Below are 135,586 nucleotides of genomic sequence, written 5' to 3' on the forward strand. Positions count from 1 at the left end.
TCCCTCTCATCTCTGGGTCTCTTCTCATCTCTCTTCCCGTTGTGCTGGTCGCGCCTGCTCCAATGTGGGGCTCTGAAGAGGGGCCTGGCGACGTCTGAAGGAAAGGGTCGTAAGCGACGCCGGGTCATCACGCGAGGCCCTTAATGCCCATTAAGGAGGCGTCTCCGGCCCTCCTTCTGGCAGTGACAAGGCCTCTGCCCACGGTCACACCAAAAGAGTCTCTGCCCAGGCCCAGGCTCTGCCCCATCTCCGCAGGGAGATAGGTTCAAAGGTCAGAGGAAACCCCCTCCCCTGAAATAGGAGCACAGGACAATCCTACACCAGGTGGACCTAGGGGAGAGAAGGACTGGAAGATCTGACATACTTCCTCTCCCTTTGTCGCATCCCAGTGGACCAGGATGGCAGGAGTGGGGTGAGCACAGGAGCGTGAGGGGGTGGGGGTCACCCAGCAACCTGCCCGCCTTCCCGCCTTCTGCTGGCCTCGTGCTCACCTCCTCCAGCCCATCCCCAGGGACCCAAACAGCTTCCAGCCCAAACACCTTTCAGTGCACACTTCCGGGCCACTGCCCAGGCTTCTCCCTTCCCTTTGCTGCCTGGCCTCTCTCCTCTCACACCTCCGCACAGTGGGGCTGAAGGAAGAGGCCTGGGAGAGTTTGGCCAGAGAGCTGCTGGGTCACCTTTCTTCACCTCTGTCACCCCAGGCACTCCGTACTCACCCTGTTCCCTCTCACTCACTCCTGCTCTCCCTTCGGAGTGGTTCCCTGCTGCCTTTATTCTGTTGCTTTTACCCACTTCCTTTGCTACCTGTCCCCTTTGTTACTCTGATGTTGGCTTTGTTACTCTGCTAACCTTTCTTGGTACTTCCTTGGCTTCTCTTTTGCTTTGGGGCCTCCTTTGTTATTCTGGGGTGCAGTGTTCCTGGCCCCTGGCTGTGACCACATCCCTTGGTTACCCCACCCTCCAGTGGTGTTCTCTTCCCATCCATCTTCACTCACAGGCTGAGTCCTGGGCTGCAGAAGGCTGATCTGGGAGTGTCTGCTCTACAGAAGGGGAAGATTTCTCCAAGCCTCCTGACCCAAGGGATCAGGGGTCCCTACCTTCCCTTCCCCTCGGTCTGGGGGTCTCCCCTCCAGCCACCTCCCTCGTCTCTGGTGTGGCCTCAAAGCTATAGCCTAGCAGGTCCTGGGTGGTCCTGGTTGCTATAGGGTGACCCCTAAACCCCACCTGGGGTGGCATATGGTGGACCCCACTGTCCATACCCACCCTCACTGCCTCCGGGGACAGCAGTACCAGATTGGGTTCAGGGAGGCCAGTCACAGGCCAGACAGGCAGCCTTTGGAGAGACAGACAGACAGACAGATGGAGGTGGCTAGCCAGGTAGAAGCCTATGGCAGCATCATCCAGTAACTCAGAGGTGGGGATGGGGGAGCAGCCTTGCTGCTTCAGCCTAAGTGGCTTTTAGGGGCAGCAGCTGGGGTGTGGACACCCAAGGGGCTGTGGCCCAGGAGGCTGCCTAGAGGCAGGCCCTGTGCTTGGGCCGGGGCTAGGAGCCCAGGCTGGGGGCACTGGCGAGGGAAGAAGGAGCAGCAAGGACTGGGCCTGAGCAGAGCCTGCTTTTCCCCTCATGGGGAACTGTCTGGGCTGGCTGTGCCTGACCCATGGGGGCCAGGTATGTGCAGGGTGCTGAACAGGGCTGGGGAGGGGCAGGTTGAGGGTGAGCCTGCAGCTCAGCTGTCTTCCTGTATGTGTGACTGAGAAAGCTGAAGAGGGTGGACTTGGGATCTCACCGCCCTGGGCCCAAGGGGAACTGGGGAACCTTGCATGGGTCTCTTCCCTCTCCAGACCTGTTTCCTGATCTGTGAAATGGCCTGAGACCCCTAGGTTTGTTCCAGGTAAAATGTACTCAGAGAGGTACACAAAGAATAAATGACTGTCCATCGGTTGGGAGAAGGGGGCATTCATGCTGGTGGAGGTGGAGGGAGGGGAAGGGAGGAAGAGCTGGGGTGCAGGAGGGGCCTGCTCAAGGGAGCAGCTCCCGTGACTGCTGACTGGCTAGTGCTCAGAGGCCCAAGCCGTCAGCACATTTCATCCTAGGTCAGGAGGAGGGTAGCAAAGACCCCTTCCTTCCAGCCAGACAAGTGCATGTCATTCCCTCACCCTTTGCAGTCACCCACCAGGCCTGGGATGGGCAGGGACAGGAGTGAGGGGCCCTGGCAAAGGGAGGGGATGGTGGTGGGGAATGCTTAATGGTCAAACGTAGCACAGATAGGCACAATCACTCCTGGGCAGGGCCAGGAAGTCACTCAGTCACTGGCCTACAGGATATAGGAAGGGGCTGCTGCCTTGTCAGTTTCAGACCCCTCTTTTTGCCTCCTGGACCATCCTGGGACTCTGTGCTGGGTCAGGGAAGCTCTGGGTTGCAGGAGGGATTCTGATACAGGAACGGGGCATGGGAGGGGAGAGGGGGAAGGGGGAGGGGGGTTCCCGAGGAGGGTGGGCAGAGCCATGGCCCTTGTTCTTACCCTCGGGCCCCTGTATAGGGGTCCCTCAGTCTAAGGATCCTTCCTCTACCCTCTTCCCGCCTCAGGGGCCTGCCTTCATGCCCCTGCTACTCATACAGTAGGTGCTCAATAAATGTTACTGTCATAGGAGGCAAAGGCGCTGGCGCCAAGAAGGCTGCCCAGAATGAGGGCGAGACAGAGGGGTCCTGGTGATTCGGGGGTCCCCTGACGCCTCCCCCGGGGCCTCCCTGGGCTGGCGGAGCGCGGAGGCATGGGAAATGACCAGGGTGGCTTGGACCCGGGGCGGGGGCGGCAGGGCGGAGGGGGCGGGGAAGGGGCGGGCGCGGGGGCGGTGCCGCAGCCAGAGCCCGATCCGGAGCCGGAGGCGACGGGAGCCGAGCGGGAGCCGCCGAGGCCACCACCGGGTCCCCAGCGCCGCCGCCGCCTCCGCGCCCCACCCCGAGCCGGCCCCCGCGCCCCTGCCTGCTGGCGGCGGGCGTGAGCGCCGTGGCCAGCCCTTGGCCGGCCGGTGGGCAGCCGGCACCATGGCCGCACCGGAGCCTCTGCGGCCGCGTCTGTGCCGCCTGGTGCGCGGCGAGCACGGCTACGGCTTCCACCTGCACGGCGAGAAGGGCCGCCGCGGGCAGTTCATTCGGCGCGTGGAGCCCGGTTCCCCGGCGGAGGCGGCCGCACTGCGCGCCGGAGACCGGCTGATCGAGGTCAACGGCGTCAACGTGGAGGGTGAGACGCACCACCAGGTGGGTGCCTGCGCTCCATCCCCGGCCCACCGCTCCGCCACCCTCCACCGCCCCCATCCCTGGAGCGCGTCCCTGCCCCGCGCGCGCGGAGAGCGCCAATAACCACCGAGCTCGGGGCTGCCTGCGCCCAGGCCTCAGCTCCCTTCTCCGGGCCAGGAGGGGATCGCACAAGGGCCTGCGGTGGGCTCCCGTGGAGAGGTGGGGGACGTGGCCGCTGAGGCAGAGGCAGCCGGCCTCCTTCCTAGCCTCCTCCAGCCCGGGTGGGTCCTGCACGGAGCGAGGCGGTGGGGGGTGGAATCCTGGCAGGGAGGGGCCGCATTGCGGCTCCTCCGTGTCTCAGCCCTGGCTCTTCAGTCTTGTTCCGGCCTCAGGGCAATGTGTGGAGGAGTTGGCCCCTCGGGGGTCTCCCTGTGCCTGGGGATCCGGGTGCTTTTCTATCAGCGTGTACACATGTGCGTGTGTACACAACTGGGTATGTCTGTGAATGTGCAGGTCCCTCTTGGGGTCCCTCGTGTGTGTACCTGCGGGGGATGTCACAGGGAGGGCACACCTGTGTGTGCCTGCATCAGTTGAGTGAGTGTGTGTGCTGGACTGTATGCACATGAGTATACAGGTCTGCACCCCTAGATATGTGTGTGTGTGTACAGATCTGCATGCCTGGACGTGTGTGAACTGGGGGATGTGTGTGTGTGTGTGTGTGTACCCTCCTGTGTGTGGCTGTGTATATATGTGTCCCGGCCTGTGTGTCTGCCCACCTGGCTATGTGTAGTCGTCAGTGTGTCTGCACCCATTGTACTAGTGTGTGTCCTGGCTGATGGTGTCTGGGTCCTGGTGGGAGTCACCACTGTGGCAGCACATTCTTCTCCAAAGAAGCTGCTGGATGGCCTGGCAGGGGTCACTGGTCGCAGCCCCCTGCCCCTTGCAGCTGAAGATAAAGGCCAGAGGGAGGTTCTCTGCAGGTTCTGACCCCTGGGGGGTGTCCATCTCCCACTGACCAGGGACTCACCTGGCTTCCAGTCTTCCTCCACCCCTTCTGAGTAGGCTCCTCTGTGTCCCCCCAGCACCTGTCTGCGTGGCCAGGCCTGGGCCTAGAGATTAGTAAATTGGCTGGGCTGGGAGCTGAACTCTCACTTCTACCCTTGGAGATTTTGTCTGTCCATCTGTCTGCCGTCCTTCTGTCTTTTACCCAGAGTGTCAGCTGGATAGGCTGTTTGCTGGAGGCTGGGGGTCAAGGCCAGAGAGCTTGGATTGACAGGCCATAGGGAGGACCTGGTAGAGCTGGCGCCTGGCCTCTGTTTAACAGTTGCTGCCACCCTTGCCCCAAGAGCAATGCTTATCCCAGGCCTCCCAGGGTGCTGGTCTCTAAGAACTTCACACAGGACCACTTGAGACCTTCCCACTGTCTTGGGGGGGAGAAGGTACAGTTACGGCTCCCATTTTACAGATGAGGAAACTGATGCTTGGGGATACTGGGTGACTCGTCTGGGTCCCACAGTCAGGAAGCATGAGGGTCCTGGGGTCCTCCTGTGACTCTGTGGCTCACCGGGAAAGACAGGTACAGAGGAGGGCTGGCAAAGATGGGCCTGGTTCAGACCCTCCTATCTTTTGACAACATCTACTGAGCAGCTGGTGGGGGCCCTGTCTGTCCTTTCCCAGGCCTTGGGGTAGGGGTGGGGTGTTGCCCTTCCTTCCCCAATGCCCAGTGGGCACTGCCCCTCCTGCGGGCACACACTAGCATGTATGCTCCGTCACCATGCACATGCTCTAGACACTTCACAGACACCTGCGTAACCACACCTATCCCACAGGTGGACCTGCCCCTCCCCACCTCTCCCTGCTGTGTCTGAATCCTGCTTTCCGGGTTGTGGGTAGGTACCTGAGGAGGTGCCTTGCCACAGGAACCCAGGTGTTCTCTCCGCAGGTCCAGTAGGAATAGGTCCATTGTCATGATCTGGAAGAGAATGGAAGGCCTAGAGGCAGGGGTTTAGACTACCGTGTTCCACCACTGGAAAAGACAGAAAAAGGCACAAACACACTGAGACTGGGACCCAGGGAGACAGTTCTCTCCTTCAAACCCAGACCTAGAGACACCCTGAAACAGAAGGCTGCAGGGTGCGGGCCGCACACATGCACACACGCATACTGAAAACCTGAAGCTCAGCCGAGCACCGTCTTTGTCACTTCCTGGGCCGAGGCGAGGCCCTGCGAGGCCCCCGCAGCCCTTGCAGCCTGGGCCCTCGTGTCCGGAGCCCCAGGAGAAGAGGGAGGGAGCTGCTGGAGTGGGGGTGGGGGGCGGAGCCGGCGGGCCTCTCGATCCAGCCGCCCACCCCTGCCCCTGGTAGGCTCGCAGCCTGCCCACAGCCCGGGGCCAGCCCTGGGTGGTGCCGCTGCCCATGTGCTGCCTGGAGTGCTGGCCGTGACCTCCCGCCACCCACCTGTCCCAGGTGGTGCAGAGGATCAAGGCCGTGGAGGGGCAGACTCGGCTGCTGGTGGTGGACAAGGAGACGGACGAAGAGCTCCGCCGGCGGCAACTGACCTGCACTGAGGAGATGGCCCAGCGAGGGCTGCCGCCTGCCCACGACCCCTGGGAGCCAAAGCCGGACTGGGCACGAGGGGGCAGCCTCAGCTCTGAGGTCGTTCAGAAGGTATGGCGGGCTCTGCCCACAGGGACCACCCTGGGCTCTCCCAGAACCACCTTCTTGTCCTCCTGACAGCAGTCTCTGCCTCTGGTCACCTCCAGAAGTATCTCTCCGTCTCTGCTGCCCCTCTGGGCCCCTTCTCTGCCCCTGGTGAAAACCCTCTTGGCTACTTGGAGCCACTCTTTCTGCCCTCAGCCTGTGCTGTAAACCAGGTAGTGTCAGGGCAACCTGGCCCTGGTCCACAGCCCCCGTCTCTGGCCCTCTTCCCCAGGATGCTCCTCAGAGCCACTTGTCCTAGGAAGGGTCACTCTGACAAGCCGCCCCCTCCCTGGCCTAGGGGCTGAGGAACCTGGGGAGGGGCTGCTGGGATGTCCTGGGACTGAGCGTGCTCAGCTCTGTGCCTGTGTTGGGTGTCTGTCTGTCCGTCTGTCTGAGGAGCCTGCTTGTGCTCTGAAGGCCTCAGAGGGGCTGACCCTCCTCCGTGGTGGCAGCTGAGGAGACTCTCTAAGCTGGGTCCTCAGCTCCGGGGTCTGCAGGGGTTGGGGCACCTCCCCCTTCTCCCTGCTCCCCCCTCCAGACAGGAAGAGCTAACTGGGGAAGAGCTGGAGAAGGGGGAGGTGGTGGTGGTGGGGAGTCCAGTTCTGTCTCTTTCTAGGTATCAGGGGCTGGGCAGTGGCCCTACCGGGGCAGCACCTGGATGCCAGGAGGAAGAGCCTGCTTGTCCTGCCCTCCTGGAAGCCCCGTGCCCTTACTACCTTCTGTCTTTTGTACCCCTACTACCGTCTTCTTTTTTTTTTTTTTTTAAAGAGAAAAATCCCTTAAAGGAAGATTCAAGCCGAGGGGCTCCCCAGAGCCCACTTTGAGAACCACTGGCCTGGGGCTGGTGGAGGTGTGAGATCTGACGTTTCTGGGTGTGCAGGGGACCCTGACACCTGCCCTGTCCCTTTCCCGGATGTCTCCCAGGCGAGCTGGCCATGCCTGTGACCTGGATCCTGTGGGGCCTCGTGTTTCTCCTGGAGGGGATGGCATTCCCGGTGGGGAGGCAGCCTGGGTACAGGCATGAGCATGAACCCTTGCCTCCCTTTTTTGTTCTTTGTGGCTCTAGGGCAGGCTGGGGGGTGGTGGTTAGGGCCACAGTGCCAAGTCCTGGAGTCTGGACTTTGCCCCAGGGCCACTGAAGGCCAGAGTAGGGGGTGTTAGGGTCAGATTTGTGATTTCAGGGGAGCCCTGGGATGGTGCGCTGGCTGACCACCCCACCCCCCCAAACTGAGAGTTGGAGCCTACCTCCTTCCCAGGGCATCTCACCCCCAGGAGGAAGTGCCCCTCCCCCTAGGCGTTTGTCCATTGATTTAGACACAAATGGCTGAGTTCACCTTCCTGTGGAAAACTCTGCCCTCAGGCCTTATCTGGAGGGTGGAGAGGCACCTTGTCCTTGGGTGGGACCTTCCCCCTCCACTATTTCAGGCTCTGGGGGCTGCAGGAAGCCCTAGGAGGGGTCTTCCGCTGGTGTATTTTTTTAAAATTTATTTTTATTCAATTTATTTTATTTTTGGCTGTGTTGGGTCTTCATTGCTGCACGCAGGCTTTCTCTAGTTGCGGCGAGTGGGGGCTGCTCTTTGTTTCAGTGTGTGGGCTTCTCATTGCGGTGGCTTCTCTTGTTGCGGAGCACGGGCTCTCTAGGTGCGCAGGCTTCAGTAACGTGGCTCGCGGGCTCTAGAGTGCAGGCTCAGTAGTTGTGGCGCACAGGCTCAGTAGTTGCAGCTCTTCGGCTTTAGAGCGCAGGCTCAGTAGTTGTGGCACACGGGCTTAGTTGCTCCGCGGCACGTGGGATCTTCCCAGACCAGGGCTCGAACCTGTGTCCCCTGCATTGGCAGGCGGATTCTTAACCACTGTGCCACCAGAGAAGCCTGCCGCTGGTGTAATTTTAGAGGAAAAGAGTGGGACCTGTCTGGCAGGTCCCTCCATGGTTGGGGCTGGCAGGGGGACAGGGACCCCATAAGGTCAGGGGAGTCCCTGAGGGCACGGTCTCTCTTTTCCCTCCCAGCCAGAGACCCGGTATTTAATCGGCTGAGCTCAGAGCATGGGAAGGAAGAGCTGGACCTCCGCTGACCTCCACAAACCAGGCTTTGCTTCCGCCCACCACAGGCTGTGAGGGAGCCTGGGTGGACGATGTTTATATACAGGGCTATGCCCTGATAGGGCCTCAACAGCAGTGGGTCACGAGAACTGGGGAGAGATGTGTGTTGTTTGCTTCACAGTAGGGGATGAAGGGGCCCACCCTCCATGCCCTGTGGGGGGAAGGGCTGAGGTGGGAGTCCAGGCCCCAAGGGCCCTTCTGGCTCTCTCAGCCTCAGTGTCCTCCTGTCCTGGGCAGGGAGGAGGGGGTGGGCAGGGGAGGACACGGATGTGGCTGGCCCCTCCCTTCCGGGGGCTGTCAGGGCTGTCAGTGGTGACTCAGCCCCGTTCAGACTGGGCTGGGGTGGCCGCAGCTGCAGTGCAGCTGATCGTGACAGTGATGATGGGCGACGGCCCCGAACAGCGACGGGGCAGCCAGCGGTGCCAGGGCTGCAGGGGTATGATAGACCCCGGGCCCTCCTCCCCCTCACAGCCAGCCCATGCCTCCACCTCCAGTTCTGGAGGCCTTTGGGGGCTGAGAGTGAGTGAGGTGACAGAGTCCTGCAGAGGGTGACCCCCTGGTATAGGACGCGGTGCCTACAAGAGGGCTTTTGGGGCTCCCTGGTTCCTGCTCCCCATCCCCCCGTGAGCTGCAGCAGGACTGTCTTATGCTCTGAGGTCAGGGTCCCCTCCTTTGCCTCCTTGTCTCCCCAGCCCTGGGTCCTGGGAGCAGGGCAGGGCCTCCCAGCAGTTTCCTTCCTTCCTTTCTTGGGACGGAAACCTGGCCGGTGGGGGACACCGGGCTGGAGCCTGAGAAGGGGAGGGGGGCTCAGCCACCACCCTGCTCCTCAAAGTGACTCAGCCCTATGTCCCCACCCGTCCCTGGGGAGCCTGGGCCACAGTGGGAGGTGGATAAATGGGGTGGCAGCCTGGGCTGGCTGGAGAGCTCAGGCCACTCCAGCTGGACGCTCGCCGCTTGCCGCTTCTGTCCCGCCTCCTATGGCCCGCTCTGGGAGTGCCACACCACCCTCCCCGGCCCCAGGAGCCCCTCCACGGAGCCCATCCCGGAGGCTTATGCAGGTCAGGTGGGGTGGGGGCAGGGTGGGCAGTGAGGACACCGGCAGCCAGCTTAGTCTCTGTCCCCCAGGATTGGGAGAGGGGACGCTGGGGACCCTGGTGACCCTGGTGTGAGCAGGCTGGACTCTGAGCAACAATGGGGGCCTTTTTCTGCTAGGGCTGGTGAGTCACCATCTGGGGGGTGGTACAGCCTGGCTCCAGGGGTACCGCCATGCCAGCCTCTTTGTCTGGTTACAGGCATGGCCGGGAGACTAGGGCTTGTCCAGCTCTGCGGCTGCCTGGTAGGGAATCGGGGCTTGGAAGCCTGTGGAAGCCTGAGGGCCTAGCTGGGAGGCAACAGGAAGTGCTCTGAGCCAGGGCAGGAGCGAGGAATGTGAGCAATGCGCTGGGCCCAGCCTGCACCCCCTCCTGACCTACTATGGTGCTGGGCCTCCCCGTGGGCCTTCCCGCTGGGTCGCCACGCTGCCAGCCTTGTCTCCCCACCGCCCCCCATTGCAGCCCCTCAACCTGAGGGGTCTAGTGCCAAGTTTGGCGCTCCTTGGACCCTGATTGTAAGGAGAGGGACTTAGGCCAGATGTTAGGAGAAACCTCTTGGCTGTGTGGTGAGAGGCGGCCGTGCTGGGTTGAGGCAGGGAGATGGCCAGTATGGTCTCAAACCAGAAGTGACTGCATTCAGCCTGGCTTCATGGCCCCAGCTGCCCGCCCCCCCCAGTCCTTCCGTTTGGGGGCCTTGAGAGACCACTCCCTGGAACCACTGTGGAGGGCGTGGGAAGAGGCCACAGGGCCTGGTGCCGAGGGCCCGGTGCCGAGGGCCGTCCTTTCACACGATGGGTCACCGCACGGGTCCATGAAGCCCGTTTGCGAGCGTACGTTTGGATGTCTGGTCTCTGTGACCATGTGATGCCCCGCTGCCACCTGGGCCCACTTCCACCACCAGGTGTGCTCATGTCACACTTCCACTGCCACGCATGGCCCCGGCCAGCCTTGGGACCTGTGCTCTGACAGCTTGAACCTGAGAGGCGCCTCAGAGCTGCACACCTGTATTTCCAGGTGTGTCTGGAGAGGGGCTGAGTCTATAAGTGAGCTCCTGGAGAACCCGGGAGTCTCACAGCCCCAAGTTCAGCCCAGGATGCCTGGCCGAGCCCCTGGGGGACTGAGGAGCAGCAGCCCAGTCCCTGGAATTCCTGGGGTTATGGGGCAGATGGTGGCCTGCAGGGGGGGTTCCAAGGGGGCAGGCTTTGGGGGTTGGAGAAGGGGTCATGGAGAAGGGGCACAGGCTGGACCGGAAGAAGGTGTTCCCCAGGGGTGGGAGCGCCTAGAGACTGAGGTAAGGCACCACCCTGTGAGGAGAGACACGCTTGGTCCCACAGCTGGGCGGCCACAGTCAGATTTGGGGTTTGGGGGTGAGCTCGAAGGCCTGGAGGCTGGCCCTCCCTCAGTACAGCCCCCAGCCTGGCCCAGGTTCACTGGCCACACACAGGGAGGTAGAGGGACAGGAAAAGGCCCTGGTGAGCACCCCCACCCTGCATAGTCTCACCTGCACGCGCACTTGAGCCCCAAGCGCCCAGGAAACCTGAGCTGCTGGCCGCCCGTTCCCTCCGGCCACCGCCATGTTCAACTGAGCACCGGTGGCCGCTGGCCACTCAGCGCTGTGGTCACTACCTCAGGCCCCGGCTGGGTGGGGGTCCTGGGGTCTGGCCTCTGCCTGCACGGCCCTCCCGCACCCCCAGCCCAGAACCTACTGCAGGATGCCAGAGGTAAACGGAGGCAGAGCCCTGGGGTGTTGGTGGGGGGACTCTCAGGGCACCGTGAGCCTTCCGTGGAGGGCAGGGAAGGTGGGAGGCAGGCCCCATCCTCGGCCCCTCACTGCTCCCTCACTGGCGCTCCTGTCCAGGCTCCAACCCGTGTGTCCCAAGTCTCTGGGCCCTGTGGGGGTGGGGGCGGCTCCAGCTTGCTCTGGAATGTGAAAGCAAACACAGCCGCCGCACTGCCATCTGCCCTAGGGAGACCTTTGGGAGCATAAACAAAACAGCCCGGTCCTACGGCCCTACCCTGCCAGCCCCACAATCGGATGGGGGGTGGGTAGAGGACAGGCGGGGCCCACAGCCTTCCTGGACACTGTGACGAGTGGCAGCTCATCGCACTTGTCTCTCCTAGGCCCCTGGTCTGTGCTCAGCCCTAGCCTTGAGCCCATTGATTCTCCCAACACCCCTGTAAGGCTCCTGACCCCATCACAGGTCCTTTGCGGGTTTGGAGACTAAGGCTTTGTTCAGGATCCGGAAGCTGAATCATCACAGGCAGCCTAAGCGTCACCCCCCCCCCCACCCCCACCACCCCGTGTTGGTCTCTGAGACCTGGGGATGCTGTCAGGTGGGGGCATGATGCCGAGTGTGGGGCTGAGGCTCCCTCCCACCATCTCCACTCCTGCCTTTGCACACTGGGGATGGGACCGGAGGCCTCAGGGGTGGGGTCAGTGCCTCTAGGGTGGGAGGTCAGAGCTGGAGCCTCACCCTGCATCCCTGTGCCTGCAGGATGTCAACGGGCCCCTGAGGGAGCTGCGCCCGAGGCTCTGCCACCTGCAAAAAGGCCCCCAGGGCTACGGGTTTAACCTGCACAGTGACAAGTCCCGGCCTGGACAGTATATCCGCTCGGTGGACCCGGGCTCACCTGCTGCCCACTCTGGCCTCCGTGCCCAGGACCGACTCATAGAGGTACCTGCCCTGTGTGTATATGTCTGCACCTGTGTCCTTTCTGTTTGTGACTGGGCCCACGTCCCCTGTGTGTATCCGTGCCTGCCTGTATGTTCGTCTACGCCCGTGCCCTTCTGTGTGTGTGTGTGTGTGTGTGTGTCTGGGCCCCGGGTCCTCACTGGGAGGAGGGAGATGCTGGGAACCTGAGCTGGTGCTCCTCTTGCTGCCGTGGCTGGTGACAGCGTTGATGAATATTTGATGCCACACCTGGCTGAGTGGCTTGGGGGGCTGGTGGCGACCTGCCCTCAGGCAGCACTGACCCCGTGCTGGCGGCGGCAGGTGAACGGGCAGAATGTGGAGGGGCTGCGCCACGCGGAGGTGGTTGCCAGCATCAAGGCACGGGAGGACGAGGCCCGGCTGCTTGTGGTGGACCCCGAAACAGATGAGCACTTCAAGCGGCTGCGGGTCACACCCACTGAGGAGCATGTGGAAGGTGGGTGACTGCCCTGGGGCCCAGGGCTGGGGTAAAGCATTGGGGGCTGAGTGGCCAGTGACACACTGTCCCCACAGGTCCATTGCCATCACCAGTCACCAACGGGACCAGCTCGGCCCAGGTGAGAGGGTGGGAGTGGACAGGGTGAGCCCGGGAGACCACAGGGGCACCTCTGGGGGTCCCCAGACCTGACAGAGCCCCTCCCGAGATTTCTGTCCTTGTGTAGCATGGTTGTGAGACCGAGCCTGGCCCTGTCACTCCCAGCTTTGATGCCCCTTGGATCCGTCTTGGGTCAGCCGCACCCCAGCGCCATAGGGCACTCGGGCACCTCCAGGGTGTAGTAGAGGCTCAGTGGCCACTGCCAAATGGAGGAATAAATGCAGCTCTGGCGTGTGCACGCGTGTCTGCATGTGTGCGTGTAAGCCTGTGTGTGCACAGAGGCTCCTGGGTGGGGCCCCTAAAGCCACGCCTTACCCTTGGTTTCCCAGCTCAATGGTGGCTCCGTGTGCTCGTCCCGAAGTGACCTGCCTGACTTAGACAAGGACACTGAGGTAGCGGGTGCCTATCCACCTCTACTGCTGTTCACACACTGGGGGGCCTGAGACCTTGGGGGCGGGCATCTGTGGAGCTGTCAGCCTGAGCTGTGAGGCCACCGCCTCTAGGAAGCCCTCCTGGGCCTGCTGCCAGGTGGCCTCTGGTGTGAACTCCCTGGGAAAGGCCACCTGTCTGGGGGCCTGGGTCCAGGGCTCACTCTGGCCACCCGCCCACCGTGTCCGCCCCTAGGATGGCAGTACCTGGAAGCGCGACCCTTTTCAGGAGAGCGGCCTCCACCTGAGCCCCACTGCAGCCGAGGCCAAGGAGAAGGTGAGAGCCACCAGGGTCAACAAGCGGGCGCCGCAGATGGACTGGAACCGGAAGCGAGAGATCTTCAGCAACTTCTGAGCCCTCCCTGCCTGTTTCCTGCCGGGCTCCTCCTGCACGGACCTTGGGCCTTGCCCCTCGGGCCCGCCCAGAGCTCCCCTCAGTGGACTGGAGGGGGCATCCTTACTCCCCAAGCCGTGGTGGTCCCACCACCACCCAAGAACCAACCTGTGCCCCAGTGAGACCCCGTCCTGCCCCCAACCCGCTGGGTGCTAGGGGAGTGTGGCAGCAAGATGGGGAGAGAGAGCCCCGAGATGTGAGATACCCAGAGAGACAATGAGGGGATGTGGGGAGAGGAAGAGAGAGGGAGATGGGGGAGAGAGGGAGAGGGGGAGAGGGGGAGAGGGAGTGGTCACCCGCAGGGCCCGGCCCTTGCTGCTCTGCCTGGGCCTGCTGACTTAAAGGAATTTGTGTTTTTGCTTTTTTTCCAGAAAGAGCTCTAGCTCCACACATGTTTCCACTTAATACCAGAGCCCTGCCCCCACCCCCCTCAGGACGTGCTCTCTAAATAATTGCAATAAAACAAACCTTTCTCTGCAAACCATTTCCTCCCCACCCCCTCAGCAGCAGCCATCCCAAGTGGGAGTGCCAGGGATGTCCAGGGACAGAGTTGGGGGGCTTGCAGGCCGTGTTCATGCAGGCTTTGGGGGGTGCTGGGGATGCCAGATGTGGCTGTGAGAGCTGCCCCTCTGCCCCGTCCCTGCCCTCCTTGGGGTGGGGGGTCTGGGGTACAGGGCCTGGGCTCTTTGAGGGGCCTGAGGATGGAGGCCCTGTGCCCCTGAGGAGGGTAGACTCTGGACAGGCCCCTTGTCCCTGCATGGCAGCCCCTAGGCCTTCGGGGTGTGACTGTGTGAGAGCCTGCCCCCAGGAAGGACCTCAGGCTCTGGGCTTGGCCCCTGCTGGGAGCCTCCCCCTGAGGAAACCCCACCGACTCTGCCTTCCCCCTGCCCAGAACCTGACCGACCGACATCGCTGTCTGCCCCATAAGCCATAGCACATGCACGCCTTCAGAATAAACAGGCCTTTCTTGGACCCTGGCTGTCTCTGTCCTTCCTGAGCCTTCATTTTGGGGGTTGGAGGGATCATGGTCTGGGCAGGGAGGTGGCAGCCTGCAGCTCCCTAAGTCTCAGCTGCTGGAAACAGTCCCATTCCTAAGCCTCCCCTCCCCAAATCCATCCGCTAGCCCCTCTCAGCTCCTGCTCCCTCTTGCTTATCTCTCCAGTGCATTTGGGACCCCTGTGCTTCGGAGCCCTGCCCTCTCACCAGCACCTCCCTGTGAAGCCTTCTGGGCCTCTGGCCCCCCAGCAGGTACACGCAGGTCAGGCCCTGTGCCCTGTGGTGCCCTCCCTGGGCCTGCTGGTGTCCCTCTGAGACCAGGTGGCTCTGTAAACACTAGGGGTGGGGCCTCGTGGCAGAGGCTGGGGCTCTCAGGGTGCACAAGTTCAGGAAGAGGCGTGTGTTTCCAGGTCCCCAGCCAACTGCTGCGGGAGGCAGCCTGGGCTTCCAGCGTCCCCAGCAGGCTTCCAGACAGCTGGCTGCAACTGGCTCCCACGACCCCCCCGCCACCCCTGCCCCCCAGCACTCAGCCCAGATGGTCACGTCCCCATCCTGGCCTCCCAGGCAGCCCTGTTCCAGACACACATGAGCACGGGTGCAAACACAGCTCATGCATGTGCTTTCCAGCATGCCACCTCCCACCCCCCGGGGTAGAAATCAGCCAGACCCTAACTACAAACAGCCCCCAAACTTTATTATAAACAGGCTATGGCTCCCCAGCAAAGGCACAAAGAGGCCAGAGTGGTGCCGGGCAGAGGCCCCAGGCCCTCAGAGTCCGTGTGCAGCTGGGCACAGGGCCCGGTTGAGGCAGGCCTGGCAGCGCGGGCGGAGGGGCAGGCAAGTCTGCTGGCCAAAGCCCACCAGCAGTCCATTGATCTCGCTCCACAGCTCCCTGTGGGGGTGGGAGCCATCAGTGTGGAGGGAGGGTGGGAGGGAGGGGAGCCCGCCCTGCCCCACCCCCACTCTGCACACCTGGGCAGCCACTCCTCCAGTGCCCTGCGGGTCTCCTCCGGGGACTTGGTTGCCTTCTTGGTCCATCTGAGTCGGTTTACGATTCTGTGCACGTGTGTGTCCACTGCTGCTTGGAGACGGGGCAGGGTGAACACGGGGCAGGCTCACCGGGCCAGACTGCCCCATCCCTGCCACGGCTCCCAGTGCGGGTTGGTGGGGGGCTGAGTCTGAAGCCTGAGTCCCCCTACACATCTCCCCAACCCCCGCCGGCTTCTGAGGAGGACCCAGAACTGCGCAGGCCTGAGAGAGAGTCACATGGGCCATCCCTGCTGCTAGGCAGGGGCTGGAGCCAGACCCAGAGGACTTGGGCCTTTTTCCTGGGGTGCAGGCAGCAGTGCCTCCTGGCCCAGGCACGGGCCATGGGTGCCAGGCTGGGTGGCAGCAGCTTGACCTAGTGGGCTGGCATGAAGTCACTGCCCACAGAGCCAGCACCTGCCACTGCACCATCAGGAACGGAGCGGGGAGCACGGCCAGGCCAGCTGCAGCTGTCGTGCACCCGGCCGCAGCCCCGGCTCCCCCTGGCCGGCCACCCTGGGGCTTGGCCTGGGCACCTGCTCACCGAGGCCCCCTACCCTAGCCAGATGCAGCCCCTGCCTCCTCCTCCTATCGTGTCTGCTGAAGAGAAAGCGAGTTCCTGCACTGGCCCACTTCCCCTGCTGCTGGCTGCCTGGAAAAAGGCTCGGGCCCGCCCCAAACAGCGATAACGGGGGCACAGGGAGAGTACGCAGATGGAGAAGCCACACCCTTGGGTCACCACCAAGCCTCAGTTTCTTTCTCTGTAACACGTAGGTGACCGTGCCCTTAAGTTACCCAGAAACCCAGCCCAGGGCCACACCACACTTGTGGGCCAGTCCAGGAGGGCTCTGCACACCTGTGCCTCTAATGGGAGCAACTACTTCCCCTGCTTTGCGGCCCAGCTCGGAGAAGCCAAGTGCCTTGCCCAGGGTCACCCAGCTGGGAGGGCAGAGCTGGGATCGGCTGCTGTATCCCATGGCTCTGGCTCTCTACTCGACGGGGCTTCTTCTCTCAGGAAACCCCCTGGGAAGTGGGGCCCAACCTCCCTAGGATCTCCCTGCAGGTGGCCTGGCCCACAGACAACCAGATAGGGCAGCATTCCCACACTCCTGCCTGCTGCAATCAGCTGCGGGCGGGGGCCCTTCCCCCACAGACCTGCCAGACCACTCCTAGACTCGGGCAGCCGAGGACAGCCGCCCAGATAAGCTCAAGTATCTGCTGAGAGGCTGGCAGCCGCAGGAGCCCAGTGAGGGAGGCTCTGCCCTGGCCCCGCCTGGCCTGGCTCCCGCTTTTCAGGGCTTCTGGGCTCCAACCTCATCAGGTAGCCAGAGCCCTCCTCCTCTGGTGGGCACTGCAGGGAAGGGGTCCCTACCCCAGGGGGCAGGCTTCACAAGCCTCAGAAGCCCTGGGGGGATCCCCACCACCTCTCCTGGCTCCTCTGCATGAGTCCCTGAGAAGCACCACGGTGGGAGCACACAAGCGGGTCATGGGTCAAGCCCTGGTTTCCGGGCTGGCTGGGCCTGCGCTGTGCAGCCTCAGAAGCCCCCACTCGCTGGGCAAAGATCTGAGGGAGCAGTCCCACCCCGACCCAGGGGTCTGTCTCCACTTGGAGCTCCTCCAATGCCAGAATGCAACACAAGGACCCAGGATAGGGATTCCAGAAAGGGCCCCCACAGCCGCTTCCTCCTCCCCCCGGGTCCCCATGTCTGCACTGCACCTGCCCCCTCTGCCCACGCTCATTCCAGAGCCTTGTGCTCTGGCCCTCTTCCCCAGCTCATGGCTTCGCAGATGCTGTTCCTTCTGCCTGCAATGCACTTCCTCCTCTTGGCCTGGCCAGCCCACCTCACCCTTCAGCTCTTGGCTGAATTATCACCTCCTCAGGAAGTCCTCCCAAATGCCCCAGACCAGGCCAACTCCAAAGGTGCCCTGCATGCCCCCATCAGTGTTTCTACCCCAGTGTCTCTCTCCCTCATGCAGCACAGACCCGAGTCCATCTAGGGCCTCTCCCAGAGGCCAGCACGCTATAGGAGCTCCTCAGCAAACAGGAACTCCTCCTGCTAGTACCCATCTCTGGGTGGGGTGGGCCTAGCTCTGGGCTGGGAATACCTTTCTGACCCTTTGGGCTGAGTTGTGAATGAGGAGACCTGAGCTGGGGTCACTGGTCACAAGGATGTGGGGAACCTCAATGGCAGCCAGCAAGACTGGAGCCAGCCACTCCTGCCTCATGGGCGCATGCCACTCACCAATGCCTGACACAGTGCCCCAGGCCACTGCCATGGCCAAGTGCGCCATCTTGGGCCCGACGCCTGGCAGTGCCACCAGCTCTGCCAAGGAGGCTGGGATGTCCCCATCATAGCGCTGCTGCAGGATAGCACTGGTCTGCTTGATGTACTTCACCTTGTTCTGAAAGATTGGGGGGGGTCAGCGCTGGAGGTCAGGAGTATAGCCCGACCTGGGAAGACGAGGCCCAGAGGAAACCCACAGGTGCCCAGAGCTACCCGCCAGCTGTCCAGGACACACTCAGAGGCACCTGCTTGCCTCTGTCCCCCAAGTAGGTGGGAAAAAGCCAAGGGCAGGAGAGCCCAAGGAAGGCCCAATGCAGGCCTAGACCCTGCCTCCCACTTGCCTGGGGCCAATGACAAGTGCATGGGGTCCGGCTTGAGTCTCCCTGCCCCATCATTCCCTGCCAGAGACCAGGCAGGCTAAGCAGGACCAGTTAAGCCAGAAGCTGGGCTCAACAGCACCTGGGCCTTCAGGAAGGAAGGCTGGAGCCTGGGGCTCCCCCTCCAGCCGCCAGGCCAGCCGGGCGGTTCCCATCCTGTGCCTGAGTGGACAGGGCTATTTAAAACCCATTTGATGAACTGCAGTCCAGGCCAGTGCCAAGGGGAAGTAGCCCCACCCACCCGGCTGCCTTCAACAGACCCGCCCACCCGCCACCCTGTACTCTGTGGCCTGTTGGGGCTCCAGAGGGGAGGGGTTGTGCACTCCAGGGAGGCTTGGAGTAAACAAAGGGATAGATGGGTGGGCAGCCTTAGTGAGGAAGAGAAGGGCCAGGCGTCTGGGAAGGGAGGTGGAGGAAGGAAGGGGTGGGCTGCAAACAGGAAAAGCCAAGGAGCTCCAGCGCCTGGACTTGAGGCCCCATGGCCAGGCCCCCTGTGGGCTGGTCAGAGCGGCAGGGGCGGGGCGGTGCTCCAGTGGGAACTCATAGCCAGGCCCCCATGGCCAGGGATGCCCGCCCCGGCCTCCCACACCCCACAGCCCACTCAGTCTGACATCTTTCGCAGGCCAGTGGCACCCCCAGCCCCACTCGCCGCGGGCTGGGCTCACCCTCCAGAAGCCCACAGGATAGATGAGCGTGCCCAGCGTGCTGTCATCCGTCTGCAGGATGCTGTCCACCGTCAGGCCCCGGGCCCGCAGCCGCTGCATGGCGCCTGCTGTCACCTGGTCCTTGGTCTGGCTGGAGAGCATCAGTGACAGCAGCACCTGGTACCTCCGCACCTGCTTGCACGGTGACAGGCACCAGGGTGGGGGCGGGTCCTGGGTGCTTAGCCCAGCCAAGCCCTTTACTCATCTGCACCTGTCACCCCAGGCAGTGCATGGGATATCTGCCTCCTATCCGCCCGGGCCAAGGGTGTGTGTGTGGTGCATTTTCCACTTATGAGGAAAATAACAGCACCTGCTTTGCAAGATCACTGTGAGGCTTAAAGAATTATTACTGCATTCAGAATTGCACCCGGCACGACGTCAGTGCTCAACAGCCCTTGGTTGCTCTTGTTATTGTTATTGCTTTGCAAAGGATGCTGCTGCCCATTTTACAGACAAGCAAACTGAGGCCCGTCACCGGGTAGCAGAGCTGGGATTGGAATCAGGTTAGTCTTAGGACCAGGCTCTGGGCCAGTGAAGTGTAAGGAACTCCCTCTCTCTCTCAGCAAACGTTACTGAACACCCATGATGTGCCAGCTGTCCCCTGCTAAAGGCCTGAGAGGAAGCAAGTGTCTTGTTCAGAAGGGGGTCACCGGCAGATGGGTGCCTGCCTGCCTACCTTCGGGGGTGCACTGAGGTCATAGCAGTGCTCAGCCCCCAGCTGGTCCACGGGTGCGTCCTTTCCACTCCTCATGGTCCGGATGTTCTCCAGCTGCCGCCGCCAGTCCTGAGGCTCCCAGGCTGGTGACTGGAGATGCTCGGCCCCCTCTCCTTTCTCACCTTCTGAGGCCTCGTATGCCACATTCAGTCTTGGAGCCTTCCGCTGACGCTTCACAGGGCTGTAGCTTTTCCTACCTTCTGCAAAAAGTACCACTTGGTCCCTTCAGTGAGGGCTACAGGTAAGGAAAAGGTGTGGGTGCTGCCCTACCTGCTATCTCATCCTACATCATTTATTCAACAACCACCCATCACCTACTACAACTGCGGGTGCTCTGGCCTCTGCAGCATGTGCTACAGGCCAGGTCAGCCTTCCTTATGCCGTTGGCCCTCTGATCAAATCCACTTTAGCACATGACGACGCTAAGTAACAGCCTCCACCATGGTGCCCCCAATCTAGTCTCGACACTGTCAGAGAGAACTTTCTAAAATCTGAATTGAGTTGTGTCACTTCCTGTTTAAAACTCCAAACTCTGTTCTGGCATCAGAGCTCCTGCCTACCTGGCTGGCATTATCGCGTGCCTGTCCCCCACTGCCATGCTTCTGCCCAGTGTGTCATCTTGTCTGGACTACCCCTGGGGTCTTTGGGTGTCTGTGGGAATCCTCCTCTGGACAATCCTGCAGACGTCCAGGCAGGACAAGTGGCAGGGGCCCTGTCGTTCTCACCCACCGCTGAATCTCAAATTAGGTCCTTAATAAGGACATATGTAGGTCCCTAATAACGACGTAAACGTAAGGAAAGCCACGCTGTTTCCCATTTTCTCTCAGAAGCACCCTCTAGCAGGGGGAGAAAACTTCTGGCTGGGAGAGTCCTTGGCACCGGGCCTCTGAGCTGGAAGCAGCTATGAGGACAGGGCCAGTTTGCCTCGCAATCAGCCTGGCACAAGTGGAGTACCCTAGGGCATGCTAGTGGGACCGGGAGAACTTTCTTGAACAGGACGAAGGTGGGGGAGGTGGGAACGCCTGAACCCAGCCCCTGTCTCCTGGGAAAGAGCTTACGGCGGGAACTCAGGGCCCCAGCCCCCAGTCTCTTGCAGGCCCCCACCCCGCCTCTCTTCCTGTGACCCCGCGCGGGCGCGGCGCTACCTGCAGCCGCCTCTTCTCTCCGGAGCGGCGCTGGCTTCTCCCTACGCCCCTGCTGACCGGCCCCGGGTCCCCGGCTCCGGCTGCGGGTCACCATCCTCACGCCCACCGCATTCATGCCGGATTCCTGCGGACTACACATCCCGGCGGCCCCCGGGACTCCATCACGTGACTAGCACTCGCCCATCCTTTCCTCCAGAGGGCGGCCCTCGGCGCCCTCCCGCTGCCGGAAGTGCCGGTCGCGCTTCCGGCGGCGGCTTGTGGCGGGGGGGTGTGCTCGGTTCTCGGCGCCGGGACTGCCTCGCGCGCTGCGGGCGGGGGGAGTGGTGAGTGGTTCGAGGCGTCCTGACCGCCGACTCCGACGGGGCAGCGGGGGAGGCTGCCTCTCCAGGCCTGCTCGGCACTGAGGCCGTGGGGGCGGACCCCCGCAGTGTCAGGCCCGGCTCTCGGGCGCGCCCACCGCAGCCTGATTCTGGAGCTCCAAGCATTCCTTGGTTTTAAGTCATGGCGGGTGCGAGGGGGTCCCTGCTCCCAGCGTCCCCCGACAGTCCTCCTCCACACGGGGAGAAGAGAGATGGCAAATGTCAGGGCTCCCTGGACCCCGCGGCGGCCGCCCCCTGGCCCCAGTTCCCTTCCCTCACTCCATGCACTGAGGCGGGCCGACGGCCTGGCATTTTCCGGGTTTATTTCTGGCCGGGACCGCGCCTGGCTGTGGTGGAGTTCTCTCGGGGGCTGTGGGAGGGAAGAAAGGTCGTGCCCACCGGAGACCTAGGGTTCGCGGGCGGCCGGTGGTCCGCGGCGGGGCAGGTGGGTGGAGCCGTCCCTGAGATCTCTGCCTGATTGTCGGCACAGAGGAGTCCTCTGATGCGTCCCTGCCCAGCATGGCCAAGCCAGCAAGCAAAGATTCAGGCTTGAAGGAGAAGTTCAAGATTCTACTGGGACTGGGAACTCCAAGGCCAAATCCCAGGTCGGCAGAGGGCAAACAGACGGAGTTTATCATCACGGCGGAAATCCTGAGAGTGAGTGAGCTGCCTGGGTCTTCTCTGCTAGCTTAGTGGGAGGTGCAGGGAAGGCTGAGTTTGGTCTGTCACCAGGTTCTGTGGGAGATGGGCTGCTGGTGACCGTCTGTGAGGCTGCTGTCCCCAGTACCATGGTGACATATGTGTCTTTTCTCTGGAAATTCAGGAAGTCAGGATCTTGGCGACTTGGTCCACCACACTTGAGTTAGTATTCAGATGTTGATGCAAGAAAACCTATTTTAGACGGCCTAAAGGCCATGGTCTCCACAGGTGATTAGGGTTATGGCCAGGGGTAACTGGTAATGTGTGAGTTCCTGGGAGAAGTAAGGCTTCACTTTTTTTTTTTTTTTTTTTTCACACACACACACAAGGCTTCACTTTTTTGTCTGTGTTGGAATCTCACAGACGTGCCTACTCAGTGCTTTACCCATAAATAATGTTGAATGTTTGCACTTGTCAAGTTTCCCGTTCGGAAACAACCAAAATGCTCGTCAACTGGTGAAGATTTAAACAAAATGTGATGCCTTCATACGACAGAGTAGTGTTTGCCAAAAAGAGGAATGAAGCACTGATAACATGCAACAGCATGGATGAACCTTGAAAACATTATACTAAGCGAAAGAAACCAATCACAAAAGCCTGCATAACGTATGATTCCATATATATGAAATGTCCAGAATCAGCAAATCCATAGAGACAAGATAGATTAGCCTTTGCCTGGGCCTGGGGGGAGGAGGGAATGGGGAGTGAAGCTTCTTTTTTTTTTTTTTTTTTTTTTTTTTTTTTTTTTTTTTAATTAATTAATTTATTTATTTATTTTTGGCTGTGTTGGGTCTTCGTTTCTGTGCGAGGGCTTTCTCTAGTCGCGGCGAGCGGGGGCCACTCTTCATCGCGGTGCGCGGGCCTCTCACTATCGCGGCCTCTCTTGTTGCGGAGCACAGGCTCCAGATGCGCAGGCTCAGTAGTTGTGGCTCACAGGCCCAGTTGCTCTGCGGTATGTGGGATCTTCCCAGACCAGGGCTCGAACCCGTGTCCCCTGCATTGGCAGGCAGATTCTCAACCACTGCGCCACCAGGGAAGCCCATGAAGCTTCTTTTTGAGGTGATGAAAATGTTCTGGAATTAGTGGACCTGGTTGCAAGCACTGTGAATATGGTAAAAACTGGATTATACAGTTTAAAGTCGTTACAGTGGTGAATTTTATCATATGTGAATTTTATTTCAATAAAAAAGTGCAGCTATGGAAAAAAAAAAAGTCTGTTCTTACTCCCCTAAGGTGGACTAGTCAACTCTGGTGATTCTTGGTTTCAGAAGGTTCTGCTGTGGGTCTCCAGCATGGGAAAGGCAGGGCAGTTCCTAGAGTGCTCTGTGATTGGCAGGTAAGGAAACCTGGTGTCTGAGCACTGGCCTTTCCTTCTTTCATCTCTCCAGGAGCTGAGTGTTGAATGTGGCCTCAACAATCGCATCCGGGTGATAGGGCAGATCTGTGAGGTTGCCAAAACGAAGAAATTTGAAGAGGTAGGTGTGTCTCGGTTGGGTGCCTGGAGAGATTCATGTGAGCTGCATTAAAGCCTGATTTGGATCTTTTTAGGAGCAGGGTTGACAGCTGACTTCACTAATGAACTGATATGCACCATTTGAGGGAAATTTAGTCTTCATCTTAGCGATGAGGAAGCTTCTGGAAATGTCCTGAGCATAACCCTGAGAGGCCAGTCACATGTGGAGATGGGGAGCAAGGGGATTAGGCTCTTTTAGCAGATCCAAAAGCGGTTTTGTGGTGGCTTACAGAAACGCACGCTCACTTGTCCTCTCACGTTACAGATTCGCAGGAAGGAAAAATAGGGGAATGTCGGGAGAGCGTGTGGTTTCACAGAGAACAAGCCCAGGCATACCAGTCTCTGTCTTTCTGGGAGAGATGTTTGGGTGGTATTAAGCAGCCTCACAGACGTAGGAGTATTTATTTTGGGCAAATACTTCCAGGCTGTCTCCTGATGTCCTGTGGACAGAGTGGGAAGCTGCCTGCCGTTAGAGTTCCTCAAGGGCTCTGCTCTTGCCTCAACCCACTTTTGTGTGAGTGACACAGGAGGAGACATGGGTCTCATACCTGGCGGGTTCAGATTTGCTCAAGGGGAGAGGGACCACTACGTCCTCTGCAGGTCATCTGAAATGTGCAGGCTGCACATGACCAGGGATAAATGTGAGAATAGGTATCTATGTTCTTAAAGTTATCTGTGTACAATAAGTACGGAAAGGGGAGCCATGTCAGAGCTGCCGTCGAGTGAATAAACAGATAGGCCTAAGAGGCTGGAGTAGTCCACGGGCTCAGTGTCTGTGCTCTTGTGGCTTAGGTTGCATCAATAGGAGTATTGTGAATGGAACAAAGGAAGTAAAACTTGCAGTGTATTCCAGTGTATGACCGAATAATGTTGGTCAGACAACATTGAAAAGACATTTTAGTTCCCCTCTTAAGAGGATTGAGCCCAGGAAAGGGTGAGTGGCCTGGAAACTCTGGCTGGAGGGAGTCAGGGATGGTTAACGTGGAGAAGGGAAGCTGACACAAGAGAGACTGATTCTGGGAGCTGAGGGGAAAGCACCCAGCAGCTCCCTCGTGGGCTGGGTGGACTTAGGAGGCAGATTCCAGAAGCCTGGACAGAGTTCTTTTTTTTAAAGGTTAGCTATTTGAATTTATTTATTTATTTATTTATTTTTGGCTGTGTTGGGTCTTCGTTTCTGTGCGAGGGCTTTCTCTAGTTGCGGCGAGCAGGGGCCACTCTTCATCGCGGTGCGCGGGCCTCTCACTGTCGCGGCCTCTCTTGTTGCGGAGCACAGGCTCCAGACACGCAGGCTCAGTAGTTGTGGCTCACGGGCCTAGTTGCTTCGTGGCATGTGGGATCTTCCCAGACCAGGGCTCGAACCCGTGTCCCCTGCACTGGCAGGCAGATTCTCAACCACTGCGCCACCAGGGAAGCCCCTGGACAGAGTTCTTAGTGAGTCAAGCCAGGCAGCAGAGGCAGGGTTGGGGTGGGGTACTGAGTGCCCCGAAGCTGGTTTGTTTACACAGGGGAGATCCAGAGCATGGGATTTCTGGGTCAGGCTGCAGGCCCGGGGACCGCTGTGGTACTTCTGGTTCTGAGACTCTTCCAGTGGCTTTTCCCATGGAGCCTGAGCAAGCTCTCAGAGACTCCCTGCTGATCTCTGGGGGCAGCCAGGACGGCCTCCCTGGCCTTCCTGCTTTCCTCCCTCCCCTCAGACTATGGCCTGGTGAGGGTTAAAGGGACCTGTGAGGGTTCAAAGTAGCTTGGAGCTGTTCCCCTTGTCAGGCTCGTGGTCGCTGTGGGCTGTGACAGGTACATGAGGGCTTTAGAGGAGTGAGTTCTAAGTCAAAAGACCACGTTGTTCTGCTCTGTCCTTTGCTCATGGAACTGTCCCTCAAGTTGAGGGGCCAGCACACCAATCCCTGTCCCTTCTTTGACGGGCAGCACGCGGTGGAAGCACTCTGGAAGGCTGTCTCGGACTTGCTGCAGCCAGAGCGGCCGCCAGAGGCCCGGCACGCGGTGCTGGCTCTGCTGAAGGCCATCGTGCAGGGACAGGTAAGGGTGGCCGCTCTGTGCCTGGGGGGAGCTGGGGCGGGCCACGTGTTGACTGCTCCCGTGGGCCACGCTTGGACTCTCGTCTTTGGCGAGAACACCAGGCACAGGTTTGCTGGTTCCCAGGGGCCTTGCAGCTGGACTGCCCGAGTGGGCGTGCTGGTGTCACCTCTAGTATCTGCGTGACCCTGGGCAGGTCACTGGAGCCCCCTGAGCCTCCACTTCCTCTCCTCTAAAGTGGGGATGCTTGTCATTCCCTTTTTTCTGGGACATTTTGGGGAGTAAATGAGGCAGTTCACCCAAAATGATGAGAATGGTTCCTCGCACGAGTGAGCTGTTGTTTTCTTGCTCTCACTGACTTCCTGCCCCTCACCGTGGGCTCCTGCCCCTTGGTCACCATGCTCCCGCCATGCTGGAACACCCAGGCCACCTCTCGCCATTCCTGCTTGGAAGGTTTCCTCTCCTCCTGGCCTGTTTCCTCTACGCCTTCACACCCCGCTGCTCAGAGAAGTCCCCACTCTCAGCTTGGTTAGGTGGCTATCATCATTCTGTGAGCATCCCTCGAGGGTGGGTGCATTGGCTCCTGCTGTGTGCCCAGACCTGGGCGCATAGTAGGTGCTCCACACACACACTGGTCAAACGATGACCAGGGCGCCTGATCCCCTACCCAGTTAGTCCCTCACAGCCGCTTCCTCTGGGAGGGAGAAAGGGGCCCAGGGTTGGGAGTCTTGGAGCCCACGGCACTTCTTGGACTTCTCACAGCTGCTTGAGAAACCCAGGGGGATCCTGGCAGGACTGCTGACCCGATGGTTTTGTCTTCAGGGGGACCGCTTGGGCGTTCTCAGGGCCCTCTTCTTTAAGGTCATCAAGGATTACCCCTCTAACGAAGACCTCCACGAGAGACTGGAAGTTTTCAAGGCCCTCACGGACAATGGGAGACACATCACCTACTTGGAAGAAGAGCTGGGTGGGTGCCACGTTGGGTGTGAGGTTTCTCTGGCCTTGGTGATGAAATTTAATCTGGGATGCAGGAAGGCCTGTCGGGCCCAGAGGGAGTGCTGCAGTTCACAGGGGTGGCCTGCAGAGGGCGCTGCAACACACTGGTCTGCTTATCTCTGTGCAACCAGGATCAGCCGACCGAATCTCCCCAGGAGCTTGTTAAAAATGCAGAGTCTGGGCTTTACTCCAGACAGGCTGGCTCTGAATCCCTGGGGAGTGGGGCCTAGATGTGCCTTTTAGGCGGGCAGGAGGTGGTCTGCATTTTGCTGTTGGGAGAGCGTGCTGCTGACCCAGGCCTCAGGCTGGGTCTTATCCAGAGTGCCCTGAGGTTTTTGGGGGGCTGGGGCCGCCTCGCTGCGTCTTCCTCCTTGCCCTTTTCATGCCCGGTCTGGCCTCCTAGCCCTTTCCTTTGGTGGCCATCCTCCCTGTCATCCTTATGGTGTGAGGTTTCCATGAGTCTTGAGATTTCTTGTCACTGCTGTGGGGAGAAGAGGAAGGCAGAGGAAGAAGTAAATCTGACTTGGGCCTTGCTGTTCTGTCAGAAACGGGCCTCAGCTGTTGGTCCACCTCCAGGACAGGTGCTGACAGTGAGGATGTGGTTAACTTTTCTGTCCAAGTTTATGTGTCTAGCAACCAAGCGTTGCTTGTGTCTCCTTTGAGAGATTCTCTGTGGGGATGGGGGCCTCCTAGACACTCGCCCCGTGTTTGCACCCCCAGCATCGGGGTCAGGGCTTTGAGCATCAAATGCACAAACGCTGCCCCTGCCTCAGCTCAGACCCCTTCATGCATCCTGGGAGCTGGTGAATTCCAGAGTCCATGACATGCTGACCTGCTCGGGCTCCAGCTGAGCCTCCATCGGCCCCGTGCTGGCCTGCCTTTCATTCCGTGGGGACCAATGATGCTGTTTCCAGCAGTGAATGGGATGGGGACTCATTTTCCTGGGGAGGAGGTGAGTAGGAAGGACGTTGCTCTCCTCTTTTTCTCCCCTAGCTGAGTTTGTCCTACAGTGGATGGACATCGGCCTGTCCTCAGAATTCCTTCTGGTGCTTGTGAATCTGGTCAAATTCAACAGCTGTTACCTTGATGAATACATCGCATCCATGGTCCAGTAAGAAAAACATGTGATCAGTAACATGCACTGATCACAGTGCTGCTGTCTTATGTCTGCAGTTCAGCTCTGTAGGGTGAATAAAGCTGTTAAAACCATCAAATAAATGGAGATGTTGGAAGTGGCCAAAGCCACCTTCCACATAATGTTTGTAGCAGATGTGTGATATTACTTGATGTTTTGTTTATTGTTACTTGTTATTTGTTCAAAACACTCTGTGAAACCCTGCGGGCAGAGGGTTGGTCTTGGTGCTGTACACTCAGCACTGAGCAGTGGTTGGGTGAGGGGAGCCCTGAGGGAGGATGAGCCACTTTTTTAACTGACTTTGTAGAGGAACCAGGAAGTAAAACGGAGCCACCCAGCCTCTGGGAAGTGTCCTCTCAGCTGACTTTGTGTTTCCTCCCACAGCATGATCTGCCTGCTGTGCGTCCAGACCGTGTCCTCCGTGGACATAGAGGTCAGTAGCTGCCCCCGTCCAGGGACAGTCCCTTTCACCGTCCTTCTGGGCAGGCCGGGTGGCATAGCAACTGAGACCCCAGGCCCTGGGGTCAAGCCTTGTGCTGCCCCTCACTGGCTGTGTGGCCTTGGGCAAGCTGCTTGACCTCTCTGAGCCTCAGGACTCTCTCCTGTAAGTAAGGGCGGTTGGATGACTTCCGTTGTGGGGTTATAGTTCATGATGGGATAACCCACCGTGACTGGGATGTAAAAGTGCCTCCCAGATGCTTGCTCACTCTGTGGTTCCCAGGAAGGCTGCTTTGACAGAGGGGAGGGGCAGTCATTGCTGACCAAAGGATGGTCAGTGGAGGAAGCTGAGGGTGTCACTTCCCTGTGAGCAGGAGGCAGGGCTGGCCTGACTTTCTCCGCCCCACCAGGTCTCTCTGCAGGTGCTGGATGCCGTGGTCTGCTACAACTGCCTGCCGGCCGAGAGCCTCCCCCTGTTCATCGTCACCCTCTGCCGCACCATCAATGTCAAGGAGCTTTGTGAGCCTTGCTGGAAGGTAGGGGTCTAAACTCTCATCCTGCAGAGTTCTTGCCCGGATGAAGTGATAAGCCAGGCTTATGGACAGGACAAGGGCCATCTTGTCCTCAATGAATGGCCATCTTATTCTCAGAGCGGCCAGACAGTGGCCTGTTGAGGGGAAGCCAGTGGCATTTTCCCAGTGGCTGAGCTGAGGTCAGGGTTTTGGTGGCATTTTGAGAACTCGGCTGCCCCTGTTCCGGAGGAGATGGTGGAGAGCAGCTGGACGTGGAGGGCTTCAGAGCGGTGGCCGTGCGAGGCCCCGGGCTCGTGTTTGCCAGTCTAACAACGGTGCATCTTGCTTCCCAGCTGATGCGCAATCTCCTGGGCACCCACCTGGGCCACAGTGCCATCTACCATATGTGCCGCATCATGGAGGACAGGTGAGTGCGGGTGGCCCAGCCGGCGTGGGTGAGGGTGGCTTGGCGGCCGCAGGGCCTCCTCAAGGAGGCTCCCTGTGTGGGCTCTATGCCTCGGCACAGGCTGACGCGGAGCTTCCTGTTCTGGTGGGGAGGCTGCTCCAGAAGTGAGCCCTGATCTAGGGCTCACGTCTTATGCTACTGGTCACCTGTCCTCTCCTCCTCCTGCCAGTAAAGTCAGAACATGCAAAACTGAGCTCTTGACCTCCCTCCCACACGCGGACCTCCTCCAGTGGGGCTGCCTCACCACCTACTTGTCACGAGGCCCTGCCTCACCTCCCACAGCCAGACTGTCTCAGGTGGTGTTGCTTCTGCTCCTGAGATGGCTCGTCTGTCCACTCCCGGGCCCCACCCCCTCAGCTCTCACCTCCTCACTGCTCTCCTGCACCCGCTCTTGGCCTCCTGAAGTCCATTCCTCCACACAGCAGCCACACATAGTTTTTCCAGCACAGATCTGACTGTGTCACTTTTTGCTTGAAGCCACAATGGCTCCTAGTGCTCTCAGGATAAAAACCAAATGGCAAGGCCTGGATGGTCCAGCCCTGCTCAGCCTGTGAGCTTCTCGTTCCCACCATTGTTGCCTTTCTGCCACCCACCCAGGGCCTTTGCACATACCTTTCATCTTGCTGAAATGTCCTTCCACCTGGGTTGAGTTTCCCTGAGTGTCCTTGACATTGTAGTGTTGCGGTTAGATTCCCTGATCGCCCTGAGCAGGTCTGCTCTCGTATCCCATGGCTTTCCTTCTTAGCTGTAATCTGAGTTGGAACCTTGGTGTTTATTTACATGATCTTTTGGTTCACACCTGTGTCTCCTAGGCTGTCAGCACCATGATGCTGAGGGCTGTTGAGCGAATGCATGCATGAATCACACAGTTGCTGCTGGCCCCCGTGTCCCCTGCCCAGCCCACTTCCCCAGCTTTGCTTCTGCCTCATGAGTGTAGGGACCTCCGGGGAGGCTGCTAGGAGCCTGGGCAGATGCTGGGCTGGGCCCTGCTTATATCCCGTCTTCCCGGGGAACGCTTTCAGAGCCTACATGGAAGACGCCCCACTGCTGAGAGGAGCTGTGTTCTTTGTTGGCATGGCTCTCTGGGGAGCCCACCGGCTCTACTCTCTCAAGAACTCCCCAACATCTGTGTTGCCATCATTTTATGAGGTAACTTGGCTTCTGTACCGCAGTGAGCTGGCGAGGGCGGGAAAGCTCACCTCATCCCCACCCAGTGGGAACAGGCCTGTCAGACGGGGAGTCTGCTGCAGGGGCAGGAGGTGGGGGGGGGGCGCGGGGGGAACGTGTGTAGTCACTTGCTTTGCAAGTAGGTTTGCGATGTAGGGCCTTTGAAGGTTTTATCCTCAAGCAAATACTATATTTTATGAATTTCATCTTCTACAAATTAGCATCAGGACTGCTCAAGATTCCCCCTGGGGATAGTGACATGCTTGCTTTCGACAGTTTCCTTGGTCAAGTGGCAAACTTGCTCTTGCTCTAGAATGAGGCCAGCGATAATAGCTTGTGTTTCCACCATGCCTGGCGGAGTTCGGAGCACTTTGTGTGTTTTCATGTAGCCGTCGTGGCACCCTGGTGAGCTGGGGCAATCATACCATCCTCATCTTACCGGACAAGCAGATGAGCTGTGTCATGTCCCAGCTTACACCGTGCCCCTAATGGGGTCCTTCTGGCCACACCCCGTCTCTTGGGCAGTGGAGGGCGTGCTCTCTGCGCATTGCTTGCATCAGGGTAGCTTTCAGGTTCCTCTAGGCCAGGAAGCCAGGGGCACGGAATTTGAAGTGAATGGTCTGGCTACGTCAGGCCCTTTGGAGCCAGTATAGAAAACACACTTCTGGGTTCCTGAGATACTACTTTTGTGGCCCGCGAGATGTGCGTGGGAGTAAGGCATCTCATGCTAGGTTCCAAGGGCGACGTGCTGGGGCTTCCTGTGCGTGAGCGCGAAGGGACTGACACTGCATGCCCCCCGGGCCATGTTCCAGGCCATGACCTGTCCAAACGAGGTGGTGTCCTATGAGATCGTCCTCTCCATAACCAGACTCATCAAGAAGTACCGGAGGGAGCTCCAGGCCGTGACATGGGACATCCTGCTGAACATTGTTGAACGCCTGCTTCAGCAGCTCCAGGTGAGGTGGGCACAGGGAGAACCGAGACGGCCGACCTGTTGGCCAGAGGGCCCCTTCCTGGGGGGCGTGGACCATGGGGGCAGCTCCCCGCCCCTCCAGGGCCCTGCCTCAGAGCTTGCTGGGCCGTGTTCTCTGATGGTTCTTGGGTGGCAACTCGCCGTCCACTGAAGACAGCTGTTTTTCCCAAATCCCCTCTATCGGTTGGAGCAGGACTATGTAATAGGTGAGCAAGGGGGGTGGGGGGCAGTGTCGATCGATCAAGATCGACAGAGTAACACACCAGGTGGCCTCCATGGCCTGCAAGTGGACCCTGAAGACAGTTCCCAAAGTGTCTCAAATGCTGCCCGCAGTTGGTGGAACTTTGGAGGAGGGCGTTGACTGTGGCAGGAAGGAGGACGTGCTGGTGCAGGGGCTGCAGATGAGATGAGGTCACATATAGCATGGGCTAGGGGCTGGGCCTCCTGGGGCACTGGGGTGGGCTCTAGGCGGGCGGCCAGGCCCATGGGAGGAAGGACCAGAACTCAGCAGGGCCTGGGTTCTTGTCCCTCAGGGGTGGCTGCTGGGCCAGACCATTGTCACGACCAGCTGGTCAGGCAGTGCTTCATCTTGGAGTGATGGTCTGGGAGGCCACACCCCTGGGGCCTCCAGAACATGCGAGAGCCTGAGGGAGGCGTGAACACACTGGTAGTGGAGGCCCGCCTTGTGGGCACAGCCAGGACCCCTTGGGCCCCACCGTTCCCCAATGGGCAGGAATAGCACTCGTGCCCCCTGCCCAGTGGGAGGACCTGAGGGGGTGTCTGGATTCAGCTCATTTGAGCTGAGGACTCTGATGCCGAGTCCTTGAAGGGAGCTGAGATCCCTCCTGTGTAACCGTGCCTTCGTGTTGCAGAGCCTAGACAGCCCAGAACTCAGAGCCATCGTCCATGACCTGCTGACCACGGTGGAAGAGCTGTGTGATCAAAATGAGTTCCACGGCTCACAGGAGAGATACTTTGAGCTCGTTGAGAGATGTGCAGACCAGAGGCCTGTAAGACCACCTCTCTCTCCAACACAGTGGGGCCTTTGGTGCTCGGACAAGAGGGTGGTTTAGGTCAGGCTTCTGGGGGAGGGGAGGGGCTGCTCAGCTCCCGGAGGTCTGGCTGTGTGGGTCTGGAGGCAAGTTTTCCGTGAGTTTGAAGTAAAAACCCTGGCAGGCTTCTGCTCCCCTGGGATTTGTGCTCCAGCAGGGAAGTCTGCTGGGCCGTCAGGAGGCTGAATGAGTGTGGGTCTGTGAGAGCACATCACAGCCTAAGCATCCATTTCCTCTCACCTGCACGGAGGGAGGGGCCAGTTGTCTTCATGCTCAGCATATCTGCTCCCCGAAAGGCAGGCAGTCCTGGTGCCAGAAGGGCTCAGCCTGATGCAAGGCTTTTATGTGGGTTTTATTTTTTATTTCTTTATTTTGGCTGCATTGGATCTTCGTTGCTGCGCACGGGCTTTCTCTAGTTGCGGCGAGCGGGGGCTGCTCTTCGTCGTGGCGCGCGGGCTTCTCACTGTGGTGGCTTCTCTTGTTGCAGAGCATGGGCTCTAGGCGTGTGGGCTTCAGTAGTTGCAGCAAGTGGGCTCAGTAGTTGTGGTGCGCAGGCTCTAGAGCGTAGGCTCAGTAGTTGTGGCACACGGGTTTAGTTGCTCCACGGCATGTGGGATCTTCCTGGACCAGGGCTCGAACCCATGTCCCCTGCATTGGCAGGCGGATTCTTAACCACTGTGCCACCAGGGAAGTCTGTTATGTGCGTTTTAAATGAATCTTCACTGCTGCCAGCAGGGCCTTTATCATGTGGGCTCCCTACCTGGGCCTCGGGGTGGCTGGTCTCTTGGGCCAGCAGCATGGGGCTGTATTTATCAAAAAACCTCTGGAAGGGCAGAGCGGCTCGTTCACTCCAGGTCTTTCTTCTTTTGGCAGGAATCCTCCCTCTTAAACTTAATAACCTACAGGGCTCAGTCAATCCATCCAGCAAAGGATGGCTGGATTCACAACCTGCAGTTACTGATGGAGAGATTTTTCAGGTAGGCAGCCTCTGGAGGCCCGCCTGACCCTGTGTCTGCACTGCAGGCAGGACACTGAGAGTTAGCACTTTCCTCTCCGATTCTTGAAAGTGACAGTTCTCACTGAGCAGGAGAGGGTTTGTCTTCCAGAGGACAGAGTCCTCTGAGGCCTCTGTGCTTACTCCCTCCTGTGGAGTGGTCATCTAGAAAGAGGCCATCTCTGAGGGCCGGGTTCTCTGCCTCTTTACCCCATTCTTGGTCTGGATGTTGCCGAGCTGGGCCCCACGCGGGGAGGATCCGGAGTCAGTCTCGCCTGACATGGAGGCGGGTGGGTCTGGGGGCTGGGTCCCCAGGGAAGCCATTGGAGGTTGGGCTGCTCGGGCTGGCGGAGGGTGAGGCCGGTGGCTGGTGCACCCGCCCGGCCCCAGCAGGTGTGCCCCTGCCCCCAGGAACGAATTGCGCAGCGCTGTGCGTATCAAGGTGCTGGACGTCCTGTCCTTCGTGCTGCTCATCAACAGGCAGTTCTATGAGGTGTGTATCCATGCCGGCGCGGGAGCCCTGGGGCAGCAGGTGCGAGGGCGGCCTCCACAAGCCATGCAGGGCGATGCTCGCCCGAGAGGCAGCGTGTGGCCCTTTCTGGGCACCGCACGCCTCCTGGGGTCGGCCTGGGACCTGGGGTCTGCCAGCGCCTCTCTGTGGCAAGCTTTGTTTCCTCGTTCATCCCTCCCTCCCCCCCTCCCCCCCTCCCTCCCTCCCTCCCCCCGTCCCTTGGTGCCTTCTGCCAGGCCTGTGGCTGAGCAGACAGGAGGGCATAGTCCCTGCCCTCAGGAAAACAGTCTTGCGTGGGGACATTTTCTTTTCATTTTTGTAATCACACTCATCCTCCGGGCTCTGGGCTGATCACCAGATGCCAGGGTGGTGCCAGCCCCTACCAACCTCTCTACCGCATTTCTTCCCCTCCAGTCCATCCTTCAGTAGGTTTGCAGCCAGGGCCTGTCCTTCTTTCAGAAACAGCAGTGGCCCCTGCCCACTGGGCTCTCTTCTCCGGGAGATGCGCTCGGGCTCTGCATCTCCCCTCGCTTCCCAGCACCTTCCTCACTGCTGCCTCGCTGGAATGCCTGGTGTCCCTAGGACCTGCCCACCCCTCCTACCCTCTCAGCCTTCCCTTTCCCTGCATCTCTGTCCCTTGGAATTCACTCTTTTTCAGAGTCCAGCTCAGTGCTGCCTCTTTTAGGAAGCCCTCTGGGTTCTTGAGTCCCTCGTGTTGGAGTCGCTCTCGTCCTGCTCTCTGCTCCTGTAGCGCTTTGTACCTGCTTCCGTGAAAGCGCTCGTCCTGCTGCCCCGTTATAGTGGGCTCTGTGATGTCGGGGACGAGGTCTCTCTATCCCCAGGACACACACGCAGAGAGCCCTCCACATGAGATCCTTCTTAATTGTGATGTTGAATGACAGAGAGGGAGCGGGGACATTCACTGCTGCATCACGTCTGAGGCTGAGCCCGTGGGCCATGCCCCGGCTGGGCCAACGTGTAGTCGTCATCATTCTCCTGAGCCGAGGGGACACACAGAGTGCCCTGAAAGGGGCCTGGGCCTCTCAGGCACTCGCACACCCCGCCGCGGTTGTCCCAAGTCTTTAACGACGTGTTAGGTGAGTTTTGGCCGTGGCCAGTGGCTCACCTGGCTTCTCTTGTGCTTGGTGCAGGAGGAGCTGATCAACTCAGTGGTCATCTCACAGCTCTCCCATGTCCCGGAGGATAAAGACCACCAAGTCCGAAAGCTGGCCACCCAGTTGCTGGTAGATCTGGCTGAAGGCTGCCACACCCACCACTTTAATAGCCTGCTGGACATCATTGAGAAAGTGAGAGCAGCTCGGGCCTAGGGCTTGGGGCACCTGGGCTGCCATTGGGAGCCCTCTCTGTGGCAGAGCCCAGCGGACAGCAATGTTCTTTGGACCCGCTCTCTCCGTTCTCTGCAGGGAGACTGCCTGGGTCTCTCCGAGATGGGGTTCCCTCCTAGCAGAGATGTGGCGGTGTTGGGAGGTCTGGCCGGGCCTGCTGCTGCTTGGCGCTGTCCTGCTGCCGTGCTGCCCAGGGGTCCTGGGACATGGCTCTGTGGCTTTGGGGGAGACTGGCTGGGGGTGCGGTTTGGACACATTGTCCTTCTGCACAGGCAGCATCCTTTTAATTTCAAAATGCATCGCAGTTTCTGAACCATGCCTTGGATGAGGGGAGTGCATCTTTCCTCTTGAGAAATAAAGGAGAAAGTATTTTTTGGTAGAAAATATCAGATCTGATGGTTGCTGCCTCAGGGAGCCCAGAGTTGGGAATTTAAATAGAGATCTTCTCTCTGTAGGTGATTGCCCGCTCCCTCTCTCCACCCGCTGAGCTGGAGGAAAGGGATGTGGTGGTGTACTCGGCCTCCTTGGAGGATGTGAAGACTGCAGTCCTGGGACTCCTGGTCATCCTTCAGGTGGGCCTCTGCATCTCATTGGAGTGCTGCTCTTTAGGGACACATCCCCGAGGAGACCTGGGCACTCCCTGGGGTCGCAGAGGGCAGTCCGGGTGTGATCCCAACTCCTCGTTACAGTGAGCGGACCAGGTCAGAGCCCTGACCAGGTCAGGGAAGGGTGGACAAGGCCCAGCCAGAGCCAGTCTGCGGGAAACACTCCTGAGCCAGTGCCAGAACCACCCCCTCAGGTCTCCCCACAGCCACTGAGGTGGGAAGGGCTGGTGTCCATTCTGGCCCCACAGTTATTTGGTCTTTTTTTAATAGCTTTTTTGAGGTGTAACTTACATACCATACAATTCATCCATTTAGAGTATATGATTCAGTGGTTTTTGTTGTATTCATGGAGTCGTGCAGCCATCATTAGGGACATTTACCCCAAAGCAGCTCCATACCCATTAGCGGTCACTCCTTATTCTCCCCTCAGCACCTCCAGCCCTTGGCAATCACTAATTCACTTTCAGTCTCTGTGAATTTGCTTATTTTGGGCATTTCATAGACATGGAATCACACAATATGTGACCTCATGTGTCTGGCATCTTTCATTGAGCGTAATGTCTTCAAGGTTCATCCATGTTGTAGCATGTGTCGGTACTTCATTTCTTTATATGGCTCAGTAATAGTTTATTGTACGGATAGACCATATTTTGCTTATCTATTCATCAGTTGATGGACACTTGGGTCACTTCCACTTTTTGGCTGTTGTGAATCATGCTACAGTGAACCCTCACACAAGTTTCTATGTGGACACGTGTTTCATTTCTCTAGGGGATCCACCTAGGAGTGGAATTGCTGAGTCAGCTGGTAACTCTGCTTAATCGTTTGAGGAACAGCCAGGCTGTTTTCCACAGGGCCTGCTCCATTTTACATTCCCAGCATCAGTGGATGAGGCTTCCATTCTCTCCACATCCTCACTCACACTCCTTATTCTCTTTTTTTTTGTTTATCACCACCCTAATGGGTATGAAATGAAATCTCATTGTGGTTTTGATTCGCATTTTCCTAATGACGTTGAGCATCTTTCCATGTGCTGATGGGTCGTTTGTGTATCTTCTTCGGAGAAATATCTGTTCAGATCCTTTGCCCATTTTTAAACTGGGTTATTTGTCTTTCTCGAGTTGTAAGCGTTCTTTCCATACCCTGGATACAAGTCCTTCATTAGTTAGACAATTTGCACACGTTCTCTGTTCCCAGTCATTCTCGCCACGTCGTGCTCGCTCTCCTGCATGGTGGCTGTCCTCACATGCTCCCGGGCACCGCCTGGCTCCTGAGGCTTGCTGGAGCTGTGGACTTGTCCCTTTACGTGCCCAGCAGGGCAGCGATCAGGCTCTTCCACTGGCTTGCAAAGCATTGTGGTGTTATCTATACTTAAGGTCACCTGCCAGTATCAGTATTGTGAAAAATGTAATATTTGAATCAATTGGTTCATAAACTACTTTGTAAAATGTTGATGGCAGAACAGTTTCTGTCGTGTTTATACATGATGGACTTTTATTATCTGGTGTGGAAGTTTAAAGTTTGATAAAAAGTGGACGGCACCTCCTTGGTGTCTTGTCCATAGCAGCCCCATGCTCCCTGTGCCCTGACTTGAGGGGTTGTGGGGAGCCCTGTGGCCCGGATAAACCCAGAAGCCTATACGGAGAATGAAGAAGAGATGGGCTATTGCCCTCACTTGGAAATCGAGCCCTGGAGACCCGGAGCTGCAGAATCGAGCTGTTTCCTACTTGAGCAAAGTCCTGGGCCAGCCTGTTTTCATTTTTCTTTTTTTTTTTAATAGTAATCTTTTATTTATTTATTTATTTATTTATTTTATTTTTGGCTGTGTCGGGTCTTCGTTTCTGTGCGAGGGCTTTCTCCAGTTGCGGCAAGCAGGGGCCACTCTTCATCGCGGTGCGCGGGCCTCTCACTATCGCGGCCTCTCTTGTTGCGGAGCACAGGCTCCAGACGCGCAGGCTCAGTAGTTGTGCCTCACGGGCCTAGTTGCTCCGCGGCATGTGGGATCTTCCCAGACCAGGGCTCAAACCCGTGTCCCCTGCATTAGCAGGCAGATTTTCAACCACTGCGCCACCAGGGAAGCCCCCATTTTTCTTTTTTTGTAATTAAAAAGTAATATATACGTCCAGTTAAAACACGCGAACGGCATAAACGTAGCAAAAAGTTCGGTTCCCTCCTTTCTTCCCACCGAAATGGGCAGGCAGAGCAGTGGCTGCCCGAGTCCATGGGTGTCCTTCCTGAGATGCTTGTGCTTTGTCAAGCATGGTGTCCAACTCCCTCCCCTCTCCCTGTGTGTGTTTTTTGGTTTTTGTGGAAGGCAGGGATAATGCTTTTATGTTGTTTTTTTTTAATTAATTAATTTTTTTGGGCTGCATCAGCTCTTTGTTGCGGTGCGCAGGCTTCTCTCTAGTTGCGGCACGTGGGCTTCTCTCTAGTTGTGACACGGGGGTTCCAGAGTGCGTGGGCTCTGCAGTTTGCGGCACACAGGCTCTCTGGTTGAGGCGCACGAGCTCAGTCGTTGTGGCACATGGGCTTAGCTGCCCCGCAGCATGTGGGATCTTAGTTTCCCGAGCAGGGATTGAACCAGCGTCCTCTGCATTTACCACTGGACCACCAGGGAAGTCCCTATTATTGTTTTTGAACCAAAGAGACACCACTGTGTTAATCATTTTTTTCTTTAAAAAGAATATCAATAAAAAAATAAGTAAAATAAAATTCAAAAATTCAAAATAAATAAGTAAATAAAAAGAACAGCAGTGATACTTTTTTTTTGTTTTTTGTTTTAATTAATTAATTTATTTTTAGCTGCATTGGGTCTTCGTTGCTGTGCACAGGCTTTCTCTCTAGTTGCGGTGAGCGGGGGCCACTCTTCCCTGTGGCGCGCGGGCCTCTCATTGCAGTGGCTTCTCTTGTTGCAGCGCACGTGCCCTAGGTATGTGGGCTTCAGTAGCTGTGGCGTGAGGGCTCTAGAGCTCAGGCTCAGCAGTTGTGGCACACGGGCTTAGTTGCTCCGTGGCATGTGGGACCCTCCCAGACCAGGGCTCGAACCCGTGTCCCCTGCATTGGCAGGCGGATTCTTAACCACTGTGCCACCAGGGAAGCCCAGTGATACGTTTCTGAAGCAGTGCTCTCCTCCAAGGCTCAGGGTACCACAAAGGGGACCCTTGGCTGTAGCTGGGTCCCTTGGGTCCCTCCTGCCCCCAAAACCAGGTTGCTGGCAGCACCACGAACTCTCACACCTGGCCTCCCCTAGCCTCGCTTGTCAGGGAGGTGCTCTTGACCTTGCAGAGGTGGGGGAGACGGACTCACTGTGGGGTTAATAACAGCCCCAGCAGCTAGGGGAATAACCCCCTTTATAACCCGTCATGAAGCACACCTCCCGCCTTGCTCTGCCCCTGGTTTCTCCCACTTTGCCTCGTGGCGTCAAGAAGGTGCTCTGTTGGTGCACGTGGATCCTGTCATGTGTTGCTGTGTTGTGCGCCATTGGGCAGGTTTCTCTGATTCATTAACTGATTGCCTGTTGATAACACAGATACGTGGCTGTTTCTGGTTTTTTGCCCTCACCAAGGGTGGGCACATGTGGGCGTACCCATGGGGTGAAGCCCCGAAGTGGAGTTGGTGGCTTGAAGTGTTTGTACATTTTAAAGAATGGTGGGTGCGGCCAGTTACCTCCAAAGTGATTGCTTGGCCTCTCCCCCCGGGCATCAAGGTGCTGACTCCCTGGCTGCAGTTTGGCCTCCTGCCCTTGCAGTGACCAGCACGCTCTCTCTGCAGACCAAGCTGTACGCCCTGCCTGCCAGCCACGCCACACGTGTGTACGAGAAGCTTGTCAGCCATATCCAGCTCCACTACAAGCACACCTACACCCTGCCCATTGCCAGCAGCATCCGGCTGCAGGTATGTTCCCTGGGGCACCCAGCAGCTGCATCCGGCCTGGCGAACGCAGTGGCTGCAGGCTGGAGAGGTGGCGGGGGGCCTGGGAGGGGTCTTCAGCAGACTGTTCCCTCCTTAGCACCAGCTGTGGCTGCGTCCTCCCCAGGACCTGCTGCTTTTTCCTTTGCCTGTGGTCTGCATGCCTCTCAGTCACATGGTGGCCTGAGATGGGGGCAGAGAAAGGGAATTGCTCTGGAGCCCCAGACCCCTGGTGCCGCGGAGTCTGTTAGTGACTGGCAGCGGGGGTGCAGGGCAGGGCATACTGGTTTGAGCTTCCACCATGGGAGCTGGCACCAGGATGAGCAGAGGGCGCTGGGATGGAAGCCCCGGTCCCTTTCAGAGCGTCCGCCCAATGGGGCAGCCCCCTGTCGTTTGGGGAGCCCAGTTAAATGACCCACCAATAGCTGGGGGAAGCGACAGTGTCCTGAGCAGAGCTCTGCTGTCTATACCGGGGCTGTGCGATGATGCCTGGGCAGGTGCAATATGTCCACTCCCCCTGTTGCCCCAGGTGTGAGAGGCTGCCGTGTTGCCCAGCTTTTGTGGGAATGTCACAGCCTCCATGGGCTCTGAGGGAGGAGGCTGTGAGTGCCCGCGCCTCTCCGCCAGCACCACCGTCTGCGGTGAAGTCAGGGCATTGTTGCTGTTAGCGCGGCAGCCTTTCCCGAGAGCTGCGCAGGTCTGCGTGGCCGGGTGGCGGCGTTCTCTCTGTTGGACCATGCCTCCCGCTCTCCGCAGGCTTTCGACTTCCTCCTGCAGCTGCGGGCCGACTCGCTGCACCGCCTGGGCCTGCCCAGCAAGGACGGGCTTGTGAAGTTCAGCCCCTACTGCGTCTGTGACTACATGTACGGTCCTGGGTCCTGGGGCGGGCGGGGGGTGGGGAGCTCGCTGCCCTCTGCCCTGGGGTGGTCCTGTGTCTGAGGGAAGGTCCCGGAGGCATCCTGAGCACAGCCTTGGGTTGGGGCTTGGGGCCTGCATCCGTCCTTAGCCTTGTGGAGCGGGAGCTCCAGCCTTAGTGCCTCTCCCACTTGCTTCCACAGGGAGCCGGAGAGGGGCTCTGAGAAGAAGGCTGGTGGCCCCCTGTCACCTCCCACTGGGCCCCCTGGCCCGGCACCTGCAGGCCCCGCCGTGCGGCTCGGCTCGCTGCCCTACTCCCTGCTCTTCCGTGTCCTGCTGCAGTGTTTGAAGCAGGTGAGACGGTCAGACCCTCTGGCTGCATTAGGTCAGACCAAGCAGTGATTGGTGCTGCCCGGGGGCCACAGTTCTTCTCCTGCATTGGCAGCCTTGGGAGGTTCGCTGCCTGTTTCTAGGTTGGCTTCCTCGAGGCCTCACAACGTTTCCGTAGCCGTGTGTTGAGCGCCTGCTGTGTGTGGTGCATCACCGGAAGCTGGGTGTGGAGCCGAGGAGATGTTCCTGCCTCCGGGAGGTGGTTTTGGTACAAGTGTGAGGTGTATTGACAAATAACTGGATTGTAGGATGGGGTGTGCCTTGGGAGGAGGCACCAACAGGCTGTGCGGGACCGAAGCGGGGGGTTGCCATCACATCTGGTTGGGGGCATGGGGAGGGGCAGGTGAGGGCAGTCTTGAAAGGGGGGGAAGATTCCAGCGGCAGGAGTAAGCAAAGCCTGGAAGTAGGGGAGGTAAGTTCCCTGTGGTGGGAGGTGGAGGAGCTTGGGCCTGTTCCCCAGTGGGGCAACGAGGGAGGAGGGTTGGTCAGCAGTGCGCCGCAGGCGGGGCTGGGCAGCCCGGAATAGGCTGGGGGGCGCTCCCGGGGGCCACGGGTGGGGAAGCAGAGCTGGATGGAGAGGCGGTAGCAGGTTCCCCAGGGGTACCGGGGTTTGGCATTAAAGGGGTTTGTCGGAGATTTCCTGTGAGAGTCTCAAGGTCTCCGTGTCACAGGTGGGATCTGGGGAAAGGCTTTTAGGACTCCTGGCCATTGGTGTAGTTCATGGGCAGTGGTCGCCCCAGTGGAGATTGGGAGGGCTCACCAGGGAAGGTCCGTGCAGGCCACAACCCTGTCCTCGATGCTGTGGCTCTGGGTCAACTTTGGTCCTGTGGCAGGTATCTGGGCTCATGGATCGTTGAGGAATACTTGCTTCTCTTTAAGCTAGTACAGTAGCTTCTTTCCAGATCCATCTTCATTGTGATCTGGGCGGGCATCGTCAGAGCCCCTTGGGTCCAGTGCCCTTGGTAGGCCATCCTCGGATCACCGTTGGGCAGGTGGGGAAGATGGAGCTGGCGTGCAGAAGTTCCAGGTCCTGCTGAGAGGAGAGGGGCGGTGCTGCGCTGGGCCTCCTGCCCTGCCTGGTGTTTGGAGGCAGCGGCCGCTGTCCAGGGCTGACTTTCTCTGAGCAGCATCTGCTCCCCGAGCTGCAGGGACTGAGGGCCCAGGCTTGTGTGGAGAGCAGGAGAACAGGTCTGAGGCCTTGCTGCTGCCCAGACCAAGCTTCCAACCCTGAGACCCCGTCTTTCCTGTTCCTGCAGGAGACTGACTGGAAGGTGCTGAAGCTGGTGCTCAGCAAGCTGCCCGAGTCGCTGCGCTACAAGGTCCTCATCTTCACCTCCCCGTGTAGTGTTGACCAGCTATCTGCCGCCCTCTGCTCCATGGTGCGCCTTCTGCTTTGGACCTTTCCTGCGTCGTGCACGGCGGGTCCGCGGCCTGTGTGGTGGGTGGGGCCACAGCATAGTTCCTCAGCTCTGAAAGACTGAGGCCTGGGAGGCAAACTTGTTTCCCTCAGAGGCTCGGACACCGGCTGGAGTGCAGATGGTGCCTCTGGGAGCCTGTCCTCCCATCCCAACTCTCAGGCAGAGGATTGGGGGCCTCAGTGAAAGGCTCGAGTTTGCAGAACTGAGCAGGGTCTTAACTCCTTCCCCCCTCCTCCTCCCCAGGGTCTGTCTCCCTGGCGGATCAGTGGGCAGCCTCCCACTTCTCTGAGAAGGCAGACTGCTGGCTAGAACAGGAAGTAGGAAGGTCCTTGGGCTTTGACCCCTTCTCCCGCTGGGCCTTCATTCTCAGGGGCCACCCGTGCCCCCTGGCCACCCAGCTTGACCCAGCTGCCGGGCAGGGCTTCACATCTGGTCCTTGGCTGTTAGCTTTCAGGTCCCAAGACCCTCGAGCGGCTCCGAAGCACCCCAGAAGGGTTCTCCAGAACCGACCTGCATCTCGCTGTGGTTCCTGTGCTGACAGCGTTAATTTCTTACCATAACTATTTGGACAAAACCAGACAGGTACCAGATGGGAGAGGGATGGTTGAACTTTGAAAGCCTGGTCCCCAGGATGCTTGCTTCAGCCAAAGGGGCCCAGCGTTTTCCTCCTAACGGGTGGCTATTGGGCCAGGGCGAGGGCAGCTGGCTCTGCTTCCCTATGTGGCCAGTGCACCCCTGCCAGCTGGCCCAGCCTGGAACCGTGGACGTTTGAACTCGCTGGTGCTCCTGAGTTCTCTCAGGGAGGAGTGGGCTTAATGAAGTGCTTGAATATGCCCCCTCCACACATATGCAGTGCCATTTTCTTTCTAAGAGCATTGCCTGGCTTGTCCTTGCTACAGCTTTAGGATAGGTGCTGAGCCGCTTGGTGGCGCTGAGCCTGTTTTGAGAGGCAGAGCAGCCGGGCAGAGGGCCCCCCCCTCTGCCTACCTCCAACTCTGTCATCAGGTGCAAAAAGCACACGCAGTAATGCCTGTTTTCTTAATTCTGCACTGCTGGGTGGGAGGTCTGCAATGAGCCATCACCTTTACTTTCTCTTTAAATTCCTGATACTTTTCTTTGTCACTCTGCCCTCATCAATCAGGGAACAGAAGTCTTAGGGAGGTCAGGTAGCCCACTCAAGGTCACAGCAAGGCGAGAGGCCTAAACTCAGACTCAGTCCTGTTTGGGCGGTGAGCCCATGCTCTTGATCAAAGTGCTGTTGGAAACTCACACTCGACTTGCCATCCCCCACCTCACTGCCCACCCCGACCCCTGGGGTGAGTGTGAGCTCCAGCTCTTCCTGTGTGGCCTGGCCTGGTTCTCACTGGCTGTGCTCCAAAGGGGTAGCTGGCCACACTGGGCTGAAGGTTCCCTGAGAACCCTCAAGGCCCAAAGTGTTTCCAAGGGGTGGGGCTGGCTGCAGGAAATCAGAATCATCCACGGGGCCTTAAGCTACCAGGTGGTTTGCCCCGAGGCTGTGGCCTGAGATGGCGCTTGTCTCCTGCTGGGCACAGCTGAGCCATCTTCATGGGGGACTCTGCCCAGGGTTGGTGTGGGCCCGGCGGCCTTGCTGTGTTAGGCAGATCCTCCCCTTGCCAAAAGGCCAATCAGCTGGGGATTCCAGAACCAAGGGGGTGATGACCCCAGCGTGTCCTGGCTCCAGGGTGGGCTGGGGACCTGGGACCCCGCCTGTGTGGGTGTGTGGGGAGGTGTCAGGAAGACCTTGACCGGAGCAGCCCTGCTGTCCCCTTGGCTCAGGTGGGGTCAGCTGCTGGTGGCTCTGCTGCTTAAGCGCCTGAGACCTGGGATAAGGCACTTGGCCTTTCTGGGTCTTGGTCTTCTCCTCTATAGAACATTCTGGAGTGGTGGAGGGGAGACCAGGCCCTGGCTCACCAGAACGGCTCTCTGTGGGCAGGGGCGGGGCACAGAGGGCCAGCCTGTGGTGGGCCTGGTCTGAGGCATCCGTGTTGTCCCACAGCGGGAGATGGTGTACTGCCTGGAGCAAGGCCTCATCTACCGCTGCGCCAGCCAGTGCGTGGTGGCCCTGGCCATCTGCAGCGTGGAGATGCCTGACATCATCATCAAGGCGCTGCCTGTCCTGGTTGTGAAGCTCACGCACATCTCAGCCACGGCCAGCATGGCCATTCCACTCCTCGAGTTCCTGTCGAGTAAGCATCTGTGGCTTTGCACGTGTGTATCTGGGTGTGTGTGAGTGAGGTGGACCTTGAGTTTGGGGCTGCGCCTTGCCTGAAGTACTCGTGCTGCCTTCTCAGACCTCACCTTGGCTGCCCGTAGGCATGCTGTGCTCCGTGGGCCACCCTTTGCTGCCTCAGGGCCTTTGTACCTTCTTCCCCTGTGCTTTGAATGCTTTCCTTCTTGGCCTTTGAGTGGCTGGCTTCTTTCCTCCCCTCAGTGTCAGTTTAAATGGCACAGAAGCCTCCTGTTGCCTGACCTTGGTCCCTGTACTCGGCCTGGCTCTTAGAGCCTCCTCTCTGTCCCCCCTCAACACACACTACAACTTGGAGGGGCTCTGCTCACCCCTCAGATTGTGACGTCCAGGAGCTCGGGGTGCCCCGCTCGCCCCTTCCTTCCCAGTACCTCATGCATGTCTGGCCCTCAGCAGGCCCTCAGGCTTGTGGACAACAGGAGCAGGGCAGGGCTTTGCTTCTGTAAAGGGCCACGTGTGATATGCCTTGGCTGCCTGTTCTTTTTGCTTACAACTTTTTGAAAAGGTAGAAACCATTCTTAGCTCACAGGTCATAAAGTGAGGCCACTGGCTGGATTGAGCCTGGGGACCATAGTTTGCCAGCCCTTGGAGTAGAGGGCCGAGGCCCAGGGGCAGGGGAAGGTCCTGTTTGGGTGGGTTGTGACCTTCACTGCTTTGCTGCCCTCTTGGGTCGGAGTAGCTGCACTGGCTTTTTAGACACATAGCACAGGACTCTGGCAAACCCCGCCCTGCTGTGGCCGTGGGCCCGTCTTTGCCAGGCCCGTCTGGGCTCCCTCACTGGCTGTCTCCTGGTGTTGCAGCTCTGGCCAGGCTGCCTCACCTCTACAGGAACTTCGCAGCAGAGCAGTACGCCAGTGTGTTTGCCATCTCCCTGCCGTATACCAACCCCTCCAAGTAAGTGCTGCCTTGTATCCCTGTGAGACCCTGCCCCTCCTGGTTGTGGCCCAGGCCAGCTGGAGGCCTCTGCTTGCTGGAGGCCAGGCCTCTCGGAGTAGAAAGCCACACAGGCTCCCTGTGGCCATAGCACCTCTGATCTGCACCCCTAGCTCCTGGCTCATCTCCCTCGGGTGCCACGCTGGACCTCCAGCACTTCTCTTTTCTTCTTGTCGCAGGTTCAATCAGTACATTGTGTGCCTGGCCCATCACGTCATAGCCATGTGGTTCATTAGGTGCCGCCTGCCCTTCCGGAAAGATTTTGTTCCTTATATCACTAAGGTAAGCCAGCGGAGGCCGTGTCCCTTGTTAGGGCCGGGACCTGCTTTGCCGTTGGCTCACCGTGGCTGGATCAGGGTGACGGGCAGGGGAGAGAGAGGTGGGGTGCCACTGGGACACAATTCTGCCGCCCTTGTCCTGGGCCTGTAGCTCATCCCAGGCTCACGGTGTACCTGGGCTGGCAGGTGTGGGGGGAAGAAGCCTGTGGGTGCCTGGAGGGCCAGTGCCTTCTGGCCTGCGGCTCAGGTCTGCTCCACTCTGCCAGGGTCTGCGCTCCAACGTTCTCCTGTCTTTTGATGACACTCCCGAAAAGGACAGCTTTAGAGCACGGAGCACCAGTCTCAACGAGAGGCCCAAGAGGTGCGGGGCCTGCGTGGGCGGGCCTGGTGTCAGTGGGGCAGGGCAGGCCCGCAAGCTGTGGCCTGTGGTCGGCATGGTGCGTACGGGCTGGGGCTGAGGGCGTGCCCTGCTCAGACCGTGCTGGGCTCCAAGGTGCCCTGGGGTTGTGAAGCAGGGCGGGGCCTGAGAAGGCTGCGAATGCCCCACACATGGCTGGAGAGGCCAGCGCTGCTCCTCAGCAAGCCGGTTGCTGTGGCCTGCGGTGTTGTGGAGCCTGTGTGCTGGGTCGTGGCCAATCCTGCCTGGGTGACGGGCGAGTACAGATTTGCTGAGTTGGAGATTGAGGTGCTAGTTCTAGGGCATCAGGTTTTGGGACTGACTCCGCTGAACAAGCCCAGGGTTGCATCAGGTCAGCTGACTCCTGAGAAGCCAAACACCTGGCCTGGATGGGAGGATCCAGGGTCCACAGATGCCCAGCCTCGGGCCAGGGTGGCCTGTCCCCCCGAGCTCTCGCCCAGCCCATTGCTAATGGGGGACACGCTCTTCTTCATCACAGCCGCTTTTGCCAAATCTGAGAAGAGCCGTGCTAGGCCTTGTGTTTTCGTTTGCATTTCATTTGAACGACTGCCCCCCTTCCTGTCCCCCACCTTCCCATCCAAGCTTTTTTGGCTCTCCCTAGGTGGGAATACGGCATTTTCCAGAATGACCACGTCAGTGTGACCTAAGTCAGAAGCTGTTCTCTCAAGGTCCTGGTGGCTGGGGGCCGGGGCCTTGAGCTAAGAACTGACCTGTTTTTGAGCTGTGACCTTCAGGGCCTCAGCATCTGGTCCTGAGCGGGTGGGCGGGACGCCTGGTCAGCACAGCCTGGAATCTGCCGTGCGGTGCGATCCACACACGTTTAGTTTGCACTAATGTTCTTTGTTTTGGTATCATGCGTGAAACCTTACTTTTTCTGTCATGTTTACGAGATGTATTTTCATGCATTTTTGTTTTCTGTTTCTTCCCCCTGCTAACTGGCCTCTGGCATGGTTTTTTGTTCATCTCACCCGCGGGCTCTCCATCCTGACCCTGTGGCCTGTGACCTTTCCTCCTCATCCCTCCAATGGCTTGTTTTCCCCTCCCGGGAGCTGGGCTCTCTGGGGCTTGGGCCTTCCTTCCTCACCTGGTAGTTTGAGGATAGCCAGACCCCCCAAACAAGGCTTGAATAACTCTCCACCCGTGAAAGAATTCAAGGAGAGCTCTGCAGCCGATGCCTTCCGGTGCCGCAGCATCAGTGTGTCTGAACATGTGGTCCGCAGGTAGTGGGCTTTGTTGGGTGGGGGGCTCAGACCCTGGAGCTTGGCCCGTGAAGTGGCGCTGCCAGGCGGGAGCACCCGGGTGGCGGTGCATGGGGCTGCTTGCATGACCTCATCTCCTGCCCACGCCCTCCCTGGCCAGAGCTGGAGGAGAGCCCAAGTGACAGCCCTCGGGCCGCAGGGGCCCGTCCTGCCAAGCCCTGCCCTTGGGCCTGGGGAGCCTGGTGGAGAGGGGTGGAAAGGTTGCATTCTGTCACCAAGCCTCGTATGGGCGCGGGTTGGCTGCACAGCATCCTCAGAGGCGGGCCTGGGAGCCTAAAGCAGGGTGACCACCGTGAGAGGGTGTCCAGTGGCAGCACCCACAGGCCTGTCCCTGGAGGTCAGGGGCCTTTGCAAATGAAAGCAGCGCCCATGCAGGTCAGGTGGGGACACACTCTCCAGGGTTCGGCTTTTCTTTCATATCTTCTTTAGTGGACTTTCTTCTTGAGCTTTTTTTCTAGAAAAGGTCTGTTTTCTGTTGTAGCTGAGAGGGAATGGGGGCTTTTGTGTAGGGCAGTGGGCTGGGGGCCAGCCTGTGAGAGGCCGGGCAGGGGAGGCCTGGCCTCTCCAGGGGTGCAGTCTCATCACTTCTCCCTGCTGTGTCCGGGTGCAGGTGTGGGCTCTGGGGGCGGTTATTGCTTCGTGCCGACAGGCCAGGCTGCACTGTCTCCTCACCTGGAAGCTCCTTCAGGCCTCAGCGTCCCACAGCTCGGAGACCCACCCCCTTGCTGACGCCTGGCTGGGGCTCCAGCCTCAGGCTGGCTTCTACCAAGTGGGGTTTGACCTGGGGGGGAGCTGGGGTTGGGGAGTGGTCAGTGAGGCTCCCCTTTCAGCTCTTTTCCAACAAATTCTTTATCATGAGCGAAACTCGGCATAGGGAGTATGAAATTTGTATCAGAGTGAAACCTGCACAAGCCCCTCCTCCTGGTCACTGGGGCAGGGCCGGAGCGGCCCAAGTGTGTGGGTGAAGAGCCTCACACGAAGCCCAGACCCTTCCTGTCCTCCATGGGAGGTGGCCCTGTGGGCAGAATGCAATCTTTGTCTGTGTGTCCTGTGGTCTCCGTGTCTCTGCATGACTACACTGTTCTGCCACAAAGCCATCACCTGACTCTTCTGCGCTTCGGTGAGGGGACAGCCTGTCTCTCCCCGTCTCCTAAGCCTGTGCTCCGATGAGCAGGCCTGGGTCTCTCCCATGAGCCCCTGTCTGCCCACCCCCTGGGATGATGTGTCCACTCGGTTTGCCAAGCTGTGGCTCGACTGGCCACACGCCCTGGCGGGTCTTTCTGAGTGCAGCCCTCTCAGCACCTGCATGCCTTGAGCTTTGGCCCTGGTGGTAGATGGCTCGGCCCCCACCTGGCACCCTGACTTCGCCGTGGCTCCTCCCTCCAGCAGGATCCAGACATCTCTCACGAGCGCCAGCTTGGGGTCTGCAGATGAGAACTCAATGGCCCAGGCTGACGACAACTTGAAAAATCTCCACCTGGAGCTCACAGAGACGTGTCTGGACATGATGGCCAGATACGTGTTCTCCAACTTCACGGCGGTCCCCAAGAGGTGCGAGTCAGGCTCCAGGACTGGGGCAGGGCCAGAGGGCAGGGCCTAGCTTATCTTCTGTGACTGCACTTGGTCAAAGGGGCAGCAGGAGTGGCACACGGGGCTCCTTCCTGTGGGCGAGGTATTGACCAACACTCTTGTGCTTTCAGGTCCCCTGTGGGAGAGTTCCTCCTGGCGGGTGGCAGGACCAAAACCTGGCTGGTTGGGAACAAGCTTGTCACCGTGACAACGAGCGTGGGGACTGGGACCCGGTCTCTGCTGGGCCTGGACTCAGGAGAGCTGCAGGGCGGCCCAGAGTTGAGGTGACCACTTTTCTGCCCCTGCCTGCCTGGCCTTGATGGTGGCTGGCCTGAGCCCAGGCCTGCATGAGAGACAGTGTCATGCTGGCCTGGAGCCCATGGAATACCTTGGTCACGCTCTACGGGGACCCTTCTGTCCTCAGCTCTGACCCCAGTGTGCACGTGAGACAGACAAAGGAGGCACCAGCCAAGCTGGAGTCCCAGGCCGGGCAACAGGTGTGCCGTGGAGCCCGGGACCGGGTCCGCTCCATGTCTGGTGAGCCTCTGCCCACCCTGCCTCCCTCCTGGGTGCCTCTGCGAGTCCCTGTGCTCAGAAAGGTCCTGGGAGCTGAGGATCAAGGTGGCTGCCTTTAGGCCTGCTCCAGTTTCTGAATAACTAGAGTGCTGCCTGTGAGCCCTCGTCACGGGGTTGGGGCGGGGGGGACACGACCTTCTGTGCAGCTGTGGCACAAGGCCCCCTTGCCGCTGGGGGCCTGTTCTTGTGGTCAGTGTTTCTTATGAGCCCTCAGCAGCCCTGGCCCTCAGCCCAGCTCACCCCTGGAGTTTTTTACTCTGCTGTAGCTGAAATGAGCCATGGTCTGACTATGGGGCAGGTGATGGGGGCCCTTCCTGCTGCCCTGGGTCCGTCAAGGCTGACACTGACACTGGAAGAGGGCCATACTTGGGGATGGCCGAGCTGCCTCTGGGCACTAGCTCAGGGCTTGGCCAGCCCAGACCCCAGGTGGAGCAGCCAGGCCTTGCCAGTGGCTTTTCCGCTGGGCGGTGGTGGTCACCAGCCCTCCTGCTCTCCTTCTCCTCAGGGGGCCATGGCCTTCGAGTTGGTGCCTTGGATGCTCCAGCCTCCCACTTTCCTGGCAGCCCCGCTTCCCCGGGCTCACAGACTGCTCCACCCAGCAAGCCCGAGAAGGCCTCAGCCAGCACCCAGCTCCCGGCGCAGAAGGAGAAGACAAACCTGGCGGCTTACGTCCCCCTGCTGACCCAGGGCTGGGCGGAGATCTTGGTCCGGAGGCCCACAGGTACCCCGGGGGGTGGACCTGCGCTCAGCTGGCCTGGGCCGCTGTCAGCCCCTAGTGTGGGACAGTTACATAAAGGCTCTGGACACACAGGAGCCAGTGGCAGGCAGACTGGGCCACAGGAGCAATTCAGAGGTGACTTTTGAGCCGAGTCCCCAGAGAGGAACAGTGAGGGGAGGTCCCATGGCTAAGTGAGGAGAGGGTCTGTCCTGGTCTGCTCAGGCTGCCATAATGAAGCACCACAGACTGGACAGCTTAAACAACAGAATTTATTTCCTCCCAGCCCTGGAGCCTGGAAGTCCAAGGTTAGGGTGTCGGCAAGGCTTGTTTTTCCTATGGCCTCTCTCCTTGGCTTTTAGACGGCCGTCTCCTCACTGCATTCTCACGCGGTCGTCCGTCTGTGTCTTAATCTTGTTTTAAGGACACCAGTCAGAATGGATTAGGGTCCGTCCGTGCGGTCTTATTTTACCTTAATCACCGCTTTAAAGAGCCTGTTTCCAAACGCAGTCGTTTTCTGAGGTCCCAGAGGTTAGGGCTCCAACACGTGAATTTGGGGGGACACAACTCAGCCCACGACAGGGGCATTTCAGCCAAGGCCCAGAGCCTGGGAGGCATCTCAGGTGCAGTGTGGGGCCAGTGGTGACCGAGTGGTGAGGAGAGGGATAGGGTGCTGGTCCCATGGAGGCCTTGCGTGCCAGGCTGTGGGGCCGTGGGGGTCGGGGCAGGGAGAGCCTCCTCGTGTGTGTTAGCCCAGTCCTCCCGGTTCCTGTGAGGGAATGGCCGTGGGGGAGGCAGGAAACCAGGTGGGCAGGGAGGAGGTGGACTGAGGTCTAGTGAGATGCTGGGATGTGAGGCTGCTCAGTGAGGAAGGTCAAGTCCAAGCGTGGTCCTCTGGGCCTGGAGGGGAGAGTGGACAGAGCCCAGAAGCCTCTCTGGGCCCCACCCAGAGCCCCCCTTTGGGGAGGAGTCTGCTGCGCTGAGTTGCCTTCGCTGCTCCCCCTCTGGCCCTGAGCCTGGCTGAGCCTGTCCTGAGTGTGGGAACTGCCCTGGGGCAGCAGGTGCTGTGAGCTAAGGGCCCCTTGTGCTTGTCACTGAGGCCAGTGACCACTGGTGGCTGCCCTGACCTCAGGGCCTGGGGCAGGAGGACTGGGGGTGGGAGCGTCAGGGCAAGGCCAGGGGCGTGCCTTGCCTGGTCCCCCCACCGTTACTCCCTGGTGGAGCACGAGGCATGTTCCCTAAAGGCCAGTGTGGCTGGGGCTGCCCGGGGAGGGCCGGGAGGGGATGGCTGTTCGGACGTGCTGGGCCTGAGCCCTGAGCCCTGTGGGGTGCTGGCTGCCCCGCTGCAGGGAACACCAGCTGGCTGATGAGCCTGGAGAACCCACTCAGCCCCTTCTCCTCGGACATCAACAACACGCCCCTGCAGGAGCTGTCCAATGCCCTAATGGCCGCCGAGCGCTTCAAGGAGCGTCGCGACACGGCCCTGTACAAGTCGCTGTCGGTGCCGGCGGCCGGCTCAACCAAGCCCCCCCCACCGCCACGCTCTAACACAGGTGAGCGCTGGCCTCTCGCCCACCTGGTGTGCCCTGTCTGATGGCAGATGCGCCCGGGATGGGGTCCTGAGCCTTCTTGGTGCTGCCAGCCTCAGGCATTGGGAGAAGGCTGGCTGCTGGGGGACGCCCATCTCCAGAGAGCGGGGCCTGCTCCTGCAGGGGCGACCTTCTTCTTTGGAGACGCGGTACCATGAATCGGTGGGCTCGAGGCCCTGCTCAGCTTGCCCTACTCATGGGGTGGACACGGGCAGGGCCAGGCGAGGCCTTGGTTCTGCACCCTCCTCGGGATGCCCGGTGCCAGGGGTTCCAGGAAGCCGCCGCACTTCTGCTTGGGTTTAGGTTTGGGTTTGGATGCGCCGAGCACACCTGAGCCTGCCTGCCTCCTGCCTGCGCTCTCATGGCCCTGCCCAGCTGGGCCCGTGCTGTCCTTCAACCCCCGGCCTTCCCTGTGGCCAGATGACACTTAGAGGCCGAGGACCTCTACTCATGAGAAGGAGGGATGCACTCCTCGCCCCAGATGTCCGCTCCAGCAGCTTGGAGAGCTGGGACCCGTGTGTGCCACACCCATCCCCCCAGCCGATCGCTGGCCCTCCCCTCTCTCTCTCCAGGCTCCGGGTCTGTGCAGGACTAGTGGTGCCTGTCCTCTCTGCTCGACCTGTGCGTAGTCTCTCCTTCTGCTGACTGGCCGCTCACGGTTTCCCTTGCAGTGGCCTCTTTCTCCTCCCTGTACCAGTCCAGTTGCCAAGGAAAGCTGCACAGGAGCATTTCCTGGGCAGGTATTCGTGCGTCTCTTTAAGGAAAGCGGTGTTTGCTGCAGAGCACCATTCTGCCCTCTAGATGCTGACTCATCGTCCCTCATCCACTCACCCCTCCATGATGGCACCTCAGCCTCTCGTCGCCCTCTGGGTGCAGGGCCCTGACTCGCATGAGGACGTCGGTGCCGAATGTGTTTGCTTTGCCAGCGGGAACCCCTGCTGTCTCGCGCTTTCATGGCTGAGCTCTGTTCCTGAGCCAGACAGGCCCTCCCAGCCCCTTCTTCAGGCCTGAGGAGGTGACCTTGGGCAACTGAACCCCAGAGGCCGACAGAGGATAGCTTTTGGGGTGCGAGCCTGGCTCGGGGGCTCAGCCGAGCTGCCCCTGCCCCGGCCTCTGGTGGTCTGACTGGCTTTGTGAACCCACAAATTGGGACGTGTCTGCCTTTCATAGTGGGCTGGCCAAGGGCCTTGCAGACCGGCTTCTGGCCCGTGGCTCCCAGGCCCCGGCAGGGAGGGTGTGGCCTGCTCGGGGCTCCAGCTGCCCAGGCCCTACTGCATGGGCAGGAGCCAGCTAGGAGCGTGTAGTGGCAGAGGGGCTCTCATGGGCGGCTAATGGACTGCGCGTGTGTGGGGCTGCGTGCGGGCGGCGCTAACTCGGTTGCTTCTTCTCACCCCCCTCTCCCTGGCTCTGGCATAGGAAACGCGGCTTGGGGGCGTCATGCTCTCTCCTAAGTGCGCCGGGCTCGGAGTTGGCCTGGACTCGGAAGGCTAGCCTCCACTCTCCAGAATGGCTAGCGAGCCTGTGTTCCCACACAGGGACTTTCCCGCTGCAGACTTTCAACCAGGGCCAAGCAGGGAGGAGCTCTGGCTTCTCCCCAGTTCCTGAGGGCTGGTGTAGGCATGCCCTCCTCCTGAGCCGAGGCCCCATCTCAGGCGGGTGGGGGGAGCGGCTTGCTCATGGGGGTCCGGCCTGCGCTTGCCCACCTGCCTTGCTGAAGGAGCAGAGGCGGCTTCTGTGGACACTGGGGTGGGTAGGTGGGGACTAGAGGAGCCAGATGTCCTCTCATCCTGACCCCTGGGAGCCCATGTAGGAGACACCTTGTGTCAGGGCTCACACCCAGGGCGCTCAGAGTGCCCTCCTCCAGCTGGCTCAATGGGAAGGGTTGGCCCTGCTGGGGGGCCGCTGTGCCCTCTCGTGGGGGGAAAGCTGGTACCCCTGAGGCCACGTGAGCTCCTGGCGGCCGGGCCGGCACCCAGCAGCACCGTGTGTGTCTTTCCAGACTCTGCGGTAGTTCTGGAGGAGGGAAGTCCAGGCGAGGCTAGTTTGCCAGTGGATCCCCCCGAACTGGAAGACTTTGAGGCAACCCTAGGCACAGACGGGAGCTATCGGCACACTGAAGCTTTCAGCAGGGTGAGTGCAGCCGGGGACCAGAGCCGGCCTGAGGGTCCCTGTCGGTGCTTGCCATCTGGACCTCCATTGCCAGGCGGGCCTCTAGACCTCAAGCCCAGCTACTGAGAGGGAGAGGGAGGGTCGGGTGGGAGGCGGGGGCTGAGGCGGGGGTGGGGGCAGGTGCGGGACCTCCACCTTAAGCTTTGTGGCACATCACTGATTTGTTCTGAACTCTAGAAAATTTTTCCACTGTCCCCCCCACCCCATCCCCTTGCCTTTTCTTATCTAAAAAAAACGGCTAGATGTTCTACCAAGTCCTTGCTGTAAGACAGTGTGGGGTTTTCCAGTGGTCTACCCAGGAATATAGCTTCTCATTGCTGGTATCCTTTAGCCTGTGGGGCTGTTGTCTCCTCTGCTGAGTGTGGGGCACAGGGAGGTGCTTTCGGGGGATGGGGGGACCATCAGTTCGGTGCTGGGCAGCTCCATGGCCCTGGGCTGGAGGACGGGTGGGGCCTTGTTGCCTCCAGGTGGGCTCAGTGGTGCCTCTTCTTTTTTTTTTAGTATATTGAATTTTCATTGTCTTTTTTTTTTTTATTTTTGGCTGTGTTGGGTCTTCGTTGCTGTGCATGGGCTTTTCTCTAGTTGCGGTGAGGGGGGGCTACTCTTCGTTGAGGTGCGCGGGCTTCTCGATGTGGTGGCTTCTCTTGCTGTGGAGCACGGGCTCTAGGCGCGTGGGCTTCAGTAGTTGTGGCTCGCGGGCTCTAGAGCACAGGCTCAGTAGCTGTGGCGCACGGGCTTAGTTGCTCCGTGGCATGTGGGATCTTCCCAGACAAGGGCTCGAACCTGTGTACCCTGCATTAACAGGCGGATTCTTAGTCACTGCGCCACTAGGGAAGTCCCCTCAGTGGTGCCTCTTGATGAAGATTTTCTTTGGATACGCTCTTTGCAGTCATCTTCGACCTCCAGCCAGGAGGAGAAGTCATTCCACGCCGAGGAGTTGGCTGCTGGGGGGATCCCCATCGAGCGGGCCGTCTCCTCTGAGGGCTCCCGGCCCTCTGTGGAGCTCGCCTTCCAGCCCTCGCAGCCCCTGAGCAAGTCAAGCTCATCGCCTGAACTACAGACCCTGCAGGACATCCTTGGGGACCCTGGGGACAAGGCTGATGTCGGCCGGCTGAGCCCTGAGGCCAAGGCCCGGTCACAGTCAGGGATCCTGGACAGGGAAGGTGCTGCCTGGTCAGCCCCAGGCGAAGAGAGCCAGGGCCAGGGTTCCACCCAGCCTGAGGGTCCCTTGCCTTCCAGCTGTCCCCGCTCCCCCAGTGGGCTGCGGCCTCGAGGCTACACTATCTCTGATTCGGCCCCGTCACGCAGGGGCAAGAGGATGGAGAGGGACACCTTCAAGAGCAGAGCTGGGACCTCCAATACCGAGAAGGTGCCGGGTATCAACCCCAGGTGAGCCTTGCTCTCCTGGTGGGAGTGCCTGGATGCTCCCTGTGGGGACGTGGTGCCTGAGGGGCCCAGGGCAGAGCAGGCTGGGGTACAGGTCTGCACATCCTCTGCCCCGTGGCTGGTCGGAGCCACAGGAGAGGGTAGCTCCTTGGGTGATGAGGCTTGGGCCCTGCTGCTCTCCACATGGGCTGTGACCGTATTGGCTGTGACCCTGGCCCTGGGTGTGTAGCTCCAAGCCCAGCCCCCATCATCTCTCTTCCCCTGCAGCTTTGTGTTCCTGCAGCTCTACCACTCACCTTTCTTTGGTGATGAGTCCAACAAACCAATCCTTTTGCCCAATGAGGTAGGCGGGCCCTCTCTCCCCTTAGGGTCCCCCTGGAGCCTGGCTGGGGGTGCACAGTGGGATGATGCCCCAGGGCTGGGCAGTGGGGGCTATAGCCCAGGCTCGTGGAGGGCTACGGCCTCAGGTCCCCACGGCAGCCTGCGGTAACCTGCCTGCGTGAGGAGAGGCCTCTCCTGGACAGGCATTGGGCTGGGGCTGGCTGGGCAGGGCTGGTGGTAGGGGACAGCCTCTGCCCTGGGCTCAGGCAGGGCTCTGTGGCTACAGTCTTTTGAGCGGTCAGTGCAGCTCCTTGACCAGATCCCATCGTATGACACACACAAGATCGCCGTCCTGTACGTGGGAGAAGGCCAGGTGAGGTTGCCAGGTTGGCAGGGGCCAGCCTACATGCTGGGCAGAGCCGGGCGGCCACCCCACCGGGGGTGGGGGTGGGGGTCTGGGCCCTTGTCCTCCGCAGAGCTTGGTCACTGCAGGGCCGCTGGAGTGTCAGGTGCCCATTGAGCTCTGTGCCAGGGACCCAGGAGTGAGAGTGACAGGTAGTGTGTGAGCACGTGGTGCACGGAGTGGCGAGGACTGAGGAGGAGGAGGAGGTGGCGGGTCCAGGGAGCCTGCGCAGGTGTGAGCGGCACGCTTTTCATGTTGCTGACCCGAGGGAGGCGACATGGAGTGCAGACGTGGAAGAAGTGAGGGAGGCGAGCGTGCATGCAGGTGGGGGCGGCATAGTGTGCTCCAGGGCCGGCGCAGAGGGGAGGGGTGCCGGGCGGGGTGTGGGCGGTGGGGGCAGGAAGCAGTGGGGCTGTGGCGGGAACTTGGACAGCACCCAGTGAGACGGGAGGGCCTCAGGTGGTTCCGAGCGAAGGGTTCAAGTTGACTCGAACTGAGTCTCAAAAGCACCCTCCGGCTGAGGCTGAGAACCGGCAGAGGTGGGGCAGTGGGTGGAGTGAGAGGCAGGTTGGAGGAGCGGGTACAGAGGGGTGCCGAGGGCTCTGGGTGTGTTCTGAAGCTGAGCTGGCCCAGTTTAGTGGCAGGCTAGTTACGAGAGAGTGGGGGAGCGGGGTGACACAGCTGGGCAACGACGAGAATGAAGCAGCCTCGCCCTGAATGAAGCTGCCTCGCCCTGAGTCGGGTCGATGGCAGAAGTGGGGCTGTCTGCCCAGACACACCAGTCACCCCGCCCCTGGGTCCCCAGCAGCAACAAGCCCTTGGGGTCCTGAGAGCCAGGGAGGGGCGGCATGTGGTTGGGGGGTGGCCTGGGAGCAGGTGCCACCATGCCCCGTTTGTCTCCCTGCAGAGCAACAGTGAGCTCGCCATCCTGTCCAATGAGCACGGCTCCTACAGGTACACGGAGTTCCTGACGGGGCTGGGCAAGCTCATCGAGCTCAAGGACTGCCAGCCGGACAAGGTGTACCTGGGTGGCCTGGATGTGTGTGGCGAGGACGGCCAGTTCACCTACTGCTGGCATGACGACATCATGCAAGGTGTGTGCCCTCCCGCGCCCACTCCTCCCAGCTCCTGCGGGCCCTTAGGAGCCTCCGGAGAAACCTAGCCCTCCTCTCAGGGGCACTGAGGGCTGTACCCACTGCCACCTGTCCTGGCCCCCAGCCTCAGCCTGAGGAGCCCTCACTGGCACCCTGCCTGGGTTGGCGCCACCCCGCTCAGCTCCGCTCCGCTCCGCCCCACAGCCGTCTTCCACATCGCCACCCTGATGCCCACCAAGGACGTGGACAAGCACCGCTGTGACAAGAAGCGCCACCTGGGCAACGACTTCGTGTCCATTGTCTACAACGACTCTGGCGAGGACTTCAAGCTCGGCACCATCAAAGTGAGCAAGGGGCCCTCGGGGCAGGTGGGCGTGGATCTGGGCCCCAGGCCCCCAGGCTGGAAGCCGCATCTCTCTGGGGAAGTGCCCCCTGCTCTGTGTTGAGCAGAGATAGCAAGCTCCGCTGGGTCAGCGTTGGTGACATCACGACCCGCTTGTGCACCCCCCTGAGGTGGCGGGCCCCCACCTGGGCCGTGTCCTCTTCTGTGATGAGGACAACACCCATTGGTTTCCTCTTGCAGCTGTGCTTGGCGGGTGCATGGCAGGTGGTGGGTATGCAGCGTTTGCTTGTAACAGCCCTGAGCCCTGTCCCCCAGTCCGTCCCTCATGTCGTCGCACAGCAGTTGGGCTGGGCCTGGTATCACCCCCTTTCCTAGAGGAGGTTGCTGGGGCTCGAGGTCCCGCAGGGAGGAGGCAGGCTCAGTGCAGGTGGCTTGTCACAGGGTGGCCACGTGTGGACGAGCTGCAAGGCCGAGTGGGCAGGTGCCTGGCGCAGCCCAGGGTCTGAGGTGGCAGTGCTCAGGGGCGTTGGGATTTATTCTGAGTGCATTGAGCAGCCTTGGAGGAGGTCACTGAACACAGACCCCCTGGGGCTTGGGGCAGAGACTCTGGTAGAGGCAGGAGTGTCTGGGGAGGCCGAAGTGGGCCTCTTGCGTTGTAGAGCTGTGGGGGGGGGGGGGCGGGGGGAGGGCGACGGCGCATGCACACACACACACACGTGGATGGGAGGAAACCTCAGAGGGGCCTGAGGTGTGGGTGCTCCGTGTGCCATCCTGGGCGGCCCAGGAACTTGCAGAGCTCCACATGCTACTCTCAGCCGACAGTGAGGCAGGTGTCTGCTGGGCAGCACAGAAGCCCTGGGCAGTGTGGAGGGATTGGGAGCTGTGTGCCCGTCTGGCTTATGCAGGCTGTAGGTGAGGCAGTAGAGGGGTGACAGGGTGGTGGCCCCCAGGCCAGGTGAGGAGGAAGTGTGGGTGTGCAGGTGGCGGCTACACGTGCTGAGTTAGCGAGCGTCTAACCAATGAGCCCGCTGCCCTCCTGGGCTAAGGCTAAGTCTGGGGTGGCAGAAAGTGGCCCTCGGTGCTGGGGTGACCCCTGCTCTTGTCCGGGCAGGGCCAGTTCAACTTTGTCCACGTGATCATCACCCCCCTGGACTATGAGTGCAACCTGGTGTCGCTGCGGTGCAGGAAAGGTGAGGCGCGGGGCCAGGTGGGGAGGCACCCGGGGCTCTGAGCCCCACGTGAGTGCCGTGTCTCCCCAGACATGGAGGGCCTCGTGGACACCAGCGTGGCCAAGATCGTGTCCGACCGAAACTTGCCGTTCGTGGCCCGTCAGATGGCCCTGCATGCAAATGTGAGCAGAGGTGGCCCCCGGGAGGTGGGTGGGACAGGCCCACAGGTGCCACCTGTGCAGGGCTCACTGTTCCGCCCTCCCCGCCCCAGATGGCTTCGCAGGTGCACCACAGCCGCTCCAACCCCACCGACACCTATCCCTCCAAGTGGATTGCCAGGCTCCGCCACATCAAGCGGCTCCGCCACCGGGTAGGGAGGCTGGGCCGTGGGCATGCTGGGCATTGGGGGTGGGGGCGCTCCCTCAGAGACGTGACGGCCGACTGGGGGCGCTGGTATCCAGCCTGGGGAGCATGCGCCGCCCCTTCTGGACTTGCTGCCGAAGCTCCCTCTCCCTCAGATCCGTGAGGAAGCCCACTACTCAAACGCCAGCCTGCCCCTGATGCAGACTCACCCTCCCGGCCACGCCAAGGCCCCCTCGCAGGCCCCAGCTGAGCCCACGCCCACCTATGAGACAGGCCAGCGGAAGCGCCTCGTCTCCTCCGTGGATGACTTCACTGAGTTCGTGTGAGGCTGCACGGGGGCTGGTGCCCGGTCCCATTGGGGCTTCTCTGAGATGCTGAGCACGTGCCTGGGCTCCCCCAGTTGTCACCTGAGCAGCCATGCTGCCGGACTCTCCCTGCCCCCGTGAGGCACACTGGGTGGTATTTATTTGTGCAAATAAAGTGCTGGTGTGGCCCAGGCCTGTGTGCTTGGACACAGACAGACACTGGCGTGGACACAGACACTGGAACGGTCAGTCAACTGATTTATTTGACTTCGTCTGTTGGGTGGGGTGGGATCAAGGCTGTAGCTTTGGCCACGCCCACTGGAGTGGGGAGGGGGCCTGTCAGGCTGCTGTTGGGGCCTTGCCCTCAGGAAAGCCTCACACGTGCACTGTCATGCTCACCTCCCCTGGCCCGGGAGCCAGCCCCCGGGGAGAGATCTTTCCCCCTACCCACCCTAGGGCCCCGCGCCATGCACTGGTGCTGCACCTCACCCAGACCCACCAGCAGGCCTGGGCAGGGGAGGAGAATAAGGCCATGGTGGTGACAAGAATGGTCTGGGGTGGTTGCGCCCCTCCAACCGCCCTCTCTGCCCAGCACCTGCCCAAGGCCAGACTTGGAGCCAAGAAGTGGCTGTTGCTTCCCCAGCTGTGTGGGCAGGTGTCTGGGGAGGGAGGCCAGCTCTGCAGTCCTAGCTCCCCATCAAGGTGGGTGACAGTGGGCACAGGCTGTTTCAGCCACCAGGCCCCTTGGCCCTATTGAAAAATAAAGCGACGTACAAAAATATATACATTTTAACCCCACATAAATTACTGACAGACAATAGACACGCAGCGGCAGCTGGAGGTGAATGCACTCAGCAGGGGGACAGAGGAGGTAATAATTTAGGGGGGAGGATGACAGGAGGTGCAGGTTCCATCCCCCATAGCCTGGATCCTTAGCAAGGGGGAGATGTCTGCCCAGGAGGTGGGGCCGGGCACAGCCCGCTGTACCTGAGGACTCGGGAAATAAATTAGCATCTCAGAGGCCGGGCACTCAGTCCAATACTGTTGTGTCCTCCCACAGGGAACTGGGGAGGGGACCCTGGGTCCTAGCTGGCCACGCGGCCTCTTTAAAGTGCTGAAGCCCACAGAGAGACACAGACAAGTGCTGCCTGCTCTCTGGGGGACCTGCGTGCAGCTGTTCTGCCTGGCCCGAAACCTCGAGGGTGGCAGAAGATAATAATACTGAGCGGTGTCTGCTCTGGCTCTGAGGGGCCAGAGTGAAGCCACAGGCCCACCCCAGGGAAGAGGCATGAGCCCAGATCCCCTGGGGCTAAGTGCTGCTGGGGTGGATCTTGTTCTTGGCCCGCAGGGATGCCCTGCTGGGGCCTGTAGCCAAGCCAACGCCTCCACTGACCCGGACAAGGCGGCTGGGCAGGACTGGCCTCAGGCCTGGGGAGGGGCTAGGGGGAGGTGAGGCTGTGGGCCCTCTGCTCCTGTGGCCATGCAGGCTCTGCAGCCGCTGCTCCAGCTGGTAGACATCCTCCGTGGCCTGGTTGAGTCGGTCAAACTGGGCGAGTAGGGCCTCAAACACGGCTTGGAGACGGGAGGGCTCAGGCTCGGGCTCCCCTCGGGGCCCCGGCCGGCCCAAGCCCACGCTCAGCCCATCCAGCTGGCTGGAGGAGGTGGAGGGGCGGGAGGCGTCAGAGCCTCCGCTGGGTGGGGGCACATCCGGAGAAGACTTGGAGCCCCTGGATGAGCGGGAGGGCAGGGGCTCCATCCCTTCAAAGCGGACTTTGTGGCGGAACTGGGGGCGGCACAGGGGCTCGGTCAGTCCGGCTGCGCCCTGGGCTCAGCTGGGCCCAGGGTGCGTCCCTCTCCCCCCCACTGGGCCGTACCCACCTCCTTGACTTTGCTGAAGCCCATCCAGAGGCGCAGCCGGCGCAAGAACAGTTCCACCATCTCGTAGTCCTGCGGCTCCCAAGCTGGGCGGTACAGCTCCCCACGCAAAGCGTGGTACCGCCACCGCAGGAGGACTGCTCCCAGCCTCAGGGCACCCCACAGCCGCAGGGCCCAGAGCCCCGTGCACAGCACAGGGGACAGGCGCCAGGACTCCGCAGGGCACAGGGCAGGACCCCCAGCCCCGGGGCACAGCACCAGGAGGGCCCGGGCGGCGCTCCGAAGTGAGTCCACGCAGGAGGAGACCAACTGTGGGGAAGGTGGCATGAGTGAGGCGCGGCCTGGGCTAAGCCACCCTCTCCGAGGGCCCCACTGGCACCTACCAGGACAGCCAATTGCGCATAGGCCACGGCGAGCACCACCAGGCCTAAGGCCGCCCCCACGAGCTCTGGCAGGGCCCGGCACAGCGTCTTGCCGAAAACCGACCACTGGCGCACAAAGCGCAGCTGCTGGGCAGCCTGTGGACAGAGGGCGTCAGCCGACCGACCCCGCCAACGCCGGCCCGCCCCGGCCCACCGGCCCAACCCTCACCTTGACCAAAAGCAGGAAGAGGAGCGAGGCGGTCAGGCCGCGGGCCACGGCGCTCAGCTGTGCCACCTGCTCGAAGCTGGTAAAGCGGCGCGGGCGGCCGCGCAGGAAGCGGGTCCACTGGCGGTCAGCGGCGCCCAGCTGGGCCAGGCGCACCAGCGCTGCGGCCGCCGTCAGCGCCACCAGCAGCCACCGCGCCCAGGTCCCAGGCCGCGTGGCGCGCGCACGCCCCTCCCTGCGCCAGGCGCGCACCTCAGCCGCGGAGAAGTACACAGCAAACAGCAACAGGCTCACCTGTGGGGGCGGGGCCGGGCCGGGGTCAGGGCCGGGGCGGGGCCAGGGCCGGGGCGGGGCCATCGGGGGCCGGGGCGGGGCGGGGCGGGGCCGGGCGAGGCCTACCGAGGTAAGCAGCGGCAGCGAAAGGCCGGCACTAAGGCGCCGCAGCGCGAACGGGCGGACGCTGAGCGCCGCTACGGCGTGTCCGGCCGCCGGGAACTCCAGGCGCAGCGTAACGGCGGCGTGCAGCCCCACCGCCGGGCTGTAGTGCGTGAGCTCCACGAACACTGCACGGCTCCTGCGCGGAGGGCCCGGAGTCAGACGGGGTGGGAAGGAAGGGGCCGCGCCAGGAGAAGCCGATGCGCTCGCAGAAGAGGCTTGGGGGCAGGTGTTGAGGGGAGGGTGAGGCGTGCACCGGGGAGGCCACGGGGCTGCAGGCGGGCTCGCTGGGCTCCTTCAGGGGATGATCGGAAGCAGCGAAGCTGGGCGTGGGAGTGAGCCGGCCCGCAGATGTGACCAATGTGCACAGTGGGCGGGGGTCGGGAGGGAGCTGAGGGCAGGGCGCCCACCTGTTGTCGATCCAGTTGTGCAGCTGCAGGAAGCCCAGCTGCGCGCGGCTCTCTTCCAGGCTGGGCCCCAGCTCCTGCACGTAGCCCCCGCTGTCATACACGGCGCAGGAGCCCCAGTACCAGACGCTGCCAGGGAGGAGGACAGTGTCAGAGCCGGCGCCATGCAGAACCTGGGAGTGGGCTGGAACGAGGGGCTCCTCTGGAGAACTCCCCCTGCCCCCTGGGCACCCTAACCTGCCCTCCGTGCTCACCCCAGCAGGTCCGGCGCCGAGTAGGCCCACATCTCAGAGCCATTGTGGGCAGCACTCCCCCAGCCAATGCCGTAGTCGCTGGTGCTGAAGCCACCTGAGGCTGCTAAGCACATAGGGGCCCCTGAGCCAGGCGGGTCCGGGCAGAGTGCTGAAAGCAGAGGGCTGGGGAATGAGCCCGGCCAAACCAGGAGCACTGACTGTTCACCAGCCTCCTAGGCTGAGCTCTATGGGATCTCACCGAACCCTCCCAGCAACCCAGAAGATAGATGTCACTGTCTCACCTACACATCGAGAAACTGAGGCAGGGAGGTCACCCAGCTAAGGGAGTTGGAACCAGACCCTGGCCAAAGGCTTCTCTTTGGAAAAAAGGAAGGGTAAGTGCCAGGGTGCCCCTCCCCAGCTCACCTTCCTGTAGCCGCACCTGCCGCAGTCGTGGGGGCCCCAGCTCTGGTCTGGACGGGTTCCCGTGGATGTAGGGGAGCAGCACGTGGGACATCCACGGCCAGAACTCATCAGACCTGACCACACCAGACAGAGTCACATGCTCCATCCTTCAGCTTCCGGTGCCCACCAGGGGTCAGAGGCCCAGACAGCATTGCTACTGCAGCCCCGGCCCAGCCAGGGGGAGGCGACCAGTGCTACCCCAGGGGACGAGGCACAACCTGGTTCCTCAGCCTGGGCTTCCTGACACTCAGGAGCCAATAACACTATTGTGGGGCCGTCCTGGGCACGTAGGGTGTTGAGCAGTATCTGTGGTCTCTACCCATTGTCAGCAACACCCACTCCAGTTCTGACAACCAAAAATGTATTGAGGTACTTCCCAATATCCCCTACGGGCTGGGTTGGACCAAGGGCGGGATCAAGGTGGACCCTGGTCAGCATCAGCACCACCCTGGCCGAGAAGACAGACCTGTGCCTGCATATCGGGGCGTCCATACCGGGTGATGGCCAGGAAGGCCTGGCTGTCCAGCTCCTGCTTGATGGCACTCTGCAGGCGGTAGGCATGGTCGTGGCACGAGGTGTCCCCATAGTTGGCCAGCAGCGTCACCAGCAGGAAGAACATGTATACCAGAAGGCCCTGGGGGGCAGGGATGACTCGGAGTCAGCCGAACCCAGCCTGCCCCCACTCCACCCGTGACAGACCAGGGCTTCCAGACGCTGGGCAGCAAAGTGCCCACAGCCAGGGGGCCTTGTGCTGAGAGCCAGGCCTGGGGGCAGACGTGGTCCATGAAGGCCAAGGAGCCGCACCAGGGCCCAGTGAGGCCAGGAAGGAGCAGGCATTTGAGTTGGGCAGGAGGATGGGCCAGGAGGTGATGGGAGGGAGTTGGGGCGGGGGCTGCAGAGCCCTATACCACCTGCTAAAGGGCGTTTGGTGGTCAGAAAGAGGGTGCAGGTGAGGTTTTTGAGAAAGGCAGGACCTCCTGGAAGATGCTGCCCTGGCCAGGAGGCCAGAGAGGGAGGGCAGGCGCTGGCTGCGTGGCCTGAGCTCACCCTCAGCATCCCGTGCAGCCTCTTGACCTTTCGGGCTTCCTCCTTTGCCAGGAAGAGCGCAAAGCCATGGGGTGGCCGCACGCGGGGCACACGCTCGCTCACGGGCGTCACGGCCGGGCTTTCCACCAGGGTATCATCCTCATCAGGGTGCAGCCGCTTGGCCACCAGCGAGAAATACAGAGCTTCCAGCAGGACCTGGACCAGGGCTGGCATCAGAGGGGCCCATGGGTGCCAGAGGCTGGCAGCCTGGCCCCCCTGCATCCCACTTACCTTGAGTGGCTCCCAGAAGAGGAACGAAGCCAGGAAGCTGGAACTGCTTGAGAGGAGCCACATGACAGACACGCTGGAGGGGAAGCCAGCGCCGACCCACCCTGACACCCCCACGGCCACGGCCACCAGGAGCAGGCTGAGCCCGTGGGCCAGGGGCGCACACCAGGCCGGCAGCAGTCGCTTCCGCAGACCCTCCACCAGCCCTGGGGAGGCAGACACAGACAGGTCACCAGCAGCGCAGAGGAAGGGGTGGGGAGGGCCAACCTGGGGACTCAGGAGCGCACCTGTCCTGGACAGCTCTGCCAGCTGGGGCTGCTCCCACGTCAGGCTCGAGCTGGGCAGCCCCCTCTCCCCTGGCAGCATCAGCGTCTGATTCCTCTCACCAGGGGCGCTGCACCTGAGGCACAGGCAGAGGGGAGCAGCCAGCAATCACCTGTTGGCCCACACGCCGCCCAAGGCACGGCCAGCCCACCTCTCTGGGCCCGTGCATTCCCTTCTCCTGGTCCGTGGAGAGAGAGGACACTGCCCCAAGCCAGGTGGAGATGGTGCTGGAGGCCAGAATACCACTGGTCACTCTGGGGAGGGGCCAGGTCACCTCCTCTGGGACCCGGTCCTCGCCTCACATCACTGTGACCTGTTGCCCCTCCATCCTGTCACCGCTCCAGCAGCCATCGCCCCCCACGGCGCCACCATCCAGCCTCCAGCCTCGTCCCCCAGCCTGATCTCTGTGCCAGCAAACCAGGCCTCCCTGCACGCGAAACCCAAGACCGGCTTCTGGACAAGGAAACATACATGTGTCTTTCACGTGCCGAGCTGCCTGTCTCTCCCGGCGCCGCCCGACCTGACCTTCCGGGCTCCAGAGCTGCTACAGAGAGAGGGCAGCTACGGGAGCCGGAGCAGAGAGGAGAAGGGGGAAAAAGAAAAGAGGGAAGCAAGACAGTGACAGCCATGAACTGGGGACAAAGTGCACACACTTAGCGGCAGGTCCGCACAGCTGTACCCTGAAGAGAATGGGCCTCCAGACATGCCTGCCGCTGAGTGGCGGCAAACCTTTCTGGTTTTGTGCGTCTCCCAGGGAATAAAAGGCGTTAACGGCTTCTGGAGGTGGGACAGCACAGAGAGAACAGACATGAATACACAGGACACACTTTTTTCTTGAAATGGACTTTTCTGATTATAAAAGTAGCATAAACTATTTGTAGAAAATAGATTTCCATCATGCAAGGAACAGTAGTGTTAATAGTTATTTCTAGTCCTTTTTCTCTACATGTGTTTATATTTTACATGCAGATAGAAACAGGTCATATCAGGATCAGTGGTTCAGCTAGCATACACAGAGTTTGACATTTGACTCTAAGCTGCAGGAGAGCAAAGGCTGTGTCTGATTGGGTTCACTGATTCCTTCGGTCACAACCAGCATGACATCCCCTAACTAGATGCCAGGCCCTGCTCTACACACTGAGAGACAAGAGCACAGTCCGTGTGCATGTCATGTGCACATGCTGGTGGGGGAAGCAGACAGAAAGCGTAAGCGAAGCAGGGGAGGACATGGAGACAGAGGCCTGTTTCTGCCCTGCACGAGCACGCACCCACGTTCCCGTGCCTTTTACATTATTTACACGGGGCAGGAAGGAAGGCTCTGATCAGGAAGCATCTAAGAGGAGACCTGAAGGTAGTAGAACGTGAGGCTCCTGTCTTGGGAAGAACCCTCCAGGCAGAGGGAGCAGCAAATATAAAAGATGAGGACAGAAGAGCAAGGGAAGCCATAGCCAAAGGAAGTGGGCGACGGAGGTGGCAGGAGAGGGACAGGGAGGGGGTGGGGCCAGAGCAAGTGTGGCTGGGGGAGCATCGTGAGGACTGTGCCCAGTTGCAGCAGGCCACCTGCTGGATGGCCCCAGTGATGCTTTCCTCCTAACCAAGAGGATACTGTGGAAATGATCGTGTGTGAATAAGGGGCTGGGCCACAAAGGACACTATGGCTTCCACCTCGTTCTCCTGGATCACTCACTTTGGTCGCCATGTTGTGAGGACGCTCAAGCAGCCTAGTGCTGAGGTCCAAATGGGGAAGAGCTGAGGCCTCCCACCAACAGCCCGTACCAATGTGCCCCCCTCCTCACCCCAGGAGGGCAGTGGCAGAGTCTGCTGCAGGGAGAAGGAAGGTGAGCTGTAAGGGAGGAACAGGATTCTGCTGAGTCAGCCCCGGAATGGTCCAGGCAGAGGATGATGTTTGGATGGAAGGTGCAAGGGCAAGTGGAGAGAAGGTCAGATTCCAAATCTGGAAAGTAGCAGACAGAATCTGTTAAAGGCTCGTGTGAGGAAGTACTTGAAAAGAGAGGAGTCGAGAATGAATCCAAGAGTTTTCTCTTGGTCAGTCCAAGAGTGCACCTGCCCTTTCCTGAGACATCTCGTGTTGCTGTGTGAGTCTGTGCTGCCCTGGACACTCATGCGGAGAAGTTGCTTACTGGCAGGTAGATGTCTGGACCTGGGTGTCAGGGAGGGCTCTGGGCTGGAGGTGGTGGGGTGGTCAGCTGCTAATTACTACCAGGGCTTCCTCATAGCATAGGTTTCCAAACTGACTGGCAATTCCTTCATTAAAATTCCATCATGGCATGGTTATCTGTCTTCGTTAAATAAATTGAGAAGCTTTACCTTTTTCTCTGTGTTCTGGGAGAGTTCGTATATCTCAGTAATTTTTGGTTGCTTGAAAATTAGAAGAGTTAAAAGGAATGGAAATACGGATATTAAAATAGATACAGATGAGAAAAGAGGTATGAGGTAATTCTATGTGAATCTTTGTTACTAAATTGGAAACCAGCCAAGAAGTTGAGAAATTCTTAAAAACATAAAACTAGGGGGGCTTCCCTGATGGCGCAGTGGTTGAGAGTCTGCCTGCCAATGCAGGGGACACGGGTTCGAGCCCTGGTCTGGGAAGATCCCACATGCCGCGGAGCAACTGGGCCCGTGAGCCACAATTACTGAGCCTGCGCGTCTGGAGCCTGTGCTCCGCAACAAGAGAGGCCGCGATAGTGAGAGGCCCGTGCACCGCGATGAAGAGTGGCCCCCCGCTTGCCACAACAAGAGAAAGCCCTCGCACAGAAACGAAGACCCAACACAGCCATAAATTAATTAATTAATTAAACAAATTAATTAATTAATTAATTAAAACAAAACAAAACATAAAACTGAAGGGAATTCCCTGGCGGTCCAGTGGTTAGGACTCGGCACTTTCACTGCCAGGGCCCAGGTTCAATCCCTGGTCAGAGAACTAAGATCCCACAAGCCGCACCGTGCAGCCAAAAAAAAAGAAAAGAGAAGAAAAACCATGAAATTGAAATAGTGTCGAAAGGAGAAACATTAGCTATTTAAAAGCCTGCAACGACTCCGCATCACGGCAGGTCCTGCCAGCCTCACACTGGTGGCCTTTTGTTACTCAAACATCCCTCCCTCCTGCCACCCTAAAGGGAACACTGGCTGGACCCTGGTGACCCCACGAGGTCTTTCAACAGATGAGGGACTCTGAGGCCTAACAACTTCGCCGCAGCCCCACAATGGCTGGACAGCACAAGGGCAGGCCCAGCCAGGGAGCAGGGTTACTGGCTGGGCTCCCTGCTGCCCCCCACCCCCAGGAGCTGGGCACTCACAGGCCAGCGAGCAGGTCCGTTTCTCCTTGAGTGTCCTGGGTGGGGGCCAGGCTGCCAGCCCCTTCAGCCAGTATCTGCCGGATCAGGTCTTCATCTGGAGGGAGCAAAATGTGTCAGCCCTGGAGCCTTCCTGGGGGGAGCTGGGGGACACCACCCTCCCCACCCCTGCTCACCCACCTGAAGCTGAGAAGTATTTGGCAGGTGAGGAGGGGCTGACCAGGGAGAGACTGTCATCCTCTGGGCCCGGCATGCGGCCCATCCGGCCCCGGGCCAGCCGCTGCAGGGTGCTGCCCATGACGGACGGGTCACTCAGCAAGTCTGGCCAACTGAGGGTGCCTTCGCTGGATGGCCAGCACACCAGGCTGCAGGCGACAGGTCAGCAAGGGGAGCCCGGGGGACACATCTGCACACACACCCAACCCAAGTCCCGTCACACGTGGACACATGGGGCTGCTGAGCAAACACTCCCGGGACAGTGCCACGACACACGGACGAGGATATGTGACGCAGCACATGAGAGGCGCAGCTGACCTACAGGAGAGACGGCTCACGTTTTCTCTAGGGACCCCCACCTTTTAGAATCCTCCACAAATAAGTCGTGTTTCATTTGTCCAGCAAAGGCCTGTGGAGAAGCACAGAGGAAACCTGATTCCAGGCTGCCCAGAACACAACCCCATCCGGGCAGGCCCTGGGGAGCCCGCACCTCAGCACCGAGTCCCGGGAAGGCAAGTACGGAGCTGTCCAGCACAGATGAGTCCAGGCAGCTGTCCATGTCCAGTGCCTGCGGCCCTGCTGGTGTGGGGCTCGGGCCCCCGGCCACCTGCAGGAGAGGCAGGCGGTCAGTGGGAGGCAGCTTGGGCCCCTGCTGTGGGGAGGCATGCTTGCTCCTGGCAGGCAGAATCTAGAGCAGTGCTGTCCTGGAGAATGTTCTAGATGCACACATTCTACACCTACACTGTCCATCACAGGAACCACTCGCCACGTGCCAATACAGAACACCTGAAGTGTGGCTGGTGTAATGGAGAAACTGAAGTTTTAATTTTATCTAATTTTAATCAACTTAAATATAAACAGCCAGGGACTTCCCTGGTGGCGCAGTGGTTAAGAATCCGCCTGCCAATGCAGGGGACACGGGTTCGAGCCCTGAGCCGGGAAGATCCCACATGCTATGGAGCAGCTAAGCCCGTGCGCCACAACTACTGAGCCTGTGCTCTAGAGCCCGTGAGCCACAACTACTGAGCCCGCGTGCCACAACTACTGAAGCCTGTGCGCCTAGAGCCTGTGCTCCGCAACAAGAGAAGCCACTGCAATGAGAAGCCCGTGGACCAAAACGAAGAGTAGCCCCCACTCGCCGCAACTAGAGAAAGCCTGCGCGCAGCAATGAAGACCCAACGCAGCCAAAAAGAAAAAAAAAAAATATATATATATATATAAAAATAAATATACACACACATACATATATATAAAAACAGCCACACACGGGAAATTCCCTGGCGGTCTACTGGTTAGGACTCCGTGCTTCCACTGCAGAGAGCGTGGGTTCGATCCCTATTTGGGGAACTAAGATCCTGCATGCCCCGTGGCGTGGCCAAAAATTTTAAAAAAACAAAAAACAACCCCCCTGCCCCCCCAAAAAAACCCAGCCACATACAGCTAAGGATGTTCATTCTGGGTTCCTGGGGGAAATGCCACTTGTCATGGTGTATGACCCTTTCTTATGAGACGTGGGCATCAGCCGGTTCCCCAGCCAGTCCTGTTTGCTTGAGTGGTGTCAGCAGTGACCCCTGTTCACTCCTGATTCTGACACCCTGCATCTCTCCCCCGGCTCCTGACCCCTCTCTGGCTGCCATACTTAACAGCACAGCCTTCGGCAGGGGCAGCCGTGCCCACGCTCCAGGAGCCCCGCCCACCTTGCTCCGGGACATCCGGAAGAGGAACAGGATGGCCAGGTAGACGGGGTAGACAACCAGGCTGGACACCAGGCCGACGGCGATGATGTCGATGCTCAGTGGGATCAGACTGGACGCGGGCCCCATACTGTGGCAGGAGAGGAGAGACGGGGCCGGCTTGGGGGGTGGGGCAGGAGGGACTGGGGGTTGGGCAGAGGGAGGGCGTGCCGACCCCCACAGCACCCACCTGTAGGTAGCGTCTCCCACGGCACCGTACCACACGGCGTTGGCACCCAGGAAGAGGCAGATGAGGAGGATGCAGCACGTGGCTCGCTGGACACGTGTAAAGCGGCTCCGAGGTGGCCGGTCCCACATGGAGAGCCAGACGTGCTTGTCAAAGAAGCCGCGCTGCAGTTCGGCCACCAGGAGGCGCTGGAACCGCCGCAGGGCCACATCACCTGGGCGGGGACAGGAGGGCTTCAGGAGATCCCAGGGCCAGGCGCCCCACCCCCCCCCACCCCCACCCCATGGCCTGCCACCGGGGCAGGGCCTTACTTGCCGCCAGCACCTCCTTCTCCACCAGGCCCCCGTTGGCCTCCGTCTCCACTGACAGCCAGTCGTTGACCAGGAAGAAGGTGCTGCGGGCGTTCTGCAGGTCCCTGACGATGATGTGCTGCAGGAACCAGGCAGGGCTCAGCCCTGCGGAGGGGAGGGGCAGGGCGGTCAGGGCTGGGTGGGCAGCAGAGGGGTGGGGGCGGCAGCAGCGGGGCCCCCAGACCTTTGTTGTCATGCCACACGCGGATCTTCCACACGCTGCCCAGGCTGTGTGGGGTGGCGATCTGGAAGATGTCCAGGCTGTTGCGGTGGAAGGCTCCGTCCCCATCCAGGTGCCGGTGGCCGCTGCGGCTGTCTGCCCCGTACAGCATGATGCCCACATGAGCTGTGGTCCCTGGAGGACAGAGGGACAGGGGGCAGGACTCTGGGTTTGCCGCCCACCAGACACTGACGCCGGGCGAGTCTGCCCTGACAACCTTCCTTCGACAGGCACAGGCAGCCCTCGCCCTGCGGCTCTGATACAAACGGATCTCAGTCGCCTCAAACCGTTAAATGAACGGCCCCCAGTGACACAATTCAAATGCCAGTTGTGGTGGTACCTTAACTGCAAGTAACAGCGTGGAACATGAAGGTGGCTGCCAGCCTTCAGTCCGCTACATAAGAGATGCATGTCCTGATGGGTGACGTCACCTCTCCCAGAGGCTGCTGGTGACCAGTCACCATACACCTCTCAGTCCCCACACGGACCACCAAGTGCACAGCAGTGTTGCCTCCATGTCCCTAGCGATAAACCTACACGACGTTTTATAAAAGTGGGTCATCAACACAGAGGACCAGAAAAAAATTTAAAAACTAAAAATAAAAGAGAAGGACTTCCTTGGTGGCGCAGTGGTTAAGAATCCGCCTGCCAATGCAGGGGACACGGGTTCGAGCCCTGGGCCAGGAAGATCCTACATGTCATGGAGCAACTAAGCCCGTGTAACACAACTACTGAGCCTGAGCTCTAGAGCCTGCAAGCCACAACTACTGAGCCTGCGTGCTGCAACTACTGAAGTCTGCACACCTAGAGCCCGTGCTCCACAAGAGAAGCCACCACAGTGAGAAAGAAGCCCGCGCACCGCAATGAAGAGTCGCCCCCCACTCACCTCAACTAGAGAAAGCCTGCGCAAGCAGCAACGAAGACCCAACGCAGCCAAAAAAAATTAAAAAATAAAAATAAAAGAGAGAACCGGGTAACAAAGATGAAAGCACAGCAAAGAAAAGAAAAATGGTACCAAGGAAGCGAACTTTGCATCAAAGGCAAACACATGACTGAAGAAACAGCCAACCACGGGGCCGCTGTCGCTGATGCTGCCGCTGCCCCAGGGGCTCTGGAGAGGCCGTCGCTGACAGCAAACTCACCAACATGAGAGCAATGGTTGCGACAAAAAGGATGAAGACGTCACATAGCAATGGATGCCGGCAAAAACTTCACGTAGAAAGAACTCTCAGAGGTACTTCACAGTGAGGAGAGCACGACAAGAGGTCGGCAGCAAAGTGTCCGCTGGCCGAGGCACAAAGATGCCCCCTCAGGTGGCAATTACAGATGAGAAGGCAAGCGCTGCTCAAACTACTCTTGGTAAGTTTCCCACAAAGAAATAAGGCACTTTAGTTCTCAGCGTCTAACGCTTTATGTTACACTATACTAACTCCACATCATCACGTTTCTTTCCACATTTTTAACCAAGAGTTCAAGAGCTTTTGATGTCTTGAAAACAATCTTTTCACCAGGACGACTTATTACCATTTAATAATCATTTCCCACACCAATCGTCAGGCTGTTCCACCCGGCTGCGCACGTCAGCAGCTGCCCACAGGGACTACGAGCCCACTGCGTGCCCACAGGTCGCTGTGCAGATGAACGAGCTGCTGCCTGGCACAGCCATGGTGACCCAAACCCCTGCTGGAAGCCACCCCTCTATTACAAGAGTCCCCGTCGGGAAGGCAGCCCCCCTCACCTGAGCCCCGGCCCCAGCCGGTCTTGACCAGGATCTCATACTTGAAGCGGCCCCCCTTCCCGCAGAACGGGATGACGCGGACCCGGCTGACGTCCAGCTGGTCCAGCTTACGCAGGATCACAGCCGTGACCACGTAGGTCACCAGGCACACAGTGCACGTCAACAGGACGATGTAGTTCACGCTTGAGGCTGGCTCCTGGGGAGACAGAGCCGTCAGGCCCCAGGGGCGCAGCCCAGCCCTCGCCTGCTCAGGGTGGAGCCGGGGCTCCCCAGCAGTCCAAGGATGCAGCACCACTCACGGGGAAGATGAAGTGGACGTGGCTGGGAGGCACAAAGAGACTGGCACCGAAGGCGGTGAGGTGGCGGGTGAGGCAGACAGCCTGGCTGGGCGAGGTCTCCTCTAGGGGCACGAGGCCCTCCGTCCGCCATGCCATCTCCTTCTCGCTGAAGTACTGGCAGAGGGACGTGTACAGACCCACAGACACCTCCAGTGCTGACCATCGGAAGTGGCTGGTCAGGTTCAGGTAGTAGCTCGTGCCCAGATCTCTGGTCCTGGGAGAATTGGGGGGTGTCATGGCCAGACCTGGCCTGGCCCGCTCCCCAAACCCCACAGGGAGCCCCCGGGCCCTGGCACGTACAGAACCGATCATGTCCACCTGCCCTCAGAGACCAGCCCCACCCCGCCAACAAGTCCCACTGCTCCCAGGTCCAGGGCAGGACGTGCTCACCCCGGGGCGATGAAGAAGGTGTAAGGCCTGTGGTCGTCGCCTGCCAGGACCTCCAGGCTGATCCTCCTGCTGGCGGAGCAGTTGTGCTCGTTGGGCCAGGGCATAGCGTGCAGGTAGGCGGCCAGGTAGGGCTCAGGCTCCTCCGGCAGGTAGTGCTCTGCAGGTGGCACGTGCAGGCTCAGACCCCTGCCCAGGCAGCTCACACACCCCAGGGGACAATCCCGGAAGCCCTCCCCAGCCGCCCTGCTGCCCTCCCGCCAGGCCCCCACGGCCCCATAAAACAGGAGACAGACTTTACCGAAGGCCACAAGTTGGGGGTGCCCGCGAGAAACGCCTGTTCACCTGGCCACCCCACTGCCCCACACAGGCTGGGCCACGGGAGGGAAGAGGAGGCCGCCCACCGAGGGCCCCGCCACGCCACGCACCGTTCAGCACCATGAAAGTAAGCTGCAGGTGAAGCCCGGCCTCGGGGTTGCTGTTCTCGGGGGTGACCACGACACTGACTGAGGCCTGGGGCTGGACGACGGCGGAGCCAGCAAGGATGCGGTGGCCCTGGGCAGCCTGGTCTGAGTTGTTAGGCACCTTCACGGTGATGGCGCGCTCTGAGGCCAGCTGCCCAATGGGGATCTGGGTGCCGGCCTGTGTCTGGAAAGCCATGGACGCCACCTTGGTGGAGACAGTGTAGTTGCTGATGTAGCCAAAGGGGAAGGGGTTGGAGTCGACGAGGAGGATGAGTTGCACCACATCACTGAGGTTGGACAGGGCCCCGCTGAAGGCTGCGGGGATGGAGAAGTGGCAGCCGGGGCCCGAGGCGTCGCCCTGGCACAGCAGACTCAGCGGGTCCGAGCGCTTGCCCTGTGCCACGATCTCTTCACCCGCCAGGGTCAGGGGCTCCTCGTTGAGCACACGGGAGCGCATGAGGATGCCCATGAGGGCCGACGAGAGCTGGTAGGCCCTGGACGCCACCAGTAGCGACGGTGGTTCTGCCCCCAGCTCCGAGGGCTGTGGGCCCTGCACGTCCGAGCTGGCCAGGTGGATGAGGTCACCTACGGATAGGAGAGATTAGGGGGAGAAGTGGGGAGAGGGATCATGGGGAAAGGTCAGGGGGAGAGGTATGGTTAGGGGAGAGGTCTGGTGGGGGAAGAGGTGGCAGAGAGGTTGGGGGAGAGGTTGGGGGGAGAGGTCCGGTGGGGGGCAGAGACTGGAAGGTGGGTAGAGGTGAGGGAGAGGTGGGGGAAGGTCCGGGGAGCAGCAGGCGCCCACACCTGTGATGTTGAGGATGCTGTCGGCGATGGCAGTGGGCGTCCTGGTGCCCGCGGCGGTCTCGGCCTGCAGGATGCGCATCATGCCCTCTAGCTTGTGCAGTGTCTTCTTCAGGCACGAGCGGCACACGAATTCCCAGCTGGACACCTGCAGGGAGCCCATCACCATGTCCAGCCCCACTCCAGCCTGGCTAACCCAGGCCAGGTAGGGGCCACTCAGCAGCAGCTCCCCCCACTTCTGCCCCTCAGCCCAGCTCAGCTCCGCCATGCTCGCTGTGATCTTGGAGCAGCCTCTGTGACGGTGGCCTCCCCACCTCCGTGGAGCCGTTCCAAACCACCTTTCATGTTGCAGCTGGAAAATCCATGCCAAACACGGCTACAACCATGGGCATCTCTGCCAGGAGCCCTTCAGTGGCTCTTCCCCACACACAGGCAGAGTTCAAGGTAACGTGGCCCCACGGGCCACCCCAGCCACGCACACAGCCAAGTAAGCCAGGTCGCAGACAGGGCGACCCCCACCCAGAAGACCTTCCCTTCCCTTCTCCTCCACGAGGCCTCGGCAGCAATCCCCTGCCACCCTGAGCACAGTCCCCCCTGCCGTCAAGACAGAGCCCAGCCCAGCCCGGTTGCTGAGTCCTAGGCGAGGGTGGCGGGGTCAGGTGTAACCACAGGCCCACAGGCGAGAGCACAGAACAGCCTCGCCCCTCCCCACACCTGAGCCTTGTGCCCTGGACCCCTGCAGGGTCACCCTGGGGGGCACCTGTGGCTCACGCTGGGACAGCTGAGAACGGGAACGTGGCCACACAGACTTGGCTGGGAAAGGAGCTCTCGGGTCGTCAGGGTTGGGGGCCCAGGGCTGCCGCAGGGCCCGTGTCTCGTCCTACCGTGCACTGGGCCAGGGCGGCCGCAACCTGCTGGATGTCGTCCACGGTGTTGACCCGCAGGGAGACCAGGGTCTCAGTGACGTTCTTGCGTATCTGGGCGCGCAGCTGCCGCCTGGGGTCTGGCTCTGCCGCCGTGGCCAGGGCCTGCTCGTACTGCAGGCACAGGGGAGCCGTCAGCAGGAGATGGGCAGCCCTGCCCACAGTGCAGGCCAGCCAAGGGCAGGCATCTCGGCCGCTGCCTAATACCAGTGGCGACTCGAGCCCTGTGTCAAGGGCAAAAGGGGCGTTCCCCAGGACCCCACGTGGGGACTAGGGGCACGAGGAGAGGAGGGGGCACGAGGAGAGGAGAGGGCAGCCTGGCACTGGGGAGGGCCCCGCAAGTGGGTGCTGCTGGGAGCAGCAGTGGTACCGAGGCTCTGGTCAGGAGAGGGTGTCTGGGCCACCCCCAGCACAGAGGCCAGTGCAGGAGGGGCTCCTCGGCCACACTGACCTCGTTGAGCACAGCGATGAGGGCTAGCGAATACTCGATGACGTGCTGGGGGTCGGCCTGGCGCAGCAGCCCAGGTAGCGTGCTCTCTGTGAGGCTGTACAGCCAGGGCGTGAGATCTGGGGGGCCGTCAGGGGACTCTCCGGGGGGCTCTGGCAGGGTGATGGCCAGAGACCTGTGGGCAGAGGTTGTGGATGAACAGGTGGCGGGCCCCCCTCCCACCCCCGGCCAGGCCCTGTTCCACGGGCACAGGCTCACCTGTTGAGGGCGACCACGGCGGCACCCAGCTGGTCCTGCACAACCACAGCCAAGCCCACCACAAAGTGGGGCGCAAAGCCGGGCGGCAGCACGGCCCCATAGATGGAGAGGCTGCCCTTGTAGACACAGAACTCCTCGCAGTGGCCCTGGCGACAGCGCCGCAGCAGCAGGGCATACACCAGTGGAGCACCTGCGTCCTCCTCGTCCTGCCAGCCTGTGGGCCCCCAGGGCATCAGCGGGGTCCCCACATGCCCCCCATCACCAGGGCTCCATGGCTGTACTCACCCACACACTCGAAGTGCACCTTGGTGGTGAGGGCGCGCACGGCCTCGAGCGGGAAGAGGCGGCAGGAGCCCCCCAGTGGAGGGCGGTTCGGGGCGAGATGGATGGAGGCGCAGCCCTGCTCCTGGCCTGAGCGGCCCAGCACCGTGAGCGTGAATGTGTAGCCCTCGCCGTCCCGCAGCACGCCGCGCCGCACCACCAGCCGCATGCCTGCACTGCCCGTGGACGTGGTTGTCTCGTCCAGCACCAGCGTCTCATTGCTAAAGCTGTGCGCGGCCCAGCGCTGAGGGGGCACCCAGATCGCAGGTGCTCAGGGGTGGGTCTCCCCCAGGCCCCCCCCACCTTAGGTCCCCACCCGGGGCCCCCTGCTCACCCCGCGCTCGGAGCCCCCGCCACAGTTGTCACAGCGGCCCTCCAGGTACACGTAGGAGCTGCGGCTCACTGCGTACACCGCCTGCGCCTTGCAGGACACACACTCCAAGGACACGATGGGTACCCGGCCCCTCCGGATCAGCACCTGGAGGCCGGGCAGGATTAGAGAGAGACATGCCCACCCTGGCCAGGAGCCTCCAGATTGGGGCTCTGCTCCTGAGGCCCAGACCCTTGAGTCTGCCCCATGTGGCGGGTGGTAGCGAAACCCACGGAAGGGCAGGGCTCCTGCCCCTGCCACCCTCCCACCTGCAGAAGCTCCTCTCAGGCCCAACCAACTCCTAAGTCAGCCCGAAGCCCAGGTTCTGTGTGGCCATGAGCTCAGCCCTCACCCAGGATATTTACGTCACTTTGTGACTCCTAGGATTAGCGAGGGGCAGTGGGGGGGGAGGATAGGGGGAGGAGGGAATTTAATGAAGCTCAGACCATGATGGGCTTATCTTCTGCAGCACCCCGGGCCGGTCTTGGGCCTGGCACATAGCAGGCACTCGACAGGTGCTCGGCTACAAACGGATAGATAAACAGAGGCATGAAGGTATGGATGGACGAGTGTCCGCGTGGGGACAAGCATAGCTCAGCTCAGCGCGGCCCCATCTGAGCCTCGCACTGCTCTCTGCACTGGGGGTGGGGCCCACATCAGAGAGCCCCAGACGGCCACTCCAGGCAGAAACCTGGCATGGGGGACGGACACCCCATCCCGGGCACCAGCAGGGCCTGATGCACCCGCTCCTGTTACAGCAGCAGGAGTGGTGCCATGGGGCCAAGCATACATGGTCCTGACCACTTGGCGGCTTAGAGAGGGAGAGAGAGCGTGCTCTACACACAGGCAAGAACAGGCCCTCCCCATTCAGGGAGGGGACACCATGCTCTGGGGAAAGGACGTGTCTCCTCGCTGTTGGCCTTCAGGGCTGCGGAGATAGTAAATTTCTCACAAACCACTAGGGCCTGTGCTGCGCCTCTAAGCTTCATGTGCAGCTATGGCCTTTTTAGAAGAAAGCAATGCCAGATGAGCATCTCATTAAGTAGAATTAGCACCAAGAGTAATAATAACTTAAAAGCAATAGCTTCTAGAAGCACTAAAACAAAAAACTAAAAAACCAAAAAAAACCTTAAAAATGGGTGCTCGGGAACTTCCCTGGTGGCGCAGTGGTTAAGAATCTGCCTGCCAATGCACGGGACACAGGTTCGGGCCCTGGCCCGGGAAGATCCCACATGCCACGGAGCAGCTAAGCCCATGCGCCATAACTACTGAGACTGTGCTCTAGAGCCCGTGAGCCACAACTACTGAGCCCGTGTGCCACAACTACTGAAGCCCATACGTCTAGAGCCCGTGCTCTGCAACAAGAGAAGCCACCACAATGAGAAGCCTGCACACCACAACAAAGAGTAGCTCCCACTCACCGCAACTAGAGAAAGCCCACGCGCAGCAACAAAGACCCAACACAGCCAAAGATAAATAAATTAAAAAAAAAAAAAAAAATGGGTGCTCAGTACTATGTGCAGGCAGGGGCCCTGTGCACTCAGCCTCTCTGGCAGTCCCCCCTACCCTGGGGGCCGGTAGCTCCACCCAGGGCTGGGCCAGGGCAGCACCCACCGTCTGGTTGGTGACCTCCTCCTTGCGGCCTGCCTTCCATACAGTCAGGTTGAAGGTGTACTCCACACCGGCTTGCAGACGCTCCCGGGGGATGGTGACCACGCTGCTCCCACGGGGCCCGAAGTTCAGCGCACACCCGCCAGTCTCACTCTGCAGTCCATAATGGGGTGGTGGGAGGGGGGGCGCACGGGGGTGAGACCCTAGGCCTGCCTCCAATTAGAGCCTGGCCCAGGGACGGCTGGGAAGACCCCTCACCCTGCTGGGATGGAGCCCACCAGGCACTCAGACATATCAAGCGGACCCAAGAGCCTGCCAGCCTCATTCACACAAACGACCTAAGGGGGATCAGGAGGACGACTGCCCCGCCATGTGGCTGACCTGTGTCGAGGCCACGCAGGCCCAGTGGAAGCTGAGCGGCGTCTGGTCACCGTCCTCCAGGTTGGGGTCATAGGACTTGCTCCCATCCAGCACCAGGTCCTGAGAGTCTGACCACACACGGTAGGAACCACCCTCGACAATGGGCACCAGGCGCTCAGGGGCCACCGTCACATTGGCCTGGATGCTCCGTGCCAGCGGCGTGTCCCCAAACGACACCACGAACACAAAGCAGTAGTGGCCCACAGGCAGCACCATCCGTGGCACCACCAGCTGGGGCCGGCTCACATCCACACTGGGCAGGGTCACCCGGGCCATGCGCCCAGGCCGCTGGCAGCTGGTGGCGCGGTACACCTCCCAGCGGTACTCAGTCTGGTACGTGACGCAGTCACGCAGGTCAACGTGGGCCTCCAGGTAGTTGCGCTGGGAACGCCGCATAAGCACCTGCGGGGGCAGGGCCACATCCACCTCGGGCTCCCTGCAGGCCAGCACGTGGACGGTGACCGTGGTCTGCGCCACAAAGAAGCTCACCAGGTTGGTGGCGTTCACCTCCACACGGTAGTCCCCAGGCTGCAGGTAGTAGTGAGCCGCCCAGGGAACCTCCGTGTCCTCTGCCAGGGCCCCGTCCCCAAAGTCCCAGTGGTAGGCCACACGCCGGGGGCTGGGGCTTGTGGCAGCCTCGAAGCGGGCCGAGCGGTTGGTGAAGCAGCGGCCACTGCGCAGCGCCACGTGCTGAATGACGTCCTGGACCTCAACCACGAGCGTGTGGTTCATGCCGCCCAGCTCGTTGAAGGCTCGCACGTGGATCTCCAGCTGCCCCGCGGCCACGGGGGTATAGGTGACGTCGCGACCCGACAGGATGACCAGCGAGTCCCCCTGGACCTTCTGCAGCGAGAAGTACCACGCGTAGGCAACACGGGAACCCCGCTGCACCCGGGCCGTGAAGTTCCTCTCGGCGCCCGTGGCAATGGCCGGCTCGCAGCAGTCGGGCACCTGGAGCCCACCCACGGCCTCCAGCACCGAGACACGCACCTGTGCCTGCACCCGGCTTACGTGGTTCTCGGCCTGGATGCTCACCGTGTAGTCCCCGACCCGGGGGAAGCTGCGGGAGAAGTGGGGCCCGGGGAGCACCTCGAGGCCAGCCCCGCTGACCTGTAGGTGGAAGCTGACGGCCGAGCCGGCAGCCAGCAGGATCTGAAAGTGAACCAGCTGCCCGGGCTCCACCACCTTCCTGCTGGCCCATAGCACCAGGCCCACGATGGGCTCCTCCACCGTGAGGTTGTGTGTGGCCACGACCCAGCTGACCGCGTTGGAGGCGTTGAGCCGAATGGAGAAGGTGCCGGCGTCGGGGAGGACCATGGCGATGTGCTGGCCATGCCTGCTGCCACCCGGCACGGCCCAGCACCAGCTCACGTTGGTGCCCGAGGCCAGCTGCCCCCAGAAAGGCACGGTGGAACTGGCCACCACAAAGCTGCAGTCCAGTTCACCGGCCCTGATGCTGAGGCCACTGACAGGCACTTGCACAGCCACCTCAATGCTGGCGTTGGCTGAGCCCAGTTGGTTCTTGGCCGTGACTGTGACCAGGTGCAGGCCGGGGCTGGGAAAGGTGTGGGTGGTGGATGGCTCTGGGGTCTCCCAGCCCAGCCCTTCCTCCAGGGACCAGGTGTAAGTGACACCACTGCCACCAGCCAGCTCAGCACGGAGGGCGACACTTGCATTGACAGCCACCGGGTTCGGGGAGGCGGCGGCGGCCAGCCACCCCACAGGCTCCACAAAGTTCACGGTGCGGTTGGCCGAGGTGCTGCCCAGCATGTTGGTGGCCCGCAGCTGGACGTGGTAGGTGCCAGCCTCGAGCACAGTGAGCGAGAAGGCTTTGCCACTGCCAGCCAGGGCCAGGCCACTGTCCCGCTGAGCGGTCCAGCTGTAAGAGATGTTGGTGCCATCCCTGACTGCGGCCTGCAGCTGCAGCGTGCGGTTGGTGGGGAAGCAGCAGCTGCCGCCGCCGCCCACCACCTGCAGCCCCTCGATGTGCTGCAGGACATAGATGAAGATACTGTCCTGGGCGACGCCCACCTCATTCTCAGCAGTGACAATGATGTTGAAGGTGCCGACAGACCGGAAGGTGTAGGAGATGGTGGAGCCCCCAGGGATGGGTGTGCAGCGGTCACAGAGGACCCAGGAGTAGTGCACGTCACTGCCCGCCTCCAGGGAGGTGCTGAAGCTCACACTGCCATTCAGGGGTACCACCGTGCGGCTGGCGTTGACGCTGAGCCCCCGCACGCGCCGCTGCACGGTGACATTCAGCTGGGCTTCCCCACGGCTCACCTCGTTCCAGCCGGACACCCTGACGGGGAAGCAGCCCGTGCTGCTGTAGGCGTGGGTGACCGCAGGGCCCTGGAGCCGCCCGCCATCCCCCAGATCCCACAGGTAGGTGGCGGGGTGCCCGCGTCCCACAGCAGAGAACAGGTAGGGCTGCTGTAGCTCCAGCACGTGGGAGCCATTGACCCTGATGCCTGTGAGATCCACGGGCTCCTGCACCTCCACGAGTGCCGAGTCGTTGGCGGCTGAGATGTTGTTGGACACGGTGACCGTCACCAGGTAGGAACCTGAGTCCCAGTAGGTGAATGTGGCCTCAGGGCCCCCGACGCGGGCAGCAGCATCCTCGGTGCCGAAGTCCCAGGTGTAGCGGTAGGGGAATGGGGGCCAGGCGCAGGCAACTAGCCGGGCTGCGTCCCCGACCCGCACGAACTGCCTCTCGGGCCGCACGGTGATGTTGCCCACCTCGGGCTCCACGCAGATGCTGCTGAAGTAATGTGCCTTGTTCACGTGGCTCGACAGGACCAGCGCCAAGGGGAATGTACCGCTACGTGTGAAATTGTGCATCACTGTCGGGTCCCCTCGGACGGTTGTGTTGGACGAGCCGTCCCCGAAGGTCCAGTCGAAGATGTAGTGGGTAGGGTCCCCAGTGACGTGGGCTGTGAGCTGGGCGTGTGGCTGGGTGGGGATGCAGGCCGTAGGGTCGATCCACAGCACCTCCAGGACGAAGACCTGTACGGGCAGGCTCCGGGCCAGGTTTCCAGTGGGGCTGGACGCGCCCACGGTCACCGTGCAGTTCTGCGCCCGCAGGTACACGTGCTCTACCGTGGCCTCAGGGCCTGTGAGCACCGTGCCATCCCCCATGTCGAAAGTCCATGTGACGTTGTCGCCCGAATCCAGGCTGGCGCTGACCACCACGGGTGCACCCTGCTCCACGGCTGGGCTCAGGCTCACGGTCAGGCCACGGAGTTCCTCGAAGACACGGACGCTGATACTCGCCACTGTGCTGCTCACCGTGTTGTTGACCTCCAGTCGGATGTGGTATGCGCCGCTCGAGGCGAACGTGTGGTTGACCTCTGGCTGGGGCTGTGTTACAGCTGGGGAGCCATCCCCGAAGTCCCACGTGTACAGGACACCCCCAGGCGAGGGAAGCGGGTGTGGGAAGAAGGTGACAGGCCAGCCAGCCACCAGGACCCGGCTGCCCGTGGCCACGGCCATGGCAGGCAGGGTGGCGCGCACACTCACAGGCACCTGCTGCGTCAGGTTCTCGAAGGTACTGGACACGAGCAGGGTCAGGTTGTATTCACCTGGCAGACAGGCCCAGAATGGGGACGGGGCCGGAGCCGCCGCCACCACCTACTCAGCAGAACCCCTCCTAACCCCGTGCTGTGGGCAGGGGCCTGGGGTGGGGGTGAGGCGCAAAGCAGGGCCCCAGTCATAACGAGAACAGAGAACGCCCTTGGACCCAGGCCCAGGTGCTCTCAGCACAGGGCGAGACGCAGGGCTGAGGCAGAAAGATGAAGATCGACCGTCTCCAGGTACGAGTGCCCTTGGGGTGACAGGGCAGGCATAGGTGCAGGGCTGGGATCATAGGGGCACCACTGTTTACTCTGCATTTGTGTGTGTGAGGCTTCTGGAATTTCAAAAATGACTAAAAGGAACCTTCCCTTCTCCCCCAAAAAAGGCTCAGGGGAGGAGTCAGGAGGGGATAGAAGGGTCCGGTTTCTGGCCGGCAGACTTGAATCATGGGTCTCAGAGGCCTAATCCACCCCTCAACCCTGGACATCCCTTCTTCACCCCAGTGAGGGCCCTGCGCCATCAGCCCAGGCTGGATCCCGGGAGGCAGGACCAAGGGGGGCTGTCCCCCAGGGAGGGGCTGTCCCCGGGGCAGGGCTCGCCCAAGCTGGAGGCTGGCAGGGCAGCAGGCCTGCCCCTTACCTGGGACAGTGTAGGTGTGTGTGATGTTGTGCTCCACCAGCACCTGGGCCACTGTGGGGTCTGGGACCTGGAAGGACTCGTTGTATGGAGGCTTGAACTGGCTGATCACCTGCTCCCCATCCCCAAAGGACCACCTGCCAGGGCAGCGAGCAGGCGGTGAGCAGGCTAGGAGGGAGGGGTAGGAGGGAGGGGTAGGAGGGAGGGGTGGGGAGGGCCCGGCTGTAGTCCCTTTCCTTGCACCTCCTTTCAGGGTACCACCCGCCCTGCTGCAGCCCCGCAGCCGCTCCCAACGTCCTATGTACCCAGCACGTCCTGACAGATGAGGAGGTGGAGGCTGGGGCCCCACCCAGGAGCCCAGCACACTCACAGAAAGGCCACCTCCATGGCCGAGTCCACCAGCACATCAGCTGCCAGCACCAGCGTGGCATTGGGGGGCAGCACGGGCGGCACCGCAGACACCCGCAGGCCCCGCATCCTGTGCATCCGCTCGACGGTGACGTTGTAGTTCACGGTGACGTTGCTCACATGGTTGGAGGCCGTCAGCTGTGGGGACAGGCGGCAGTGAGCAGGCCACCAGCCGGCCACAGGGCAGCGTGGACAAAGCCCCTCCCCGCACTCACCCACAGCTGCCATGGGGTCCTCGGGAGCAAAGCAGAACAGAAGGCACAGGTGAGCAGCGGACAGCCCAGCCCCCGCCCCCGCCCCCCTCCACCCTACTCTCCACCCTGTGCCCACGCCCCCCGCCCACCGAGAGCTTGAAGACTGCGGCGCTCTGGTAGATGACGTTGAAGACCACATTGTGGAAGGTCAGGGACTGCTTGTCATCAATGGTCCAGCGGAAGACCACGTCTGAGCCAGCCTCCACCACGGGGCTGTATCTCTGCAAAAGGGCACAGCGTCAGCTGGCCATGGCCCTGCCCCAGCCCAGGGTCTTTGGGGGAACAACTGTGCCCTCAACCCACGTCTATCCGCCTGGACATAGCTCCCTATGGGGCTTCCCTCTAGGCTAAAGAGGCCACACAGTGCAGGGCTGAGCCTGGGCTTGGTTACATCCTGACCTCTCTGTACCTCAGTTTCCTCATCTGTAAAGTAAACCCAACACCCGTGACAAGAAGCCAACCTACCTCAGTCTGTGCACCCCCATCCCAGGGCTCCTGCTCAGGCCCCCGTAGCTGGACAGCACAGTGCCATTTGGGAAGGCACGTGAGTCTCAATGGGCCTCATGGTTCTGGATGTTTACCTGAGTCACCTGATAGAACAGGTGTGAACAGGGAAGCCCGGGGAAGGGGATACAACTGCCCAACAGCCCCTGTGCTAAGGCTGCAGAACTGGTGGCTGCCTTATGTGAGGTGGGTGCTCCCAGAACAGGGACAGGGACAGCCCCTCCCGGAGTGGCACCGACAGTGGCCGGGGGGCATCAGACCCCAACCTCAAAAAGCGCTCACTTTAGCCAGGTGAGAACACAGCAGGGCCCCGAAAACACACCCAGGATCAGCGAGGTCAGAGGTGGGTGAAGAGCTTGACAATTCGTGCAGGAAATGTGACAGCAAAAAGAAGCGTTTTCAGAGCAACTGTTTCACAGGTGACTTCCCAGTAACTTAGGAATTAACGAAACATCTGAGGAGCCACTGAACAGGACCTGCCCAGAAACTGACACTGAGCCCACTGTCCTCGGCGGCCAAGTGCTCTCCTCGCTGGGGAGAGGCCGCCCTCTGCATAGGCACCTTGTCTCAGGGCGGGGCGGGGGGGGGGCCCACACTCACCACCAGGACGCCCTGCAGCACACGAGCCTCAGGGCTGGGCGTGGCGCGGAGACCGCGGATGGGCTCCTCAGCCTTCACCCGCAGGCTGAGGTTGGCCTGGCCAGCACCGTTCTCCACCACAACTGCCAGATCGTGCTCGCCCTCGCTGAGCCCAGGCAGCGCCAGCACCGAGAACAGGGTGCTATTGGCCTCGTGGGCACAGCCGGGCACCAGGGCAGCCACAATGGCAGGGCAGGCAGCCTCAAAGGGCGCACTGACGTTGCCCCCAGGCCAGCGTGCCGTGGCCGTGGCGTTGGTACCGGAGTCCACCTGGAGCACCAAGGCCGAGCCGTTGGTGGGCATGTAGAGGCGGCCGTCGTAGAGGGCCGGGTAGATGGCCCGAAGCCCTGCCACCGGGGAGAGCACGTTGAAGCTGCAGGACAGGTTGTGCCTGGACACGCTGTTGCCCACTGTGGCCCTGACCTCATAGCGCCCCGGCCGCCGCAGCCCCGGGTTGGGGCTCAGGCCCAGCAGAGGGGTGAGCCGCTCTGTGGCAACAAGCAGCCGCAGGGCGCAGGCAGGGCCAGCCGGGGCCGCCTCCAGCTGGGCAGGCAGGTGGGCCAGCCAGGCTGAGACGTTGGTGGAGAAGTATGGGGCCTTGGAGCCAGGGATGCCGAGTGCCGGGGGGCAGCGCAGGAGGGCGCCCGGTCCGGCATCGTGCTGCAAGCTGATGAGGTCACCAGGGAGCAGGGGGCTGTCCTGGCCGTGGAAGGTGACCTACAGGAGAGGGGGGTGGGCCTGTGTCAGGTCCTCACAGTGGGTCAGGGACCTGTAGGCAGCACTGGGCCAGGGGCTCCAGCGGGCGGCAGAACCCCCCTGGGGTAACCCAGAGTCACCCCCTACAGGGGTGTCAACACTCCTCATTCACTCACACACCATCAGGCTTCACAGAGGTCCCCAAGGCACTCAAGATGGGGACAGACGGAACACACAGGGCAGAGAGGATGCAGGCAGGGGTGGGGCTTCCCCAGACAGGGGAGGGACTTCTGGACATTGGCCAGCCTTGCCCAGAGAGGGGAAGAGTCCTCCTTAAAAGGCAAGTGCAAAGGCCCTGGGGCGGGAGCTTCTCACGGTTGGCAGAGGAGGAGAGCACTGCCGAGGCGGGAGGCGGGTGGGTTGGGGACCTGGAGGGCTGTGCAGAACAATCTGCATTTTGTTTGTGTTTGACGGGGAGGCAGAAGGCACCTAGGCCAGTGATACACACCGAGTACTGGGCGGGGGGGCCCGCAGGCACAGAGAAGAGGAATTCTTTCCACAATGCATAGGAGATCCCAGGGAGCCCCAGCCCTGATGTGGACCCGTTGGCACAAGCCCGAAGGTGGCAGGGGGCGTCCAGAGGCAGGCAGATGTTGGATCTGGGGCACGGGTGTCCTTCTGGTGTGCACGTAGGGATGGGCTCAGTCCTGTTTTCCAGGGACCTACTCTGGGGCTCGCTGCTGTTTCCTGGGGCCCCTGCAAGGAAAGAAGGGGTGTCAGGTACCCCAATTTGCTAACAGATCATAAGGACGCCCTGCTACGATGTGAGGTCTCGCCAGGCAGTGTACCCGTCCCCCACCATCACTCCTCTAACCCTCCCCACACCAGGCCAGCTGACTGACCCCAGAGAGTCCCCAGCCCCAGCAAGTTCCCCACCAAACCCATCCTTGGGATCCCCAGCATGAGTTGGCATCTCTGTGGACCCCACTCTGTCCACCTTGATGCTGGAGACCAGTCCAGTGGGCAAGGGACCAGCAGACACCACAGTGCAGAGAGGCCGCTCGAGCCCCCCAAGTCCCACTGCCAGGATGGAGTCCCACCTGTTCCTCGCATGGCCCGATACACCTGCAGCCGCAGCTGGACAGGCCCGCTGAGCTCCGGGGTCCCGAACTCGGCAGCAGTGAGGAAGGCTTCGCGGCTCGGGCTCAAGCCAGGAAACACCATCACCTGCCAGGGCAGGGGGGCCACTCAGCTCCACCAACCCCGGCCCTCAGCCGGCCCAACCCCGATGCCCAAACACCCACCAGGTCAGAGGGGAGGAGCCACCAGATGGGCCTTCAAGAGGCCCCCACTGGCCTCATTTCACACAGTGGGAGACAATGTCACTCAGGAGAAAAAAATCAGGTCAAAACCATCTGTGAGCAACAGGAATTGTACCTTGATTTCTAAAAAATCCCCAAGCACCGAGAGAAAAGGCTCAGGAGCGTTCAGGGCTCTCCCGATGCCAGGCCTGGGTGCTACTCCCCTCTGCACTGACTCTACTGGACACAGAATGTTAATAACGCCCAGAAAAAGGCTTCTTGTTTTTTAAAGGGAACTGCAACAGCCAGGGCAAGAAGCCTGGAAGGCCAGCCTACCTCAACGGGCTCCCGGGGGGCTGAGAGGGCCTCCTGCTGCACCAGGGGGCTCAGGGGCCCCTGCAGGTCCCCACTGGGTGCTCCCACGAGGAAGTTCTCTGCATCCCACACAGGGCCTGGGGTGCAAGTGTGCAATGAGGTGCTGTTCCCAGACCGAGGAGGAGTGTGTTGGGGGCCCAGGGTGGGGCCAGACCTGGGACTGAGCCACGTGGCAGTAGCCCCTGGCTCCCTCCACCTGTTTTGTCCAGCGTGGGCTCAGTCCGGGACAGTAGACACTCACCCAACACCTAACGAACACTGAACAGCTAAGGAATGAACTGGGGTGCCAGGGGCAGCTGTCCTGGCCAGGATGGGAGGAGCTCCCGGGGTGGCCAGGGGACCCTGTATGCTTTGGAGGAGGGGTGTCCTGGGCCAGGGCACCAGGTGCTCCCCAGCCTCCCAGGGGCCCCAGCGCACCTCCGGGCCGCAGCTCACAGACGTAACTGTGCGGTGCCGAGCACAGGTCCGTGTTGCACTGCCCAGCAGGCCCGAGCCGCACGCAGCGCTCAGCTGTGGCGGGGTGCGGCTCCCCGGGCAGCCAGTTCTGGCAGCTCTCCAGGCTGAAGGCCTCACCCTGTGGCGCTGGGCCCACCTCTACCCCCTCCACAGCTGAGAAGCCGATCCACACGTCCAGGCTCCTGCAGGCAGACAGAGGGAAGGGCAGGCGCTCGGGGGCTCCCCGGAGACAAGCACCCCTCCCTCTGCCCTCTCTCTGGGGGCACCCTCCTCAGAGCAGCCTGTCAGGCAGGCTCTGCCTCTGTCCCCACTTTCCAAATGGGGAAACTGAGGCTCAGACATGACTTGGCAAGCAAGGCCCACACCAATGCCCACCCAATCACCCATCCGATGGGGCCAGGGGCCCAGCTGAGACCCTCATGGGGCTCCACCTCACTCTGGCCCAGGGCCACGTAGACCTGTGTGTGTCCGGAGGTGAGGCTCCAGGTGTGGCATTTGGGGACCAAGACACCCACATATCAGCCGCCAAACAGGCTACTCCCCACAGCTCTGCCAGGGCAGAGAGACCCTCCTGGAGGCAGGGCTTGTAGATACAAGGACAGGGACAAATATTGGGACAGGGTCAGACAGAGGGACAGGCAGCAGGGGTGGCTGAGGTGCTGTGGTCAGAGCTGGGTGCTGGGGCTGCATTACTACCTGCGAACCAAGTGACCTTGGGCAAGCGCTTTGACTGCTTTGGGCCTCTATTTCCCCTCGGGAAGTCCAGGGTGACCCACAGTCCAATCAGCCCCTTCCCACACAGGGACCCTGGGAGAGGAGGGGGGCCAGCCTCCACCCCATCCCGCCCCCCAGCCATGGCAGGTGCTGAGGGCTGACTAGAGACCAGGCGGGGCCACCTATGGTGACCACTACAGAGCACACGCCCCCACAGGCCTGGGCAGCCAGAGTGTCCAAGAGGCTCCTCATGCGTGGGCAGCGCTTGGCAGCAGTGACCACCCAGGGGGGAGCAGCATGAGGAGCAGGAGGAAGCGCAGCCACCATGGTCACACCAGAACCTCCCCTGTCCCTGCCAGGAGGGGCCCAGCAAGGGACAGTGGGGGAAGGATACAGGGCCGGGGGTGCACCTCCCACAGGGGGCACCCCTGTGTCCACATCTGTGCCGAGAGAGCGGATAGGAACGGCCACCCACGAGCACAACATGGCTCCTCATCCCCAGATCCAGGCTGGCTGGCCGGACACAGCACCTCCAGATACCCCAGTGTGCTCATGCTCCATCCCCACCCCAGCATTCTGGGGACCTCCCCCCACCTCCCAGCCTCTCCGAGGACCAGCAGCATTTGGGCAGGCACCTGGTGACGCGGGAGACCAGGAAGTGCTGGACGGCAGGACTGTCCACCATGGCCAGGGCGGCCCCGGCCCAGGCCCGGCACTGCTCCTGAGCCTGCAACCAGGCCGCCTTCTCCACCACCAGGCGGTAGCAGCGTCCGTTACCAGGGAAGATCTCAGTGTCCGAGGGGCAGAGCGGATGCACCACTGGGGGGTCAGAGGGCAGAGAGACGGGGCATCGATGTGTGCCCAACCAAGGCTGCCCCACCCACCCCGACTCAGGCCCAGGGGCGAGGCGGCCCCACCTCGGGCTGGCTCCTCGCCCAGGGCCACGATGCTGTAGGTGGCCTCGAGGCCGGAGCCGCCACGGTTTCGGACGCCGAGCTTCAGGGTCTCGTCGCTATGCACAGAGGCCAGACACATGAGCTCCAGGGCTATGGGAGCCGCCTCCACCCGCACCTCTGCCCAGAGCCGAGCAGAGCCGACCCCCAGGGCCAGCACAGCTGTCACGGGATAGCGCCCAGGCAGCACATAGTGGTGAGTGGCATCCGGGCCAGCAACGTCCACCTCAGGGGAGCCGTCGCCGAAGTCCCAGCGCGTGGAGCTGACTGGCAGTGAGGCAGTGACGTGGAAGGCTGCAGGCTGGCCAGAGGCCAGAGGTCCTTGGGGCCCCACCAGGGCAGCCCCTGGGGAGGCAGGGAAGATGTTCTGGAGGAGGGTGGGTCCCCGGCAGGTAGGGGTGGGGGGCAGTGGGGGGCTGGAGCAGGAGGGTAGGCAGGCCGAAGAGGCATTGGGAGGCCGGGCCAACCCGCACAGGCACCTGCCCTGCTCTGAGAGGGCCGCGAGGCCCTGGCCAGCCGCGAAGCAGAAGGCGCTACAGGCCTCAGGGGCCAGCGGGCCCTCGTGGGCAGCTGAGAAAGCCACCAGCGCCACGGCGCCCGAGCTGTCGTCAGGGACACAGGCGACGTACTCCTCACCTGGAAGGGGCAGGCAGGCTGGTCCCTAGGGTGCACTCCACCCCATTCTACATCCCAGATCACATCATCTCCGACCCTCCAACGGCTGTGTGGCACTCACCCCCACCCCCAGGCTGGTCTCCCCGCCTCCCGCCCACATGGTCCCCTGGTCCAGAGGGCCTCCCTGACCCCTCCCCCAGTCAGTCTGTCTCAGCCCCTGTAATTATTTCTCTCATGCAGCTGTTCCCCGATCCCCATCTGCCACCCTAGGCTGGAGACCCCTGAAAACCGGCAGGGTTCCCGCCGACTGCTTGGCCAAAGCTGCCAGGCAGGGAGGGAACAAGTGTGTCCCGCCCACCCACACTCACCACAGCCGCTGTCCAACAGGGGGCCGCTGAGGAGGGGCCGGCCGGCCAGGGGGCCGGGCCCAGCGCACGTGGCCGCCTCGGGCCGCACCACGCGGACCTGCTGCTCCTCTGCCCAGCGCGGCAGCCAGGCCAGACCACAGTCACACTCCAGCGGGTTCCCGCTCAGGTTTCTGCAGGGGGCGGGGCAGGCTCAGAGGGCAGGTGTGGGGGCCATGGGCCCAGCTGCCGACAGCCACCAAAACCAACAAAACTTACATTTCACTTAAATTAAATAAATTAGCAAATATTCCTTCTTCTAATGTAGAAAGCTTGTTGTTGCTTATGTCCCTGGAAGAAAGGAGAGATTCAACAGGGTCTGATGCGAGCCCCCTTAACCACAACAGTGACAGGCAGCCGCCACCTGCCCACTGCGTGGAATCCCACAGCGGCCCTGGAGGGGACACTCACAGCTCCGTCAGCGCCGAGAGGTTCGCCAGAAGCCCGACGTCCAGCGCCCGGAGCAGGTTGTGGGAGACATCTCTAGAGTGCAAAGCAGCTGCAGGTCAGTGCTGGGGCCCAAGGCAGGGCACAAAGTCCACCCGGGCCCACCTCAGATGCTCTCCAGCTGCAGCCTCCCACCCTCTGAGCTCCCTCTTCCCAGGGCCAGAGGTGGAAGACCTGAACGAACTCTCATCTGGAGAGCCCGAGGCAGGAGAGAGCTGGCCCCTCAGCACTCCATCCATGCCCTGCCCCTTCCCCTCCCACCCCCTGCCCCCTCGCCCAGCAGGACTGCACCATGGAGGGCAGGCTTCACCCCTCCACACACGGTTCAGAGCACACAAGGCAGCCCAGGGGCTTCCAGGGCCAGGGGCCCAGCTGCTACCAGCTGGAGGGTGGGGGGAATGTGGCACAGACCACACAAACGGGAAGGGGGCTCTGGTGGATGACCCCATAGCAGAGCAGTACTGACAGCCTGTGCTAAGTCTCTGGGGTCTGGGCACCAGAGTTAGAGCTGGATCTCCATAATCCCAGGCCCTCAAGCTCAACAGAACCATATCAGAGAACCGAACACAGTGCAAGACACGGGAGAAGAGTCACAGGTTCTCAAAGCATGAAACTATGAGCAGAAATAAAACATCAAAAGCCGAAAGATCCAACTGCACAAAAACATGCAACTTCCACACAAAATATCATAAAATCAGAAAACAAACTACAAGCTGGGAAAAGCACTAGCAATTTAGATGATGGATTAAAGGCCCATAATCCCCCTTCCACATATGCTGTTAACAAACCATAAAGAAAGCAAGCTACTCCAGGGGAAAAAAAAAGGCCAAAGATAAGAATAGGCAAGATTAACGAAAAATATACAAATGTCACAGATACACAGAAAAACATCCGGTCTCATAACAACTGGAGAAAGACCAATGAAAACAGCACAACAGCACTTTTTGTCTACCATCACCCCCAATGCAGGTGACGTGGTGGTGACACACCAGTGACTACACTCCAATGATTACATGACCCCAGCCCCTCGCTAGTCTTTCCGAGGATACACTCTCTAGCCAACAATTCCACCTCCCCGCCCGGCATAGAGGTGGAGGCCAGTCGCCTGACTTGTCCACCTCCTGGGCAGGGACCCCGGACCAGCCTGACTCAGTGGACACCTCCAGTCGCCGCTCCCCCCAGGCCTCCCTGTGCTCCCACAGGTCTACACCTCCTGCCATAGTCTCCAAACTGACGAGGCCTGGGCCTCCCACCCTTGGAGCTTCTGCCCTTCCAGGTGTCACTCTGGCCCTCTGATGTCCCCAGAATGCCTCTCACCAGGCCTGCCCTTCCCACTGATGACCACCCAGTCATACAGAGGCCAAAGGTCTGTCAATGCCTCCTCCAGGCCTATCTGTCTCCAGGTCCTGTCAACCCAGCTCCTAAAACATTCAGACTCCCCCACCCTACCCAAGCCACAGCCTGGTCCAGACCCCCATCCCCGGGCACCCGCCCAGCCTTCACAGTCCCTCTAATCCAAGCTCCCGTGGCAGCCTGAGGGGTTTCCTGAAGCCCAGCTCCATCAGCCACCCTCTGGAATGGGTTTTGCTCTCTCCCGCTGCCCCACATACAGCAAGAACTTAATAAGAATTGGCTGGTGTGAAGACAAGGCCCTCCTGGAAGCCAGGGGCCTGAGTGCCAGCCCAGACCCCAAGACCATGCCCAGGGGTGATGCTGGGATGCCTGGTATGATACCTCTGCCTGGCTCAATGTCCAGGACCACTTCCGGAACGAGGCTCAGGAAATGGCCCCCACCCCAGCCCCTGACCACTGCTCCTTCCTGGGGACCTGCTATCCACATGGGGCCTCATGGCCACCTATACCCAAATACTGGCTGGGGGCCAAGGGCTGGGGGCCAGTTCTCAGTCGGGCTGCTCACGTGATCTGACTTCCAACACAGCCAGGTGGCCACCTGGGGGACTTCTGGAAGGGCACCACCTGACTGCAGGTGACATAAGGGAAGCCAGGCCCAAAGGGGCTCCTGTCCCCCTCCGGCCCCCACCAAGGGGGTGAGGAAAGGGGGACTGTGGACGCACTCAGCTAACCCCTGGGAGCCCGGTCTCTCCCTCTGCATAGGGGGCAGCCATCGGGAGACTTGGCGCTGAGTGGACGGCATGTGGACATGACGTGCTCAGCTGATGCTGGCTGCAGCCTGCCTGGGGAGGCAGCAGGCCACAGGCAGCCTCCAAATCATAAGGCCTCAGGCAGGAGGGTACAGGCAGTAGGTGGGCAAAGGTGGGCAAGACCAAAGTTCTCCCCTGAATCGGAGGCTTCCTCAAGAGGGGCTGTGAGTAGAACCTCAGGCACAGTCAAAAGAGCTACATAGCTGCAAGGGGCAGGGTCCTTCCAGCAGCAGGACCTCTGAGACTGGACGGGGGTCCCACAGGGTCAGGGCTGCGACTGGAGCTCCTGCTGGGACCAGATGGGGACGGAGGCTTCAGCCCAGAGGACCTGCAGCCCCACCGCTGCTCTGACCAGTGGCCTGACCGTGCAGGCTGGGGGGACACCTGGTTTGGCAAAGGTTCTATCCCGGCAACAAGCGCAAAACGGCAGTGTGGGTGCCACCCAGTAATGCCGCATGCCCTGAGAGTCCGACTGCTTTGGGCACCAGCACAGCCACATGCACGCCCCGAGGCACAGCCGTCTTTCCCCTCGCCCATGAGATGTGACAGGAGCTGGTCAGCAGGTGTGGCTCACACCCCCGCTTAGCCACAGAGGCAGGAGAAACGCAGCTGCAAGATGCAGTCCCCCCGCTCCCCATGACTGTTCAAACTCAACTAAAGAAAGCGCTGGAGGGGTGCACGGTAATAACCCCACTCCTGAGAGCAGGCAGGCCCCTCCATTTCCCACACTTTCATTCTGCTCTTCAAGCAGGAGAAAGTCGGTGCAGGCGGGGGCAGACAGGATGCCCAGCGGGACCTAGAGCGGGGGCTTCAGAGGGGAGCAGACGGCGAGGGGCTGGGCAAGGGGGGCCAGCACCCACACCAACCTGGGAGGTCAGGGCAGCAAGGCCTCCTCCACTCCAAGAAGCGGCACTGTCCACTGACAGTGGGCTCAGGGCCGGAGCCCCGCCCCGACTCGCCCGAGCCAGGCGCCCCGGACAACCTCACTGAGCAGCTGGGTTTCCCATCTGGATACTGGCGGGTGTGCGCGCGCACACGCAGGTCCCTTCCCCCAAGGGCTGCGCGACAGGGAGCACACGCCCAGAGCATGGGTCCCAGGAACTCCAGGAGCAGAGAGGTCCTTGGGGGTCAGGGGACATAGTGACGGGACCCTCTGGCAGGGTCACCTCTGCCCCTCACAACGGAGCCTAGCTCCCCCCTTCCATCTGGCGGTGCCACTGGGTAAGCCAAACTGGGTGCTCACAAGCAAGCCAAGAGCAGTGGGGGAGGCAGCAGTCGGCCTTCCTCCGGGGTGCACCGTGCCCTCCACAGCAGCAACCCCCCCAACCCCAGCCGGCCGATCCAGCACACAGACTGGGAGACCAGGCCCAGCAGGATATGGGAGACATGGGATTTGCGTGTGGCATGGCAGCTGCAGCCGCCCAGGCCTAAGGGAGCCCATGGCACCTGCGCATCACTGTGTTAAGCCGCTGAAGTTCGCTCAAAGCCTTCAGTCTGTTGCTGAGGAGCGAGCAGGATGCCAATGCACGGCCGCAGAGCCCTGGATTCTTAACGGTTGGCGAAGAGTCCACATACAAATTCTTTGAGTTTATCCTCATTGATCCGTTCCATAAAGCTACAAGAAGGAATCCTGACACCCAGCGGATCACCAAAGCATGGTGGGGCTCTCGCCGTGCAGCCTGGAGAAGGCGCAACGCTCTCCAGCACTGCTGATACTGCTAACGGAAGCAATGCTTATAAAACTCCTACCTAATAAACAATTTGGGACAGTCTCATATGCTTTAAAAAAAAAAATGAGAGAGAGACACACACACATGGTGTCTCCCAGTACAGGCCAAGGCCCTCTACCACTGCACACGAGCATGTGTGCCCAGAGGTGGGCTGCTGGGGCACCCACACCATCCCCGGGGTGGGGTGAGGCAGGCCAGGAGACCAGGGAAAGGCAGACAGACTCCACCCAATGTCAAGTACAATGCCCCAAGTGGGGACGGCTGTGCCATGAGAAACTTCAGTTAGACTCAAGCAGGGGCTCCTCTGAGGCTAAAGGGAGGACAGCTGTGGAATCCGTGCCTCTGAGAAGCCGGGCTGCAGGGGCCCAGAAGCAAAAGCCCTAGGCAGTCAGATGATCCAGAGACGGGGACTGGAGGACAGTGGGACACAAGGGTGAGTGCAGGCATGAGACACCCACCAGGGGCACCAGGGACAGCTCCCCAGCCAGGGCCTCAAGCAGAAGAGGAAAGAAGGAAAATCCCTACAATGTTTTTCCACATCCCATTTTCTGGAAAATCCATCATTAGCGGCAGCTGCTGGGAGCCATCTGCGGTGCCAGAAAAACCAGGGCAGGAGGAGGGAGCCGGGTCTACCTCAGTGTCCCAGCCAGCGCCCACCCTGGCAGGACACCATCATCCCTGGCCTTACTGGCCCATGGCTCTTGGCCATCCTGGGCCCAGCTAAGTCTTCTATCTTGGCCTGGCCCAGCTGCCCCCGGGAGGCTTTCCCCCTGACTGACAAAGACAGCCTCACCCCGTCATGGGTGCTGGCCACGTGCTCCCCATGCTCCCAGCCCCAGGGAGCCCCTTCTCCCCAGGACTCACCTGGGCCTGGTCAGGGCCCATGGTGCAGAGAAAGACCCTGCCCGGCAAAGCTCCTGCAGCCTGAAGGCAGAACCAGGACAAAAGCCAGGTGCACCACCACAGGCTAGGGCTGCCTGGGAACATCCGTAAGGGGCGTGCCACGGGTAACAGTGTGGCGGGGGGGACAGAGAGGACACTGGAGGAGGGGCTCTGGAGGCAGACACTGGTGGAGTCCTCACCCAGCCTCAAGGCCCTGAACAGCCACTTTTCCACATATCCATCTGCTTTTTTAAAAAAATAAATTTATTTATCTTTGGCTGCGTTGGGTCTTCGTTGCTGCGCGTGGGCTTTCTCTAGTTGCGGTGAGTGGGGCTACTCTTCGTTGCAGCGCGCGGGCTTCCCATCGTGGTGGCTTCTCTTATTGCAGAGCATGGGCTCTAGGTGCACAGGCTTCAGTAGTTGTGGCAGATGGGCTCAGTAGTTGTGGCTCGCGGGCTCTAAAGCGCAGGCTCAGTAGTTGTGGCGCATGGGCTTAGTTGCTCCACAGCATGTGGGATCTTCCCGGACCAGGGATCAAACCCGTGTACCCTGCATTAGCAGGTGGAGTCTTTTTTTTTTTTTTTTTATGAATTTTTTTTTTTTTTTTTTTTTTTTGTCTGCGTTGGGTCTTCATTGCTGTGCACGGGCTTTCTCTAGTTGTGGCGAGCAGAGGTTACTCCTTGTTGCGGTGCGCGGGCATCTCACTGCGGTGGCTTCTCCTGTTGCGGAGCATGGGCTCTAGGCACGCGGCCTTCAGTAGTTGTGGCTCACGGGCTCTAGAGTGCAGGCTCAGTAGTTGTGGCACACGGGCTTAGTTGCTCCGCAGCATGTGGGATCTTCCCGGACCAGGGCCCGAACCCATATCCCCTGCATTGGCAGGCGGATTCTTAACCTCTGTGCCACCAGGTAAGTCTCTCCATCTGCTTTTGCCGTCACTGTTCTGGGGGAATGCCAAGGCTGCTGTGGGCCAGCCCCACCCCACCCCCAGCCCCTCGGGTTTCCACTGCACCCCCCCCCCGGTGACATCATCATAGTCACTGACGCCCTGCCCCCCACTCAGGTTCCGTCTTACAAAGCGGGGCGGTGGGGAACACAGCAAGCCCAGGGAGCCACCTAAAGGAGCGCAAGGAGCCCAGCAGAGCTGGCAGAAGCAGCAGAGGCTGGCTAAGCACCACAGCGGCCAGCCCCCACTGGGAAGAGAGTCAGCACCCAAGAGGTCCTAGGCCAAGCAGGGTCCACCCTCTGGCCATGTGGACCCTCCCAGACCCCTCCAAGGCCCAAGCCAGCAACTTCCAGGGACCCCAAGGCTGGAGGGGTCAGGCCAGCTCAGGGGGAGGGGTGACCTGGGGACCACACACACCACCTGGGGACAGGCACACACCCACAACAGCACAAGACAACGTGTCACCTCCCTGGGCACCAGGGACCAGGTTAGCCCACAGCACTGGATGGAGATGGGGGCTTTCTCATACCTGGCCCGTCCCCTCTTGTTCCCTCTCCTGACCCAAGACAGGTGTGTTGGGGGAGGAGTGAAGACCCCTGTTCTGCCCCCACACCTGGGCCTTCCTTCTCCTCTTCCCACAGTGGCCAGCTGCCATTGGAGAGCCCAGTCTGCCCCCGGCACTGGGCTGCCCCAACTCCCCCGGCCTTCCAAATCAGACATCCAGCCTCCCGGGGGAGTGTGTCCTTCTGGCTCCAATCTTTCCTATTCTGAGCAGGAGCTGGGGGTGGGGGAGAACCTCTGCTTCCACCACCAAGCTGGAGGTGTCCAGCGGAAGGTGCTAAGGGGCCCCCCATCCTGTGGACAATGGTGGCTCCCCCTGTCCTCCCCACACAGGGCTCAGCCCCTGCATCCAGCCCCTGCTCACATCCTAGTTCTCGCAGAGGGGCAGGGAAGGGTGTCTCAGGGCCCAGCAGGGAGAGATGGGGAGGGGGCTGTTAGATAAACCTGAGTGGGAAGAGGTGTGTAAGGTGGAGGCCAAGGAGAGGGTCGTTTTTGAGCCCTGGGTGGCTCCAAGGGCAGTGCCTCCTAGAGCTGAGGAAACAGAGGCCACAGATAAGCCAGGACCCTGCCCTGCAGCCCCGAGCAGCCTCAGTTTCCTTCTCTGTCAAGGCAGGGGAGTGGCCAGGGTGCCTACTCCCCAGTCCAGATGCCAGGCGAGGTCTGGGGGCCAGCCGGAGCCCCCAAGGAAACATCTGCACATTCCAGACGCATATGGTCAGCAGTGGAGGCGAGCACCAGGCCCCAGCCCAGCACCCCACCCGGCGCTGGCCGCCACGCTGGAAACAGGGCTTGGGGGGGAATGGGCTCCGGAGGGGCCGCCTGCAGATGTTACGTAACCACTCTGCCCGAGCCAGCAGCTGCCTCCTCCCTCTGGCAGGACAGGACAGAGTTGCAGCAGGAGAAGGCCCCCCACTCCCCATCCGAGGCCCAGGGCTCCTGCTTCCCGCTCTCTCTGGGCTTCCAGAAATGCAGCCTCAGCTGCCCTGTCCTCTCCATGGAGGCCCCAGGGCTCCAGGGAAACAGGCTTCCTTCAGCCCAGCCACGGGGGACCCCCAACACATCCCCTCAGGAGCCAGGTTGAGGCAGAAGGGATGAGAGGCCACAGGCTGGTCCCGGCGCCCTGGGACCCCACAGGCTGGTCCAGACACCACCCACACGCTCGGCTCCCAGTGCCCCCACTCAACGCCGCGGTAACGGCTCCTTTTGGCAGCGGGACGGGGTGGGTCAGTTTGAGTCTAGTAACCTCACTCTGTCTTCATTCCCTTCTATTTATGGTGAGAGAGGCTGGCTTCCAGGGGCGGAAATGATGATGTTTAAATTAATGAATTCAAGTTTTGGAGAGAGAGCCGATCTGAAGAAAAACATGCGGAGAGGGTGAGCTGCAAGGGTGGGCAGGGGGCAGGCTCTTGGCGCAAGGGGCATGGAGGGGCCAGCCTGAGCCACCCACCTCCATCTGGCGCCAAACTAGGGCCCAGAGAAGGGGGGTCTGGACCTCAAAGACAGGGAAAGGCCTGCGAGAGCCCCCTGGCGCCTTGTCCCAGGGCGTCGGAATAGGAGGTGGCCTGTGTTTCCCTGAGCATGTTATGGGCTCCCTCACCAGGCATGGTCATCCCACAACTGAATCGTCACCAGGATGAGACACAGGCGTCTGGTGTGGTGACATCCCCTGCCCAGGAACCCCCTGGAACCACAGGCCGGGACAAGGAAGGGAGCCCCGAAGAGGGGCCTTCCCAGATCAGCCTACAAAGAGGCAGCTGCCGTCAGGGCATTAATAAGACCGGGGTGGGGGGGTGGCAAGGGGCTGAGAAAGAGGGGACCCTCCCAGGAGAGGGCCCAGCTTGCCCCTCCACCTGCACCTGGGGATTGGGGGCCACTCTTCAGGGCAAGGGGAGGAAAAGGACCAGTACCCAGGGACGCTGGCACCCAGGTGCTGCCTTCAGCTGGGATGTCCCTCTGCACTCTGGCCCATCACAGCCAGCCAGGGCAGGGGCTGCGCCGACCCCTTCTACAGATGGAAATGCTGAGGCTCCAGGAGGCTGCCCTCCTCACCCTGTGGTCACTCCCGAGAGTCCGCACAGTGAGGGAGAAAGGTAGCCGGGGCTCTCCCCATCCTGGCCTGGGAGCCGGCACATGGCCTCCAAAATTCCAGGGGCAGAAGCATCATCCAGCGTGGCCAGCAATCCCGTCACCCAGTCGGCCGCTGGGCACGGCCACTGGGCTACAGGGCTCAGTTTAGAGGTGCAGGATCTGGAGGTCCCAGGTGCTTTTAGCCTTGCCCAGAGCACTGGCCCTCATTCCTCACCTCAGCCAAAAGGCAAGGCTGGCTTCTGCCCCGCCTCAGGACAGAGCCCTTTCCAGGGCAGCCCCATAGGATCCCAGAGTGGACTCCAGGCCTGCTAGAACTGGGGACACACTTTGCCAGGCCTGGGCCCATGGGCACCTCAGAGGGAGAAAGAGCCCTGCCCACGGTGGCCCCCAAACGTAGCCCCCTCCCTGGTACGGGCGGCTGGGTACCACCGGGCCCTTCGGCAGAGACAGCTGCCAAGCCATAAAGAACGAGGTGTTCCGGGAAGAAAGGACGTGAGCCGCATTTTCCAGCTGCGATTGCCCGGCAGCGAGATTGAAGGCACGCGGCCTGGCCGGCCAGCACGGAGAGTGAGCCCCAGCGCACCCATCCCAGGCGGCGGCCGCCACACCAGACAGCGCGGCCAGAGCGGGGTGTTTTCATTCCAGCACTCGGTGGGCTGGGCCCGGCTGGGTTCCCGTTGTGGCGCTGGCCACCGCAGAGTGCTCCGGAAAGGAAAATGTGTGTCTCGTCCAAAATGGCTTCCTCACTTGAAACCAAACCCCAGCCGGGGTCCCCCTTGGGAGCCAGGGTCCCCACACGGCACAGGCCCCCCGGGTGGGGGGCGAAGGCGGTGGCACCGCCACCCGACCAGCTGTCACAAGACGGCAGAGCAGCCGGAGAGGAGACCGAACCTAACCTCCGAGACGGAAGCCACAGGACGGGCCTGCAGAGATCTGGGAAAGGGAGACCGAGTCTGCGCACGCTGGGCACACCTGCCCCGAAAGCGCCAGCATCGGTCAGCTCCTCAAGGGACAACACGAGGGCTGCGGTGAGCGGGGCAGCCATGGGGAGCATTGAGCAGCTCGAGTGTGCGCAGATTCCAATGGTGCCTCATCAGCTCAGGGCACAGAACAAGGTGTACACGAGAGCTCACAGCGCTGTTTATGCCTCATAACTTCACCATGTTACACATCCACACATGAAGGCATCGAACACACAAATGCATAAAACAGATAAAAACACAAGAGAAACATGCCAGGCATGATACATCCCAACAGCCACCTGGCTTTGCATTGAAGGCACCTCTGAGGCCAGACCAGAGGAGACAGGAAGGCTTCTGGACATGGGGCCTCCTGGACTGGGTGCTGAGGGGTGTGTAGGAGCCTGCCTGCCCAAGGCTCATCTGTGCGTTTCCCATCTGCTGCAGCATTTGGTCTGAGCAACACAGTCACGGGCACATGTGCACCAGCTCAGGGGCACCTCTCCTCAGGCTTTTTGTCTGCTCTGAGGCAGGGCAGGTCCTAGGGGCCCAACTCAGTGCTTGGGTATAAGGTAATGGGCTCTGAGAACACAGAGAACGGACTGGGGGGGCCACTCTGGCAACAGTTATGACTATTGTGGCCACCATCAACCAAGTCCCGTGGGTGCACCACACACCCTCACCTCTGAGGCCCCACAACCACATAAGGTTCATCCACTCATGGTACACATTTTGCAGGTGAGGCAACTGAAACTCAGAGAGGCCGAGTGACTCAGCCAAGGTCACATAGGAAGCGGAGGAGCTGGGATGTGAACCAGGTCTGACCCAGAGCCTAAGTCCCCTACTCCTGTGTTCCTTGCCTCCCTCCTGGAACCAAATAGAAAGTCAGTGGGGAGGACTAGAGCAGGGACAGCCAAGGGAATTTCAAGGAGGGAGCTGGTGGGAAGGGCTGGGGAGGGCAGGGCCAGGCAAGCAGCTGGGGCCTGAGTCCAGAGCCCACCTGGTCCCATTCAAACATACCCCAGCCGCACTCAGGGATGCCCCCACTGTCACCTCTGTCTGCTGACGAAGCAGGTCACTGGTGCTGTACCCCAGGCCCCCGAATGCAGTTCCAGGGATATGTCCCAGAGCGTGCTGATGAAATAACCTCTCTGCCACAACCTACCAGCCACGTGACCCAACCTCTGGGAGCCTCAGTTTCCTGGTCTGTAAAATGGAACCAAGTGTGGTTCTAACCCAACTGCATTGGGGCAACACATCACAAGAAAAGGGCTCAGCACAGAGTCCCCACTCATGGCAACCGTGGAGAAGACAAGGCGGCTGCGGAAGCGGGGTGCACCCCTGGGATATTTTCTCCAGAGATTTGTTTTATAATTCACATACTATAAAGCTCACCCTTCTAAAGTTTACAATTCAGTGGTTTTTAGTATATTCTCAAGGTTGTGCAACCACCACCACCATCTAATTCCAGAACATTTTCATCCCCCCAAACAGAAACCCCACAATGCTTGGCCACAATCCCCCACCCCCATCCCCCATCCCAGCTGTAGACACTAGTCTGCTTGTGCCTACATGGATTGGCCTGTTCTGGACATTTCTTATCAGTGCAATCATGCAACATGTGGCTTTTTGTGTCTGGCTTCTTTCACTGAACATGTTTTCAAGGCTCATCCATGTTGTAGCATGTATCAGTACTTCATTCTTTTTCATGGCTGAATAATATTTCATGAACAGACCACATTCTGTGTATCTATTCATCTCGATAGACACTTGAGTTGTTTCCACCTTCCAGGTACTATGAATAATGCTGCTATGGACACTTGTGTACAAGTTTTTGTGTGGACGTAGGTTTCGTGTCTCTTGGGTGTACATACACCTGGGAGGAGAATGGCTGGGCCCTATGCTAAATCTACGCTTAGCTTAATCTTCTGAGGAGCTGCCATACTGTTTTCCAAAGTGCCGCCCCATCCTACATCCCCACCAGCCGTGCAAGAGGATTCCAATTTCTCCACGTTCTCACCAACACTCCTTATTGTCTGTCTTTTGGTGACAGCCATCCCAGTGGGTGTGAAATGGTATCTCACTGTAATTTTGATTTGCATTTCCCTGAAAGCTAGACACTGAGCATCTTTTCATGTGCTTATTGGTCATTTGTGTATCTCCTTTGGAGATTGGTCTGTTCAGATCCTTTGCCCATTTTTTAGCATTGAGTCATAAGGGTTTTTATGTATTCTAGCTACAAGTCCTTCATCAGATAGATGGTTTGCATATGTTTTCCCCACCCTGCAGTCGTTTTGCAGGTGTGTTCACCCTCCTGGATGGTGGCTGTCCTCACTGCTCCCGGCTACTGCCTGGCTCCTGAGGGTTACTGGCACTGGGAATGCTCTGGTGTTGGTCCCTTCATGTCCCCAGGTGTCACAGATGAAGCTGAAGCCTCCCCATTCACCTGCCTGACCTGCCAGGGGACCTCATACAGAAGGCAGTGTGTGCCCTCTTGTCCACAGTTCAGACAAATCTGCAGTCTGTGTCTTACCACAAAACTAATGTTACATGTGCACTTAGTCTGCATTTCCAAGTGCCAGCTATCATATGCAGCTCAGGGAATGTGAGGGTGAGACCAGCTCGGTACGCAGGACACCCAGGGCCTCCTGTAACCCACTGTCTCCACGCCCCAGCTAGTGTTCTTTCTAGAAGATGCCAATCATGACGCTTCTCTCCTGGGTCCTTCAATGGGGGAGCAGCTGCCCCCCTGCTCTCTCGATAGAGTCCCCACCTCCCACCCCTCCATCACCTGGCACCTCTGAGACTCTACCAGGCTGTCCCCTCTATCTGGGACGCTCTCTCCCAGCCCCTGCGTGACTCCTGCGTGAGCACTGAGTCTTGGCTTCGATGTCACCTACACTGGGGATCCTTCCAGGCAGCCCCTCTGAAACGGCCTCCTCCCCATCATCTGTCTTTTGGTTTAACACTGGCTCCGCTGTCATAAAAGCCTGAGACGTGGGCCTTGGAGACCCCTGGCACAGGGCCAGGCACACAGCAGCCAGGGCCTCCCTCTGGTGAGGGCTCAGAGACAGGCCCCTCCGCTGCCCCGCCAGCCCTCAAGGCAGCCACGTGCATGACACCTGCAGTCTAACACGTTACACACACGCCAGGCCCACGCCAAGCCCAGGGGTCTATTCCCCGATGTCCACTTTCCCTCACACCCATGTCCTATGCAGGCCCCGGGGGCTGAGTCTCCCAGAGACTCCCCTATTATTTAGGGGCACAGGCGAGGAAGGGCAAGGCCCTGGGTGCCCCCAGCCAATGGAAGACCCTAAGGCCCCAAAATTTTAATCAGCGAACCAAGTGCCTATTGAGTCCCTGCTCTGAGCCTAGCCCTAGACCCAAACATTCACAAGACAGTACGAGGCCCACTTTGGGCCCCTGGCCAAAATTAGCAGCTCACATCAAATGAAAAGCTGTCGGCCAAAAGCAACCACACCTGAAAATGATTGACAGCACCTGGAGCAGTGTTGTCACATCTAGAACTCTCTATGCCGTCCCGTCCAACACGGTAGCCCACTGGCTCTGTGGCTCGAGCACTTGAAATGTGGCTCACCATACAACACAGCTCTGGACCCGACCATCAATGTACAGGAAGAACACCAAGGGCAGAGCAGAGGGACACACAGAGACACAATCCAAAAGCCAGGTGCCGTCAGAGCCGGTTTCTTCAATAAATCGCACAAGAGGAAACTGATGGAAGGAAAGCCTACACATCCACAGAGATTTAAAAGACATCAACTAACCGCACTGCCACTGCGTGGACCTTACTTGGGTCCTAATTCAATCTACTAAAAAAACTGAGACAACCACAAATTTGAACACACTGGACATGCAAAGTTATCAGGGAATTATGCACTGTTTTAGGTGTGATCGAGGTGTCACCATACATTCCAAAATGCTTACAGATCAAAAGTAGGATGGCTGGAATTTGCTTCCAAAATGGGGTGGGGTGGGGTGGAGGTGTGGAGGGGCAGGCCAGGCCACAGGGCAGTGGGTCCATGAGGTTCATCACACTATTCCTCCCACTTTTGTGTATGTTCAAACTCTCCAGGATAAAAGCTTTAAAAATAGGAGAGCAACAAGATTTTACTGAGTAACGTCATCTTTTTCAGGCTGTCATTTCCCAGCAGCATCACTTAACCCAAGAAAGGCTGCGGTCTCAGAACCCTGGGCCATCCTGCATGCCGAGGCCCAGGGGCCCCGAATCCCCCACCAGCCAGCCCCTGTCCTCCCACCCAAGTCTGGACACAGCTGTCCTACCGCACCTCAGGCTGGCCAAGGAGTCTCAAATGGAGGGGTGGCTGCGAGACACTGATGACAGAGACGCCAGGCCTGAGCCCGCTAGAGGAGGCTGCTGGTGACACCCAGGGGGCAGGGGTACTGGGGCCCCTGGACACGCACACCCTCACCCGGGAGGCTCCCTGGCATCTCTGAGCTCAGCCCTGCTCCCTTGGAGAAGAGAAGGCTCACCCATCTCCTGCTCCCTGAGGAGGGGGTTTGCAGGGTGGACAGGCAGAATGGCTGGGGCAGCCCACAGAGCACAGATGGTGGCCTGAGGGACTGGGGTGAGGGGGCCTTAACATTTGCACCCAAGGGCCCAGTTTACCATTTTGCACCCAGTCCTCTGGAAATCTCCCAGAGGCAGCTTCAGAGTGCCAACAAGAACATGAAGTCTCCTCTATTCCCCATCCCCCTCCTCCCAGAGTTCCATCATCACATGCTGCAGGGTCAGCAACCCTGGGAATCCTGCCGGCTCAGGCCAGGCCACCAGCTCCCTGGACCTCCAAAACCCAAGACCAGAGCCTAAGGGGACACATGCAAGGCAACAGGCTCAGGCTCTGTTGCTATGCCTGGGAGCCTGCACCCTGCTGCAGGCTCCTGGCCAAGCTACCAGTACCGTTTATTTCCTGGACAGCTCCTGGAGGCCAGCACGCCGCCAGGTGATGAGGAAGCGGGAATAACCAGCAGGAGCTGGGGCCTGACCCCCCAGCAGCTCTCAGCCCACGAGAGACGTATGTAACCTTATTCACAGCATTGAGAAACAAGGAGTGGGGTGGATCCAAAACGACTGTGTGGGCACTGGCTGCAGGCCGGAAGCCCACCTCCACAGAGACAGCCGTGATGGCAAACACTTAAGCTGGCAGGGAGCAAGATGACAGCATGGCCCCATAGCTCCCAGCCGCTGCCGCTGGAGAACCTGGTCGCCCCCAACCCCCAGCCCCAACCCCCAGCAAAGCCCCAAGGAAGACCCGTCCAGGAGAAGCACCCACCCCTGCCCCACCCGCCAACATCCAAACTCATCTGAACACTGACCATGAGGGTCCCCCTGATAAAAGGTGGCCACACACTGGAGTCACCCAGGGAACATTACAAAACCAAATCCCAGGTTTAATAAGCCTGGGAATGTTAAACTCCCACCAAGGGATTCCAGCATGCAGCCAGGGAGTGATGGAGTCCTGGCTTAGGTGTCTGGAAGTACCCAAACGGGGCTGGAGGGATGTGGATAAGCAGGCCCTGAGCCTGTCCCCATCTCTGGGGACAACCATCTGAAAATCTCAGTCCCCTGAATCCCTTTCAATCCAACCCTCAGCTCCTCACAGTCAAACCCTGCCTCTGCCATGTACTGGCTGTTACTTGCTACTTGTGCTTGGACAAATCACATCACCATAACCTCTGGGCTGTTTTCTCATCTGTAAAATGGGCATCTTCACTGTACCTCACCTCAGAGGGTTAGGATGAGGGTTATGTGTGACAATTCACAACCAGAGCTTGGCACAGGGCCGGGCTGGAGGCAAGCTCTCCATAAAGACTGCCTGTTATTATTTCTGCCAAAATGCAAACCTGACAATGGCTTTTCGGCGTTTTAAACCCCTTCATGGCCATGCTACACCTCTACTGTTGCCAGGATAACATCAGAACGCTAAACTGCACAAATGAGGCCCTTCATGACGCCAGCCCACCACCCATCCTGCTCCCACTCCCTCACACTACCCCTTCCCCCACACAGTTGCCACACTGGAGGTGTACCCCTACACCCACGTTCGACCAAGTCCAGCCTCCAGGCCTTTGCACACATGGTTCCCTCCTCCCTTCCCCTAAACCCACCTTCCTGCCCCTCAAGTAACAGGCCAATTCTTACACATCCATCAAATTCTTGTCCACCCCCTCCGGAGAGCCTTCCCTGTCATCCCAGATAGAGCTCTCCACCTCCTAGCTTCCTACTCCTGGGCTCCCAAGTGCTGGGTATGCCCCCAGGCCAAGCCGCATCCTATTAGTCTCTAATTAGCGTTTAAGTGTTTTTCAGAGACCTTCCCGCCCCGCCTCCGCACGATGCTACAGGCCCCCAGTCAGCTGGCGTTAGCGGAGCCCCACCGGGTGGTGCGATGTCTCCGCCTGCACAGAATCCGGTATTTTCCTATTTCCCTCTGGCTGAAGCCAGGCGGGCTGAGAGCCGGCCCCGGTCCCAGGTTTTCCTTATTTAGTCGGGCCGACCTCACTGCGCTGGAGCCTCGCCCTGGGAGAGGCCTGGCCCGCACTCCGTTTCCCCTTCTAGAGGCCGGGGACGCGCCCACGCCCTGTGAGGCCCGCCAGGCCGGCGGCCTGCCCGGCCGGCCTCTCCCCGAAGGGTGCAGGCGCCCCGCGCCCCGCCGGGCCCCGGCCGCCGCCAGTCCTTGCGCCCGCCGGGCGCCATGGCAACCGCCCGGCCCGCGTCGCGAGCGGCGGGTTACTCACAGCGCTGTGGCGTCCACGGGGATGCGCAGCGCGGGCCCGAGCGTCCGCAGTCCGCGGCCGGAGCAGTTGACGCGGCAGGCGGCGCCGGGCGCCGGGCCGCAGAGGCAGGGGGGCGCGCACGGTCCGCAGCCGCGCCCGGGGACCCCCGCCAGCGCCCCGAGCCACAGGCCCAGGCCCAAGGCGAGCGCCAGGCGGGCGGGCGCGGCGGGCGGCATCGTCAGGGCAGCGCAAGCATGGCCCCGGCCCGGTCCCGAGGCCCCGAGCCCGCCCGGCCTCGGAGGCCTCGGCTCAGGCTGGGCCCGCGCACGGCATGGCTGGGCACGGGAGGGGGATCTGGCGGCGGCCGCGGCCTGTCTGCCTGCGCGACGCCCGCTCGGCACCCTAGCCCGGCTCTTGGTCCACGGCCGTCCGCTCGCGCGCTGGCGCTGCAGTGCGGGCCGGCCGCCGGCTCCTCCTCCTCCCGGCGCGGCGCGGGGCGGGGGCGCCCTTAGGCCCCGCCCCCTGCTCGGCCCTGTTGGGCGCGGCGAGGGGCGAGCGCCAGGGCGGAGCGCCCCAAAGCTCCGCCTTTCGTTCTGCAGCGTGGGGGCCGGTGGGGCGGGGCTAGATGGGCGGGGCGCCTGGAGCTCCTCCCTTCGCACCAAGCAGTGGGCCGGGCCTCGGGCTCTGCTCCCCAGGGAGCGGCGGCCTAGGTCTGCGCTCTTCCACCTCCACGCCGCGTGTGCGCCTCCCAGACCTCACTCAGCGCCAGAGCAGTCACAACACTGAAAACACCAGACGGTACCTCCGAGCGACCGTTAACGCGCGCTCATGCACTCCCAGCGCCTCTGTCCATCTCCGCCACCGCGGTTTCCAGAACGCCTGGCACACAGTAGGCACTCACTATATGCGCATCGCCTCCTCTCGTGGAGTTACCAGGGCGCCGGCGAGGAGTGGCGGCTAGCTCTCGCTGTCACGGTGGTGACGCCCAAGTTGGGCCTCACCTGGGCGGTGAAGTTCAGCATCCCGGCCTCCCGCCGGCCGCTGGGCATGAGGCTGCGCTCTGCGAGCCTGGAAGCCCGCGTCCTACCGCTCCGGCCGCAGTTTGCCCGCTCTTTCTTTTCACGGCGCGATGTACGCCGTGCTGTGACTCTGCCAAGGGAGATTTTGTTCCTCTGTGTGCTCAGGATTTAATTACGAAACTAACGCACGTGGTGGGAAGAATCCAAGCCGAACAACATGGATGAACCCTGAAAACATGCTAGAAGCTAGACAAAAAGGACCACATATTATATGATTCCCTTTATTTAAAAATGTCCAAAACAGGCAAATCCATAAAGACAAGTATATTAGTGGCTCCTGGGGCTGGAGGGAGGGGGAATGGGTAGTGACTGCTAATGGGTGTGGGGTTCCTTTTGGGGATGATGAGAATCTTCTGGAATTAGATAGTGGTGATGATTGCACAGCCTTGTAAATATACTAAAATCACTGAATTGTACTCCTAAAAGGGTGAATTTTATGGTATGTGAATTATATCTCAACTTTTAAAATAATGAAGAAATAATAAAATTGTTCGACCATTGGGCCACGAGTGGATACCTGACCCAAGCTGGTCAGTTGAGTCCCTCCCCCAGAGCCTGGACAGAGTGGTCACAGGGAGGGGGTCCCCAGACCCCCATGTGAGCAAGGCCTCTGTACCACTGTCTGGAGACTTGGTATCAGGCTGCATCCTGAGACTTCCCAGCTTCCTCTCTGTGCTCTGTCTCTGCTTAAGCTAGTTGGAAACCTCAACTAAACCCATAGGTGCTGGGCCATGTCCTGCTGCCACTTGCTGGGGGAGTCCAAGCAGGACCACTGTGGGGCACACTGAAGCTCTGCTATTCACCTGGGCATGAAGCAGCACCCAGATGCCTCCCTTTCTCATCTGGGTAATGAGAATAGTAAACCTACGTTTTAGGGCTGGGGGAAGATCACATCAGCTCAGAGCCAGCTCCCAGGAAAGACCCAAAGAAGAACAGTTCCCCAGCACAGGCACAGGCCAGGGATGAACAGGGAACAGCCTGCCATGTCTCACAGGTCAAACGACCCAGGAGCAGACAGAGGATCTCCAGCCTGTGGCCTGGGGTAGGGGAAGGGGATGGTCCTGCTCCAGCAGCTGTGGTCCATTCTCAAGACTCAGTTCTCACAACCCCCTTTGTCTCCAAATCAGTATCTTGGAGCAGTTTGGGGGAGGGACTTAAGTAAGACATGAGGAGGAACTTCCATCCTAACAGGGAGGGATTATGAAGCCTGCAAACCTTTTGGGACTCATGAACCTTTTTACACAGAATCACAGAGGGAGTGCTTGGGAACCCAGTTTGGAAACACTGGCATGGGGGCTAAGCCAAGGTGGGGTTGATGGGATGAGACAAGGGGAGGGGGAAGGAGCAGGAGGCCCAAGTGGGAAACAGTCTCAGGACTGGCTGTGGGGGAAATGGGAGAAGGAGGAGGCTCAGATGATGCCCTGCCTGGCGGTTGGGAGCCAGAATGGGTGGAGAAACTGTTTGCTGGGGGAAAATGGGGGATGGGAGGATGTCCCAGGGAAGGAGAGATGTGGAGGGAAAGGTGAGGAGGGGGTTTTGGACAGATGGTGCTGGGGCCACTTGAGAAGGTACCCAGAGCGTAGCTGGAGGTGGGGTGTGAAGCTGGAAGGGGGTTGGTGAGCGTACCTGGGACAGGTGGAAGAATCCAGAGGCAGGGAACCCCAACCTAGAGTTGGGGAGGAGGGAGACCTTAAGGGGAGTCTAAGTGAGACAGCCAGAGAAGTAGAAGGAAACTGAGGCACAGTGTGTGGAAGTTGAGGGAACAGCTACAGGGGAGAAGTCAACAGGGGCTTGGGCTACAGGAACAGAGAGGGGCTGGGCAGGTGCAGCTGGGAGTCCCTCCCTGACCACCCCGCATACTGCACAGGCCCACATGTACCTCCACTTGGGGCTTCCAGAACTCTCTACAGCCTCACACCTCCTGGACTTTCCACATGTTCTTCCCTTTGCTTGGAATGCTTTCCCATCCCACCCCCATGCAGACTCAGCTGAGGTGCCTCCTCCTCCAGGAAGCCTCCCCAGCCCCTATCTCATGCTCATTCACATCACAGCCATTCAGGGGACACATTTATGAGCTATCTACTGCAAGCCAAGCATTTGTCCCGCAGTTTGTCAATACCCCTACTGGACAGCACTCCTCAGGGTCAACCTGTGCCTCCACCCTGCCATGTTGCTGCACGAAACTGAAGGCATGGTGTTCACCAGTGACCTTTACTGAGGGCACGTTGAGTGGAGGGGCTGGTAGGAAGACATATGCCAGCAGGTTGGTAGCAAGTGAGAGGGTGTAGACATGGCTTGTTTCACTGTTTCTAGAAGATTAGACATGAAAGAAAAGAGAGTCAAGGGACAAGAGAGGGACACAGCAATGGCAAAAGTTTTTTTCTTTTTTTAAATATATTTTTAAAAATATTTTTATTTATGTATTTATTTGGCTGTGCTGGGACTTAGTTGCGGCATGCGAACTCTTTTTTTTTTAATTTATTTAATTAATTAATTTATTTATTTATTTATGGCTGTGTTGGGTCTTCGTTTCTGTGCGAGGGCTTTCTCTAGTTGCAGCAAGTGGGGGCCACTCTTCATTGCGGTGCGTGGGCCTCACTATCGCGGCCTCTCTTGCTGCGGAGCACAGGCTCCAGACGCGCAGGCTCAGCAACTGTGGCTCACGGGCCTAGTCGCTCCGCGGCATGTGAGATCCTCCCAGACCAGGGCTCGAACCCGTGTCCCCTGCATTGGCAGGCAGATTCTCAACTACTGCGCCACCAGGGAAGCCCCCATGCGAACTCTTAGTTGCAGCATGTGGGATCTAGTTCCCTGACCAGGGATCGAACCCAGGCGCCCTGCATTGGGAGCATGGAGTCTTAGCCACTGGACCACCAGGGAAGTCCCGAAAGTTTTTTCTTAACATGGGAGAGACTTGAACCACTTTCCAGGCTAAGGGAAAAGTGTCAACAGAGAGGGAGAAGCAGACCACAGAGAAAGAAAAAGAGTGTGTGCACAAGGAGTGAAAGGATTACTGGTGAGAACTTCTTAAGAGATTGGAGGGAGGAAACCCACATCCTTCAATTCTTCACCCATTCATTCATTGCCTTATTCCATTGACTCTTCCCAACTCTGCGAGGTGGATTCTATTATTATTCCCTTTATTAAATGAGGTAACTAAGGCACAGAGAGGTTAAAAAATTTGCCTGGTCACACAGCAGGTAAGTGAAAGGACAGAGATTACTTTCCAAACCCAAGCTTTTAATTCCAGTCAATGACAAACTGATAAGATTCAAGGACTCAAGATGAGGGAAGATAAACTCATAAGAGGCAGTGATGTAGGGACTTCCCTGGTGGTCCAGTGGTTAAGAATCTGCCTTCCAATGCAGGGGACACAGGTTTGATCCCTGGTCAGGGAGCTAAGATCCCACATGCTGTGGGGCAACTAAGCCCCCGCACCACAACTACTGAGCCCACACACTCTAGAGCCTGTGTGCTGCAACTACAGAAGCCCATGCACCTGCACACTGCAACGAAAGATCCTGTATGCCGCAACTAAGACCCATCGCAGCCAAATAAATAAATTTATTTTTTAAAAAAAGAGAGACAGTGATGCAAAATGAGCAAAACAGATTAATTATCTAAATGATGGTTTGAAGGTGGTTGTGGAGTAAATGCAATTGTTTGGAAAGGATTTCTAAAATAGAACAGACATAAATATATATACTTTTTTTTTTGCCACACGGCATGTGGTACCTTAGTTCCCTGACCGGGGATTGAACCTGTACCCCCTCATTGGAAGCACACAGTCTTAACCACTGGATCACCAAGGAAGTCCCCAGGAAAGACATATGTTTAAAGAAGAAAATTAATTATCTTGGATTTTCCTGGTGGCTCAGTGGTTAAGAATCCACCTGCCAATGCAGGGGACATGGGTTCAATCCCTGGTGCAGGAAGATCCCACATGCCGTGGAGCAACTGAGCCCCTGCACCACAACTACTGAGCCTGCACTCTGCCACAACTACTGAAGCCCGCATGCTCTAGGGCCTGTGTGCCGCAACTACTGAGCTTGTGTCCTGCAACTACTGAAGCCCGTGCACCTAGAGCCTGTGCTCTGCAACAAGAGAAGCCACCAGTGCAGCCAAAAAAAAAAAAAAAAAAAAAAAAAATTAATTATCTGGAAATCAAATTCTGTAGACTATTTCAACAAACCACCCAGTGAGTCAGAGGAAATAAAATGTGCCAAAGATCTTGTCTGATTCAGAGAGTGGGACATTAGAGAGATGTTTAATTCTTGATAAAATATAGACTTAAAAATTTTTATTAATAGTTAATGATAACTATTAACATAAAATAAAGCGGAAAACTAGAGGTGGGGGGAAAGAAACAAGAAAACCTGATCAGCCCAAGCAGGAAAGAATTAAAAAAGGAAACAGTGGATCAGTGTATTAATCAGAACACAAAATAAGACCAAGCATGTGGGTGATCATTATAAATATAAATGAGTTAAATTCCCCTGTTAAAGAGCAAGGATTCTCATAATGAGAAGACACACTAAATCCAGGTAAATGTGGTTTACAGGGGCACAGCTAAGACAAATAACCCAGAAGGCTGAGAGTAAAGAAACAGAAAAATAAAGACACAGGAGGGTGGGGTGGCAGTATTAATACTAGAAAAATAGAACCTAAAGCAAAAGATAGTAAATGGGGAAAGAGTCCAATTTTTTTTACACTAATTAAAGGTATAATCTGTGTAGAACATATAATGAACCATTGTATTCTCAAAAAATAGAACATCAGCACACACAGCTAAACTGTTGAAAACTCACAAAATCATTGTGGAGGCTTTCTTACACCTTCCTTGGAATTTTACAAATCAAGTAGACAATTTTTTTAAAAATTCAGTAAAGATATGGAGAGTTTGAACAGCACAGTTAACAAGTTCTAGTTTATGTAACAGTATTTTGTCAAGTATCTGGAAATGATTAGGCAATAAAATGGCCTTGGGAAACACTGCCCCCTAGAGGTGCTCTGGGTCCTTTCACCTGCTAACTCCACCACATCATGAGTCTAGCCCACAGCTGGGGCTCCCCCAAACCCACCCTAACCCAGGGATGCTCACCTGAGTAGAAGCCTGAAGAGCAATTCGCAGAGAATCTTCAGACAAGGCTGGACATCCTGACGACTCAGATAATTGAAAGGTAAATGTGGAAGTGATGGATATTGTCATTATCTTAATTGCAGTGATGGTTTCATGGGTGTATACTTATGTCAAAACTTATCAAATTGTACACTTAAAAAATGTGCAGTTGGGACTTCCCTGGTGGTCTAGTGGGTAAGACTTCACACTCCCAATGCAGGGGGCCCAGGTTCGATCCCTGATCAGGGAACTAGATCCCACATGCATGCCGTAACTAAGTCTGCATGCTGCAACTAAGAGTCTGCATGCTGGAACGAAGATCCCTCATGGCGCAACTAAGACCCAGCACAGCCAAAATAAATAAATAAAAATAAATAATTTTTTTTTAATTACTAAGAAATTGGTTAGGTATCAACGGGAGCTGGAAAGGAACTTGATTAGATACCAAGGGTGGGGGAATTCTTTTTTTTTTTTAGACACCGATTGTACTTGAACATTTGTTATTTTTATTTTATTTTTAATTAATTTATTTATTTTTGGCTGTGTTGGGTCTTCGTTTCTGTGTGAGGGCTTTCTCTAGTTGTGGCAAGCGGGGGCCACTCTTCATCGCAGTGTGCGGGCCTCTCACTATCGCGGTCTCTCTTTTTGCGGAGCACAGGCTCCAGACGCGCAGGCTCAGTAGTTGTGGCTCACGGGCCTGGTTGCTCCGCGGCATGTGGGATCTTCCCAGACCAGGGCTCAAACCCGTGTCCCCTGAATTAGCAGGCAGATTCTCAACCACTGTGCCACCAGGGAAGCCCTAAATATTTTTTTTAAATGTGCAGTTATTGGATGTCAATTAGACCTCAATAAAGTTGTTTCTTAAATATCTAACCACTTACAGTGACAAAAAGCAGATCAGTGGTAGCCAGGGGCTGGTGTGGGGGAGGGAATTACTGCAAAGGGGCATAAGAAATTTTGGGTGACAAAAATGTTTTATAGCATGAGTATGGTGATGCCTAAATAAATATATTTGTCAAAACTCACCAAATTGTTTAGTTAAAAATGGTGAATGTTAGTGTACATAAATTACGCTCCAATAAAGCTGATTTTTAAAAATCTAACCCTGTAGAAATTGAAATACCCTCTTTTAAATCTTTTAACTTTTAGAATTTAACTTTAATAATTTTAATTCAAAATTAAAATCAGATTATTAGAAATGACTAGTAATGAGCATACATCTTATCAAATATCTGGGATGCAAAGTTATATTGATACATGGAGAGAAACTGATAACATTACTTTAAAAAAATTTTTTTTAAATATTTATTTATTTATTAATTTATTTGGCTGTGCCGGGTCTTTTTTTTTTTAAACTTTGGGTTTATTTATTTATTTATTTATTTATTTATTTATGGCTGTGTTGGGTCTTCGTTTCTGTGCGAGGGCTTTCTTTAGTTGCGGCAAGTGGGGGCCACTCTTTATCGCGGTGCACGGGCGTCTCATTATCGCGGCCTCTCTTGTTGCAGAGCACAGGCTCCAGCCGCGCAGGCTCAGTAATTGTGGCTCACGGGCCTAGTTGCTCCACGGCATGTGGGATCTTCCCAGACCAGGGCTCGAACCCATGTCCCCTGCATTGGCAGGCAGATTCTCAACCACTGCACCACCAGGGAAGCCCTGTGCCAGGTCTTAGTTGCAGCATGCGGGATCTTCAGTTGTGGCATATGGGATCTAGTTCCCTGACCAGGGATCGAACGCAGGCCCCCTGCATTGGGAGCGTGGAATCTTAGCCACTGGACCACGACGGAAGTCCCCCACTTTTTAAAAATTGATGAGCATGAAAAATCAAAATAGTATATAAGTTGAACATCCCTGTCGACATTCTAGAAAAACAACTATAAAATAAACCAAAAGAAAGTAGAAGGAAGGAAATTAGAAAGCTAAGAACAGAAGTTAGTTATTTGAAAAGAAAGAGAATTGATTAATAAAATCAAGAACTATTTTTTAAAATTAATTTATTTATTTTTGGCTGTGTTGGGTCTTCATTGCTGCGCGCAGGCTTCTCTTGTTGTGGAGCATGGGCTCTAGGCGCGTGGGCTTCAGTAGTTGTGGCACGCGGACTCAGTAGTTGTGGCTCTCAGGCTCTACAGTGCAGGCTCAGTAGTTGTGGTGCACAGGCTTAGTTGCTCCTTGGCATGTGGGATCTTCCCAGAGCAGGGATTGAACCCATGTCCCCTGCATTGGCAGGCAGTTCTTAACCACTGCGTCACCAGGGAAGTCCCTCAAGAGCTATTTTTAATATACAAGGCTATTAAGTTTTTTTTTAAACCTGTTGGCAAGTGTAGCTGAAAGAGAGATGAAAATCAAATACAGCGCATTAAGACTGAGAATGAAGGTTTATTCACAGAAATAGAGAGTGAAAAATTACGAGACAATTATGTGTAACTTTTTATCTAAAAACATGTTGGAACAATATAAACTATAAAAACTGACTCAAGAGAACAATGCAGGAATGCGGACGTCAGGTTTCTAGTTTTCATTGTGAAGACCCCTATACTGCAAAGATGGTCAATGTACCTAAAACCCAAAGGACTTTCTGTAAGAAGTGTGGAAAGCATCAGCCTCACAAAGTGACCCAGTATAAGAAGGGCAAAAATTCCCTGTATGCCCAGGGAAAGAGGCGCTATGATCGGAAGCAGAGTGGCTACAGTGCGCAAACAAAGCCAGTTTTCTGGAAGAAGGCTAAAACTACAAAGAAGATCGTACTGAGGCTTGAATGTGTTGAGCCCAACTGCAGGTCCAAGAGGATACAGGCCATTAAGAGATGCAAACATTTTGAACTCGGAGGAGATAAGAAGAGAAAGGGCCAAGTGATCCAGTTCTAAGCTTTGAGACTCTTTTGTTCTATTTTCGAGAGGAAAATGTTGAAGTTATAGAAAAATTGCCTGTATGAGAATAAATACAGTGATATTCTTTTTTTTTTTAAAACATCTTTATTGGAGTATAATTGCTTTACAATGGTGTGTTAGTTTCTGCAGTGGTATTCTTTTTTTTTTAATTTTTTTTATTAATAGCTACTTTTATTTATTTACTTACTTATTTATTTATTTATTTGTTTATTTTTGGCCGTGTTGGGTCTTCGTTTCGTGCGAGGGCTTTCTCTAGTTGCGGCAAGCGGGGGCCACTCTTCATCGCGGTGCGCGGGCCTTTCACTATCGCGGCCCCTCCCGTTGCGGGGCACAGGCTCCAGACGCGCAGGCTCAGTAGTTGTGGCTCACGGGCCCAGTTGCCCCGCGGCATGTAGGATCTTCCCAGACCAGGGCTCGAACCCGTGTCCCCTGCATTAGCAGGCAGATTCTCAACCACTGCGCCACCAGGGAAGCCCTGCAGTGGTATTCTTAAAAAAAGAAAAAAAAACTGACTCAAGAAGAAATAAAAAACCCAAATAGACTAACAATAAAGGAAGAAATTGAAAATATATCAGAGCCTTGCCAGGAAAAGACACTTAGTCCAGATCTTTTAATTAATTAATTAATTAATTTTTGTTTATTATTTTTTAATTTAATTTTGGCTGCATTGGGTTTTCATTGCTGGGCACAGGCTTTCTCTAGTTGCAGCAAGTGGGGGTTACTCTTCATTGCGGTGCGCAGGCTTCTCATTGCAATGGCTTCTCTTGTTGCAGAGCATGGGCTCTAGGCACGCTTAGTGACTTAGTGTGGCTCCAGTAGTTGTGGCACTCGGGCTCAGTAGTTGTGGCTCGCAGGCTCTAGAGCACAGGCTCAGTAGTTGTGGTGCATGGGCTTAGTCGCTCTGCGGCATGTGGGATCTTCCCGAACCAGGGATCGAAACCGTGTCCCCTGTATTGGCAGGCGAATTCTTATTAGTTGTTTGTTTGTTTGTTTGTTGGCTGCATTGGGTCTTCGTTGCTGTGAGCAGGCTTTCTCTAGTTGCGGTGCGCGGGCTTCTCATTGACGTGGCTTCTCTTGTTGCAGACACACAGGTTCTAGGGGCGCAGGCTCAGTAGTTGTAGTTTGCGGGCTCTAGAGCACAGGCTCAGTAGCTGTGGCACACGGTCTTAGTTGCTCCGCGGCATGTGGGATCTTCCTGGACCAGGGCTGGAACCTGTGTCCCCTGCACTGGCAGGCGGATTCTTAACCACTGGACCACCAGAGAAGTCCCTGGCAGGTGGATTCTTAACCACTGCGCAACCAGGAAAGCCCTAGTCCAGATCTTTTAATGGGAAAATCCTATCAAATGTGGAAAGATCAGATAGTTATGATTTTATTTATACTCTTAGAGAACAAGGATCATATCTCAATGTACTTTATGCATATTTATGCATAAATATGCAATGTGTTTAGTAACATAATTTGGATACCTAAAGAAACTTGGACAAAGATAGAAAAAGAAATCCTTAGTCCAGTGACTTTTAGGTCTGTTCAGCCACAGAACCCTTGTTTCAAAGTCCCAAAATAGAAAACTTGAATGGCCCTGTTCCAGCTGAATAATGGACCCCAAAGATATACAGGTCCTAATCCCCAGAACCTGTGAATATTACCTTCCATGGCAAAAGGGGCCTTGCACATGTGATTAAATTAATGATCTTGAGATGGGGGATGATCCTGGACTATCCAGGTGGGCCATAAATGTAGTCACAAATGTCCTTATAAGGAGATTTGGGAATTCCCTGGCGGTCCAGTGGTTAGGACTCTGCACTTTCACTGCCGAGGGCCTGGTTCAATCCCTGGTCATGGAACTAAGATCCCACAAGCCGTGCAGTGTGGCTAAAAAATAAATAAATAAGGAGATTTGATGGCAGAAGAAGAGAAGGCCAGGTGGCTATGGAAATGGAAATTGCAGTGATGTGGCCACGAGCCAAGGAACGCTGGAGGCCACCAGAAGCTGAAGAGGCAAGGATTCTCCCCTGGAGCCCCCAGAAGGAATCAGCCTTGCTGACATCTTGACTTTAGTCCCATTAGACTCATCACACACTTCTGGCCTCTGAGTGTAGGATGATAAATTTGAGTTGTCTTGTGCCACTGTGTTTGTGCCACAGCAGCAATAGGAAACTCACCCAGGAGCCATTACCAAACCTAATAGTTGTTACTCCTGAAGGACAAGATCTGGTGGGGGAATGAGGACTTTTATTCTTGCCTTTCCCTTTTGTGTTGTTGACATGCCTGCAAAACTCATATATTATTTTTATAATTAAGAGAAAAGAAAAGACAATGCAAGTGAAGCACTTGGCCCACTCCAGGGGCACTCCAAGTGCGCAGACTTCAGTGGTTGTCATGGTTACACCAGGGTTCATTTTATTCCTTTACACCGACACCGATGCCTCCCCTGCCATGAGGCCACGTGTGGTACTCAGGAGCCACGAGGCAGCTGGCGGTGTTCTGTGCTACTGGAGTCCAGAGGTCTCACCCACATGGGGCCTCAGTGCAGAGTCTGGATCAGATTGAGGCCTCCCCCGGCACCCATCACTCTGTGGCGGGCACGTTTTATGTCCTGAGACCGCCAAGAGTATTCAGGTGTGAGTACCTGAGCAGCTGTGGGAAGCAAGGACAGAGGGTGGACCTACAGGGAAACAGCCCTGTGCTCCAGCCCTCCCACCAATTGGTCCTTTTCCCCTCAGGCAGGGATGGACACCCACCCCTTACTACCTACAGGGCCTCAGTGCCACATGGGGGAGGGCGGGGCAGGTAGGTGTGTCCTCTTGGGAGCAGGACACTCAGTGTGGCCCCTGTGCACCCGGGCCTCTGGGGGCGGTGGGGGGAGGGCTCCTCTGACATGAGCCGCTTCCTCAGGTAACTCTGGTGGAAGTCACATTCCGTGCTGCTGCAGTTCCTCTCTGATGTCTCCATGGCAACGTTCACATGGATTTCATAGAACATAAGGTGTTTGAGCTGGAAGGGACCTCGGAGATCAGTTCCTCCCGCCCCCTCATTTCACAGAGAGGGGAGCAGGCCCAGACTGTGTATGCCACACGCCCGGGGTCAGCCAGCAAGCCAGGGACCCAGCCGGGGCCTCTGCCTTCTGGCACCACTCCCAGCCAGGGTCCCTTGCCCTCAGATCGCAGACAACTGAATTCCTTAGGACTGTCTTCTTGGGAGGTGCTCTGAGGGAACAAGTTTTGGGGGCTCTGCCCCTCCCCCTTTGCTAAAGGACGCTGAAGTCCAGCCTCGCTCTGCCCTGCTCAGTCCTGGAGCTCTCATTCCCGTGCTTGGTGAGGGCAGGAGTGGGCACGATGGGCACAGTACTCAGGAAGCTCACAGGCTGGCGTGGAGGCAGTGCAGTCCCCCAAGAACCACTGGAGAGCAAACGTGGTTCCGTGTCTGCGGAGCAAGAGCTGGGGTGGGAGAAGCCCGGGAAGTTTGCCCAGAGGAGGAGGCTCCAAGCAGAGCCTGGGACGAAGGTCGAGGAGGACTCTCATTCCTGTCTAAGGCTGCCTGGCTTGAGGGCCACACCCTGTGGGTGAGTGGGAATGTGAGCATGAAGCTGGAGGGCTTGGAAAATCGGGTTCCAGAGAGAGACTGCCCCAGGCCATAGGTTCCAGAGGGTTCTCGTGTCTGGGGACTCATGGCACACGTCACTCTAGGACAAGGGGTTCAGACACATGGAAGGGCAAGTCAGAGGGCAGAGTGTAGGAGCTGAAGGCCCTGGACATGAGGGGACCAGGAATCTGGGCCAGCAGAGGGTGCTGGGGTGAGGGTCCAGAAGTGAGGCCTGGGGTTGTTCCATCCCTTTGCTGGGACATGGAACCATGTAGCCCCTCCCCTGCCCAGCAGAGCCAGCCCTATGCCAGAAAGGTTGAGGGCTTGTAGGTCTGTATCCCCCTCCCCAGGGACACAGACCTCACTCCTCACCTCTACCTCAGCCCCAGGGCTCACTTCAACTCCAAACCCTGCTTCAGGGACCTGGCCTGGCCTGTGGGGGGGTCTTCTCTCTAGATTAGAAGATCCCGAGAATATGGGCATCCCCAGATCCCGCCAAAGCTACCTTCCTGAACTTTCCCACCAAACTGGTCCCTTTTCTCCCCCTTGCTGGGTACCTGTTCTCATTCTCTATGGCCATGTGACGGACATTTCCAAATGCTCAGAGTCTGCAGTGTGGACGGGATGCAGTGCTCGGTGGGGACAGCTCACCTCGGCTCTAATTGAACCTGCCAGGGTGTCTTCTTCACTCACATGGATGGCAAGTGGGGTCCTCTCCACCTGGGCTTCTCCATGAGGCCACCTGGGCTTTCTCACAGTATGGCAGCTGGGTTCCAAGAATGAGTGTTCCAGGAGACAGGAAGGGAGAGCTGCCAATCTGGAAGGTCTGGGTCCAGAAACAGGCACAGGGTCACTTCCATTGGTCAAAGCAATCACAGCTCCTGCCAGGGTAGGAGACATAGACCCTCCCCCTCACTGGGAAGAGTAGCAAAGAATTTGCCATCTTTAATCCATCTTAGCACCCTCTGTCTCTGCCCCAGGGGCTCTGACTATTTCTTGCCTCCCCTCTGGGTCTGCAGATTCTGTCTCTCCTGGAGGTCCCCTCCATCCCCATTACTTCCCCATGGGCTACTGCAATCCCCTCAAACTCATCTCCCTGTCCACAGGCTGCACCATCCATCCCCTCCTGGCCACTCCCTGTATTCCTATAGCAGTGCCTTCTCTCCATTGCTCTCCTCAGAAACCATGCATGGCTCCCTACTTCTCACTGAACAATTTCCAAGCTCCTAGGCAAAACATTCAAATTCACCTTACAATCTAGCCCCCTCCTATGTTACCTATTGAATTAGCACCCATTTCTTCCAAGCCACTGGACCACACTTTGGCTCCTTCTGCTCAAACTGCCCACCTACTGGCTCTCTGAGCCTGAACATATTCACTCTCTCCACCTGGCAAGTTTCTCTATCTCCACCGCTGTTGGACTCCTGCTCAATCTTCAAAGCCCAGTGCAAATGCCCCTCCTCCACAAAGCCCTGCTCTCACTAATCATCACACTAGTCTTACTCTCATTGCATGTTGAGGCATGTTCTCCCTTAAATCCTTATTGGCAATGATGTGTCCTCTTGAAGTGGGGCCCACATTTCTAACTCATACTTCTTTCACCAATTTAATAACTGTTTGTTGCGGCCTGGAGCCAGATGCCAGGGATATGACGGTGAGCAAGACAAGCTGCTTCCTGTGCCCAGAGAGCTTACATTCCAGAGAGTGAGACAGATGGCAAATAGAGGAACCAAGAGACATAATGATCAAAGATTAGGAGGACTGTGGGAAGGCAAGAAAGGCAAGAAGGGGTGCTGCGAGGCAGGGACCAAGAATTCCCTCTTTTCAAGAAAAACGAGAGACCTGGATTTTTACATACTCTCCTAATTTTAAAGGTTGCAAGGTCAAGTCTTTCTCCTCTGCTCTCAGCTTGCCTCCCCTCCTAGCTTCCCACTCTCTCTGGAATGCCTGCCTCCTTCTCTCTTCCTGGTTACCCTATCAGCAGCACCCCCAACTCAGGACGCCCCACCCCTAGGGCACCCAAACTCCTCTGTGGTTCCCATGCCCTGGCCATGCTCTGGCAGCAGCTGGCAGGAGGACGTAGGGAGCCCACTGCCTAGGATGCTAGGGCCAGTGGGCATCCCTTACCCTGGGCCAACCTCCCTGACGTTGGCCTCCTGGGAGTGAGACACCTGGAGTCCCCAGGGCCCCAGCAGTGGGAACCCAACACCCCCACCGCAGGCCTCACTAACCGCATCTGGCCTGGAAGAAGTGAGGAGCCAGAGGAGCGAGACAGAAAAGGACACCAGGGGGCCCTCAGAGGGCTTCCTCAGGTTGGTCCCCAGCTCTGACAGAGCCCTGAGGGATAGGTCTCTGTCTCCAGGGAACCTCTGGGCAAACCCTGCCGGGGACAGTTTATGCTCTCTGGAGCCAGAGTTCCCATGTAGAAATCCCGGCTCTGCGACTTCCTGCCTGGTGACCTTGGACAGCTCCCTTCCCCTCTCTGGGCCTCAGTTTCCCATCTGAACACTGGGGATCAGAGCAGCACCCACCTCACAGGATAGTTCTAAAGATGACATGCACCTGGCACACGATGGCGCTCGGTGAAGGGCAGCTTTCCAAAGCCTCTCCCATGCAGGGCCCTGCCAGGCCCTTTCGAGGAATTGCTTTGTTGGGCGGCATCCTTCCATCTGTGTTTTCCCAGACCTCTGAGCCCTAGAGACAGCTTCTGCCCATTATAATTATTTGGACTCTGGGCACTGCCAGCTGAGAGGGCTCAGGCCTCTGAAGGGCCCAGGCTCCCAGTGACAGCTGTCATGTCTCAGGACGGAGGAGGACAGAGCAGGAGGGCTGCCCTTCGTCTGCACCTGCTGCCCCCAAGCCCTGGGAGAGGGGCATCTCTGCTCACCACTCCCAGGATTCCATGACCACCTCAGCCTCGCTCTCAAAACCCAAAGCATCTTGGGTGGGAGTCCTGGGACAGAGCCCCAGGAAGTCCAGGAGGGGAGCAGGTGCCAGGTCCTGGAGAGGAGTCCGCCAGGGACCAGCATAGGGTTGGATTATCAGCACTTGAAAGCACTGGAAAGCCAAGGAGACAGCCACAGCCTGGCAGAGTGGCCTCCCACCTCCTTCACCTCCCAGATCCCTGAGGGCAGAACCCCAGGGGAGGGGACTCTCAGAGGGCCTGCTGCTGTCTGTGACAGTGACTTCCCTTTCCCCAAGGATCCTGAAGCTTCAGCCCAGCAGGCAGAAGCTGCGGGGTAGAGCGCCCTGCCGGCTCAGCCCGGCCGGCTCAGCCCTGCCGCTCAGCCTGGCAGCTATGTCCTGTCTCTGATACCCAGCTCTCAGCTGAGCCCCAAGCGGCGGGGCGCACCCGGGTTTGTTTGCCAAGCCCGAGTGTTGGAGCTTCCTGGACCCTCCTGCCCTGGAAGGGAGGGGGTCGGTGCCGCAGCAGGCCAGGTGGCATCTCCGGCGGAGAAGGGACAGAATCCCAGGGTGCCCATCCCACGCAGGTCCACTGCCTCAGTTCCTCAGGTCTCACGGCACTCTCCTCGTCTCAGGCCCGGAGGCAGTCCAGTGGGGGTCACTGGGCAAGGGGCAGAGCCGGGCGGGGCGGTGCACAGCCAGCAGAGGAACGACAGGACGCCGGGTACTCCCTCCCTCACCCACCGCCCCCCACCCGCACCCAGGCCCGATGCAGATATGGAAGGGCGTCGCTGGCCCTAGGGCAGGGAGGTAGCTGCCCCCAATGGAAAGAGGCGCTCGGACCCCGAGCACCCAGGGCAGGGCCCGGACCTCCTGACCCCGCCCCCGGGGAGGCCATCTCATTTGCATGGCCCCGCCCGAGAGCGGCCATTGGTAGCTGCGGCGGGAGGCCGGGCCTGAGTGGCTGCGGGGCTGTGGGGCGGCGGGGGCGGGGCGGCGCGGAGCAGGGCGCCGGGGAGGTAGCTGCAGCCGCCGCGGGACGGTTTCGGCTTAGGGTCTGGGTCTGGCTCCGAGGGCGCGGGGAGCAGGGTGTCCTGGGGCGCGGCGGCTGCAGCGGGAGCGTACTGAGCGCCCGCCAGCCCGCCTGTCATGTCCAGGAAAAAGACCCCCAAGAGCAAGGGGGGTAGCGCGCCCGCTACCTCCGCACTGCCCGCCACCCACGGGTCCCGGCCCGTGCGCCCCGGGACTGCGCGCCCTGGCCCCGACGCACCTCCCAACGGGCCCCCGCAGCCCGGCCGGTCTTCGCTTGGCGGCGGCGGCGACTTCTACGACGTCGCCTTCAAGGTGAGCCGGGCACCCCCAGCCCCACGCGAGCGCAGCAGGTGGCGTCCGGCCGGAGCCGAGTGGGGAGGGGGTCCGGGGAAAGGGTGCAGGGCCCTGCAGACCTTCGGCGAGGAGCTGGCTCGAGCGGAACCCCGCAGCTGCAGTTGGCATGGCTGGCGCGGTGCATCACACACACACACAGCTGTCAAACCCGGGTTTGGGATACCCAACATATGGCAGGGCCTGCCCCCTCCCCCTCCCCACCCCCCACCTAGCTGTCATGGCCGGACAAGGGGTCCTGCGGAAGTCAGAGCTTGGCAGGTGTCCTCTCCCTGTTCCCTTATGCTCCTGCCCCCACCCACGCTCATCATTTCCCATATGCTGCCTTCTCTCACCCCCAGGGTCTTTTGGTCTCTTCTCTTTAGGAGGCGAGACTAAGAAGAGGTTTGCCAGTTTGGTGGGGAATGCTGGGGCCTCCTTCAGGCCAAGGCAGAAGCTTGTGAATTGTGGGGGCGGGGGTGGCAGGCCCATCTTTGGGTTTTGGAGCCTTTGGCAACAGGCTGGGGGAGGGGAGAAGGAGAGGGAGGCCTGACTGCCCCTCCCTGTCCACAGACATGGTCTGAGCCTCTCCTCATGTCAAGATCTGACCCTCACTTGGCAAATTCCTCTAGAGCCTTGCTGGGATTGGAAGAAGCCCCCTGGCACAGAGGTCCCCCACCCAGGCCTCCCAGCGGCCAACCCTCAGGTTCTGCTCCCCACTAAGCCCCAAATGCTCCCCTTCCAGACCAAGCATGGTGTCCAGGTACCACCCTGGATGGAGGCAGCTACTCCCACTCCCCACTGATGGAGACAGGCCAATGTTCAGGAGAGGGGACAGAACCTTCTAGAGGTGGAAGCTGGAAGTCCAGGCCCTGTGTCTCCCCCAGGCCCTGCTGAACCTGCAGACTTAGGATACCTCCCTCCACTCCTGACCCTCACCCACAGCCCATCTGACCAGGCCAGCTCAGGGAGGACCAGACACCCCTCCGGGTGGGCCAGCACCCAGGTCCCCTCTGCTCTTTCTTTGTGCCCCAGGTCATGCTGGTGGGAGACTCAGGCGTGGGGAAGACCTGCTTACTCGTGCGCTTTAAGGATGGGGCTTTCCTGGCAGGGACCTTCATCTCCACTGTGGGCATCGACTTCCGGGTAAGAGTGGAGGCTGATGTCCCGAGCACTAACTGGGCCCAGCCCATGCCCTGGGCCCCCAACACCAGCTAATAGCTGCTCAGAACACCCCTGGGCAGCTGGTTCTCCATTATCTCTGTGGCACTGACAGGCTCATGAGGTGGAGCTCCTGGCTGGACCACCTGGCTCCCACGGTCAAGGTGGTTGAGGTGGGATGCCTTAACCACCAAGCTGCCTGCCTCCCGACATCTCAAGGTCCTGGAGAGAGGTGGTGGCTGTATACAATCGAAGCAGAGTGGTACCCCTGTGCCTGGGGTTGGCACAACCCTGGGGGCTGTATCTTGTGCATTGGGGGCGGTGGATGCTGGTGTCCCCATGGGAACTCAAGACCCGTGTCCACTCAGGAGGCCAGCATTGCTGCCCAACTGTACAGAGGGGCCCTGAGGTGCCAGGTGGCCTGCCCAGTCCGAACCAGACAGATGGCTGTGGCACTGAAGCACACACCCGGTCTCAGAGCCAGGGAGAAGTCCCTGCCCTTGGGTTAGGAGGCTTACGGGAAATGTTCCCACCTGGCTGCTTTCCCTGGCGGAGCCCCCTCACCACCTCACCCCCGGCTAGAGGGCTATGTCCTGGGGTCCTTCTGGGGGAGGTCCCTGTACTCTTGACTCCCCAAGAGCCCTCCAGCACCCCAAGCAGCCTGTGGGGTCACAGGGGAATGATGGGGGCCACAGCCTTAGGCCTGCAGGGCTCAGGCATCAGTCTAAATTCCACGTGCTGAGGTGATGTGTTCTCAGCAAATCCCAAATTTGCATTTTTCTCACCCTTTAATTAGACCCAGTCAGCAGAAAGCTGGCAGGGAGGCCCCTTCTGGGGACTGGGAAGGGGGGGCTCCCTCCAGTCTGGGGAGCCATTCTCTACCCTGACTGTGGGGGCAGAGCCCCTCAAGTCCTCTGGGATGAAGTAAGGGTTGAGGTGACAGAAGGGGGAGGTTTAGGCCCAGTCCTCTGCCTGTTCTGGCCTCACCTCCCCCCTTCTCACCTCCCTCTTGGCTCTGGGGCAGGTGGTGAGGCTGTGTGGTTCGCACCCCTGTTCAGGGTGCCAGGGAAGGCGGGATGTCCTCCCCAGCCTCCCTGCAGCGGGGCAGATGGCTGCACCCAGTTCCCTGGAGACCCAGAAGCACCCTGACAGCAGGCGCTGGGTGAAGAGGGAGGTGGTGCTGTTTCCACCGCCCGGGGCCTCAGCTGCTGGTTAGCAGCTCCTGTCCCCACCCCAGCAGATAGGAACCGGAGTTGAGCCACTCCCTGCTCTAGTCCTGAACTGGGAGGGCCTGGCTAGGGAGCATCATCAGCCAGCAAGCAAGCACATAATGAGCACCCACTGTGTACCAGGCCAAGTTCTGGGCTCTGTGCTTACTGCATGGAGCCCTATCCTCAGGCAGCTGCCATCGGAGCGGGAAGAGAGGCTTTCAAATTACAACAAACACTTTAGCTCGTACCAGGCCAGACTCATTTCTCAGTGCTTTGCATATAGTAGCTCATAAAGTAATCGGGGCAGCCACGTGATGAGCACCCTGGCTACCCCCATTTGTGGCTGGGGAAACTGAGGCACAGTGTTAGTAATGGGCCTGGGGTCACACGGTGGGTGACTTCAAATAAGTCCTGCAAGTGGCTCTAAGCAAAAGGAGCAGTGTGTGCAGAGCTGTGAGAAGTGCTGGTGGCCTAGGAGAGGGGGCTGGAGCAGGGCCTTGAGACCTAGGAGCAGAGTGCAGGGAGGAGGCGTGCAGTGTGAAGCTGAACAGGCAAGTAGGCTCGGGGGTCACCGGGGCTGGACACCAGGGGGAGGAGGTCAGCTGGGGTAAAGGAGAGAGGGGACGGGCTGGGTGCAGAGCAACAGGACTCAGTGAGTGACTGGGGTGGGTGGTGACCGGGGGCCCTCCAGGGCAGGGAGCTGGTGGGGCTGTGTGTCAGCCCTCCAGGATGGGCAGAGGAAGAACCACCTGGCCCAGAATGGACAAAGCTGGCCATGGAGGGCGGCAACCTTCCAGTCCATCAGGACAGCCAGCTGAGCGGGGGCAGCCTGGGCACCCTCTGTGCACGGGTCACCAGGAGGGGCTCAGCAGCAGGAGGTGTAGGAGGTATGGGGGAGAGCTGGGTGGACACCAGGACTTGGATTCAAGGGGAAGCTTTATCTGTAGGTAGAGGGCAGTGAGGTAGTCGGACGAGAACAAGATGTGCCCTGGAGACAGAGCCAGCTGAGGCCCGGGATAATGAATTCAGGGACACACCGGGGGCCCCTCAGTCCTGGCCTGGCACTGCCTGCCTCTCCCCCCCCATCCACCGCCTCCCCCCGCCCCCCGCCGGAGGGTGGCACCGGTCTAGCTGCTGCCTAGGATGGTGCACTCGGCCCTGGGCCCTCCTTGGAGCTGGCTGGTTGTGTTTCAGAACAAAGTTCTGGATGTGGATGGCATGAAGGTGAAGCTGCAGGTGAGAGGTGACTGGGGGAGGGGGAATTGAGGGCAGGGGGCACCTGGGAAGGACTGGGCAGCCCTGACAGCTGCACTATGCCCTTGCTGCAGATCTGGGACACGGCTGGCCAGGAAAGGTTCCGCAGCGTCACCCATGCCTACTACCGAGACGCTCATGGTGAGCTCATGGGCACCGTACCCTAGCTCCAGGGAGTCGGGGCCACACTCCCTAGGCTTCTGCTTGGAGGAGGGCACCCTGGGTTTGAGTGGGCATAAGTGTGAAGGGTGCGATGCGTGAGGGTGAGGGTGATGGGGAGCTGCTGTGGGCTCTGCAGGTGTCCTCACTGACCCTCTGCCCCCAGCACTGCTGCTGCTCTATGACGTTACCAACAAGGCCTCCTTCGACAGCATCCAGGTCAGTGGCTTCCTTCCTGGTGGTGGAGACAGGCTGAGATGGGGCCTGACCCCATCCCCAGCCTCCCTCAGGCACAGATGGCATCAGGGTCCCAGAGAGTTCTGAGGACCCTACTGACAGTGGGGAGAGGGAAAGACTGCCCCTCTGGGCTCCTGATGGCCCAAGTACAGTGGCTCAGGTTGAGAGTGAGCTGAAGGGGGCCGGGGTGACCTTCTAGTCCACCAGTCCAACTCCTTAGATAAGGTACCTGTTGGAAAGCCCCTGCAGGGCACATGGGAAGCACTAGTTCAGGGGCCCTCCTGTTAGCCAGACACTGACAGGCACTCTGTGGGGTGTGTCCTGGAGGGGGGCAAGGGGTGTCAGGAGCTCCAGCCTCCAGCCTGTCCTCAGCTCTCCCCCCACAGGCCTGGCTGACAGAGATCCAGGAGTACGCCCAGCATGACGTGGTACTCATGCTGCTGGGGAACAAGGTGGGTACCCCAGCTTGTCTCATCTACCCTGGCTCTACAGAGGGTGGAGGGTGGCAGGGGAGCGAGCTGGGGCCAACTCTCACCAAGACTCCTGTGCCAGGTGGACTCTGCCCAGGAGCGTGTGGTGAAAAGGGAGGATGGGGAAAAGCTGGCCAAGGTGAGCTGCGGTTGGGTGGGCAGCCAGAGAGTGCCCCTGGGGCTGCAGGGCCTGAGCTGTCCCCACCAGGTTGCCAACCGCTGTTTGCAGGAGTACGGGCTGCCGTTCATGGAGACCAGCGCCAAGACGGGCCTCAATGTGGACTTGGCTTTCACGGCCATAGCAAAGTAAGTCCTGGCAGTTATCAGGAAGACCCCCAGACCCAGCGCCTGAGTCCCCTTGTTGGGGGTACAGGCTACCCTATTCCATGGTCATCCCTGCCCCACAGGGAGTTGAAGCAGCGCTGCATGAAAGCTCCCAGTGAGCCTCGCTTTCAGCTGCACGACTATGTCAAGAGGGAAGGCCGGGGGGCCTCCTGCTGCAAACCCTGAACCTGGCTGGGGACGGCCACCAGGGTGTTCTGGAAGACTGGATAGAGTGAGTCTACACACCCCTGACTTCACCACCCAGCAGCCACTCCCAGGGTGTCTGTTTCTAGGAATCCCAGGCTGAGCCTTGCCCTTCCCTCGTCTGGGCAGCCATCCAGAGCCTCAGTCCCAACAAACAGGCTTCAGGAAGCCAGAAGGTCCGCAGCCCTCCTTCACCTGCTGCTGCCTGAGGGCCGTGCCCCCAAGGCCTTCACAGAAGAGCAACCAACTTCTACACAGGAGGGCTACCCAACAATGTATAGACTGCCAGGCGCCTGGTCCTCCGGGCCACGGTGCTCTGCCGCCCCCTCCTGGGCACGCCCAGCTTCCAGGCTGGGCTGCGGTGCCCACGCCACGTGTACAGTGCCTAAACGCCTAGAAAGCCATGTCTGCAGCTGCACATGTTGCCCAGGCAGGATTCCTGCCCACACCTGGGGCAGCAGGCTTCACCGCTAATCACATCATGCATCTGTGCCCCAAGGACCAGAGCTGCCTGCTGCCAGCCCACCCACCAGGAGGCCCTGGTTCAAACATCAACAGGGTCTTTCATGTTACCTTGGAGGATGCCAAGGCTGTGGCTTTGTAATGCAGTGAATAGCATGTGGGAAGCCACAGAAATGTCAGGCAAACCAGGACTGCCAGCCCTCGCCTGCTCACCAGGGTACCATCTCAGCAGGCTGATACAGGGCCTGGGCTTGGCAAGGTCAAGCCAGGGGGGTGGGCAGGGCACTCCACCCTGTACTAAAATCTTCAAGTCAGTGTTTTGATTGAGAGCTTTTGTTTCCAGTCCTAGTGAATAAAGTTGTGTTTTCTGCAGTGCCTGCCTTGTCCATTGAAAGAAAGCAATGCTCAGGGACTGTTAGTGAGGAATTAGAGGAATTAAGAGTTCACCACCCACCCCAAGGCAAAGGCACACAAGAAAACCTATCCTTACAGGTAAAAATAGAGAAGGCGGTCCAAATAGGTGGAAAGTCACTGGCGTGAACTTCCATTTTCATGCTCTGCCCCTAACCGAGACTGCCCAGGGATGACCCAGTCGTCCCATGGAGTCCTCTGGGGTGCAAATAGGCATGAAAATAAAGACACGTGTGCTCCAGTCAACTCACCACCTTTGCTTTATTGCTAAGCACTTCAGAGACTTACAGATGTCTCCTTTGAGGAAAGAATCCAACGAGACCAAGAATCCAGCAGAGACCAAGACTGTGAAACAGATGTGTTGGGCTGTAAAATCCCCTTGACCACAAGAATGAGGAAACTGTAGTTGCTTTGTCTTCCACCCAGTCAGGGCCTGAAGCTCCTGCTAGTACCTTATCTTGAAGTGTCAGCAGGAGAATGGTTGCAGCTGCTCAGCCACCTATCTCTTACCTCAAATCTCCCAAGTGACGTGGACCCCAAGAACTCTTTATTGGGAGGATAAGGGGCGGAGGTCTGTCTTCTGCAGCTTCTTCAGGCTGGCACTGGGCTCGTGGACCCTACCTAATTGGGGCCACGGAACTCTCGCCCTGTCTTGTCCAGGGGCCCCAGGGTGACTTCCGCTGTTATTCCGGTAGGATCTATGTCAGGGAATGGCTGGAATCCCTGCATCACTATCATCTTGACGTGGAACTGTTGCAACCTGGAAGCAAACTTAACAAGCAGATTAAAAAGGCAGGGGCCAAGGGCTTCCCTGGTGGCACAGTGGTTGGGAATCTGCCTGCCGGCGCAGGGGACACAGGTTCGAGCCCTGGTCCGGGAAGATCCCACATGCTGTGGAGCAACTAAGCCCGTGTGCCACAACTACTGAGCTTGCGCTCTAGAGCCCGTGTGCCACAACTACTGAAGCCCGCGCGCCTAGAGCCCGTGCTCCGCAGCAAGAGACGCCACCGCAATGAGAAGCCCACACACGGCAACAAAGAGCAGCCCCCGCTCGCCACAACTAGAGAAAGCCCACACGCAGCAACAAAGACCCAACGCAGCCAAAAATAAATAAATTAAATAAATTAAAAAAAAAAAAAAAAGACAGTGGCCAAAGTTCAGTAAAAGCATTATGGCAACTAGAGGCCCAAGCATGGGGTAAGAACCAGGTCACACTTGGTAACACCTCCTTAACTGCAGTCTAGTCAGCGCTTGGGTTACCCTGTCCGAAGGAATGAAGCCATTTGGCATGGTCACATTTTCTTGACGTCCTCTTCTACTAGCCCAGTATTATTGATGTAGGTGCAACATGTCTTATTGATAACTGCACATACTCCTCCTTGTTCGGCTTGGAGGAAGTCCAAGGCCAGTCTATTAGCCATCACTTTACTAGCCAAGGGACTTAGAGACAATGAGAGTCTGGTGAGTGCATTCCCTGTGGATGCACTCAGGACAGGGCAACTAAAAGATTGCTGAGCACCATTTCATGATAAACAAAGCCTCCCCAAGGGGCCACCAAACCAACGGCAGCTCCATTTCCTGGCGAAAGGAGGCCAATTGCCCTTTTGCCCCAGGCGTGGGTGATGTTATAGATGGCAATACCTGGGTTTGTTTGGTTACTCAGTTGGCCTAGCGTTACATTATCCTGTAAACAGAGCACTGTCTATACAAGGAAAGGCCACAGCTAATCCCAGGAAGGGAAAGAGGAATTGGGGTTTTTTGAAGAGGACAGTTTGCACCTGGACCACAAAGGAATAGATGTCTGGGAGGGGCACATGCCTGACGTACTGTTGTGGAATTAAACCACTTCAGTAGAGTCCCCCAAGGCGGGGGTTCCGGTACAGTTGGAGGAGAGGATCCCACCACTGAATAAGGGTGTATGAGTCTTTACGAAGGCTTTGGGAGAGGCAAAAAACATGTACCACACGTGGGGAAGATGTGTGTTAGACGCTTGGCGCCAGGCCTGTCTAGGAGACACACATCCCACCGGCCAGCTGATCTTGGAGGCACCAATGGGTGGCGTTGCCTGTTTGGTCTTCGCAATTAAAATTAGGGGTAATGGCAGTGATGTCAACCACTGGTGCATTGCAGAATTTAGTTCCAGGCTTCTGGCGTGGGCAGCAAGATGAGTTACCTTTATGACAAGAGTAGAAGACAAATATGCTTTGATGGGGGGAGCTTTGTGTGCTGGATGCACTAACGAGAGGGGTCAGGTCCAGGCATGGAAGCTGTGCCAAGGGCTGGATGTGGACTCTGAGAGGAGCAGGGGTCGCAGGACCTTCAGCCAGAGTAACTTCAAGGTCATCATTACTGGGTGTGTAGCTTAGTCCTTTAAGCTTATAGGCGTCGCTTTGAGGATTGGGATGGTAGACCCAGCACTGAGACAGATTCTCTCCCTGAGCAATAATTCTTGAGAGATTTACTACTGCGTTGGATCCTCACTCCCCTGACATGAATCCCCAAAGGAGGGGGAGAAAAGTCAGGGTAACTGATAACTTCATAATGACATCAATCAGAGTTCTAATTTAGGAAGCAACTGGAATGCCAGTAGCATTAAAAGAAATCCTGCAGTAAACAAGAGCCCAGTAGCAAATACGGGCTCCCAGCCTACTGTCACTTATCTCGCTTTTGTTACCCGCAGAGCCCCAAAGAAATTAATGTCAAAGTGAGAGTTTACTTATCAATGCAGTTGTCCCTTGGCTTGGGGATCACCTTCTTGAAGAGGTATTTGAGGTCTTGGGCAGGTTCACGGGAATAGCTGGGATGTGGGTCTTCAGGTTCCTGTAACACATCAGTGGAAACAGGTTTAATTCTGGGTAGACAGACCCAACTAGTGACTCCCTGAAGTTTAACCGCTGTAGGGTTGCTTAGCAAAACTTGATAAAGACTCTTGCTTTGGGAGTAGCTGGTCACCAGGGGACTCATTTTTCCAGGTCTTTAAGAGCACCCAGTACCCAGGGTTTACAATGGAGTAACTGGGGCTGTTATCTGGGGAGAGCTGAACTGTTTCCATATTCTTGAATAGCCCTTCGGACCTGGCCCAGGTTAATAATGTATTTAAGGTGTGCCTGGGTTTCTAGGCTGGTTACCACGTCCAGGGCGAGGAATAGCCTACCATGTCATTTCAAAGGGGTTCAACCTAGTTGTTTTAGGGGCTGCCCCGACCCTTAGGAGTTGCTGGCAGCAGGTGGCACCACCTGCTATTATCAGGTTCTGGTATTTCCTGACAAGAGTTTACCCAAGGTTTTCTTTAGGGTATGATTGGTCTGTTCCACCTTTCCTGAGGACTGAGGTCTGCAGGACAAATAAAGGTAGTATTTCCTAGGGTATTTTGTGTAAACTTTGCTATGAATTGAGGGTCCACTGTCAATCTGGAGGTGTCAGGGCAACCTGAACCTAGGGATAATTTCCTTCAGAAGTGCTCTAGCCACTTCAGTTGCTTTTTCTGTCCTAGTGGGAAAGGCCTCCACCCATCCAGTAAAACTACCCACAAAGACTAATATTTGAAGCCCTGGAAAGAAGCCATCTGAGTGAAATCCATTTGCCAGTCCTCTCCTGGCTAAGGCCCACGTTGCTGGACTGGGCTCACAAAAGCGGGGGGCTTGAGATGGCCTCCTTATTTATGGGTGGCACAGAGGGCGCAGGCTCGAGTAACCCTTTGATTACATCTGGGAGTCATTTTCTCGTTAAAAGCCAGAAAACCACTGTAGACACAGTATCCTTCCCCAGATGGAGAAAAATCACGTAGCCCTTTAACTTTCCATTGGTCAGAAAAAGCAATTTTTGATGCGTCACCAGCCTTCTGTTCCCTTAGTTCACCCTTTTTCTCGTGCCCAGGTTTCCTCAGGAATACCTGGGCATGTTAGAAGGGGTAAGGGATGGGATTAATGTCATTTGTTGTATCAGGACTGCGTTCTCTGCTTCTCCATCTGCCCTGTTGTTCCCTTTGATAATTTGGGAGATTTCCCTTTTGGTGTCCATGGCAGTGAATGACTGTTACTTGATTTGTTTGGTTTTTGAGCTGCCTCTGTGAGATCTCAGCCCCATACTTTACAGGGGGGTTTTTTGCATTCAAGTCCTCTTTCCATATAGCTCCATTGGCATGTAGAACGAGATAGGCATATTTAGAGCCTGTGTATACGTTTATAATTTTTCCTTCCCCTAGGGTTAAGGCTTGGGTTAGAGTTCGGCCTTCTGGGCTGCACAAAATTTTCACCTCTATGATGCTCTGCCCTCCTGAGCCCGTCCTTACATGAACTGCCATCAGTAAACCATTCTACCTCAGGATTGTCAATGTCTTGATCTGTCATATCAGGCTGATAGGGATAAACCTGGTCAAGGTAGGAATGTATTACCTTTGGGATTTCAGCAGGCATCAGTGTAGTTGGGTTGAGAGTGTGGCAAGTTTTTTAATTTTATTGATGTAGAGTTGATTTATAATGTTGTTAGTTTCTGGTGTACAGCAAAGTGATTGAGTTATATGTATATACTTTTCCATCTTTTCCGTTATGGTTTATTTCAAGATACTGAATACAGTTTCTTGTGCTATACAATACGACCCTGTTGTTTATCCTATTTATTAGTTTGCATCTACTAACCCCAAACTCCTAGTCCTTCCCTCCTCCAGGCAACCACAAGTCTTTTCTCTGTCTTGAGTGTTTTTGTTTCACAGATGATCCTTTCTGGAGTTTGAATTCCACAAATAAATGATATCATATGTTATGTCTGACTTACTTCGCTTAGTATTTCTAGGTCCATCCATGTTGCTGCAAATGGTATTATTTCATTCTTTTTAATGGCTGAGTAGTATTCCATTGTATATATCTACATCTTTATCCACTACTCTACTGGACATTTAGGTTGTTTCTGAGTCTTGGTTATTGCAAATAATGCTGCAGTGAACACTGGGGTGCATGTATCTTTTCAAATTATAGTTTTGTCTGGGTATATGCCCAGGAGTGGGATTGCAGGATCCTATGGCAACTGTAGTTTTAGGAACCTCCATACTGTTTTCCCATAGTGGCTGCACCAATTTACATTCCCACCAACAGTGTGAGGGTTCCGTTTTTCTCAGTGTTGGGAGTTTTGAGGGTTACCTCTGGGGAGTCAAGAAGTAAACCCTGGTACTTAGTACGGTGGCCTCCAGTTAGCCAGTGGTGGCCTTTCATCTCTAGAATCCTTTGTACTTGATGTTGGGGGGCAGGGGTCTGGACTTCCAGTGGCTGTCCAAGGTAAGCTTGTTAGCTTCTTCCACTGATAAAGTGGTGGCAGCTGCTGGCCGAAAGCAGGAAGGCCAACCTCAGGGCACATCATCTAGTTGTGTGGAAAAATAGCCTATTGGCTGAGGAACTTCTAGTTTCTTTTAGGACCTCCAGAGCTTTTAGGGGGTTAGGACTTCTTTTAGGTCCCCTGCTTTTCAGCCAAATACAAAATGAATGGCTTTTTAAAACTGAGAAGACCCAGAGCAGGAGCTTTAATGAGGACCTGTTCGATACTATTAAAAGCCTTTTCCTGTGTTCTTCATCCCAAAGTAATGGTTCTGTATCTGGGCTTTAAATGGCTTCATATAGGAGCTTAGACATTAGCCCAAACCCTGGGATCCAGAGTAAGCAAAACCCTGCCTTTTTACCTTTGTAAAAAGGTACAAAGAAACGTCTTTGGGGCACTTAGGCCTAACATACTCGTTTTTTATCTTGCGACAGCTGTCTACTTCCAGGGTTTATAATGTGTCCCATGTATTTAACTTGTTGCATTGAGATTTGTGCCTTTTTCTGGGAGACCCTGTAACCCTGGACCTCAAGGAAATTAAGAACTTCAATGATGTTCTCACTTGAGTCTCCACGGTGGGGCTACATATTAATATATCATGTGCATACTGTAGCATAGCCCCT

The 135,586-nt window shown here is 58.8% G+C and overlaps 6 protein-coding genes across 25 annotated transcripts; 4 read left to right on the top strand and 2 right to left on the bottom strand.

Moving 5' to 3' along the window:
- The first annotated feature begins 2,869 nt into the window (after positions 1-2,869).
- NHERF2 (NHERF family PDZ scaffold protein 2) lies at positions 2,870-14,226 on the top strand. Of its 4 annotated transcripts, XM_059896137.1 has the most exons (7): positions 2,870-3,259; positions 5,704-5,904; positions 11,622-11,801; positions 12,120-12,273; positions 12,351-12,394; positions 12,762-12,824; positions 13,057-13,298. In XM_059896137.1, the coding sequence occupies exons 1-7, from the start codon at positions 3,047-3,049 to the stop codon at positions 13,213-13,215; spliced, it is 1,014 nt and encodes a 337-aa protein (XP_059752120.1). In that variant the 5' UTR covers positions 2,870-3,046; the 3' UTR covers positions 13,216-13,298. The 4 variants fall into 4 exon arrangements, with proteins under 4 accessions (XP_059752120.1, XP_059752121.1, XP_059752119.1 ...); XM_059896138.1 differs by lacking the exon at positions 12,762-12,824 and having other exon boundaries at positions 2,872-3,259; XM_059896140.1 differs by lacking the exons at positions 2,870-3,259; positions 5,704-5,904 and adding an exon at positions 8,595-9,093.
- Positions 14,227-14,923: 697 nt separating this feature from the next.
- Positions 14,924-20,697, bottom strand: NTHL1 (nth like DNA glycosylase 1). 3 transcript variants are annotated; one of them, XM_059897842.1, is made up of 6 exons: positions 20,503-20,697; positions 19,319-19,554; positions 18,604-18,774; positions 17,520-17,679; positions 15,223-15,328; positions 14,924-15,142 (listed from the first exon to the last, which is right to left on the bottom strand). In XM_059897842.1, the coding sequence occupies exons 1-6, from the start codon at positions 20,639-20,641 to the stop codon at positions 15,019-15,021; spliced, it is 936 nt and encodes a 311-aa protein (XP_059753825.1). In that variant the 5' UTR covers positions 20,642-20,697; the 3' UTR covers positions 14,924-15,018. The 3 variants fall into 3 exon arrangements, with proteins under 3 accessions (XP_059753825.1, XP_059753823.1, XP_059753826.1); XM_059897840.1 differs by having other exon boundaries at positions 19,319-19,557; XM_059897843.1 differs by lacking the exon at positions 18,604-18,774 and having other exon boundaries at positions 19,319-19,557.
- A 40-nt stretch (positions 20,698-20,737) lies between these two features.
- Positions 20,738-59,264, top strand: TSC2 (TSC complex subunit 2). Of its 9 annotated transcripts, none has more exons than XM_059898843.1 (42): positions 20,738-20,825; positions 21,352-21,518; positions 22,949-23,035; positions 24,997-25,107; positions 25,927-26,071; positions 27,094-27,211; positions 27,620-27,668; positions 28,084-28,209; positions 28,539-28,612; positions 29,674-29,800; positions 30,631-30,774; positions 31,664-31,801; positions 32,717-32,820; positions 33,249-33,330; positions 34,500-34,655; positions 35,150-35,266; positions 39,071-39,193; positions 39,965-40,071; positions 40,267-40,417; positions 41,710-41,832; positions 42,319-42,453; positions 43,889-44,078; positions 44,938-45,031; positions 45,250-45,352; positions 45,615-45,709; positions 46,858-46,986; positions 48,412-48,576; positions 48,726-48,878; positions 49,019-49,131; positions 49,676-49,891; positions 51,235-51,438; positions 52,146-52,214; positions 53,474-53,604; positions 54,533-55,032; positions 55,297-55,372; positions 55,637-55,723; positions 56,661-56,847; positions 57,052-57,191; positions 58,302-58,380; positions 58,450-58,541; positions 58,631-58,729; positions 58,878-59,264. In XM_059898843.1, the coding sequence occupies exons 2-42, from the start codon at positions 21,381-21,383 to the stop codon at positions 59,046-59,048; spliced, it is 5,448 nt and encodes a 1,815-aa protein (XP_059754826.1). In that variant the 5' UTR covers positions 20,738-20,825; positions 21,352-21,380; the 3' UTR covers positions 59,049-59,264. The 9 variants fall into 9 exon arrangements, with proteins under 9 accessions (XP_059754826.1, XP_059754827.1, XP_059754828.1 ...); XM_059898844.1 differs by having other exon boundaries at positions 48,415-48,576; XM_059898845.1 differs by lacking the exon at positions 52,146-52,214.
- Positions 59,265-59,272: 8 nt separating this feature from the next.
- Positions 59,273-107,280, bottom strand: PKD1 (polycystin 1, transient receptor potential channel interacting). 7 transcript variants are annotated; one of them, XM_059898838.1, is made up of 46 exons: positions 106,848-107,280; positions 90,710-90,781; positions 90,518-90,589; positions 90,263-90,432; positions 89,244-89,915; positions 88,962-89,145; positions 87,574-87,794; positions 87,118-87,233; positions 86,581-86,707; positions 85,989-86,236; positions 84,746-85,501; positions 83,731-83,862; positions 83,350-83,525; positions 82,983-83,116; positions 78,732-82,351; positions 78,354-78,503; positions 76,704-76,847; positions 76,334-76,613; positions 76,049-76,262; positions 75,794-75,965; positions 75,304-75,456; positions 74,423-74,567; positions 73,583-74,203; positions 73,158-73,314; positions 72,729-72,981; positions 72,430-72,625; positions 70,656-70,826; positions 70,433-70,576; positions 70,125-70,335; positions 69,899-70,025; positions 68,692-68,808; positions 68,561-68,610; positions 68,166-68,350; positions 67,989-68,082; positions 64,632-64,744; positions 64,348-64,550; positions 64,078-64,272; positions 63,525-63,664; positions 62,992-63,104; positions 62,587-62,689; positions 62,336-62,461; positions 61,890-62,064; positions 61,494-61,784; positions 61,286-61,420; positions 60,906-61,211; positions 59,273-60,810 (listed from the first exon to the last, which is right to left on the bottom strand). In XM_059898838.1, exons 1-46 carry the CDS (start codon positions 107,060-107,062, stop codon positions 60,337-60,339), a joined length of 12,873 nt encoding a protein of 4,290 aa, XP_059754821.1. In that variant the 5' UTR covers positions 107,063-107,280; the 3' UTR covers positions 59,273-60,336. The 7 variants fall into 7 exon arrangements, 5 of the variants coding, with proteins under 5 accessions (XP_059754821.1, XP_059754820.1, XP_059754822.1 ...); XM_059898837.1 differs by having other exon boundaries at positions 62,587-62,734; XM_059898839.1 differs by lacking the exons at positions 59,273-60,810; positions 60,906-61,211; positions 61,286-61,420; ... (6 more) ...; positions 64,078-64,272; positions 64,348-64,550 and adding an exon at positions 65,140-65,229 and having other exon boundaries at positions 64,644-64,895.
- An 8,259-nt stretch (positions 107,281-115,539) lies between these two features.
- Positions 115,540-115,888, top strand: LOC132349161 (large ribosomal subunit protein eL42-like). Its single transcript, XM_059897334.1, has one exon. The coding sequence runs from the start codon at positions 115,568-115,570 to the stop codon at positions 115,886-115,888; it is 321 nt and encodes a 106-aa protein (XP_059753317.1). The 5' UTR covers positions 115,540-115,567.
- Positions 115,889-123,550: 7,662 nt separating this feature from the next.
- Positions 123,551-128,978, top strand: RAB26 (RAB26, member RAS oncogene family). The gene is made up of 9 exons (XM_059896523.1): positions 123,551-123,745; positions 124,799-124,909; positions 127,330-127,371; positions 127,464-127,530; positions 127,715-127,767; positions 128,172-128,237; positions 128,338-128,394; positions 128,485-128,561; positions 128,663-128,978. Exons 1-9 carry the CDS (start codon positions 123,551-123,553, stop codon positions 128,763-128,765), a joined length of 771 nt encoding a protein of 256 aa, XP_059752506.1. The 3' UTR covers positions 128,766-128,978.
- Positions 128,979-135,586: the final 6,608 nt, after the last annotated feature.

This window comes from Balaenoptera ricei, chromosome 15 (assembly GCF_028023285.1).
Source record: "Balaenoptera ricei isolate mBalRic1 chromosome 15, mBalRic1.hap2, whole genome shotgun sequence".
NCBI classification, from domain to species: domain Eukaryota; kingdom Metazoa; phylum Chordata; class Mammalia; order Artiodactyla; family Balaenopteridae; genus Balaenoptera; species Balaenoptera ricei.

Coding starts and splice junctions, on each gene's coding strand:
- PKD1 (XM_059898837.1), bottom strand. CDS start 107,062: ATGCCGCCCGCCGCGCCCGCCCGCCTGGCGCTCGCCTTGGGCCTGGGC. Junction 86,237..86,580: donor TCGGGCCATGCGAGGAACAG/GTGGGACTCCAT, acceptor CTTTCCTTGCAG/GGGCCCCAGGAAACAGCAGC. Junction 76,848..78,353: donor AGGAGGTCACCAACCAGACG/GTGGGTGCTGCC, acceptor CCCGGCCTCCAG/GTGCTGATCCGGAGGGGCCG.
- RAB26 (XM_059896523.1), top strand. CDS start 123,551: ATGTCCAGGAAAAAGACCCCCAAGAGCAAGGGGGGTAGCGCGCCCGCT. Junction 124,910..127,329: donor CTGTGGGCATCGACTTCCGG/GTAAGAGTGGAG, acceptor GTTGTGTTTCAG/AACAAAGTTCTGGATGTGGA. Junction 128,395..128,484: donor ATGGGGAAAAGCTGGCCAAG/GTGAGCTGCGGT, acceptor CGCTGTTTGCAG/GAGTACGGGCTGCCGTTCAT.
- TSC2 (XM_059898843.1), top strand. CDS start 21,381: ATGGCCAAGCCAGCAAGCAAAGATTCAGGCTTGAAGGAGAAGTTCAAG. Junction 48,577..48,725: donor TTCACGGCGGTCCCCAAGAG/GTGCGAGTCAGG, acceptor TTGTGCTTTCAG/GTCCCCTGTGGGAGAGTTCC. Junction 52,215..53,473: donor CAGGAGCATTTCCTGGGCAG/GTATTCGTGCGT, acceptor GTGTCTTTCCAG/ACTCTGCGGTAGTTCTGGAG.
- LOC132349161 (XM_059897334.1), top strand. CDS start 115,568: ATGGTCAATGTACCTAAAACCCAAAGGACTTTCTGTAAGAAGTGTGGA.
- NHERF2 (XM_059896136.1), top strand. CDS start 3,047: ATGGCCGCACCGGAGCCTCTGCGGCCGCGTCTGTGCCGCCTGGTGCGC. Junction 3,260..5,703: donor AGGGTGAGACGCACCACCAG/GTGGGTGCCTGC, acceptor CACCTGTCCCAG/GTGGTGCAGAGGATCAAGGC. Junction 12,274..13,056: donor CACTGAGGAGCATGTGGAAG/GTGGGTGACTGC, acceptor GTCCGCCCCTAG/GATGGCAGTACCTGGAAGCG.
- NTHL1 (XM_059897840.1), bottom strand. CDS start 20,641: ATGTGTAGTCCGCAGGAATCCGGCATGAATGCGGTGGGCGTGAGGATG. Junction 17,680..18,603: donor ATCCTGTGGGCTTCTGGAGG/GTGAGCCCAGCC, acceptor CCAATCTTTCAG/AACAAGGTGAAGTACATCAA. Junction 15,143..15,222: donor CTGGAGGAGTGGCTGCCCAG/GTGTGCAGAGTG, acceptor CCACCCCCACAG/GGAGCTGTGGAGCGAGATCA.